We start from the raw sequence: 135,588 nt of genomic DNA on the forward strand, positions 1-135,588 counted from the left end.
GGAGTCAAACCTATCCGTTAGTGTGTGTGGCACCCCTAAGAAATTATTCAGAGCTTCAGCTGAGACATTAATATCCACCCCTCGTACTCTCACAATGCTGCCCCTGGAGTGATGCCAATTGGCGTAAAGCTCTCTGACGATAGTGAGGTTGGCCTTGCCGTGGCCCTTCAAGATAGGTCCCCATTGTTGCACCTCTCGAATTGATTTCAGAAAATCTGGGTAATTTTTCTTAAGTGCTCTAATGTTGATTGGCTTTTCTGGAATGTACTTCTTTGAACCCAGGATCTTATTATAAGCTCGGAATGCCTTTTCACTAACAAAGTTCTTCTCCCAAGTAGCTCGGTCTATTGGTTCACCCTTATCATCGTCACTTATGTCGACATGTGGAAGCTCATTATCCGAATCAGACTCGGACTCAGATTCTGCAATAATCTTCTGCTTCCCTTTATCATTCGGGTCACTCTACTTGGAGGATTTGCTCTGGTTCGGCACAGGTTCTCTGATCTCTATCCCTTAGCTTGGCGGATTTAATGATTTTGTTGTAATACCCCTATTCACAGTCCTCCTTACTAATGGTTCCTCCTCTTCTTGCTTTGATTCATCAATTAATTGCCTAGTCGGCAGTTCCTTCTCTTTCTCAGTCCGCTTCCTTTTGTTCTGTGGATTTGGAGCACCTGTTGCCTTTCTAGTAGGCTTTTTGGGCGGTTGCTTGTTATTATCTCTGTCTTGTTGCTTGGACGGTTTGCTCGTTGCCGCCATTTATGAACCTAAGTACTTGCAATGCAAAGAAGTCAACAATTAGCGTATAGAACAGCGAAGTTCAGCTATAAAGCAGCTATGCAACAGCTTGCACTTCTAATCATTCACATAGTCATGCCATTCAGTACTTCATGAAACTATAGCCCATGGTTTTCAGTAGGGATCTGATAACTCTCTTCAAAACTACAAATAAGCATTTCGCTTTATAGATATCATTATGCACAACATGAGGTTTATCCGAGCGAGGCTCACTAACCATGTTCAATTACACATAGCAGCTCATTCGACCCCACACTTATTCTCACGACATATCATTACGCATAGAACTCACATAATTCAAATCGAGTAACACTTTACAATTCAAGACATCTATCATGTGTCGGCTGTTCAATTTATTTAGAAAATCTTTCATAGGCTCAAAACATTCCGACAATGTTGTACACAATCAAGACAAACGACCCCACACTTATACACTAGCATATACTAGTATCGCTCGGTTACTCAGACTTCGCCGGTACCTAAATTTACCTCACAGGCAATTCGTCGAACATGTGGTATGCAACAACTTTACCTAGTTTTTTCTATCAGTTGGGTAATTCGACTACCCTCCCAAAATTAACGAGATGAAGGGAATTATAGTTTATCATCTCGCAACTATTATAACTAACATGAACGACATCCCCAAGCCTCAAACTTTTTTAGTTCCCCTCTTAACCTACGTTGCGACCAAACACACTCATACAAGTATACGTGATCGTCAAGTAATATAGTAGTGAGTAGAGTATCATTCCCACAAAGACTTATGATTAACTTTTGACTAACTCAAACTCAAATAACTTATCGATTCAAGCGATTTCTCACAAATAGATAATTTTCTAATTTACTACCTAAAAACTATCAAGTAATGAAATACTAGAGATCAACCACAACACTTAAATGATTTCGAATAACAATCAATAGGAGATAATATTCCCGGGTCACGGGTTATCTAACAATCATGTTGCATTCTTAGCTTAAAATAACTAATTGATTTATCTGGATTGTTGATTGACATTGTTGATATTACTCATAAGAATCTGTCGAGTTCTTACTCGCTTATTCAAGCTAACTTAATGCCTATATGTCTATGGAATTAAGATTAACAAGAATGTATTTACACTTTCTGTATTTCAACCGAGCAAGACAATTAGGTATATTTCTATCCTAATTGCGAATTCGTTCCCCAATGCCCGGGTTCAAGAACTTGCTTTATTTAATTCTATATGCAATCTAGAATTCCCACTTTCGAGTTCAACTCTAGATTCGTAGATAGTAATTCACTGCTAGCTACTCAGCAAATTAATTAAAAACAGAATTAAATAAACAGCCCAATATGATAAAATCAATTTTGTCAAATTAAACGTCAAACGTCAACATTCATGTATACCCATGACCCTAGAATAATAGGGTTCTTAGCCACTCATGTTCATGCAATCATCAAAAAATTCACAAGAGTACATAAAATCAATAAAAGAAGGAAAAATAAGAACTCAAGATGAATTCTGTGGTTCCCAAGCTTTGTCATGACTTTTTCTCCCTTCCCAATATGTTAGATGACCTAAATGAGGCGTTTTTGGCTTATATATTGCGTACAAAAGTCGTGGGCCAAAGTTCTCCTATTTCTAATCCAAATCAGCTTTAGGGATTAATGCTGGGGTGGATGCGTCGCATCCACCTCGTCTTTGTTCCTCCATCTCAGCTTTGCCTAGGTGCGGATGCTAAGGCGGATGCTATGAGCCGACTTCACTGCTAAGGTTGCACGAAATCTGATTTTTTTCTAGATTGGATGTGACGCATCCAACCCCTCTTCCTCTAGCTAGAGCACCTTTTCTTCATATTTTTGCACTCCAAACACCCTAAATTATCACACACAACTCCATTAGTAATAAATCAATAATTAAACCATGTTGGGCATTTTAAAGATCAAATAGCATCAAAAAGCGGTTAAAACATGGGTAAAGTAATATCAACACATATCGAAATATGCCCAACATCAACCTGCTGTGTCAACCTGAGATAATTATATCCTCCCAACATCAGAACCGATCATGCTAATACATAAATCAAGGAGCCTCTATTCAAGTTAGAACTCATGGGCAATGATTGAAGTAAAGATTAAGTTAAGCGAAGCGAAGCGAAGCACCCTTCCTGAGCTTTTCTAAGCTTTAGCACGCCTTAAATAAACCTTTGACAACACTGTTTTACGTCATTCAAAGACACTGTTATTCATGTGATTTATTTCTCGAAACAATGGTACGTATTACTGGTAGTATGAAGGTCAAAGCCGATAGGGATGAATCTTTCCCATATGCATCTATGCTTGATGCACAAGATGTTTCTTAGAGATGCAAGGAGCTTGGCATCAATGCACTTCACATTAAGCTTCAAGCTACTGGTGGAAACAAGACTAAAACACCTGAACCTGGTGCTCAGTATGATCTCAGGACTCTCACCCACTAGGGGCCTAGGAATGAAAATTGGTCGTATAGAGGATGTGATTCCAGTTCGTACTGATAGCACTTGCAGAAAGGTTGTAACCTTGCTACTCTTGTTGAGAAACAAATGCGGATTCTTGTTGAGATAAGGCAGGTTTTAGTTTCGATATGAACTTAAATCCTGCTCATCTACTATGTAGGTGTTTGATGTTGGCTTTGCCTATAGATTTTGCTTCTTTTTTCGTGGTTGAATTTGTGAGACAATTATTTTGTGGGTGGGAGGGGGGGACATGATATTTTTTGTAAAAGAAAAAGAAAAGAGGCAAAATAAAAGGAATAAGAAGAAGATTAAAAATTTTAAGATATGAAAAAAAAGTTTAATTTTTTTTAATGTGATCTCCTTGAGTGCAATCGTTACAATGAAGCTGAAGAAGGTCATGCTAATGGCTTTTACATGTATGAGATTACTCTTCAAAACAAAAATGTTAGCCAAACTTGAATTGACTAGTGATACGTCAGAGTTACAGATACTTACCAAATAAATTGTTCTTCCTTGGTACTCAAATTCAGCTGAAGAGGAAGTTACAAAGCTCTGATCGGTGCAGCTGAAGAAGATGTTGTATTTCCTGTTGAGCTAGGCCCAATAAGTTCTTGCAGGAAGCAGGCCTCAGTAAAACATTTCGGCCCAATATACATATACATATATATATATACGTATATGTACGAACTTCAATTTATACAGAAAGACTAAAAAGCATAAAGTTTATTAACATATGGTTAAAAATTTAGACTACAAGTTTAAGCTACACATCCGAAAAAATTGTGCAATTTGATCGCTTCCAAACTATTAACCCTAATTTTTAGCTTATTAATTTATATTGAACATAGTTGTTTTAGGAAATATATATAATCTTACTGAACATAGACTTATTTACGATTACGTAAATATGGATAATGGGAGCAAGTGACATGAATACGGTCGTAATATGGGACACATTCATTACATAGATGTAATATTTTTGGTAAAATTTAATTCGTAAGTGAGATTCGCTTAGCAGCCCATCTTTTTAGCTTATTTTCTATAAATAGCGATAAGTATTTGATACGAACAAAGATTACATATTGTCCTGTTTTTTGAAGTTACAGAAGAATCTAAAAGAAAGAGCTTGATTTTGATGGGGTCATGGAATTCAGTTTCGTTGGAAGTGTTGTATAATGTTTTTGGATGGATTGCGTTTGTCTTATGGTCTATTAGCTTTTATCCTCAAGTCGTACTAAATTTCCGTAGGAAAAGGTTTTGTGCTTCTTGTCTACATTATTTATTTCTTCTTTTACTAAGTAGTTCTTTTCTTTGGTAAATAATTATGTTTTTTGCGTGATTTTTTTTGAATGAAAAACATTTTGGTGGGGTTGAATTTTGATTTCGTGGTGTTGAATTTGACGAAGCACTCGTCGTATCTCATCTACAATGTTTCCATGTTCTTCAGCTCTGCTGTTCAAAGGCAATACCATCATTGATATGGCTCTAACGAGGTTTATTACACCATCTTCAAATCCTTTTCTCATTTTGTTTTTTTCTATTGAATTGTATGAACCGCGGAAACACATTGAACTGTTTACATTAAATACGTTGCAGTTGCTCATATGCTTGTTTTGATACCATATTGAATTGCAACAGTTGTTCCAATGTTGAAAAATTATAATTCATTTATTATAAACATGAATTTGGACGTGTTATATTTGGTTAAGCACATTACATCTTCTATTAAATAAAAATATTTGTTTTTGTCCCTTTATATAGGAAATATGTTAATTTGGACTATTTCTATAGAGATAAATACAGTTTTTTTGCATAAATAAATTTGTAATTAAACAGTTTAATAATTAATAATCCACTAAATTTATGAAGATTCTCAAGTATAGTAAAAGTGCACAATTTGATTAATTGATAGAAGGCTATATATGTTTAACTAAATATCACGAGGATCAAAATAATTTTTTTTAGATATTTGATGGACTAAAATCACGAACTTTCCTTCTATTTTATTTCTTCATATTAAGTTGATACTATGTTTTATAGTGAATTTAACGACTAATGTGCTGAACTGCTGATTACCTTTCATTGTTTAATTTCAGATGATACCTGTAGCTGCCAACGATGTGGCTTTCTCTACTCATGCGGTTGCTTTAACAGCATTTACCTTATTTCAGATTGTTATTTATGATGTAAGTATACCGTTCTTTTTTTTTACTCTTTTCAAATCAAATATTATATGCATACTGAAATGTGAGTTTATGACTTGATTCTAATAAACATACATATTTCTTTTTACAGCGTGGAAATCAGAAGGTCTCAAAAACTGCTATAGCAATTGTCACTGTTGCTTGGTTAAGTGTTGCAGTTTGTGTTTTTGTGTCTTTCCCTAAGCATTCTTGGCTATGGCTAGTTTCCTGCTTCAAGTAAGCCACTTTCTTTCAAATCCACAATTAGTTCTACTTAACACCCTTTTCTTCATGTTTAAAAATTTTCATAAAAATTAAAAAAAAATTGGTCAAGTTAAAGTAACAGTACTTTATCCATTTAACCACTATAACAATAAAATCTCACACTTCTTTATCTTAACTGCAGCACATTGCAGGTTGTTATGACAATAATTAAGTACATTCCCCAGGTAATTGTTGCTCTATTTGAAGGGAAAAAACTCAGACTTCTATATGAATTGCTTGTGATTTTGTTCTCTTCTATTCAAATTACAAGATTTTGTGAAATGTTTATACTGAATTAAAGTTATTGGCTCTGAAAAATCTATAGGTTGTTATGAATTTCCGGCGAAAGAGCACAATTGGATTTAGTATTGGCAACATTTTGCTGGATTTGTTTGGAGGTTTAACAAATTATGGGCAGATGGCAGTGCAATCCATAGATCAACGTGAGTTTCACCATTTCAATTGTATATAGTGTTTGACTAACATACTTTGCTATTTCTATTTTTTACCTAGTTAAGGATTTCTATGAGATTCTATATATGTGCCTAATGTAGAAATATTTCCGAACTATTTTCTGTACAGATTCTTGGGTTAACTTTTATGGAAACATCGGCAAGACCTTATTGTCATTGGTAAGTAATTTCCTTTTATATCGCTCTATTTATTTACTACACTTCACTTCAGATTCTCTTTGTTTCCCGTTCTTGCGTCTAATTACTAGTTTAAGGCACAGACAATTATGTGGTTTTGATGAAATGAATGTTGCAGGTGTCGATATTCTTTGACAATCTCTTCATTGTGCAACACTATGTGCTCTATCCTTCTAGGAAAGAAGTTGCTTCTCTTGATTTTGATGTGGTAAGCAAGAACCCATTACTTAAATCTTCAGATCATCCACATACGTTACTATAAAATGTTTATTGTATTGTTTGATAAAGTATGCAAAGATATGCCAAGTAAAGACTATATTTCTGCCTGTATAACTCAGACACCAGGGGACATTGAGGGACGCTGATGGCTGTAGCTAGTGATATTCCGAACAAATTCATTTGCTCTTTCTCTAAGTATATACTGAGCTCTAGAGTTAAGAGCACAAATTCCCAGGCATGGTTAAGTGATTCTATGTTTAGACGTTTCTCCAATCTGCGAAATGCAGTTCCTTCTGGTATTGTGTGGAGCATTTAGAGAGAAATGTTTTATCAAATGCGTAAACTGTGTACAGTCATTTTAGTGTAAAATGCATAATGTATTAGTTAAAAGAAGATGGTCTTATCATATTTGCAAATTCAGCACTTGCTTGGTGCAGTTTTTTTTAATTAATAATAAAACTAACATTTATTCATCCAGAAAGTCTCTCTAACTTTATAAGGTAGGGGTAAGGTCTGCGCACACACTATCTTTCCCATACACCACTTATGGGATTAAACTTGATTTTTTTTTTGTTGTTGTTGTACTTATCCAGAAAATTTACTCCAATGTATTCTCCAACAATTCGAACTATATATATAGGACATCAATGACGTGAATTTTGGATCTTATATTACGCTTGACAAGCTAGTAGATTAATTTGGCAGGTCAATAAAATTGGAAAAACTTCTATCCTCATTTCAGGATAGATGGAAAAAAAAAATGATAATCAGCAAAATGTTATGATCTGTCTTCCCTCTTCCCTCATTTTGAGTCCATTATACACACATGTGCGTGCAACATAACAGCTATTTCGCTAAATTATGGACCAAGTAGAGAAACACACATACGTACATGATTACATATTACCTTCTTCGAATAAAAAGAAACTTCACTTCCTAGACATATTTACATAAGCATAAAATAAAGGCAGTTATCTATGATAGGATAAAATGAAGAGAAAGAATTGAGACAGCGGAGGACGGAATTAAAAAGGCAAGTCAAAAGCCACTGCCGGGCACCCAACCCAAATAGATGGACACCTACCTTCGCAAAGACCAAAAATACTCTATTTCTATCTTCCTCCAAATTAAGTTATGATCATTGATAAGCTAAAGTTTGGATAATTCAAGTGGTGCTGCTGTTTTCTACAGCAAGGATGGTTCTTTTGTCAGAGACCACCCTTTCCACCGCTCTATTAGTTGATTGCTCGTTCTTGCTGCTAGTTTTAGTCCTACCATTTCTTTCAACAGTTCGTTGCAATATCCGGACTGGTATCCCACCCAAGTCAAAGTCTTCCTTCAAAGATCTAGTTAGGAACCTCAAATCTGTCTCTGAGAGCTGGGTTTTTCCGCTCATAAATGCAATAAAAGTTGGTGGTCTAGCTTTCACCTGAGTGAAATACTTGATCTTGGGTTGAGCCGCCTGGTCTTTCCAAGAATGTCTGCTCATGACCTGCCACACATTGTCAATCAACATATATTTACCCAGACAAATATAACTTGGCCTGATGTGGCACATTTAGGGAAAATGTATACCTTGCGTAGCCAACGGTTAAGACGAGCTGTAGGCAATCTCAAACACCATTTTTCATATGTTTCAACAACCTGACGCATGACAGCCATCCGGCCCTTTCCTTCTAGTGCTGAAACAAATACAACGGGTATTCCTGTGACCTGCAAATAAATTGCCTTAATGATGAATCAAGTTCTACAACTGAAATTGTACAGAGAATTCTCCCGAAGGTCATCTACCTATTTTTAAATTGATAACATGCATCAAAAGATACGAAAAGGAAACATAAGACATACAGTACAAAATCAGGTCCCAATTATCAGCTAAAGTAACTATATTGTTGCCAGTGCATAAAACTTTTTCTATTAATAAGAATTTTGTTCAAGGAGAAAATGAAGTTGTCCTTGAATAGCATACTCATCAATCAAGTGGTAATACACAACTAAGTACAGCAAATTCCGATTCTGCATCACTTCTTTTTAAGAAAGAAAGAGAAGGAACTGCCAAAGATTAATCCCGTGATTACTTGTCCACACATGTTTCCTTACATAGTCTATTTATACAATCACAAGAAATCTCACGTTCCTAAATGTCTTGAGACACTCAGTGACTTACCATAGAAGTGATATCCTTCTAAAAACAAATTTAAAAAAAATATTAGGGACATAAATGTCAAGAATTCACTTATATTATGGAATGGTGGACAAGCTCCTCCAAAGGCATATGCATGAGAAAAATTCAAATAAACAGTAGGATAATTGCAGCAAGAGATTATAGTTTTACACACTGACAAACCTGTGGTATAACTGTCTGAATTTCTGCAGGTACAGCTTCAATTACGCGCTTGTACAATTTGGAATTTTCTTCCCCTCTTAGAAGATCCATCTTATTTACAATCACAACCAGACCACGTCCTTCCTCTACTGCTCGCCTCGCTATAACTACTTCAGCATGCTTCATGCTCCGCCTAGCTTTTGCAATCTAATCATTATAAAGGAAAAAATATAGAACAGTTGTATGACGGTTAGAAAAAAATATGTATAAAACACAGAAATAGAAATTACTCATACCACAAGAGCTTTAAAGGAGGGGAGAAAACAAGGAAAACTTTTGGAGATTATTCATGACTCAGGTAGTGCAGCAACTACACAAATCCCGTTGTATTGTCAGTCCATTAGCAGGCATAGAGCTATATTATGTTGCATCGCATTTGATACATCTATATTACAGGTGTTGGTTACACTTTTCAGCCAATGTTCTAGGTTGTTGCCCCCAAGCGGATGCTAGATATATGAAACATTGATGCGAGTCATTCCTTCATACACTGTTTAAACCAGATCCAGCAGCTCTCCACTATCCCTTTCAGTCATTCTTATTCAAGTAAGAGATACAAAAGTTAAAATGTTGTCCAGTTCTCAGAAAGAAGACAGAAAAGAACATTATGGTTCACAGAAATTCTAGTAACAGCTAAAGCACTGTAATGTTTTCCACATTTTATAATAGTCATCTCTGGGCTAGCTTGCGCTCACATTGACTATTCTACCGGGTACCTGCTATCTCACATTAGCATAGGTACCGTAACTCTGTGCACAAAGGTTTAGGCATATGGGAAGAAAGAAATCACCGAGCATTTTTGTCTCTAATGGGATTTGAAACCTGCCCTCCGTGGTTTTCACCCAATTCACTGACTACTATGTCACACCCTTGGGTGCATCTAAGCCAGTTTATTAAAATTGTAATTTAATCGTTTATCACACAGCAAATACATTAAGTGGGCCAAATTCATGAATCTAAAACCAAAAAGATTGATAGTCACAATTAGCTAACCTCTTCTGCATCGAGGACCAAAGCAATTATATGTGCTCTCATAAGGTGCTTCCTTGATTGCATAATACTCAAAGATGCTGGGCCCTTGTCCTGTTTTGTCCTTTCCAACCAACCTGCTGTGTCAACCTGAGATAATTATACCCTCCCAACATCAGAATCGATCATGCTAATACATAAATCAAGGAGCCTCTATTCAAGGTAGAACTCATGGGCAATGATACACTGAAGTAAAGATTAAGTTAAGCTAAGCGAAGCACCCTTCCTGAGCTTTTCTAAGCTTTAGCGCGCCTTAAATAAGCCTTTGACAACACTGTTTTGCGTCATTCAATGACACTGTTATTCATGTGATTTATTTCTCGAAACAATGGTTCGTATTACTGGTGGTATGAAGGTCAAAGCCGATAGGGATGAATCTTCCCCATATGCATCTATGCTTGCTGCACAAGATGTTTCTCAGAGATGCAAGGAGCTTGGCATCAATGCACTTCACATTAAGCTTCAAGCCACTGGTGGAAACAAGACTAAAACACCTAAACCCGGTGCTCAGTATGATCTCGGGGCTCTTACCCACTAGGGGCCTAGGAATGAAAATTGGTCGTATAGAGGATGTGATTCCAGTTCGTACTGATAGCACTTGCAGAAAGGGTGGTAGGAGAGGAAGAAAGCTGTAACCTTGCTGCTCTTGTTGAGAAACAAATGCGGATTCTTGTTGAGATAAGGCAGGTTTTAGTTTCGATATGAACTTAAATCCTACTCATCTACTATGTAGGTCTTTGATGTTGGCTTTGCCTATAGATTTTGCTTCTTTTTTCGTGGTTGAATTTGTGAGACAATTATTTCGTGGGTTGGGGGGGACATGATATTTTTTGTAAAAGAAAAAGAGGCAAAATAAAAGGAATAAGAAGAAGATTAAAAATTTTAAGATATAAAAAAAAAAGTTTAATTTTTTTTAATGTGATCTCCTTGAGTGCAATCGTTACAATGAAGCTGAAGAAGGTCATGCTAATGGCTTTTACATCTATGAGATTACTTTTCAAAAGAAAAATGTTAGCCAAACTTGAATTGACTAGTGACGGACAATATTTGCATCAGAGTTACAGATACTTACCAAATAAATTGTTCTTCCTTGGTACTCAAATTCAGCACGAATGGAATCTCTAGTCAAACCAGCCTCAGGGCCAACCAAAACACGATCTTCTTGCAAGATTGTGTTCAACAAGGTTGACTTTCCAACATTGGGCCGCCCGACAATTGCCAACTGCAATGGCAATTTACACTCCATATCCTCAGAGGAGTCATTCTCCTGGCTCTCATCATCTGAAAGATTACATGTAGAATAGCAAGAAAGATCAGAAGCGAAGTTGATAAGCTCTGCAGGAAAAAAGAAACACTTCTACAAAAGAATGCTGCATTTGTACCTCTGCAATTGCAGGTATATCTCTCAACATGTGACAGGTCACTGTATAATCACATTAAGGAATATTTTCTAGAAGATACATCACTTGATTTAAGATATACTCCATTTTCAGTATGCAAAGCATAGAGAGATTAACCAAATAGAAGTGTTTCTTATATCATTCTCTACTTCCCATCCTCTCTCCTCTACATGGACAAAAGAGATATATAACTTAGCTAAAAGAGAGAAAATTAGCTTCCAGTCTCACTCATGTAGCTTCTAATACTGTTTGTTTAATCTTTTGAGAACAAATCCAAAATGACATGCATCTCTGTAGTTTCACTTAAGTAGCTGGAGTTGTTTATTGTAATTGTACCAACCTAAAATATTATCTTCTTTCTGCGCAGTACACCAAACTTCAACTGAGCAATTACATGATCTTAGGAGTAATGCTTTAGGGTTGAGTATCACATATTCATGATGTTAATAAACTACACCAGTAACATGGTTCTAGAAGTTACTAGCCATATTGAGCTGTTTTCAACAATCCGCACAAATCATAACAGCAACCAGATCCTGCACTCATATTATTGATAGAGATACCTTTAGCAAGGATACTGAGATTAATATTCAATTTGACCATGCAAAAGCAAACTAATCTCAAAACAGACAAAGGCAACATTTGAAGAAGCCAAATGAAGATGCGATTCCAAGTCACTACAGAATGCACACTCACTGGCAAGCATAGGGAGATGAAGAGGTAGATGATCAAAACATTTATGAGGAAAAAACTCCTCCTCTGAAATAAAACCTTGAAAAGGACAAGAAGATTCAGATAAAGGTGGATAATAACCAAGCACCAAAATTCTCTCTGGGACATGAGTTTCTTACCATTTACGTTTTGGAGCACATATTCTTCAAGTAATGGTCGAAGAGTTTCATGAAGTTCAGCCATGCCCATTCCAGTTTCAGCAGATAAAGCAATGGGATCACCAAATCCTAAGGTATAAGATTCACCGACAGCAGCTGCAAGAGAACCATCATAGTCATCAAGCGATTCAGCTTTATTCATCACCACAATAGTCTTCATTCCAGGTGCATTCTTCCTCAACCACTTTCCAACATCCAAATCCATAGGCTGCAGTCCATCTCTAGTCACAATACAAAAGGATAGTTAATTTTTGCATCCAGAAAGTTTTTGTAATACAGTATGCAAAGTTTGAGTTTCACAAGGTACCAGCTTTGAGGTGTGTGATAATGTGATTAAATATGCTTTACTTTAGCAAATAGTACCTTTTCAGCAGATTTTTCATCCTTTTTCAATTAGACAATAAGAAATCTCATCTATTGCAGCCAACTCATGCACCTTTAGAACAATGAATGAAGTTAAATTTCTTGTGAGATTTACATATTCTTTGTCCTATTCTTAAAAAAAAATTATCTTTTTCCTTCTTTATAAGTAATTTATTGGAAAAGGAAAAAAGAGTTACCGTAATTATCTATCTGATAATCAACAGAGAAGAGAAAAGATAGTATTGAAGAAACCAAGATTTCGTATTTTCATATACTAAAATTCTTTTCAACCTTGCATCAACTAAGAAGAGCGCAAGTTGAGATCTTGACAGCACATTTCCAGTCATTTCTGCAGTTCTACGAAGAACAGAACCAGAAGAAGCCTCTGCTTCTAAGCCAGCAGAATCCAACACCTTAAACCTTAAATTGCCCAGTTTTGCAACACCTTCTCGTATGTCCCGGGTAACATGGTCAGTAGGAGTGTTGTATACAAGGGCCTCCCTCCTTCGTATCAATCTACAAATCAAAAGCAGATTAACGATTACACAACGATGACTGAAGTGTTCCCTCGCACTTGATTACAAATCAAATTTAAATGTCCGTTGCTGTACTTACCGGTTAAACAATGCTGACTTCCCTACATTAGGTCGTCCTATGATCACAACCGTTGGCAGCTTGTTAATATGAATCCGTGTAAAATCAACCAAGTCTTCAGTGGGATGTTTAGCTTGCGGTCGACCATCAGTATGACTAGCAGCAGCTTTAACATTGAAGTCCTCTGGTACATTGTCACAAGCATCATCACCATCTGAAGCAACATTATCTAATACTTCATCATCTGCCCTCTCTTGACCTAACAGAGTGCAGAATTTCGCAACGTTCTGAAAGAAAAAATGTTTTGATACTGAAACTGGAGTTCCACCACCAATCTTCGTTGATGGAAATCCTAAAACAGAAAAAAGTAGCACCTGATTATGATGAGTATCAACTTTAAAATACAAAATCTTTCAAAGCCTAATAAAAGCATTACATAAGCAAAATTAGAAAAATAACAATATAACTAGTACAAATCAATCCCAGAATAGTTGTGGTTGGCTATATTAATCCATTAAAACTCCATTTTATTTCAGTGCGCAACAAATTAACATTCTAGCAGAATGAATGTTTGGCCTCCGGTGCTGGTTGGCTTCTAACACTATATTAGGCTGAATAGGAAAAGCAAAGCAAAGATTCCTAGGCTCAGTCTAAAATTTCTACTAGCTCAGTATACTACTCCCTTTGTTTCACTTTATGTGACGTAGTTTGGAGTACGAGGGCCAAGTTGACTAACTTTAAGTTACAATAGTTAGCCCGGTGCAATAGTTAGGAATTCAAAATATTTAAAAAATATTGCAAGAAAGTGGTCAAAATCAATAGGCACAAACAAAAAGTGGAACAGAGCGAGTCGTATTTATTTAGAAACATATGCTTAAAGTACCAAAATCAATAGGAACAAACAAAAGATTACCAATAATCTCATTGCAGATGCATTTTTTGTGGAATTCTGAAGCTGAGGCAGTAGTAGTTACTCGCTGTGCAGCTCGAAACCAGGCAGCACAAGACATTCCAAATAAGTGAATTAGAAAAACTACTTATAAAAAGTTTGAAGCTTCAAGACTTTTCTTCACGATTTCAGCCGCCATAGCTCCGAGCGAAGAGGAAGCTACAAAGCTCTGATCGGTGCAGCTGAAGAAGATGTTGTATTTCCTGCTAGGCTAGGCCCAATAGTTCTTGCAGGAAGCAGGCCTCAGTAAAACATTTCGGCCCAATATACATATACATATATATATATACGTATATGTACGTATATTTTTAACTTGTACCCACTTTTCCTTTTTCTCCTCTTTCTTCTTCTTCTTCTTCTTCGGGTGACAGTAATTTTATATGGTGTTTATGAACATATTTTAAGGTAGTTTATGATGTTTTACAGTGATGAGATGTTATGACTCTTTATTTTTTACTATTGCTTAGGGTTTCTTCTTCTGTTTCTTAATTGCAAAATGGGTTCGTTAGATTTATTGTTGTTTTGACAAATTAATGATTGGGGTTTGTTCTTGATGATATTTGGAGGTTATGTTTTAAATTTGAGCTCATTTGGAGTAGATTTAGGTATTAAATCGTATATTGGATTGTTATAATTCGAAGAACAAATTTCTGTTTCTGAGCAATTTGCACTTCGGGCCTATTCGGCCTTAAGTGCATGAAAACATTGGTCGCACTTTAGACCTTTTGGCGTTAAGAGCATCTGAAGTGTAATTTTTCACTTCAGACTTATTGGCCTTAAGTGTAGGAAGACGTTTGTTGCACTTCAGACCTTTTGGCCTTAACTGCATCTGAAGTGTAATTTTTCACTTCAGACTTATTGGCCTTAAGTGTAGGAAAACGTTTGTTGCACTTCAGAACTGTGGCCTTAAGTCCATCTGAAGTGCAATTTTTCACTTCAAACTTAATGGCCTTAAGTGCATGAAACCATTGATTACACTTCAGACCTATTTGGCCTTAAGTGCATCTGAAGTGTTATTTTGACTCTACCCACTTAAAAACTGGTATATACGGCTGGCTTGAAGCCAAATTCTGACTCTACCCACTTAAGAAGAGGATCGATTTTCTCCACTTGACGCTCTATGAATTTCAAATTGCCAGATTAATATGCGAAAAGTACTAATATTATGAAACCCAAATGAAATGCCAACACAAACAACAGAGAATTGTAGGCCTGCCATAAGCATTTAGCATACTACAAGAGCGGATCATATTTATGCTCAGAATCTGGAGTCAACTCTTCAAGATCTCGTGATAATACACAGTGCAAAAAATAATTAATTGCAGGTGCTTTACAGCTAGCCAAATAGATGGAACTTTTGAGCGCTAAGCTTATCCCTATAGAAGGACCTAACAATGTTACAAGATTCTAGGATCACTTTAATAGGTAATAGCTCCACTAAATACTACAGTAGTTTGTTTTAGTTCGTCTCAGGAATCAAAAAGGGACTTCACGGTTTTCAAATACAACAAGGGACTAGAATAGACAGATATCATCATGGGTGCTGACACTTGTGCTCCAAGAAGTTAGCTCCCGTGCTCCGTCAACACTAAAATACAGCATGCCTTTTACCAACATTGAAAAGTACGTAGCAATCAAATTATGTTTCATTTCGTTCTCTTTTTTGGGACCAGTATCACAACCCAAAACCATCAATTCCCTCCTCCAATATGAAAACTGTGGTGAAATCCCCCCCCCCCCCAAAACCAACCAACCAAATCCCTCTCCTCCTCCTCCTTCGTTACAACCCTTTCCTCGGCACCTTTCCACACCTCTGACCAGTGGATACTATTAGGTCTTCATTGTTGCACATTAGACTCAGATCCTTTTAAAGTCAAAACGGCATTGGAGCACAACCCTAGTCCAACCATGTCATGTCCGGCCAGTTTCTCCACTCACACAACGCTGTAGCCCCTCTTGGTAAAGCTCTCACACACTAGCACCCATTGCCCCATCACAAGTTTTTTCTTCAGCTGATTGAAATCAAACCTTGAAGATAGTTCCTTTTCTACCAAGGAAGTAGTGTGGTTTCTAGGACCACCAATATACTGCTAAGTGAATCTCTAAGGTCCAGCTAGATTTTTTGCAAGCTTAAATGCTATATACTCATTGCATCTTCTTGATGCCTTTTCTTTAATCCACTTACTTTATCACCAAAAAAAACTAAAATCTCTAAGGTACAGTGGGAAGTTCACATGTACGGAGTGGAGGAACAAATTTCCGGAGCACAAAAATCAGCGCTGTGTTATCATTTCTGTCATGTCCTCCAAAATTTGAAACAAATCTAATATGAGGCAGCAGAGTTGTGTTTTCACAAAATGCTCGTAAGATACTTTGCACTATTAAACATCAAATCCTTGATGGGGAAAAAATAAATTAACTATTGACCATTTAATCTCAAGATGCATGAAGTCTGAGATGTTTCTTGACGAAGATAGGCAGACAGGGAGCCTTGTCTAGATGCCACTGTTAGTCTGTTAGTAGCGCAATCAGAAAAATTCACACAGAGAAAAAGAAACTCCCTCCTTCCAAACTCGAAGTACACTAGCTAACAGCAGTATGGTATGTCCTCGGCAAAGACCAAAACTGATGGTGGGTGAGATCTAGACATGCACATATGGAAATATGTATTGTTCATACACACACACACACACTGTTCTTAATTTAAAAAATGAGGACAGTTGGGAAACAACGAACTTTAAAAATTGTATCACCACTACCTTTTGCCACGTTATAGAAACAAAATCTTGATCATCAGAAATTGACCAGACAAGTAAAGGTTCAGACCTAAGTTTGCTCCTAAAGACATATGTTAGGAACAGCGAAAAGCAAAATATAGAGAGCACATTCTGAAAACTGATAAAAATTATATTTTGCAACTTGCAAGATAACATACCACAAACTCCGCTTGTCAGATCATTATCCCCAGGAGCACGACAGAATACTAAATCTTGAGGGAATTTCTTCATCAAATGATCAATAATCTTTTGACGCGTCAGTGGAACTCTTTCTAGTGCAGTACATGAAAGTTTCGTCAGTGGCATAGTAAAGGGTCTGATCCCATCTGCTTCCTACAATTAAAAGACATTTCAGGACTAGGGTGACAAAAACACACAACTTAAACATCAAGTTAAACGGAAGTATCAAATTTCATTGAAATAACACAAATGGTATCAATGTATACACACACAGAAACACATGAATAACAAAACAATCAACCCCACCAAAAAAAAATACAAAAGAATTTCCCAATTACTTACAGTTAAGTTATATATTCATCATAAATTTTTATACTATCAGGTCACTATCTAAAGCTAAACTTTCTTTAGATATAGGATTTTTAATCTTGAAAATAAGACAGGTTACGTGCTCCAACAGGTACATGGGACAAAAATTTCTTTACACTGACATTGCATATAACTTATCCAACTAATGAACCAAATTGCATATGTCAGAAAATGGGGAGATGGTACAAAACACATGAATAACCAAACAACCATCCCACAAAAAAAGGGAATCTACAGAAAGAATTTTATTAATTACTTCTCTTAATCCTAAATATGCTAATGAACTAAAATGAGCACCTGGTGTTCCCATTCAGCAGCAATAGCTTTAGCAAGAGCTAAAGTTGGGCATTTGAGGGGACGCTTAGAAGGGGTTTTAAGGGTACGATAATCAAGCATAACACTCCAACCAATTCCATCATCAGCTTCTCTAGTTGTCACTTTCTTGTAAAACCTCTTCCCCACAATTGATCCAGTCATGAATGACATAGGCATAGCCACAGATGCTGAATCTTGTGATGATAAAGGTGAAGTCTCTTTTGGACCTTTTATGATAATATTATCATGGGTTGTTGTTGAATTTGGATCTCCGCCATAAAAAGTGAAGGAGGAAGAAGATGGGTCATCTGATGATTCGGGTTGTGCTGAAGTTGCTAAGTTACTGAAAATACGGGTTTGAGAAGCGGTTAGCGTTTTAAGGAAGGTAAAGTTTGTTGCTTTAAGACTTCTTCTCACGATTTCAGCCGCCATAGCTCTGAGCTGAGTTGGTGCAGCTGAAGAAGATGCTGTATTTTGCAGCTGCTCAATCTGTTTTGGGCCTATGCCCAATTCATTCTTACAGGAACCATGCCTCAAATAAGTAAACATTGATTTGTTACCTCTCTATTTAATTTATACCCATATTTTTTAAATTATTTAACTTATAAATTATTTAACTTATAAGTTAATTTTAACAACTTCAAACGTATCTGTTCTTACTCTTAACTACATGTGCGCTCCTTTGTTACTCTTTTTCTTGTCTATCAAATTAACTTTTCAACCACTGCTTTAATATATTCACTAATAAAATATGAAGTCAACTTAACAACTTAACCTACATTTGATCAAATACTGTCATAAAATAACAAAACAGATTATTGTTATTGTTCTCTATTTGAATTCAAAAACCCTATCAACATAAGGTAAAACGCGGGCTTCTGCAAATTTTACCATCCTTTATTTTGCAAGCTCGAGATACAAATCCAAATGCATCGAGAGCGTAACAAATACTCGCTAGTTCATCTTGTTATGTGTTTATCTCATACTGAATATACAGAAGTTCCAAATCCAGTATGAAGAATATGAAGAATTCCTCGTGAGGTAAAGTCCGATGTGATGCCAAACCAGCTCTTAGTTACACTGAAAAGTTAATTTGTCCTGAAGTTTGCACTACAAATTGAAAATTTTCAGACTAATTTGTCTAAAGTTTGTACTATGAAGTGAGGGGAACTCAAATTTGCCCTTGCACTATGAACTGAAGTTCCTGAAGTTTGCACTAGAAATTGAAGAGCTTCACACTAATTTGTCTAAAGTTTGCACTATGAAGTGAGGGAAAACTGAAGCTTTCTCTTGCACTATGAACTGAAGTTACTGAAGTTTGCACTACAAACTGAAGAACTTCAGACTAATTTGTCTGAAGTTTGCACTATGAAATGAGGGGAAACTGAAGTTTGCCCTTGCACTTTGAACTAAAGTTCCTAAAATTTACACTACAAATTGAAGAACTTTAGACTAATTTATCTGAAGTTTGCACTATGAAGTGAGGGGAAACTGAAGTTTTCCTTTGCACTATGAACTGAAGTTTGCGGGATTGCCTTTGCAAGTCATGCCAAACTTCAGGCAAAAATATCTGAAGTTTTGCTTTGATAAGGCTACACTTCAAGCAAAAAATTCTGAAGTTCAAACTTTAGACATAAATTTTTGCTATTTCAGGCCCGTATGCCTGAAATTACCCGAAAAGTGGGTACGATTGTAATTATTTTTGCAAAGTGAGTATAGGTTAAAATATGTCACAAAAACTGGGTATAGATGCAAATCCCCCCTCAAATAAACATTTAGGCCCAATTTCTTTTTCTATAGGCCCCAAAGATTGTAGTCATACATTAGGCTTGCTTTCTTTTCTTTAACCTTGTTTAATCCAACAATAATTAGGAAATTAATATTTATTTTTTATTATTATACAAAACTATTTTACTTTAAGATCTTTGGTAATACTATTTTATTAATTAGTAATACCTTGATATAAATTTTACCAATTTTAAAATTTTAAATTCAATTTCGGATGTACTTCGGAACATTTTATGAGAGATAATACATTTCAGTTTAGTAGTCATATCTTGTTCCCCCCCCCCCCCCCCCCCCCCAAAAAAAATAACCATCAAAAGTGATAGGTGGACCTACCCTTAGGATAGGGGGTCACCCCGATCGATAATATATATATATATATATATATATATATATATATATATATATATATATATATACACAATATTATAGTCGACACCCTAAGATTCAATGCTTAAGGAGCTTGCGCGACTCCATTGGCCGATTTGGGTGCATTGTGTGGATTCGATTCCCCCTCTAGCATTTGCTTCCGCCACTTTCAAATTCTAGGTCTCGCTCTTGTTAATGACTTAAAATTTCACTACCAGTTCAGAATATGAATACAGAACTTCAATTTCTATAGAAAGACTAAAAAGCATAAAGTTTATTGACATATGGTTAAAAATTTAGCCTACAAGTTTAAGCTAACTTTCCCTCCATACACATCCGAAAAAATTGTGCAATTTGATCGCTTCCAACTATTAACCCTAATTTTTAGCTTATTAATTTATATTGAACATAGTTGTTTTAGGAAATATATATAATCTTACTGAACATAGGCTTATTTACGATTACGTAAATATGGATAATGGGAGAAAGCGACATGAATACGGTCGTAATATGGGGCACGTTCATTACATAGATGTAATATTTTTGGTAAAATTTAATTCATTAGTGGGATTCGCTTAGCAACCCATCTTTTTAGCTTATTTTCTATAAATAGCGATAAGTATTTGATATTACGAAGTATGAACAAAGATTACATATTGTCCTGTTTTTTGAAGTGACCAAAGAATCTAAAAGAAAGAGCTTGATTTTGATGGGGTCGTGCAATTCAGTTTCGTTGGAAGTGTTGTACAATGTTTTTGGATGGTTTGTGTTTGTCTTGTGGTCTATTAGTTTTTATCCTCAAGTCGTACTGAATTTCCGTAGGAAAAGGTTTTGTGATTCTTCTCTACATTTATTTACTAGTTGTTTTCTTGGTTTAATTATTGTTTCTTACATGAATCTTTTTAAATGAAAAAAACAGTGTGGTGGGGTTGAATTTTGATTTCGTGGTGTTGAATTTGACAAAGCACTTGACGTATCTCATCTACAATATTTCCATGTTTTTCAGTTCTGCCGTTCATAGGCAATATCATCGTACATATGGCTCTAATGAGATTTATAACACCACATTCAAATCTTTTTCTCCTTTTGGTTTTTCCTATTGAATTGTGCTGACACGATATGACATAGACAACCTATCATATTGTAAGCATTAATGGTTGCTTCCACACCTCTAACCTGTGACTTATGGGTTACACAGAGATAACTTTACGTTGCTCTAAGTAGGGGTGGAGGTAGAAGCCGAGCTATGGGTCTGGCTGAACCCAATTGCTTTTGCTCAAACAATGTATTTGTGTTAAGAAGTTCATTAAATATGTATAAATATTAATTTAGAACCCAATCATTAGCATTTGAAGTTGTCGTTCTAAAATTCAGAACCCATAAAATTAAAATCCTGACTCCGCTTCTGATTTTAAGACTCCCCTTCTTGCATCAATTGTATAGTAAGAGTTATATAATTCATTCATGTTTAGGCGGTTATAAACATCGAATTTGGCCATGTTATATTTGGTTAAGCACATTAGATCATCTATTAAATAAAAAATATTTGTTTTTGTCATTGGACTATTTCCATAGAGATAAATACAGTTTTTGCATAAATAAATTTATAATTAAACAGTTTAACAATTAATAATTTACTAAAATTTTGAAGATTCCAAGTATAGGGAGTAGAAGTGCACAATTTGATTAATTAATAGAAGGCTATATGTGTTTAACCAAATATCACGAGGATCAAAGTAAAAATTGTAAATATTTGATGGACTAAAATCACAAATTTACCTTCTATTTAATTTCCTCATGTTAAGTTAATACTCTGTTTTATAGTGAAGTTATTGACTATAATGTGCTCAACTGCTGATTACCTTCATTATTTAATTTCAGATGATACATGTAGCTGCTAATGATGTGGCTTTCTCTACTCATGTTGTTGCTTTAACATCATTTACTTTATTTCAGATTGCTATTTATGATGTAAGTATACCATTCTCTTTTTACTCTTTTCATCTCAAATATTATATGCATACTGAAATGTGAGTTTGTGAGTTTGGTTCTAATAAACATATTTCTTTTTACAACGTGAAAATCAGAAGGCCTCAAAAACTGCTATAGCAATTGTCTATGTTGCTTGGTTAAGTGTTGCAGTTTGTGTTTTTGTGGCTTTCCCTTAGCATTCTTGGCTGTGGCTAGTGTCGTGCTTCAAGTAAGCCACCTTTCTTTTAAATCTACAATTAGATGTACTTAACACCCTTTTCTTCATGTTTAAAAATTTTCATAACAATTAAAAACAATTGGTCAAGTTAAAGTAACTGAACTTTATCCATTTAACCACTATAACAATAAAATCTCACATTTCTATATCTTAATTGCAGCACATTGCAGGTTGTTATGACAATAATTAAGTACATTCCCCAGGTAATAACTTAATCTTTGGAAATTGTTGTTCTGTTTGAAGGAAAAAAACTCAAGATTTCTATATGAATTGCTTGTGATTTTGTTCTCTTCTATTTAAATTACAGGATTTTGTGATATGTTTAGAGTTGTAGTACAGTCAGACCTCTCTATAACAGTATCCTTATATAACCATTCACTATAAAAGCCAAGTTTTTCTTGGAACTGATATTTATGTTATAATATATATTTTTTTTAATTTATAATAACACTTCACTATGGCATCCAAAAAATATAGAAAAAAACGAGGCTGTTATAGAGAGGTTTGACTGTATTTGTTTCCTTCTGGTGCTTCCTGAATTAAAGTTGGCTTTGAAAAATCTATAGGCTGTTATGAATTTTCGGCGAAAGAGCACTATTGGATTTAGTATTGGCAACATTTTGCTGGATTTGTTTGGAGGTTTAACAACTTACGGGCAGATGGCAGTGCAATCCATGGATCAACGTGAGTTTCAACATTTCAATTATATAGTGTTCGACTAACATACTTTGTTATTTCTATTTTTTTTTACCTAGTTAAGAAATTCTATGAGAAGCTGTATATGTTCCTAATGTAGAAATATTTTTGAACTATTTTTTGTACAGATTCTTAGGTGAACTTTTATGGAAACATCGGCAAGACCTTATTGTCATTGGTAAGAAATATTCTTTTATATCCATCAATTTATTTACTACACTTCTCTTCAGATTCTCTTTGTATCTGATTCTTGAGCCTAATTACTAGTTATGTAAGACATATACAATTATGTGGTTTTGATGAAATGAATGTTGCAGGCGTCGATATTCTTCGACTTTCTTTTCATTGTGCAACATTATGTGCTCTATCCTTCTAGGAAAGAAGTTGATGCTCCTGATTTTGATGTGGTAAGCAAGAAACCATTACTTAAATCTTCTGATCACCCACATACTGTAAAATATTTATTGTATATTTTGATTATGTATGCATAGATATGTTAAGTAAAGACTGTATTTTTGCCTGTACAACTCAGGAGCAACCAAGGGACATTGAGGGACGATGATTGCTGCGATCTCAGGCATTTATTAAGTAGATTCTGGTTTAGAAGTTTTTCCAATCTGGAAGATACAGTTCCTACATGCCATTTAGAGAGAAATGGCAGTAGATGTTTAGAAGGAAAACTGAAGTTATAGAATGCGTAAAATGTACATGCCATTTTGGTGTAAAATGCACAATGTATATAATTCCAATGCTCTCATGGACTCCGTTGAATCGAACATAGTTAAAAGATGTTCTATGAAACAATATTTGGAATATTTGAGATGATATTCTCATTTTTCTTTTAATCAATTTGGTCCACTATTTCAAGTTTTTATTCACAAAATTCAACTTTTTTTCCATGTCCAAAAACTTACGGGAAACAACTTCAACTTCAAAAACTCCTTTTTCTTAAAATTTTAATCAAATGGTGTCCAACACATCTTTATTTATAAAATAACATTTACTTGTACAGAAAAGTTAATCTTTTTCGGATGTCAGATATACGTCAACTTTCCGAGATCTGAAGTACTAAAGATGAAAAGAGCTAAAGATATGAATGAAGCAATCACACGAAATTTCTTATGTTTCTCTTGCAACTCTGGCTTTTAAATTCAAAAGATGCACAGTAACATTACATTCGTTTCTCATTGTAGGTCATTGATGACGTGAATGTTGGATTCAATATGATTTGGGACTACGTTTCACAAGCTAGTATATTGATTTGGTAGGTCAATCTTGGAAAAACTAATATTCCTTATTTCAGGATTGACAAAGCTGAAAATGAGCAGAATGTCATGATCTGTCTTCACTCATTTTAAGTTCATTATTCACACATGTGCGTGTAACATAAAATGTATTCGCTAAAATATGGACCAAGTAGAGAAACACACTAAAGTACATGTTTACATATTCCCTTTTTTTTCAAATAAAAAAGAAAATTCGAGTCATATTAACATAAGTATAAAATAAAGGTAGCTATCATCTATGATAGAATAAAATGAAAAGAAAGAATTGAGACATGCGGAAAAGGTAATTAAGAAGCCCACCGCTGGGCACCCAACCCAAATGGATGGATACCTACCTTCGCAAAGACCAAAAATACTTTATTTCCATCTTCTTCTGAATTAAGTTATGATCATCGATAAGTTAAAGTTTGCATAATTCAAGTGGTGATGTTGTTTTTCACAGCAAGGATGGTTCTTTTGTCAGAGACCACCCTTTCCACCGCTCTATTAGTTGATTACACGTTCTTGCTGCTGGTTTTAGTCCTACCATTTCTTTCAACAGTTCTATGCAATATCCGGACTAGTATTCCACCCTAGTCAAAGTCTTCCTTTAAAGATCTAGTTAGGAACCTCAAATTTGTCTCTGAGAGTGTTGGAGCTGGTTGTTTGATACAAGACACCATGACCGAGAAAGTTGGAGATGAAGAAGAAGAGACAAGGAAAGAGAAATTGGAGCTTTGGTCTGCACGAAGTAAAGCTTGGTCATATTGACCAAAGCTCTTTATCTCCTTTTGATACAAAGCAGCTATCCATTTTGTCCACATTGTCCACTGTTCACTTTAGTGCATGTGAGCACGTGACCCACAAATAAGGATAGTACATTTATTGAATAAAGTAACCGTTTTTATATTCATTTATATACTGTGTAAATACATGTAAAGGCATGGAATGAAAAAGCAGAAACTTCTTTCCATCACTGTCTTTGCTTTTTCAATATTCTTACATGGTATCAGAGCAGTGAAAGCTCGATCCATCAGTCGTCTTCCTCATCTTCATATCAATTTTAAACAATGTCGGATAATACTGCAAACACAATGGCTCTGAACACCACTGGAGGAATCCCTACCATCGACTCAAACCATGCATATTTTCTTCATTCTTCTGATGCATCGGGAATGTCTCTTGTCAACACATCTTTTGATGGAAAAGGATTCCAAGGATGGAGAAGGTCTGTGATTATAGCATTATCTGCTAAAAACAAAATAGGATTCATCAATGGTGCTTGCCCTGCTCCAATTCTCACTTCTAGAGACTATCAGCCTTAGAGCAGGTGTAATGACATGGTAACATCCTGGTTGCTCAACTCATTATCCAAAAACATAGAAGACAATGTCATTTACTCTAAATCTGCTAAAGATCTCTAGACTAGCCTTGAACATAGGTTTGGTCAGTCAAATGGAGCTAAGCTTTATCACCTGAGGAAGGAATTATCAAGGTTAGTACAAAGAACTAGTGACATAGCAAACTACTTTACAAAACTCAAACATTTATGGGATGAATTGGATTCACTTAATTGTGATGTGAAGTGCAGTTGCTTGTGTGTCTGTGAAGGGAGGCAAAAATTGGAAAAGTCACTAGATGATGAAAGGCTTATTCAGTTTCTTATGAGTTTAAATGATAGTTATGGCCAAGCAAGGGGAATCATCCTAATGATGAACCATCTACCAAGCATAAACCATGCATATTCCCTAGTATTACAAGATGAAAGCCAGAAAGAAGTTTTTTCTAACCCACTCATTTCTGCAGATTCTTCATCTTTCATGGCTACGAATCAAAACAACTTTGCACAAAGGAGTGCAAGGCAGATGCAAAGGAACCCAATGCAACATCAAAAGTTTGGGAACAACATCCAAAAAGTGACTAACTCTACTCAAAGGAACACAACTTTCAAGGGAAAGAAAATTAAGTTTAACCCTAATGTAACATGCAGTCATTGCAAGAAAGTAGGTCACACTGTCAGTGATTGCTACATAATTATAGGTTTCCCAGAAGACTTTGAATTCACAAAGGAAAATCAAGTTCACACCAGAAGCAATGGAGCATTTCAAATTGAGGAATCAGATCAGAACATCAGCAATCAAAATAAAGTACTCAATCAACACCTCTCACATGATCAATTTTCACAGTTGGTACAACTAATCAAGCAGGTTAAAGGTGCAGATATCAATGAAAATGATGTGGCTAGTACTATTGCTAGATATTCTGGAACTTGTCTTTCAATTTTTAATTCTAGTTCATGAATTATTGAATCTGGAGCATCTGAACACATGTGTTTTGACTCAAATGCCTTTATTTCCTTGACACCTATCCCAGTTCCATTAAACATAAATCTGCCTAATTCTTTCAAAGTCATTGTCACTCACATAGGAAGAATATCTATTCTTCCTGATTTTATTTTAGAAAATGTATTACATGTACCTAGTTTCAGATACAATCTATTATCTATTAACATGTTTTATTTACAATTTTATTTTATTCTCTTTTTTACCTCTAGTAATTGTATGTTGCAGGGGCCTTTAGTGAAGATGGGATAAGTTTTTGGTAAGGCAAGGGATGGGCTCTACCTTTTGGAACCAAGTGGAGTTAGAAATAGCACAAGTGTGGTATCACTTTCAGTTTTAAATCAAAACGTCTTTAGTCAATTGTTAGTCTCATTTTCTTTTTCTACAAGCTCAGTTTCAGATGTAAACCTTTGGCACATTAGGTTAGGACATTTGCTTTTTTCATCAATAAAACATCTCAGTTTTATTTCTTTACCTTCCAACTCTGTTTTTTTTTGTCAATTTTTTCCTAAAGCTAGGCAAACCAGAATTTCTTTTCCTTTAAGTCAAATTAAATCAACAAGGGCATTTGAGTTAATCCATGTAGACATTTGGGGGCCTTAAAAGAAGTCAACTTACAATGGTTTTAAGTATTTTTTGACATTTGTAGATGATTATAGTAAGGCAGTTTGGACTTTCCTTATGAGCACCAAAAGTAATGCTTTTGAACTCCTTAAAAATTTTCTCACAATGGTGGAAAGACAGTTTAGTGTAAAGGTACAAAAGATAAGAACATATAATGCTTTTGAACTTGGGAAAGGTTCTCAGGAGGCAGCATTTTTAGCCTCTCAAGGAGTGCTACATCAAACATCATGTGTGGCAACTCCTCAACAGAATGGAGTGGTTGAGAGGAAGCATAGACATCTTCTGAAAATTACAAGGGCTTTGTTGTTTCAATCTAAGCTTCCTCTTCCTTATTGGGGAGAATGTGTACTAACTGCAACATATTTGATCAATAGGTTACCTTATAGAGTGCTTAAAGGAAGGACACCTTATTTTGTTCTATTCAAACAAAAACCCGCTTATGAACTATTGAAGTATTTCGGTTGTCTTTGCTTTATATCTACTTTGACTAGCGGAAGAGGTAAGTTTGACCCAAGGGCAAAGCCCTGTGTGTTCTTAGGTTATCCCTTGGGACAGAAATATTATAAAGTTCTAGAGTTGGATATAAGAAGAGTGAGTGTATCGAGAGATGAATACTTCTATAAAAATCAGTACCCTTTTGCCTCTACTACTACACCTACAGATTTATTTTTTCCTGTTACATCACCCCTAGAACATAGTGTAAACTCATCATCAGAACACATAAAAGGATGAGCCCGCTATTCCTAGCTCACCCTTACCGTCACTGCCTACTTTTTCAAACCCAATCAACTCTAGCACCCTTCCTTCAACCTCAGGTACAAGTTTTATTTCCCAACCTAGATCATTTCCTCATTCACCCTTACCTATATCCCTTCCTGAAGTCAGGAAATCCACTATAACATATAATCCACTCTCATATTTCTAGGAATATGTGTGCAACTCAGTCTTTCTCACAGATCTCACAAACTCTTGCTTCACTGCACCAATCTAGCCCATGATTCTACCCTTCACATCTCTTTTTTCTATCAATCGGTCTATACTTAATTCCACTTCCTACCTTGTTGAACCTACTTCTTACTCATAGGAAACTTTACACCAGGGTGGCAGGAAGCAATGGAAAAAGAATTAGAAGCTCTAGAACTTAACAAAACCTGGGAGGTTGTGCCTTTACCTAGTGGAAAGAAAGCTCTTCCTTGCAAATGGGTCTACAAAGTGAAATACAAGTCTGATGGATATTTGGAAAGATTCAAAGCTCGTTTGGTTATTAGGGGAGACACTCAAAGAGAATGGATAGACTTTACTAAGACATTTTTCCCAGTTGTAAAAATAACAACAATTAGGTGCTTACTTGTTATTACAGTGAAAAAGGGATGGAAGGTGTCACAACTAGATGTGAATAATGCCTTCCTGCATGGGGATTTGCAGGAAGAAGTGTTTATGAAATTTTCAGTAGGGACAACACCACCTTCACCCAATCATGTCTATCTTTTGAAAAAATTACTATATGGACTGCAGCAAGCCTCAAGGCAGTGGTATGCAAGGCTCACTACAGCCATAAATTTTAAAGGATATTCACATTCTTTAAATGATTATTCCTTATTTTTTTAAACAATCAGCAGGAAGGATTACCATCGTCGTAGTTTACGTTGATGATATTCTAATCACAAGGGATGACTCTATTGAGCAGGCATACCTCAAATCTTTCCTTCGCTCTGAATTTAAAATAAATAACCTAGGGGATGCACATTATTTTTTGGGATTTGAGATTATAAGGGAAGCACATGGAATAATTTTGACTCAAAGGCGCTTTACCTTAGATCTCTTGTCTGAATTTGATTGCATGAGCATGTGCCCAGTTTCTTCTCCCTTGAATCCTACTCAGAAATTGTGAGCAGAGGCAGGGACTTTGCTCCAAGATCCCACTTATTATCGTCGGTTGTTAGGAAAGTTGAATTTCCTAACACACACCAGGCTGGACTTGTCCTTTGCGGTGCAACATCTTAGCCAATTCATGCAAATGCCTCGTCAACCCCATTTAGATGTTGCATTTCATTGCCTCAGATATCTCCCCAAGGACCCAGGATTAGGGCTTTTTCTGAATTCAGAGCCTAATTATCAGCTTCTTGCTTTCTATGATTCCAATTAAGGATCTTGTCCTCAATCTCGCAAGTCCATTAGCGGGTTCTTCATCAGCTTTGGGGGTTCTTCCATCTCCTGGAAATCAAAGAAACAAACTTCAGTGTCATTAACCTCTGCTGAAGTAGAGTATAGATCTATGCGGAGAGTCACAACAAAGGTTACCTGGTTAGTGCGTCTATTGATCTTTCGATTTCCCCTCCATTGCCAATAGATCTCTTCTCCGGCAGTCAAGCCGCTATTCACATCGTGAAAAACCCGGTTTTTCACAAGCGTACCAAGCATGTGGAGTTAGATTGTCACTTTGTCCGGCAATAATTTTTGGCCGGAATCATCTCTCTTTCTTACATTCCTTCACGTTCTCAGGTGGCTGACATTTTTACTAAACCCTTAGCAGGACCAGCACACAACTCCATTATTGGAAAGTTGGGTGTGGTTACACCCCCCTCCAACTTGAATGGGGGTGTTGGAGTTGGTTGTTTGATACAAGACACCATGACCGAGAAAGTTAGAGATGAAGAAGAAGAGACAAGGAAAGAGAAATTGGAGCTTTGGTCTGCACGAAGTAAAGCTTGGTCATATTGACCAAAGCTCTTTATCTCCTTTTGATACAAAGCAGTTGTCCATTTTGTCCACATTGTCCACTGTTCACTTTAGTGAATGTGAGCACGTGACCCACAAATAAGGATAGTACATTTATTGAATAAAGTAACCGTTTTTATATTCTTTTATATACTGTGTAAATACATGTAAAGGTATGGAATGAAAAAGCAGAAACTTCTTTCCATCACTGTCTTTGCTTTTTTAATATTCTTACAGAGAGCTGAGTTTTTCCGCTCATAAATGCAATAAAAGTTGGTGGTCTAGCTTTCACCTAAGTGAAATACTTGATCTTGGGTTGAGCCGCCTGGTCTTTCCAAGAATGTCTGCTCATGACCTGCCACACATTGTCAATCAATATTTATTTACCCAAACAAATATAACTTGGCATGATGTGGCACATTTAGGGAAAATGTATCACTACAACAAAAATGACCTCTAGCGGCAATAAAAATACTTATTAGCGATAATACCAATGGCCGCAAAAACCTTTACTGGCAATTGATTATTGGTCGTTGTTGCTGGCATCGGCAAAGGCTTCAGCGGCCATTAGATCGACTGCTGGTAAAGGCCCCTATTATGGCCGGTAAATGTGAACAAGCTTTAGCGGCAATTATTTACTGGCAATTACAATTGCCACTAAAGCACCTAAAAAATTACATATATAACACATTTTGCGGCATTTATTATTGTCCCTAAAGACAAATTCAATTTCTGGTACAAGAAACACCATCTAGCGACAATTGTGATTGTCACTAAACTATCCATGCATTCATCTTCTTTTACATAATTAAGGACTTTTGTTATGGCCAGTGTAAAATTATTTTACTACCATATATGAAGACATTTTAACAACTTTTCTTATTGCAATTAAAAGTAAATAATAATAATCCATTTCAAAATGCATAATGCACTTCATTAAATCCATATCAAACAAAAATAATTACTAATTCACAAGTTCAAAATGTTGACAATATGATAAAGAAGCTAAACTATTTGAATCTAATTACTTGTGTCAGCTTTTGATAACTTGTGTTATCAAATGGCTATAAACTAAAAATAAGCCGCACGACATTCGCCTGCCCTTGATCACAATGAAGGTTGCCATATGCCAAATTCCAGCATATCAAAATATATGACCTGAAATGATAAAATAAAATGAATATCAAGCATACAACCATATGTGAAATTATTCAACAGTCAAGAAAATAATTATGTGACATTTACATGTTCATAATAGCATATCTTTTACCTCTTCCTTTGTTCTTTCAATTTTGATTATCAACTGCCAAACTCTCAAAAAGAAATATATTTTTTGGCATGCTTATATATTCTCAAAAGTTAAGAAGAGAAATACTTCTCTATAGTTGGTAAATTAGCAGAATAGACCATTGTTTAAATAGACAGTAAGAAACAAAAAGGAAAGTTAAAATTAGAACTCCAATGCTCACCTATTGACATAAAAATTTTCTAATATATTCCTCTTTTTCGCCATCCTAGTGATTAAGCAACTAAATTTCAGTATGGATAATCGAAAAAAGCTGCTCAATTTATTTTAGGCAAGATTACTATCAGTATAAAGTGGTAGACAAATTCAAATAATTAACTGCATCTACATTCGAGAAGATAAAGAAAACTAAAAGGGGCCTATACACAGATTTATTGCTTCAACCATACAATAAAATTTATAAATTAAAGAAGCCAAGAATGTCTACGCAAAGCAGAGGTTTCTGTGTTGCCTCAAAGTTAAGTTCAGTAAAATGTGGAGGGAAGTAGAAGTCAAGATTTAATAAGCAATCCAAAATACTTAAATCAAAGTCTGCAACTCATAAGAATTTTGTAAAGATGTAATGTTCTTATTTTAACTGTCGATTGTTGTCTATATATTTCACAGATACCTACTTAGATAACATACTAAGTTAATAGAACTACTTCCCAAATGCGATAAATGATGAGTATCCTTTCTCTTATTACATTTCTTAATTAGCTTGAATTGTGTATGTATTTCTTCTGTCACAATTGTACAAAATATTAAAATGTATTCTGTTATAGTCTTAAAATTTCTATAAGTAGGCTAAGAAATGCTTCATCAAAAACGACCCTCCATTCCATTCTTATGGCTCCCAATAATGGCCCAGTAGGTATCATAATGGGAAGAAGAAATACTATGAGCATTTTGTATTATTGGAATTTTGTTACCATATAGGTTTGTTAAATCAAATAATACAACATAAACTCATTAGCGTGATTTACCCAGATCGCTTTCCCATCCAAACTCTGCAAGATTTCATATATATATATATATATATATATATATATAGGAGAGAGATATATCATTTGTGTTACCTGGGATTGGTTGCCACCGACGGTAAGACAGAGAAGACACAAAGCATCGGTGATAGGGTGGTGGTGATGAGAAGTGTTTGCTATTTTAAAAATAATTTCTAAAGTTTTAGGAACTTAGATCTACAGAATGGAGGGAATAAGTTTTTTAGCGAAAAGTTATTTGGAGGGAAAAAATAAAATAATTAGTAGTAAAAATTTCTTTAAATTAGTGAGTTTCAGTGGCTATTTCCTTTTATTGCCAGTAAAAGGGTACTTAATACCGGCCAATGCTCATCTGCCGCTAACATTTGAGTTTATGAAATCATTTAGTGGCCTTTGTTTTATTGCCGCTAATAGATTGCCGCAAAAGACCTTTTTTGTTGTAGTGTATGCCTTACGTAGCCAATAGCTAAGACAAGCTGTTGGCAATCTCAAACACCATTTTTCATATGTTTCAACAACCTGATGCATGACAGCTATCCGACTCTTGCCTTCTAGTGCTGAAACAAATACAACGGGTATTCCTGTGACCTGCAAATAAATTGCCTTAATGATGAATCAAGTTCTACAACTGAAATTATACAAAGAATTCTCCCGAAGGTCATCTACCTATTTTTATATTGATAACATGCATCAAAAGATAGGAAAAGGAAACATAAGACATACAATACAAAATCATGTCCCAATTATCAGCTAAAGTAACTATATTGTTACCAGTGCATAAAACTTGTTCTTTTAATAAAATTTTTGTTCAAGGAGAAAATGAAGTTGTCCTTGGATAGCATACTCATCAATCAAGTGGTAATACACAACTAAGTACAGCAAATTCTGATTCTGCATCACTTCTTTTTAAGAAAGAAAGAGAAGGAACTGCCAAAGATTAATCCCGTGATTACTTGTCCACACATATTTCCTTACATAGTCTATTTATACAATCACAAGAAATCTCCCGTTCCTAAATGTCTTGAGGCACTCAGTGATTTACCATAGAAGTGATATCCTTCTAAAAAAAAAATTAAAAAAAAATATTATGGACATAAATGTCACGAATTCACTTATATTATGGAATGGTGGACAAGCTCCTCCCAAGGCATATGCATGAGAAAAATTCAAATAAACAGTAGGATAATTGCAGCAAGAGATTATAGTTTTACACACTGACAAACCTGTGGTATAACTGTCTGAATTCCTGCAGGTACAACTTCAATTACGCGCTTGTACAATTTGGAATTTTCTTCCCCTCTTAGAAGATCCATCTTATTTACAATCACCACCAGACCACAGCCTTACTCTACTGCTCGCCTCGCTACAACTACTTCAACATGCTTCATGCTCCGCCTAACTTTTGCAATCTAATCATTATAAAGGAAAAAATATAGAACAATTGTATGACAATTAGAAATAAAGATGTGTAAAACACAGAAATAGAAATTACTCATACCACAAGAGCTTTAAAGGAGGGGAGAAAACAAGGAAAACTTTTGGAGATTATTCATGACTTAGGTAGTGCAGCAACTACACAAATCCCGTTGTATTGTCAGTCCATTAGCAAGCATAGAACTATATGTTGCATCACATTTGATACATCTCCTATATTACAGGTGTTGGTTACACTTTTCAGCCAATGTTCTAGGTTGTTTCCCCCAAGCGGATGTTAGATATATGAAACGTTGATGCTAGTCATTCCTTCATACACTATTTAAACCAGATCCAACAGCTCTCCACTATCCCTTTCGGTCATTCTTATTCAAGTAAGAGATACAAAAGTTAAAATGTTGTCCAGTTCTTAGAAAGAAGACAGAAAAGAACATTACGGTTCATAGAAATTCTAGTAACAACTAAAGCACTGTAATGTTTTTCACATTTTATAATGGTTGTCTCTGGCCAGCTTGTGCTCACATTGACTATTCTACTGGGTACATGCTATCTCACATTAGCATAGGTACCGTAACTTTGTGCACAAAGGTTTAGGCATATGGGAAGAAAAAAATCACCTAGCATTTTTGTCTCTATTGGATTTGAAATCTGGCCTCCATGGTTTTCACCCAATTCACTGATTAATATGGCACACCCTTGAGTGTATCTAAGCCAGTTTATTAAAATTGCAATTTAATCGTTTATCACACAGCAAATACAATATGTGGGCCAAATTCATGAATCTAAAACCAAAAAGATTGATAGTCACAATTAGCAAACCTCTTCTGCATCGAGGACCAAAGCAATTATATGTGCTCTCATAAGGTGCTTCCTTGATTGCATAATACTCAAATATGCTGGGCCCTTGTCTTGTTTTGTCCTTTCCAGCCAACCTACTGTGTCAACCTGAGATAATTATACCCTCTCAACATCACAACCGATCATGCTAATACATAAATCAAGGAGCCTCTATTCAAGGTAGAACTCATGGGCAATGAGGCATCTGTCTTAGTGCCTTGCCTACACTGAAGTAAAGATTAAGTTAAGCTAAGCGAAGCACCCTTCCTGAGCTTTTCTAAGCTTTAGCGCGCCTTAAATAAGCCTTTGACAACACTGTTTTGCGTCATTCAATGACACTGTTATTCATGTGATTTATTTCTCGAAACAATGGTTCGTATTACTGGTGGTATGAAAGTCAAAGCCGATAGGGATGAAACTTCCCCATATGCATCTATGCTTGCTGCACAAGATGTTTCTCAGAGATGCAAGGAGCTTGGCATCAATGCACTTCACATTAAGCTTGGCAAATGTCATGAAAATTTGGCCATATTACAAATCTCCACCTTGGCCTAATTTCGGCTTATAGTAAATTTGCTCCACCTTCTCCGCAAAAACCCCAATGGGCAAAATCATTCTTCATAAATGCCAATCAAGTTCAGGCAAAGCTTGAACTTGGATACTGGAAGAGTTTTTGTGAACATGTCAGCAGGATTGTCTCTAGTGTTGATCTTCTGAACAGAGACTTTTCTTTCAACAATGGTTTCTCGGATGAAATGATACTTTATATCAATGTGCTTCGTCCTCTCATGATACATTTGATCTTTAGTCAAGTGAATGGCACTTTGACTATCACAGAAAATGATAATACCACCTTGGTGTAAACTGAGTTCCGCAAATAGACCCTTCAACCATAAAGCTTCTTTGATCGCCTCAGTCACTGCCATATATTCTGCTTCGGTAGTAGATAAAGCTACTACATGTTGTAATGTAGCTTTCCAACTAATAGCGCAACCCCCAATGCAAAATACATAGCCTGTCAGTGATCTTCTTTTGTCAAGATCACCTGCATAATCTGAGTCTACAAAACCATCCAAAGTATTAGTATTTCTCCCAAACTCCAAACATGTGTTTGAAATACCTCGCAAGTATCTGAGAATCCATTTCACAGCATGCCAATGTGCTTTACCAGGGCAAGCCATATACCGGCTTACCACGCTCACTACTTGTGAAATATATGGACGTGTACAAACCATTGCATACATAATACTGCCGACTGCACTGGAATAAGGAACCTGTGCCATGTACCTCTCTTCTTCCTCTGACTGCGGGAACTGAGCAGCTGATAACTTAAAATGAGCAGCAAGAGGGGTACTAACTGATAGCATCAAGGACAAGGATAGAGTTTTGGAAGCTCCAAGGCCATTTACAAGATCTCAAGCTAAAGAGTTGCACTCTAAGGTTGCTGGACTTCAATGGCAAATAAAGAAGCTTTTAATTGTAGAGGAAGAGCTCAATCCCAAAGTAGATGAATTATCCAAGTTTTACAATTATTTGGTGATCCAAATTGAAGTCCAAGAGGAGGAAGATTGGGCCACCAAATCAGCCCTTGAAGTCCACCAAAGGGGCTTAAAATGAGCTTAAAAGAGGTCCAAAAGGGGGTGTTTCAAAGGGAGCCCAATTGGAGTCCAAATCAATGGCCCAAACTAGTTTTAAGGTCCAAGTCTGCCCCAAAGGAATTTGGCCGCCCCCACCTAATTGTAATGACTTTTCTTACTCCTTAGCAATCACCCTACCTAATTTTAATGACTTTTTATGTCTTAGCAACCACCCTACCAAATTTTAAGGACTTTTTGTGCTTTAGTACTCCTATAAATAAGGAGTTCTTCTCATTCATTGAGACACTTCCTTATTGATTAAGTATATCATACTTTGAGAGTTCTTTTGAACCTTTGTTACTTGTGCTTTGAGATTTATCTTTCAACCTTTACTAGTTCATAGTTCAAGGTAGTAAGATTACTTCTCTATTGTGATATCTTTGATTCCTTTGTGGTATTCTTAGAAGGCGATTAATACTAGTTATTAATTGTTGTCTCAAGTTACTCGTAAAGCGGTCATGATCCGAATCTATTGTTTTGATTTGCTTTTAAGTAAAGGCGTTTGATTTCTTCAATAAATCAAAACGTTGTTGCTTTGATCTTGTCAAGGCTATAGAACTTGCGTTCTTGGAATTCTTTCCTTGAATTTTCCCATATACTTTATTTTCTGCCCTTAAGTGCTAGTTGTTCAATTCCTTATTGTTATTGCTTCCGCATTTACTTTTTAAATTCTTATTCTAGTTTGGATTCCCGACCTTGTCGTTATCAAGTGGTATCAGAGCGGTTCTATCAAGGTTTCATTCTTGATAATTCTGGGGATTTCTTGAATACTAAGAGCAAAAAAAAAAAAAAACAAGTTAAAAAAAAACGAAAAAATCAATTTTTTTAAAAAAAATTACTTGCTCTCCAGGAACTTTCTTTTGTATCTAATTTGTTTCCAAAAACTATCAAAGAAAACAAGAAGAGGGGATCCCAGATTTCAAAGATAAGACAAAAATTTAATTTTTCTTACTCTTTCTAATCTAAATATATAATCATTTCCTCTTTGTTCGTGTCTTGTTTCAACCGAGCCTAATAGTTCTAGGATTTGGTTCTTCTTTCATTTGTTCCCCAAAAATCTATATTTTACTACTAAGAACTTTATACGAGTTGGGTTTAACTATAAATCTACAAAGTATTTTGTTCAAAGGTTATTTCGAGAGAGGAAAAAAAAAAGGCAAAGTGTGTGTGAGAACAATTGAGAAAAAAATTCAATTTGTCTGATACAGTTTAATTATTTAAGATGTCACATACAGGTAGTGATGATGAACGAAGGGTTCTTCAAGAAGCCGAAATCAAAGCAAGAAATGATTTTACCTTGCAAGCTATGCATCAACAATTCGAAAGGTGGAATTTGCAACTCCAAGAGATGAGGGACACAATTGCTGAGCAAAATGATACAATAGCTGAACTTAGAAGGGAAAATAATGTTAGGCCCCAAGTTAGGAGAAATGTATCCCTTGCTCCCATTGTAAATCAAGAAAACCCTATAGACGATTTTAATGATATTGATTTTGATAGGGTGGGAAGAGATAGGAGGGGACAAAGAGGTAGAGTAGAAGATGATAATATAAACAGTATAAAGATGAAGATGCCATCTTTCAAGGGAACAAGGGATCCAGACTTGTACCTTGATTGGGAGAGAAAGGTTGAAGCCGTATTTGACTGCCACAACTACTCTGAGGGTAAGAAGGTTAAACTTGCTATTGTTGAGTTTTCTGACTATGCTGCTATTTGGTGGAAAAAGCTTACTAGGGACAGATTACAAGAAGGACAAACACCAATTGCTACTTGGGCTGAGATGAAGAGGGTGATGAGAAAGAGATTCATACCATCACACTTTCAAAGAGAGCTACAACAACGCCTTCAAACATTGAAGCAAGGGTCTATGTCTGTGGATGAGTACTTTAAGGCTATGGATATGGCTATGATCCAAGCTAATTGTATGGAGGAAGAGGAGGCTACAATGGCTAGGTTTTTAAATGGTTTAAATAAGGAAATAGCTGATGTAGTAGAATTACAATAATATGTAACAATAGATGAGTTAGTTGATTTGTCTGTAAAGGTAGAAAATCAAAATAAAAGAAAGCAAGCTAGCTCACGGAAAGGTCGGTCAAACACCATCTCCAAGAAGCCATAGTCGAATCAAGAGATGAAGAGTTCTTCTAGACCTCAAGAAGACAAGGATAAAGGTAAATTTGAGAACAAAGAAGGAGGTAAAACCTTTAACCCTAAAATTTTTACACCTTCCAGTTCTATTCAGTGTCATAAATGTAAAGGAAGGGGACATATGATGCATGAATGTCCAAGTAGAAGAAACATCATTCTTAGAGAAGATGGAGGATATGAGAGTGAAAAAAGTGAGGGAGAAGAAGAGGGAGATGTGAGTAATGATGATGATATAGAACTACCTAATGATGGCATGATTGGGGTAGTTAGGAGGATTATGACTATCAATTTAGGAAGCAATAGTGAAGAACAAAGGGAGAATATATTCCATACTAGGTGTGGGATAAAGGAAAAAACTTGTTCTATGATCATTGATAGTGGTAGTTATGCTAATGTGGTGAGTTCATACTTTGTGGAAAAATTGGGACTTGCATGCATGAAACACCCTACTCCCTATAGACTCCAATGGTTAAATGATAGTGGTGAACTAAAAGTAAACAAATAATGCATGATTTCATTTAATGTTGGTAGATATGAGGATGATATTCTTTGTGACATAGTCCCTATGCAAGCTTGTCATATCTTACTGGGTCGTCCTTGGCAGTATGATAGGAATATTTTTCATGATGGAAGGAAAAATAGATATTCTCTTGAGCTAAATGGCAGGAAATTTACTCTTGCACCTTTATCTCCTTCTCAAGTGTTTGAAGATCAAAAGAGATTAAGGGAAACAATGGGAAAACCAAGGGGAGGGATTAAAAGTGAGCTTGAGGAAAAAGAAAAGAAAGGAGGCCAAGAGTTGGAAAAAAAGAGAGATGGCCGAGAGAAAGAGAGAGAGGGCAACAATTTGAGAGAAGAGATAAAAAGAAGCTTGAATGAAAAAATAGAAAGTCTTGGTGAGAGGAAAGAGGCTAAGGAAATAAAAAAAGAGAGTTTTTATATAAAAGCCAAAGAGTGTTTAAATGCAAGAAAAGAGGGGTTGCCCATAATACTACTTACTTACAAAGAAGTTTTGATTAATTCTGAGTTACTAACTTCTTCTTTGCCAAGTAGTATTTCTTCTCTTTTGCAGGATTTTGAAGATGTCTTTCCTGAAGATATTCCTAATGGATTGCCACCTTTACGTGGCATTGAGCATCAAATTGATTTCGTGCCTGGATCACAAATCCCAAATAGGCCTGCTTATAGGAGTAATCCAGAAGAGACAAAAGAGCTTCAAAGGCAAGTTGAGGAGCTGCTTGAGAAAGGCTTTGTGAGAGAGATCATGAGCCCTTGCTCAGTTCCCGTCCTATTGGTACCCAAAAAGGATGGAACTTGGAGGATGTGCGTGGATTGTAGAGCAATCAACAAGATAACGGTAAAGTATCGCCATCCTATTCCTCGTCTTGATGATATGTTGGATCAATTACAGGGATCCAAAATCTTTTCTAAAATTGATCTAAAAAGTGGTTACCATCAGATTCGAATGAATCCTGGAGATGAATGAAAAACTGCTTTTAAGACCAAATATGGGCTTTATGAGTGGTTAGTTATGCCTTTTGGCTTGACTAATGCACCTAGTACTTTCATGGGATTAATGAATCATATCTTTAAGGATTTTCATGGAAAATTTGTTGTGGTGTACTTCGATGATATCTTGATCTTTTCTAACACTTTAGAAGAGCATGTAGAACACCTAAAACAAGTTTTTGAAGTTCTTAGAAAGCAACTCTTATTTGCTAATCTTAAAAAGTGTACTTTTTGTGTGGATCGTGTGATTTTCTTGGGTTTTGTGGTTAGTTCTAAAGGAGTTGAGGTCGATGAAGAAAAAATTAAAGCATGGCAACATTACTTGTGGCCAAGAGAGTTTGTCATTAAAACTGACCATGAATCCTTGAAATACTTGAAGAGTCAAGGTAAGCTTAGTAGAAGGCATGCTAAGTGGGTTGAATTCATTGAAACTTTTCCTTATGTAATTTCTTACAAACAAGGGAAAGAGAATGTTGTTGCGGATGCACTTTCAAGAAGGTATGTCTTAGTTTCTACCCTGACTTCTAAATTGATGGGTTTTGATCAAATCAAGGGACTTTATGCTAATGATGTTGATTTTGGCAAGATTTTTGCAGATTGTAAGTTGGGTCCTTTTGAGAGGTTTAACCTACAAGATAGGTTTCTCTTTAAGAAAAATAAGTTATGTATCCCTAATTGCTCTTTACGTGAAGTATTTGTAAGGGAAGCACATTGTGGAGGGCTTATGGGTCACTTTGGAGTCCCAAAGACGCTAGACATACTTGCTGAAAATTTCTTTTGGCCTGGAATGAGAAAAGATGTTGAAAGAATGTGTGCACAGTGTTTGGAATGTAAACAAGCTAAATCTAAAGTGTTACCACATGGTCTTTACACGCCACTACCTGTTCCTACTTCACCTTGGATTGATATTTCTATGTATTTTGTGTTAGGTTTGCCTAGAACAAGGTATGGTAAGGATAGTATATATGTTGTGGTAGATAGGTTCTCCAAAATGGCTCATTTTATTCCTTGTTTAAAGACTAATGATGCTTCACATGTTGCTGATCTTTTTATAAAAGAAGTTGTCAAATTGCATGGTATACCTAGAACTATTGTTAGTGATAGGGATGCTAAGTTTTTGAGCCACTTTTGGCGTGTATTTTGGGGGAAGTTAGGCACTAAATTGTTGTTTTCTACTTCTTGTCACCCACAAACTGATGGACAAACTGAAGTAGTTAATAAAACCTTAGAAAACATGTTGAGGGCTATTTTGAAAGGTAAATTAACTTCTTGGGAGGCTCACTTACCTATGATTGAATTTGCTTACAATAGAACAATCCATTCTTCTACAGGTATGTCTCCTTTTGAGGTTGTTTATGGTTTTAATCCCTTCACTCCCCTTGATTTATTACCATTACCTACTAATGATATTGTTAATCTTGATGGTAGGACAAAGGCTGAGATGATGAAAAAAATTCATGAACAAACAAGGCTTGCAATTGAGAAGAAAAATGAGCAAACTGCCTTGAGAAAGAATAAGGGTCGAAAACAAGTAATTTTTAAACCTGGAGATTTAGTTTGGGTTCACTTTAGAAAGGAGAGATTTTCCTCCAAAAGGAAGTCAAAGTTGCACCCTAGAGGAGATGGCCCATTTCAAGTCCTTGAAAGGATTGGAGACAATGCTTACAAGTTAGACCTACCTGGTGAGTTCCAAGTAAGTGCTACATTCAATGTTGCTGACTTGTCTTTGTTTGATGTAGGATCGAATTCGGGGATGAATTCTTTTCAAGAAGAGGGGAATGATAGCATCAAGGACAAGGATAGAGTTTTGGAAGCTCCAAGGCCATTTACAAGATCTCAAGCTAAAGAGTTGCACTCTAAGGTTGCTGGACTTCAATGGCAAATAAAGAAGCTTTTAATTGTAGAGGAAGAGCTCAATCCCAAAGTAGATGAATTATCCAAGTTTTACAATTATTTGGTGATCCAAATTGAAGTCCAAGAGGAGGAAGATTGGGCCACCAAATCAGCCCTTGAAGTCCACCAAAGGGGCTTAAAATGAGCTTAAAAGAGGTCCAAAAGGGGGTGTTTCAAAGGGAGCCCAATTGGAGTCCAAATCAATGGCCCAAACTAGTTTTAAGGTCCAAGTCTGCCCCAAAGGAATTTGGCCGCCCCCACCTAATTGTAATGACTTTTCTTACTCCTTAGCAATCACCCTACCTAATTTTAATGACTTTTTATGTCTTAGCAACCACCCTACCAAATTTTAAGGACTTTTTGTGCTTTAGTACTCCTATAAATAAGGAGTTCTTCTCATTCATTGAGACACTTCCTTATTGATTAAGTATATCATACTTTGAGAGTTCTTTTGAACCTTTGTTACTTGTGCTTTGAGATTTATCTTTCAACCTTTACTAGTTCATAGTTCAAGGTAGTAAGATTACTTCTCTATTGTGATATCTTTGATTCCTTTGTGGTATTCTTAGAAGGCGATTAATACTAGTTATTAATTGTTGTCTCAAGTTACTCGTAAAGCGGTCATGATCCGAATCTATTGTTTTGATTTGCTTTTAAGTAAAGGCGTTTGATTTCTTCAATAAATCAAAACGTTGTTGCTTTGATCTTGTCAAGGCTATAGAACTTGCGTTCTTGGAATTCTTTCCTTGAATTTTCCCATATACTTTATTTTCTGCCCTTAAGTGCTAGTTGTTCAATTCCTTATTGTTATTGCTTCCGCATTTACTTTTCAAATTCTTACTCTAGTTTGGATTCCCGACCTTGTCGTTATCACTAACTGGTTTAGCATCTTTCATGCCAAACCTCTCCAAGACTTTCTCCAAGTACTTCTTCTGGGTCAGAAATAGCCTGTTGACTTTTCAATCTCTTTTGATCTCCATGCCAAGGATTTTCTTAGCTGCTCCCAAATCTTTCATCTCAAATTCACTTTTCAGCTGACTTTTCAAATTGTGAATTTCTGTTAAATCCTTAGCAGCAATGAGCATGTCATCAACATATAATAATAGGTACACAAATGAACCATCATTTAACTTCCGAAAGTAAACACAACTATCATACATGCTCCTCGAATAACCATGACCCAACATAAAGGAATCAAACCTTTTATACCATTGCCTTGGAGACTGCTTTAATCCGTACAAGGATTTCTTCAACAAGCAAACATGATCTTTTTTTCCTTCAATTTCAAATCTTTCGGGTTGATGCATGTATATTTGTTCCGCAAGTTCGCCATGTAAGAACGTTGTCTTAACATCAAGTTGTTCTAATTCCAAATCATACATGGCAACGAAGGCAAGCAAGACACGAATAGAGCTATGTTTAACAACAAGTGAGAAAATATCATTAAAATCAACTCCTTGTACCTGACTATAGCCCTTTGCAACTAATCGTGCCTTATACCTCGCATCTTCAACCCCTGGAATGCCATCCTTTTTCTTGAAGACCCATTTGCAACCAACAATTCTTTTTCCTGATGGCAGCTTCACAAGAGACCAAGTACCATTCTTGTGGAGAGACTCAATTTCTTCATTCATTGCAATCAACCACTTGGCTGAGACAGCACCAGAAACTGCTTCTGAATATTTTGATGGTTCTCCAATCTCTTCAGTTTCCTGTGCAACTGAAAAAGCAAATGCAACATAATCTCCAAACCTTAATGGTTGTTTACCTTCTCTTCTTGGTCTATGTTTGGCTATAGAATACTCCTCTTCTTCTGGTTCAACTTCAGGAGTCTCAACTTCAGGAATTTCAGCTTCTGTCTCAATTTCAGGAGTTTCAACTGTATTTTGCTCCAAAGTTGATGAGCTTGGCTCAGAAGGAATGTCAATCTCAATCTCCATCTAGTTCTGTGTACTCTTTCCTTTATCTGTATTACAAGAACTAGAAGACTCTTTTCTAGAATGTAACATAGAGGATTCATCAAAGGTTACATCTCTGCTAATTATAAATTTTGGTGCCGTGGGATCAGGATACCATAGTCGGTATCCTTTCACCCCAGATGCATACCCAAGGAAAATGCACTTTTTAGCCCTTGACTCTAATTTTTTATCATTTACATGCATGTATGCAGGGCAACCAAATATCTTTAAATCAGAATAATTAGCAGGAGTACCTGACCACATTTCCTCTGGAGTCTTAAAGTTCAAAGGTGCAGAAGGAGCTTGGTTGACAATATAACAAGCTGTAGAGATAGCTTCTGCCCAAAAGGCGTTTGTCAACCCAGCATTTGAAATCATTTAACGATCCCTTTCCAAAAGAGTTCTATTCATCCTTTCTGCCACACGATTTTGCTGAGGTGTCATTCTCACAGTACGATGTCGAGAAATTCCTTCATTCTTGCAAAATTCGTTGAATTCATCATTACAAAATTCCAAGCCATTATCAGTTCTAAGCCGCTTAACCTGTTTTCCTGTTTGCTTCTCAATCAAAACTTTCCATTGTTTGAAATTTAAGAAAACATCACTTTTATTTTTCAGGAAATAAACCCAAACTTTCCTTGAATAATCATCAATGAAAGTTAACATATACCTGGCACCATCTTTTGATGGGGTACGTGAAGGACCCCAAAGATCTGAATGAATGTAATCCAAAGTACCTTTTGTTCTATGAATCGCTGGAGATTTGAAGCTGACTTTTTTCTGCTTTCCGAACACACAATGTTCATAGAACTCCATATTTTCGGTACTTTGGCCACATAAGAGACCTCTTTTACTAAGGATGGAAAGACCTTTTTCACTCATATGCCCCAATCGCATATGCCACAATTTGGTGATGTCAGAATCTGATTTATCTGATATTGAAACTGCAGCAGCACCTGTAACAGTAGATCCCTAAAGAGTATACAACGTACCAGATCTGCGTGCTTTCATGATCACAAGAGCACCATGAGAAATTTTCAGAACTCCACCTTCACCTGTGTACTTGCACCCAAGAGATTCTAGAGTGCCCAAAGAGATGAGATTTTTCTTCAAGTCAGGAATATGTCTAACATCGGTGAGAGTTCTCACCACACCATCATGCATTTTGATTCGGATTGTACCTTTTCCAATAATTTTGCAGGCAGCATTGTTGCCCATCAAGACAACTCCACCTCCAATAGATTCATATGTGGTAAATAAATTCTGACTGGGACACATATGATAAGAACAACCCGAATCTAAAATCCACTCATTGTTAGATTTGAAACTATTATTAGTTGCTAAAAAAATAGTTCCCTCAGTCTCATCAGCAGCTACACTTGCTTCGGCAGTGTCAATATTTTTGTGCTCATTTTTCTTTTCTGTATGCTTTTCTTTATTTTTCAATTTAAAGCATTCAGAAATAATGTCACCTTTCTTATGACAATATTTGCACATGACATTTCTGTATCTGGATTTTGACCTTGATTTAGGTTTCTCACTACTTGAATCTTTCTTATTGGATCTACCTCTTATGAATAAGTCTTCCCCTTGGTTCCCACTAGTTTCCCCAGTAATATCTCTATCTATTTGTTCTTTTGATTTCAAAATAGATTTGATATCTTTATAAGAGATATTATCCTTTCCATAAAGCATAGTATCTCTTATATGTTTAAACGATTGGGGTAAGGAAACAAGCAATAACACAGCTTGATCCTCATCTTTGATTTCAGCATCTATGTTACTTAAATCCATAAGAAGAGAATCAAAAGTATCAAGATGAGTAAGTATAGAGGTACCTTCAGCCATACGAAAAGTGTAGAGTTTTTGCTTTAGGTAAAGTCTGTTTTCTACTGTTCTTTTCATATATAGGGTTTTAAACTTTTTCCACATGCCTTTGGCTGAGCTTTCTGTTGCAACTTCACGCAAAACCTCATTTGAAAGATTTAAAATAATACCTGCTTTTGCCTTTTTGTCTATGACGACAAACTCCTCGTCCGTCATTTTATCCGGCATCTTCTCCTTTCCTTGCAGTGCCAAATCTAAGCCATCCTGAATTAGGATAGCTTCCATCTTTAATTGCCACATTCCAAAGTCTGCACTTCGGTCAAATTTCTCAACATAAGACTTTGTTAGAGTCATTTTAGCCGGTTAGATCTGGCTCTGATACCAATTTGTTAGGATCGGGAACCCGGGTAGTGCGGAATTTAGCCAAACAACGGTATAATGACAATAACAAAAAATAATGGAAGGTGATAATAACGACAATTAAAGAATATAAAGAAGACACAAATTTAACGTGGTTCGGTCAAGGTGACCTACGTCCACAAGCGGAGAGGAGCAATTTCACTATACCAACAAGAGTACAAAAGAGAGTACAAAATTAGAGTAAATACTCTAATTAATCCCAAATACCCCAAGAGAATAACCTCACAAGATCACTCCAAAGAAAAGGTTCACACAAGTGTTTCCCAACACTCACTCTCTTACAAAATACTCTATAATGAAATAAAGGAGGAGAAAGAAAGACAAGAGTGAAAAGCTCTTGAATTGGTGTGTTTACAAATGAGGAGAAACTCCTCTATTTATAGCAAGAAATCCTTGGCCTAATAATGGATATTATGTCATGGCAAATGTCATGATCCACAAATTTGTTATAATGGATATTATGTCATGGCAAATGTCATGAACCACAAATTTGTTATAATGGATATTATGTCATGGCAAATGTCATGAAAATTTGGCCATATTACAATGCTAATGGCTTTTACATCTATGAGATTACTCTTCAAAAGAAAAATGTTAGCCAAACTTGAATTGACTAGTGATACGTCAGAGTTATAGATACTTACCAAATAAATTGTTCTTCCTTGGTACTCAAATTCAGCACGAATGGAATCTCTAGTCAAACCAGCCTCAGGGCCAACCAAAGCACGATCTTCTTGCAAGATTGTGTTCAACAAGGTTGACTTTCCAACATTGGGCCTCCTGACAATTGCCAACAGCAATGGCAATTTACACTCCATATCCTCAGAGGAGTCATTCTCCTGGCTCTCATCATCTGAAAGATTACATGTAGAATAGCAAGAAAGATCAGAAGCGAAGTTGAATTAGCTTCCAGTCTCACTTATGTAGCTTCTAATACTGTTTGTTTAATCTTTTGAGAACAAATCCAAAATGACATGCATCTCTGTAGTTTCACTTAAGTAGCTGGAGTTGTTTGTTGTAATTGTACAAACCTAAAATATTATCTTCTTTCTGCGCAGTACACCAAACTTCAACTGAGCAATTACATGATCTTAGGAGTAATGCTTTAGGGTTGTGTATCACATATTCATGATGTTAATAAACTACACCAGTAACATGGTTCTAGAAGTTACTAGCCATATTGAGCTGTTTTCAACAATCCGCACAAATCATAACAGCAACCAGATCCTGCACTCATATTATTGATAGAGATACCTTTAGCAAGGATACTGAGATTAATATTCAATTTGACCATGCAAAAGTAAACTAATCTCAAAACAGACAAAGGCAACATTTGAAGAAGCCAAATGAAGATGCGATTCCAAGTCACTACAGAATGCACACTCACTGGCAAGCATAGGGAGATGAAGAGGTAGATGATCAAAACATTTATGAGGAAAAAACTGTTGCGGAAGCCTAATGTATATAGTGTGAATGAGTCATAACTACTATACCAAAAATTATGACAACCACTAAATAATAAACAAGACAATAAGACAACAATAAAAGAACACCAGAATTTACGAGGTTCGGCCAATTTTACCTACTTCCTCGGACACAATCAATATTTTATTCCACTCTAAAATTATAAGTGAAATAATACTAAAGAGAGAAGATACAAATGCCTTAAGAAGAAAAAAAGGCAAATGAGAGGTGTGTATAAATCCTAAACATTAGGCCTCCTTTTATAGGGTGAAATTCCCATTCAAAATTGTCATCCACCGATGTGGGACTTTTGACAATTTCAACAAATCTCCACCTTGGCAAAATTCCACATCTTTAATTTTCTCTCAATAATAAATTTTGGTTGTGTCTTCATCTTCAATCTTTAGTGTTCAACAATGTTGATCAAATCCAAACAATGTTGAAACTTGACCGCAGTCACCACTTTTATCAGCATATCAGCAGGGTTCTCCGTAGTATGAATTTTCTTCACCGTGACTCCACCTTCTTCTATGATTTCTCGTACGAAATGATACTGAACATCAATGTGCTTCGTCCTTGCATGATAAACTTGGTTCTTCGCTAATTGAATAGCACTTTGACTATCACAAAAAATTGTAATATTTTTTTGTTCAATACCAAGCTCCTTTAGCAACCCCTGAAGCCAAATTGCCTCCTTCACAGCCTCTGTAATAGCCATGTACTCTGCCTCTGTTGTAGACAAAGCAACTATGACTGCAAAGTAGACTTCCAACTAACTGGTGCCTTTGCAAAAGTAAACACATAACCAGTAGATGACCTTCGTTTGTCCAGATCAACCGCAAAATCTGAGTCACAATATCCAACTACAGACCGATTGCCTTCCTGCTCAAAAACTAACCCAACATCTACAGTACTATGAATATACCGTAGAATCCATTTCACAGCTTGCCAATGCTCCTTTCTTGGATTATGCATATATCTGCTAATAACTCCAACGGCTTGTGAAATGTCAGGTCTCGTACAAACCATTGTATACATCAAGCTACCAACAGCATTTGCGTATGGTACCCTTGACATATACTCCTGTTCAGTTTCATCCTTTGGCGACATAGTAGTACTTAGCTTAAAATGGGGAGCAAGTGGCGTACTAATTGGCTTAGTCTTCTTATCTATGCCAAAACGCTGTAGTACTCTCTTCAAATATTCTTTCTGAGATAAACAGAGTTTCTTTGAACGTCTATCTCTTATTATCTCCATGCCAAGAATTTTCTTTGCCTCACCCAGATCCTTCATCTCGAACTCCTCCATCAGTTGAATTTTCAACTTATCAATTTCTTCCGAATTCTTGGAAGTTATCAACATATCATCAACATATAGGAGAAGATATACAAAGGAACCATCATTAAGTTTGCGCAAATACACACAATGATCGTATTTGCTTCTCTTGTACCCTTGCCGCAACATAAACCTGTCAAATCGCTTGTACCATTGTCTAGAAGATTGTTTCAATCCGTACAACGATTTTTCAAATTTGCATACCATATTTTCTTTTCCAGCAACTTTGAATCCTTCTGGCTGATTCATGTAGATTTCCTCCTCCAAGTTTCCATGTAAAAACGCAGTTTTTACATCCATCTGAACTAGTTCCAAATCCAACTGTGCTACCAAAGCCAACATAATTCTAATGGAGGAATGTTTTACAACTGGAGAAAATACTTCATTGTAATCAATTCCCTCCTTCTGAGCATATCCTTTGGCCACCAATCTTGCTTTGTAGCGAACATCTTCTTGGTTAGGAAATCCTTCTTTCTTTGCAAATACCCATTTGCACCCAATTGTTTTCTTTCCCTTCGGGAGATTGGCCAATTTCCATGTATGATTCTGATGAAGGGACTGCATTTCTTCATTCATTGCAATCCTCCACTTATCTTCTTCTGAACTTTGGATTGCGTCTTTATAAGTGGTAGGAACACCATCAGCTACAATTGAGGTTGCGCAAGCAACCGTCTCTATGAGACGAACATGTTTCGTTATTATCCTTTTTGGCCTGCTGGTTGCTATTGATTCAAGTTGTTGTCGAGGTTCCTGAGTTGGAATCTCCCTCTCTACTGGCTCTTCTTCCAGAGGGTAATCTTCATGAGTTTCCTCATCTGCTTCTTGTGTAGGAAAAATAAATTTTCCCTCAAACTCCACCTGCTTTGATGCACAACCAGTTTGTTTGACATCTTCAACTGTCACCTTATCTGTTATGGCAGATTCATCAAAGGTAACATCTCTGCTGAATATAATATTCCTTGTCTCTGGACACCATAAGCGGTATCCTTTAACTCCAGAAGTAATCCCCATAAATATAGCCTTCTTTGCTCTCGGATCCAATTTTGACTCTTTCACATGATAGTATGCAATTGAGCCAAACACGTGCAAGGAGTCATAATCTACAACAGGTTTTCCATACCATTTTTCAAATGGTGTCTTGCCATCAATAGCAGCAGATGGTAGACGATTAATGAGGTGGCATGCATATGTAATTGCCTCAGCCCAAAATTCTTTGCCCAAGCCAGCATTGGACAACATACACCGTACCTTCTCCAGTAAAGTCTGGTTCATACGTTCTGCCACTCCATTCTGTTGTGGTGTATGTCTGACAGTGAAGTGTCGGACGATGCCATCATTTTCACAGACCTTATTGAAATGATCATTTTTGTATTCACCTCCATTGTCTGTGCGAATACACTTGATCCTCCTGCCTGTTTGATTCTCCACCATCGTCTTCCATTTGAGAAAAATTCCCAACACTTCATCTTTCCTCTTCATTGTATACACCCACACTCTTCGGGAAAAATCATCAACAAAGGTTACAAAATAGTGCTTCCCACCCAATGAAGGTGTTTTGGAAGAACCCCAAACATCAGAGTGTACATAATCCAAAATGCCTTTAGTATTATGGATCGCTATACCAAATTTAACCCTTGTCTGTTTCCCTTTGACACAATTGATGTTTGTCATATTTCGATATGTGTTGATGTTACTTTGCCCATGTTTTAACCACTTTTTGATGTTATTCAATCTTTAAAACACCCAACATGGTGTAATTATTGGTTTGATGACTAATTAAGTTATGTGTGACGATTTAAGGTGTTCGGAGTGCAAAATATGAAGAAAAGGTGGTTTAGCCAGAGGAAGAAGGGTTGGATGCGTCGCATCCAACCTAGGAAAACATCATCCTGCATGCAACCTTAGCAGTGAAGTTGGGCCATAGCGTCCGCCATCGCGTGCGAAACTGGGAAGTAGAAGTGAAGCTGGATGCGTCGCGTCCACCATCGCATGCAAGCTGAGAAATAGAGGACAAGGTGGATGCGTCGCATCCACCTTAGCATCAATCCCTGAAGCCGATTTGGACTAGGAATAGGAGAGCTTTGGCCCACGACTTTTGTACACAATATATAAGCCAAAAACGCCTCCTTTAGGTTATCGAACATATTGGGAAGAGGGAAAAAGCCACGAAAAAGCTGTGGAGGCCGGAATTCATCAAGTTTCATCTTTCTCCTACCAAACTTAGTAATTTTTATGTTTCTTTATATGATTTGTTGTTTGGCTACCATGTCTATGTGGAGCTAAACTTCACATTCTAGGGTTGTGGTTCTTTCATGACTATTGTTATTCGGATATTGATTTTGACTTCTTGATTTATCATATTAGTTTATTTATTCAATCTTGCACTTAATTATTTAATTGCTTGATCACCAATTGAATATTATCTACGAATCTAGAATTGAACTCGAAAGTGGGAATTCTATATTGCATATAGGATTGAGTAGGGCAAGTTCTTGAACTCGGGCATCGGGGAACGGATTCGTGGTTAGGATAGACATATGCCTAATTGCCTTGCTTGGTTGATTTACAGGAATTATAAATGCGTTCTTGTTGATTCTCACTCCATAGACATATAGGCGTTAAGTTAGCTGGAATAGGCGAGTAAGAACTCGACAGATTCTTATGAGCAATATTAACCATGTCAACCAATAAGCTAGATAAATTAGTCGGTCAATTCAATTGAAGAATACAATAGGATTGTTAGATAGACCATAACCCTAGATCGTTTTCATTACATTGATATCATTAAAATCTGCTCTTTCTCTGTTCAAAGTTTATTATTTATATTTTTCTTATTTAATTAATTGGAATAAAATATTTTTAGATTTAATTCTTGTTTAGATAATTAGGATAGTCTAATTTAGTTAATAGTTAATCATAAGTCCTCGTGGGTTCGACATCCGACTTTTAGTCACTTTATTACTCGACGACCGCGTATACTTGCGTGAGTGTGTTTGGTCGCAACAAGTTTTTGGCTCGCAAAACTCCAAGTTGCAAGTCTTTACGCCTTTTAACAATCCTTGATTAGATAGAGCTTTCAAGGATTTCCCTCCAGCATGTCCCAAGCGCATGTGCCATAGCCTGGTTGCTTCTGCCTCTTTGTCATCACTGGATGTCACTGTTGCTGTCCCAAAAACTGTACTACCACGATAGCGGTACATGTTATTGTTCTTCCGATTGGCCTTCATTACCACTAGTGCACCGGAGCATATTCTCATCACTCCATTTTCTGCAATGATTTTGAACCCTTTTGATTCTAGGGCTCCCACAAAGATGAGATTCTTCTTCAAACCCGGTACATATCGAACATCTGTTAATGTTCTGATCATTCCATCATGGCTCCTTAATCCTATTGAACCAATGCCATATGAGGTAAGAGGGCTGTTATCCGCTGTGTGGATGACTCCATATTCTCCTTCTTGAAAATTCACGAACCAGTCCTTATTGGGACACATATGATAGCTACAAGTCGAGTCCATCAACCATATGTCTGATGATGTTGATAACTCTGTTGTAACTAATGAGAAGTCTGAATCATCACAATCAGCTACATTTGAATCCATAATGGCCTTTCCATTGTTATGTCTGGCCTTATTCTTCAACTTCGGACAGTCTTTCTTCCAGTGCCCCTTTTCTCGACAAAAGACACATTCATCTTTGCTGGGTCTAGATCTCGACTTGGATCTTCCCTTCTTAGTCCTCATTTGATTTTGAGGACGACCCCTCACAATTAGTGCTTCTCCTTCTCCGCCCTTCTGTTTTTCTCCCTTTCTTTGTTCATAGCTGTACAAAGCCGAACAAACTTCTCTAAGAGAAATTTCGTCATTTCCATGGAGTAGAGTAGTTTCAAGGTGCTCGTACTCATTAGGAAGTGACCCCAACAACATCAAGGCCAAGTCACCATCATCAAAAGTTGCATCCATATTTTGCAAATCTGTGACCAACTTATTGAAACTGGTAATATGTTCATTCATTGTGGTACCAGGAACATAGGTGAAGCGAAACAGTCTCTTCTTCATGTACAATTTATTTTGACTGTTTTTCTTCAAAAATTTATCCTCCAGTGCTTTTCATAATTTACTTGCAGAAGTTTTCTTTGTGTATGGATATTTCTGCTCTCTAGCAAGGTAGGATCGAATGGTACCGCAAGCAACACGATTGATAATTTTTCAATCTTCTTCTCCAATAACATCTGGCTTCTTTTCTTCAATGGCAAGATCTAGCCCTTGTTGAAAAAGAACATCTAGAACCTCGCCTTGCCACATCCCAAAATGTCCTGACCCGTCAAAAATTTCTACCACCGATGTGGGACTTTTGACAATTTCAACAAAAACTCCTCTGAAATAAAACCTTGAAAAGGACCAGAAGATTCAGATAAAGGTGGATAATTACCAAGCACGAAAATTCTCTCTGGGGCATGAGTTTCTTACCATTTACGTTTTGGAGCACATATTCTTCAAGTAATGGTCGAAGAGTTTCATGAAGTTCAGCCATGCCCATTCCAGTTTCAGCAGATAAAGCAATGGGATCGCCAAATCCTAAGGTATAAGATTCACCGACAGCAGCTGCAAGAGAACCATCATAGTCATCAAGCGATTCAGCTTTATTCATCACCACAATAGTCTTCATTCCAGGTGCATTCTTCCTCAACCACTTTCCAACATCCAAATCCATAGGCTGCAGTCCATCTCTAGTCACAATACAAAAGGATAGTTAATTTTTGCATCCAGAAAGATTTTTGTAATACAGTACGCAAAGTTTGAGTTTCACAAGCTACCAGCTTTGAGGTGTGTGATAATGTGATTAAATATGCTTTACTTTAGCAAATAGTACCTTTTCAGCAGATTTTTCATCCTTTTTCAATTAGACAATAAGAAATCTCATCTATTGCATCCAACTCATGCACCTTTAGAACAATGAATGAAGTTAAATTTCTTGTGAAATTTACATATTCTTTGTCCTATTCTTCAAAAAATTCTATCTTTTTCCTTCTTTATAAGTAATTTATTGGAAAAGGAAAAAAGAGTTACCGTAATTATCTATCTGATAATCAACAGAGAAGAGAAAAGATAGTATTGAAGAAACCAAGATTTTGTATTTTCATATACTAAAATTATTTTCAACCTTGTATCAACTAAGAAGAGCGCAAGTTGAGATCTTGACAGCACATTTCCAGTCATTTCTGTTGTTCTACGAAGAACAGAACCAGAAGAAGCCCCTGCTTCTAAGCCAGCAGAATCCAACACCTTAAACCTTAAATTGCCCAGTTTTGCAACACCTTCTCGTATGTCCCGGGTAACATGGTCAGTAGGAGTGTTGTATACAAGGGCCTCCCTCCTTCGTATCAATCTACAAATCAAAAGCAGATTAACGATTACACAACGATGACTGAAGTGTTCCCTTGCACTTGATTACAAATCAAATTCAAATGTTCGTTGCTGTACTTATCGTTTAAACAATGCTGACTTCCCTACATTAGGTCGTCCTATGATCACAACCGTTGGCAGCTTGTTAATATGAATCCGTGTAAAATCAACCAAGTCTTCAGTGGGATGTTTAGCTTGCGGTCGACCATCAGTATGACTAGCAACAGCTTTAACATTGAAGTCCTCTGGTACATTGTCACAAGCATCATCACCATCTGAAGCAACGTTATCTAATACTTCATCATCTGCCCTCTCTTGACCTAACAGAGTGCAGAATTTCGCAACGTTCTGAAAGAAAAAATGTTTTGATACTGAAACTGGAGTTCCACCACCAATCTTCGTTGATGGAAATCCTAAAACAGAAAAAGTAGCACCTCATTATGATTAGTATCAACTTTAAAATACAAAATCTTTCAAAGCCTAATAAAAGCATTACATAAGCAAAATTAGAAAAACAACAATATAACTAGTACAAATCGATCCCAGAATAGTTGTGGTTGGCTATATTAATCCACTAAAACTCCATTTTATTTCAGTGCGCAACAAATTAACATTCTAGCATAATGAATGTTTGGCCTCCGTTGCTGGTTGGCTTCTAACACTATATTAGGCTGAATAGGAAAAGCAAAGCAAAGATTCCTAGGCTCAGTCTAAAATTTCTACTAGCTCAGTATACTACTCCCCCTGTTTCACTTTATGTGACGTAGTTTGGAGTACGAGGGCCAAGTTGACTAACTTTAAGTTACAATAGTTAGCCCGGTGCAATAGTTAGCAATTCAAAATATTTAAAAAAGATTGCAAGAAAGTGGTCAAAATCAATAGGCACAATTTAAAAACGGGTCGAATCTTGAGTCATGTTGCTTTTAAGGCCACATCACAAGCCGTTCAAAATGGTTCGGAGTCTTTGATGAACAGAAACGGGAGAGAAGAGGGAGCCATGATGGTTTCCAGCTCGAGGGGGGCCCGTAGGTCATTCAACCAATCATACATGCTTCATAAGGTCCCACAACACTATTATCCCCGTCAAGATGCTACTTATGCCGTGGCACCGCTTCTGTATGCGGTGACGAACGCGCAGCCTTACATGCGGCCACAATATTATACACAAAACTGAGCTCCACCTCCCAAAAATGCACATCCTTACCAAGCTACGTATAATCTCCAACCAAATGTTCCCCAATACAATCCTCGCCCAAGAGAGCCTCTCAGAAGGAATCAGTTCATCCTTATTGGTGAATCGTATTCAAGCTTGTTCCAAAAGCTAATCAGGCTAGGTCTGCTGCAGCCAGTGGTCCCGACCGGCCGAACCTCGAGTCCCCCTCGCACCGAACTGATGCTAGATGTGAATACCACTCTGGAGAAGTGGGACATGATATTGAAGACTGTTGGACTCTTAAAAGAGCAGTGGAAGACCTCATCGAGGTCCAGGTAATAGTGCTTAGGGATGAAGAGGATCCTAATATGATGAACAATCCTCTGCCTACTCACACCAATAGGCGAGTAGTCGGAATAATTTTTGAAGATGAAGAATTTGATCCGGCACTGAATGCCATTGCAGCCATTGCCGAGACAGAAGAAAAGCCAAAAAATGGTCGCCAAGCCTGAAAGTTCCCTATCAGATGGGAGTCTCGGTAGCTAGTCTTGCTATCATTTCTGCGTCCTAATTATCTCAGGGTATGATCCGGATGTTTTACGTTATTGTCTTACTTTCCGATATAAATTCTTCTATCTTTAAAATTTAAAAACAAAAAAATCAAAAAAAAATTAAAAAAAAAAAAACAAATGAAATTAATATTTTCATTGTCCAAGAATGTCTCTTTTCTTAATCTTGTCAATTTTCTTATTCTCTTTTTAGTTATGTTAAATGCAGATTTTAATGACATGACATGCTTCGACTTCATGCTCAGATCCTAAAACGCTTTCAAACTTCGAAATAATGAATCAAGATTCAGAATATAATGAAGATTAGTTTAAGGAAATAAAACAAAGACTCAGAACACTTAAAGGAAAATTAGCTCCAGATTGGAAAGGTCCATACATTTTAATAAGAGTACTGCCAAAAGGGAGCATTGTATTTGTGATATATTGAACGAAATGTCTCTGTGCCAGTTGTCAATATAGACGCGATCAAAAGGTATTATGTTTGACCCTTTTACGCAGCTTTAATGCTCTCTGATTGGGATGACGAAGGATTTCATTCTCGCTACTCCAAACACTATCAACCATTTGCAAACCCTTTGAACCGGTTACCTTTTCTTTGATTATCCTCTTTGGAACCTGAAAATGTTATTGAAAAAAAATATGAAAAAATAAATAAATAATATAGACAAAAGAAAACTAAAAAAATGAAAAAAAAAAAGGAAAAAGTAAAGGAAAAAGAAAGAGAAAACAAAACAAAACAGAAGAAAAAGAAAACGAAAGAAAATCAAAAATAAAGTTCCTTGAACTACGTTCGACTTGATTCCGAAAGGATACGTAGGCAGCCTCTCTCTGGGGTTCAGTCACACCAAAACAAAAATCCAAATTCCCCAAAAAGTGAAACTGGGGCACATGTTATAATGGTTCGGCGATGGTTTCGCCTGAAAGGTTCCAAAGTTGTAATTTAATCCAAATTCTTTTTACCCCAAATCCTGTTCAAGTCCTTCCGATCAATCGGCAAAGATGTTCAAAATTGGAGGATGCAGTTACTTGGATCTGATACAACCAAATGAGAGAAATAAAACGAGAGAGTCTTATTGGTGAAAATCCTCACGGGCGCCGTAAGGCGATGGTAAGTAGAGAAATTCAAAAATTAGTCTTGTTAGTGAAAACTCGCAAAGAGCACTATAAGACGATGATGAGAAGAGAAATAAGAGAGGTCAGCTGGCATAAACCTGCAAAGGGCACCATTGATCGAAAAGAGGATCCCCACAGCCATTGGCATCGACACAGTCTTGGGTAAGGTTTCTTGGTTTCGAGGCAAGAGTCGTGATGAAGTTCTGAGAGTCGGATGGTTTACACAGATCAGGCATCCAGTCCAAAAGGCATGTCATGTTCATTGAAATCCGCATGTATTCCAGATAAGTCCTTCTTTCCTTTCCCCGAAAGAGATACCTCTTGTCTAAATTCATTGTCCATTCCATTGTTTGTTTTTCTTTGAATCCCTTTCGGTCCAACTCTGTTCCGAAGCTAAGACAAAGAAGGGATGGTAAGACTTATTTACAGGGTTCTCATTTGATACGAGCTAATATGCAAAAAAGGCACCCAGCCTCGGCAGGAGCATCAAGTCGACTCCGACTGGCCATGGTGGTTGATGCTTCGAAATCAAAAACTCTTGAAAGAAGAAAATCAAAGTCAAATGCCCACGAAGACAAAATAAAGTTGAAAACGTTAAGTCCCACGTGACTAACCGTCATGGTAAAGTTTTGGAAAAGCCAAAAGTTCTCCGGGGTCAAAAATGCAATCGGCATCGAGGAAACGACAAGTTATAGTTGAAATCATCATCAAAGGAGTCGGGTCGATATCAAGTGACCGAAGCACTCAAGGCCGCAAAACTAACCACCATTTCAAACTGACAAATTGTTCTTTGTTTGAACCACAGGAAACGGGTGCAATCCAAAACAACCTTACAAGAAGCAGGTGCAACTAAAAGGAAACCGCGCGGAGACTAAAATAGCTATGCGGCAACAACCACCCCAAAAAGGGAAGTTTTCTCCAAATTCTTTCCCGCATTTTACTCATTCTCTTTATATATATATATATATATATATATATATATATATATATATATATATATATATATATATATATATATATATATATAAAGTGACTCTATTAAAAAAAATATATTCAAAATCATGGTAGTATAGGGTCTCCAATCCCTAGCAGCATTTTCTAACATAGGGTCTTCACTCCCTAGTTGATTTTATTTTAGACATTGGGTCTCCACTCCCTAGCCTTTTTTTCCAACATAGGGTCTCCACTCCCTAGTCTCTTTTTCCAACATAGGGTTTTCACTCCCTAATTGATTTTATTTTAGACATAGGGTCTCCACTCCCTAGTCATTTTTCCAACATAGGGTCTTCACTCCCTAGTTGATTTTGTTTTAGATATTTTCCAACATAGGGTCTTCACTCCCTAGTTGATTTTATTTTAGACATAGGGTCTCCACTCCCTAGTCGTTTTTCCAACATAGGGTCTTCACTCCCTATTTGATTTTATTTTAGACATAGGGTCTCCACTCCCTCGTTGATTTTGTTTTAGACGTACGGTCTCCACTCCCTAGTCACTTTTCCAACATAGGGTCTCCACTCCCTAGTTGATTTTGTTTTAGACATAGAGTCTCCACTCCCTAGTCGCTTTTACAACATAGGGTCTCCACTCCCTAGTTGATTTTATTTTAGACATAGGGTATCCACTCCCTAGTCGTTTTTTCAACATAGAGTCTCCACTCCCTAGTTGAAGTTATTTTAGATATAGGATCTCCACTCCCTAGTCTGTTTTCCAACATAGGGTCTCCACTCCCTAGTTGATTTTATTTTAGATATAGGGTCTTTACTCCCTAGTCGTTTTTCCAACATAGGGTGTTCGCTCCCTAGTTGATTTTGTTTAGCGCTACAGCACCACGTGTAAATTTGGTTGTTCTGGATGCTTCAAATACAAGTTTTAAGTGATTGATCTGTGCATACAGTGATTCTTTTTATTACTGCTTCCACCTAGCATATTTCAGGCCTTCTTGGAGTTGCGAGGCTTCCGTGTCTAAAATCCTTTAATAGTTTCCATGAAGTTCATATATTTATTTATCTGTACTTGGACAAAGTTAGATCTCCAATATTACACTTTCTCATGGTGGCTTGTTTAGTTGGTTTGTTAACAACTCTATTTTTCAGAAACCATGTAATTACACATTATGCTCATATTTTTAACATGATCTTCCACAGAGTGTACCATATACCCAGCTCTGCAAAGACGTGACAAGCTGCCTAGGCGTGTGGACCTGTACTTCTCAAGTTGGATTGTTAAGCCGAGTAGGTAGGTAGCGCCATTAACACTGGGTCTGGGTGTTCAACAAGGATTAACTTTGCAAAATTTCCAATTGCCTGTTACTTAAGTTGATTTTTACTCAAGATTACACTGCTAAAATGGATGTAGTGGAATCGAAGAAAGGAGATGGACAGTTATCTGCATGCGAGGTCACGCTTACTCACTATGAAGATATGGGCATCGAGTTCGACATGGAATGTGGGGAACTGTCAAGAAATTGCACAACGGCTTCAGAGCATACCAGAATGCAAGAAAATCAGAAGCAGCAGTTGATGCGAGTTTCTGCTGAAGAAGGTAGAGCTGTGGAAATCCAACGCAGATGGTGGGATAGATTGGAAATGGGTAGCTATTGAAGCAACAGTTGCTGTAGTCTGCGGCCTTCGTACCGGAATGATAGGAAAAGCGGTGTTACTTAGAGCAGAAATGCACCTATTTGTAGCAATACGACCTTCTTATTATTGTATTATTCTTTATTGTTGTACACTAAAGCCTTTCGCGCACACAACCAGGCATTGTGAAATTACTTTCAACTCTTGGCATAAATATTTTATTTTATGTCAAACATTTTGCCGAGTGTTCATTCAAACCTAGCTTATGAGTTTACTAGGGATGGTGTTTGGTTCCATTTGAGTCGGTTTTATGTGGAAAGACATATGCTGAGACAATGTTTCTTTACACTTCTTTCTGAAAATCGTTCAAACCTTTCAAATTCCTTGATCTTTTATTTTTCTTTAATAATAAATTCTAATTAATAATACTCTCCTTTTCCCGATCTATCTCCCTGTAGAAGCACAATATTCATGGCGAAGGACTCCTCAATCTCCCTCTTCATATCTCACCTCTCCTCGGTTGTCAGCTCAGTGGATGAATTAAATTACGGATCCAGCCTCTAACACAAGGGAAGCAAGAAACAATAAATGGAAATTGCCACGACCATCCATTTTCAGTTCCTTATATCAATTCCCATTCACTGTGACAAACATGACCAATCAGTCAATCAACTCCAGCAGGTGCTCTGTGTGTGTCTGTGTGTGTGTGAGAGAGAGATTTTAAGCTTTTAGCATCAACACAGAAGTAGTTTATAGAAAACATATAAATAAATCATTGAACAATAATTAAACATGCCATAGATCCACACCATAAAAGAAACGAAAATTTTAAAGTATAGTTTGTTCCAACTTGGTTTTTCGTCTGCCAATCTAACTGAATCTTTCAAAATGCATTCCTTCCATTGAGAAGCAGTCGCTTCACTTCTACTCGGGAAAAGATGGCTGTGTGCTGAAGAAGAGAGATACTCGTCACCATATTTATGTAGTTTGCATTCAAGGTGAATAACAGGAAGAAACATGAGGGAGCAAAATCACAGCTAACGGACTCCGGACCTAATTGCTCCAAACAAAACTGATTCCTTGAGCTTTACGAAATTCATCAGAGAATTTAGCATCCCCAATAAACAACGCGCAGGCGACTCACTCCCTCATGCTATCATTGTCAGCTTCCTCTTCACTTAAATCAAGATCAGCCAACAATTCCTCCAATGCGACACTAGGGGCATCATCCCCATCAGTCACAGATCCCATTTCTGATGGCTGATACTCCCTGTTGCGATAAAGAGATATGTTGAACCTCAAATCAGGATTCTCCTCTAAATCTCTTAAGAATTGTTCATACTCAGAGCTCATCTTCTCTTCATGGTCTCTACCCTTTACATTGTCATCAGATCAATCTCCATATTTAGAGATTTCAGTTTCCATGAACGAGGCTTCCCACACTTCTTCTGCCATTTCTCTTCATAGCTTTTCTTAACCAGTATCACATCTGGGAGAACAAAAACTTTATACTTGTCCAGCTCATTATCATTACTATTAGCAGCATATAAGTCATACCCAAGTGCATAATCCCCAGGATTTAGAAGATGCCCCAGATGTGTTCGTACATTGAAAATTGTATCATTCTTGCCAAAATCAGATACACGAGCTACTTGGGCATCTGCCAAAGCGTACTTAGATCCAACCAACATTGACCTCAGAAGAAACACTCTCAACATCTAGAACTATATATTCCACAAGCTGCCTACTCGAAAGTAGGGACCTAAAAGACGCCCTCCAATACTGTTCCGCGTCCAGAAAACAGTTCCTGAGAGTAAATGGGTCAAGTAAAGCAATGTTATTACTCACCTTGGTGCAGATCACAAGTGGCCCTAGATTCCCCAAACCATCTTTAACTTTTGGCGGAAGACAAATCAAGTCCTCACGGCAAACTGGGCAAATTTCAACTGAATAAGTATACTTGTAGTTGTAACTGCTGCTTTTGGTATCATGAGACACCAGTTGTTTGTCATTACGGCTCCGAATTGGAACCACTTTCCCTATAAACTCCACAAATTTCACAGCATGACTGTGATTAGAGAAGAAAATATCAATTCCTTGATCCATTTGCTTAATCCTTATAGCACGAGCAGCAGCATCATGCTTAAGAATAAGCTGTTCCAAATAGAAGAACGTCCGCCTGTGAGAAACATGCTTTCCCTGTTGCACTGCAGCCACCCACTGGTCCGGATTAGCCTGAACCCTCGTACAAGATTCACACATTTGGTCTTGGATAACATATTCAACACTGCTTTTGCCTCTCCTTTTATTATATGTAGATAGTAAGAGATGTTGAACTAGAGGTTGTCCAAACGAAAGAATGCCATATAAATTACAATCTAACTACGATCTATTGTATAATGTATACCGCCACTATTTATAGAGCGAAGTTTTGTTAAAAGCAATTAGTATTTTTGGGAAAAATTTGATTGCTGAAGAAATCCTTCTTAACACTAAATTTTATACACTTTAGGTTGAAATCATTTATCAGCAATGTAGAAAGTTTTAATACGAGTGCAATAGAGCTCTTGACCTTTAGTCAACACAAGTTTAGCAACAGTCTAACACTATGGATGCTTAACATGCTCTTCGCGTTATAAGATATTCCATCTTCGTCAAATGTAGTTTATCCAAAGTTGGAATCACCAATGGATGACTGGATATTGATACACCTTCAACACAGTCAACCATCTTTTCTTTATGTTTTTGATGATAATCTTGTTCGTTGATTCGGCCTGTCCGTTCCCGCTAGGATGATATGGTGTAGATAGTATTCTTTTTATTTTATGGTCTTCGATGAATTTCGTCACTCTGCCGCCGATAAACTGTCTACCACTGTCGCATGTTATTTCTGCCGGTATCCCAAATCGACACACGATGTGGTCCCATATGAAATCTATAACCTCTTTTTCTCTCACCTTTTGGAATGCCTGTGCTTCAACCTATTTAGAGAAATAGTCAGTCATAAACAGAATGAATTTAGCTTTACCTGGGGCCGATGGTAGAGGGTCGACGATATCCATTCCCCATTTCATGAATGGCCATGGAGAAATGACCGAATGAAGCTGCTCTCCGGGTTGGTGGATCAACGGTGCAAACCTTTGACATTTATCACATTTTCGAACGAACTCCTTAGTATCCTTCTCCATGCTATCCCAGTAGTACCCTGCTCTGATGATTTTGCGAATTAATGGTTTGGCGCCAGAGTGGTTTCCACAAGTGCCTTCATGAACCTCTCGTAAAACATAATCGGTGTCTCCTTGTCCTAAACATACCGCCAGTGGTCCGTCGATCGTCCTTCTGTATAATGTTCCATCTTCAACCAACGTGAATCGAGCAGCCTTGGTTCGTAGAACACTCGATTCTTTAGGGTTCGATGTGAGTTTTCCGTTCTTTAAATATTCAATGTACTTATTCCTCCAATCTCAGGTTAAGCTCGTGGAATTATTTCGGCATTTCCATCCTCGATTACGGATCTCGAGAGCTGAACGACAGTCCCCGAGTCGATCTTATCTTCCTCGACCGATGACCCCAAATTTGCGAGTGCGTCGGCCTCACAGTTTTGTTCTCGAGGAACATGTTGTAGGGTCCATTCTTTAAAACGGTGTAGAGTTACCTATAATTTGTCCAAATACCTTTGCATCCTATCTTCTCGAACCTCGAAAGTTTTGTTTACTTGGTTTACCACTAGTACAGAGTCACATTTGGCTTCAATGACCTCTGCTCCCAGGCTTTTAGCTAGCTCGAGACCTGCAATCATGGCCTCGTACTCGGCCTCATTGTTAGTTAATTTAGTGGTTTTGATGGATTGTCTAATAATGCCACATGTGGGAGGTTTCAGTACGATGCCAAGCCCATACCCCTTCACATTTTTACAAATCTTTGTAGGTTCTTTGGCGTATTAAACAGATTTAAACAAATCCACTAACTTGAGTGTCATTCCGACTCAAACATTCAGTTTATGCAAATCTACAAAAAAAAAATAGTAGATAAATGACACGATCAGCTGCCCTTGGATCAAATTCTTCAAGTATATGGGGGTGGATTCAATGCATCAAAAGAGCACTTACGAAACTGATTTCATCAGTGCGGAGGATCTAATGAAGCAGGCATGAAAGTCCAATTAGCTAGTCGCCCTGTATGTTCTGATAAAAAATAACCAATGAACTGCACTCTGAGCAGAAGCAAGATATAAACTGAACACAGGAGGATGTTGAGAACTGGGAACAAAGAGGAAAAACATGTTCAAAGATAGGTAACTAGAACAAAGACTAGGTAGCTCTAGCCTCTAAGCACATATACAAGGTGACACTGTCATCTGATTGGGATGGAGAAAACTGTGACAACAGTTATTTACACTTCTGTTTGGAAAATGAGGAGCAGATTGTATACTAGTCCCTAAGGTGCCCCACTCAATTTGGCATTCTGAAGTAAGATCATAAATTTATATTCTCCCCGTCACTCAAGTGTAGCTAATTTCTCTTCGTCGACCTCAAAAGCCTTCCGAGCTTGTTTCAGCTCCTCATTCATGGACAATAATTCTGTACACCGGTTAAGTTTGGGCAAGTCCTGCACAATAAAACAGTATTCATCCAAAATTCAGACCTCAGAGCACATAAAAGTTGAACTAACATCATATCTAGCTCGCAGAGCAAATGCAAGCAATAGCATGACTGATCTTTCATAACGGCCTTCTAGATTCTCTTTTACAGCTACCGACATGCGTTCACTCATATTAGAATTACAGCAAAAGAAAGCAGAAAGAAGGGCAATAGAATGAGGAAAGTGGTATTAAACAAAGGAAATAATGCCAAGAAAACCCCATAAACTCCCAGTCCAATTCTCCCCAATCCAAAATTGGAGTAATTGTTGTTTAGATAAACAATATAGTAACTATGAAGATTGACTATTCTCAACTTCTTTAGTTGCAACAGAAGCATATGACTAGACCAAAAGAGTTTCAGTTTAATCAGGTATAAACATACATAACATGACCAACGGGACCAATTTTGAATATTAATTCTATCATGTAAATACATAAGCTATACTATAATTATCATAAATATGAAACCAATTATTCAGCTTGATATCGGTACTAACACCTTTGACTGGGGATTAAGTTTTGGATGTGACAAATAAGACCTCAGACTAGTGATTAAGCTTGGGATGCACAACCTAGAAATATCAACTTCTACTAAAACACAAAAACAGAGAAGATATAGAGATAAAGAAAGAAAGAAAGAAAGAAGGGGTTACTTACAGAACCTCCAATTTTAGAATGACATTTTTCAAACTCTTTACTGTATCACCCCCCCCCCCCCAAAAAAAAAAAAAACACAGACACACACACACATATAAATAAATGCTGAATTCATAAAAAAGTCTACCTTTCTGATTAAGAACAGAAAGTCCTCTGTCAAAAGCTTCCCCCTTTTGGTTGCAATATCTTGAGCTTTGTGCACCTATACAAGTTGTGAAGCTTAAAAGATAGGACCAAATGCATGTTTCTTCTAAAAATAAATAATAGTCAAAAAATGCTGGGCGTAATACACAGTAGGAGAATATGTTGTCAGAAATTCTTGGTAAGAACAGAATTGGGTAGAAATCAGTTCATCTCACCATATCAGTGACATAATCAACAACGATGTCCTCCACAAGTGCCACAGTTTCTGGAAGCGGCTGATAGTACAGCAGTAGAAGCTCAGTAAATCAGAGCATAAAATAATACCAAATCACAGAAGATCAGAACAAGATTAACTTTGAGAGACAACATTTAGATATACAAGGCAATCAACTATCATGCTTTCCAAATTCATTTGAAGTCCAGTATCAATTGACTGCAGTGAAAACACTAAACTTGATGCCACAAAAGAAAACATATTAAGAAGAAAATCTGCTAGCAACACTATATGTATTAATGGTGGAGACAATAGCACAGTACAAGCGTGCTCAAATCACTTATGGAGCAGGGACAGGAAAATCTGTTAAACCAGAAAGGAGTGTGCTACAGCAAAATAGATTATCCTTTATGGAGAGAAAACTAGACGAATATGGCACAAAATTTGACTCCTGATTCAGTTCTTTCTTAAGTATCTGCACAAGTACTCCAAAGTTCCTCTGAAAGTTATTGCTAGAGTTTAGACAAAGGCTTAGTTATGTTACCAAAAGAAAGATCAAACTGTTTCCTGTAGCCAGCGCATGTTGTTGTAAGAACATTGTTAGGCAGAAACCAAAACGCCATACTCAATATGTACCAACAAAATCTGCAATTTTTTCTAGTATTAATGTGCACACAAACAAAGAACTTGGCAATAGCAGCATGGCATATTCTACTCAATTTCCCCACAAACAAAAGAATTAGTGAATATAAACATCACCAAACATACACAAGGGGAAAACAATAAAAGATGGAACATAAAAGTGAAAAGGCATCTTACATTACTATCATCTCCAAACCCATACATCATGTGTTGCACTGTGCAATGAAACAGAAGAAACATTAATAAACAAAACTTGGATTCATTGATCTATACACGCCTATGCGAACATTAACTTACGGTCTTTCTGAAACATGCCACGTTTTCTTTTTAATGAACTTTCTGATGGTTGCGAAGCTCCTACTCTAGCTTTTGACGATGGCCCTATAGAAGAGTTGTTCATTTTCTATTTATTCCAACTTTCACTTTTCAACCTGCAAAAGTATTCAATAACATCCTCATACCGCAAGCACCATTAAACAAATCAGATTATCAGTTAGATACACCAAGCAGACGCCATGGGGAAACAAAAAGAGTTATAAAACTGAATGCATAAAGAATGTCCTCCTATAAAACTTGTAAACGTTAACATCAACTTAACTGGTCATAAATTATACAAAAATCCATTAGTTTTTCTTACTTTGGACAAAAGGGAGCTCATGGTATAGCCAAAACTTATCTAATTGAAGCAGACACAAAAGAAACAGTACTTGCAAGATAAACTGGCGGAAAACATTCTCCTTCTTTAACATGATTATCAAATCCAGGACAAAGAAATTCCTAAAAACGATCAACGCCGGGAATATAAGGAAAAAAACAAAGGCACATTTCGTATAACATAAGAAAAATTGCACTAATACCGCTTGTTTCCACAAATTTCGACGTTGCAGTTAAGTTATTTTATGGCCAATCAACTGTGTAAAAATCTAACTTTTTGCCCTAGGAAACTGTTAGGGGAGACAAAATTTGAAGAAAAACTTGCAATTGTGTTGATTAGTCGATTCTACTGAAGAAGAAAGTGCGATAGAAAAGTGAATTTCAAATTGAAATCTCCAACAATGATTAGGGCATCAGGCGGTGGATTTTATGCAGTTTAGTTCGGCAGTCCTTTAAAACAGGTACTGACTTTAACGGGTTTCAAATCAATTGGGGCGGCCTAATCGGAATTACTGATTTATGAGTCGACTACAAAAGGAGCTGTATAAGTGGCGATTAGAAAATGCGACTTATAAGTCGCATCCATAATTACGATTCATAAGTCACTATTCCTATAGCTCACGCGCTTTTTGGGTCGTACTTGTGAAATATTGCCTTTCCCAAAATACATTTTATAACCAACATTCTAAATTACGATTTAAGTCACATTTTTCCTCGGAACAAGCGGAAAGAATTTTTTACCCCCTTTGTTTCGAAAGGAAGGTGAAAAAGTGCAAATTATTTTTTTCCAAATTGTGAAGTTGTGTTTGTTTGATAATTTTCTAAAAAGTTACTTTATCAAAATTACATTTTTTATAAAAAATACTTTTTTACATGATTTTTTTTCTTTCTTAATACACTTATTAGGTAATTACAAGTCAATCTGTGTGATATAAATTAAGTGGTAACCTGAAAAAATTAATGACTAGTCTACTATCACATGCTAAACAATAGTTATATACTATAAAGAAAATCTTAACACTATTAACATATACTATATATATAACTTATGTTTACCTAATAAATAATATGATTGCGTAAATTTTTATAATGTATATGCATATAACTTAAATTCTTCAATTTGTCATAGAACAAGGACAAATAGATTTATGATGCAAAAAATAATGAAAAGTGGATAACTAGTTTAATGGAAACTAAGGGACTGAAAAGTGGAAAGACCATAGTAAATCAAAAAGAGATACTAAAATTCATAAATTTATCTTGTCTCAATAATAATAAATATTGTGATGACCCAAAATGTCATCTTTAAATTTAATAATTAATTCTTGTGTTCTAAGCCCTCTATTATTTATCATTCATCGACTTGCGTGCGCAGTCCGTATAATTTTTCGAAAAGTCTTTATGTGAAAAAAATGGATTAAAATGTGAATTAGAGCTTTAAAACTCAACTGAGTTGACTTTGGTCAACATTTTGAGCAAACGAACTCGGATCAGTGTTTTGACAGTTCCGGTAGGTCCGTATCGTGATTTGGAACTTGAGCGTATGCCCGGAATCAAATTCCGAGGTCCCTAGCCCGAGATATGGAATTTTGATAAAAACAATTAAAAGTTTAAGTTCACATAGTGACCGGATGTCGAATTTTGTGCAAACGACCCCGGAATAGAGTTTTGATGATTCCAACAGCTCCGTATGGTAATTTTGGACTTAGGAGCGTGATCGAAATTTTATTTAGAAGTCCGTAGTGAAATTAGGCTTGAAACGGCAAAATAGGAATTTAAAGTTGGGAAGTTTGACCGGGGAGTTGACTTTTTGATATCGGTATCGGAATCCAGTTCTGAAAATTTTCACAGCTCCGTTATGTCATTTATGACTTGTGTGCAAAATTTGAGGTCAATCAGACTTGATTTGATAGGTTTCGACATCGAATGTAGAAGTTGAAAATTTTAAGTTTCATTAAGCTTGAATTGGAGCATAATTCGTGGGTTTAGCGTCGTTTTATGTGATTTGAGATTTCAAATAAGTTTGTATGATGTTTTAGGACTTGTTGGTATATTTGGTTGAGGTCCCGAGGGTCTCGGGTGAGTTTCGGATGGTTAACGGATAAAAAATGGGACTTAAACAGCTGATGCAAAAGCTGCTGCAAATTTTCTTCTGCTGTGCAATCGAGCCACCAGAAATCGAGCCGAGGATCGAAGGCAGGCTCGATATCCATGATCGAAGGCAGGCTCGAGGGCCATGATCGAAGGCCATAAAGATCGAAGCCATGATCGCTTGCCAGGATTGATGGATGTGATCGAGCCTCAGGGTCGAGGACCATGATCGAAGGCCATGACCGAGGTCCATGATCGAACTCCTATAATCGAGGTCCAGGATCGGACCCCATGATCGAGGTCACCCTAGACAGATCTGTAAGTTATTAAATCAGGGGGCTTCGTCCCATTCGCCATTTTTAATAACTTAGAGCTTGAGCAGAGGCGATTTTTGATATATCTTCAAGGAAAAACATTGGGGTAAGTGTTCTTAACCTAATCTTGGTTAGATTATCCGAATCCATCACTGTTTTTAACATTTAATTGGTGATTTAAGTTGGAAATTTTTGAAAACCCTCTTGGATAGATTTGTGGATTGAAGGGTCGAATCGTTATTGGAATTTAGTCATTTTGGTATGGTTAGACTCGTGGTTGAATGGGCGTTCATATTTCGTAATTTTCGCCGGATTCCGAGACATGGGCCCCACGGGCCATTTTTGAGTTAATTTCGGATTTTTATTGAAAAATGTAGTATTTTCTTATAGAATTAATTCTATAATTTTTGTTGACTGTATCAAATTAATTATGACTAGATACGAGTCGATCGGAGTCGAAAAATCGAGGAAAAAACATAATACTTGGTTAAATTGGAGCAAGTCGAGATAAGTGACTTGTCTAACCTTGTGGAGGAAAAATTTCCCCTAGAATTGATATTAATGTGATTATTGAAATGTGTTGAAAGTCGTGTACACGAGGTGACGAGTGTGTACACAGGCTAAATGTGAAAGATTATATTTTTAAATTGTGTAGATAATTGTTGCGCATTTATTAAATTATTTTATCTTGTTATACTCTTCATCATTGATCTGAGATATATATTTTAAATTTGTTTGATCTTTTCCTGCTAATTGTTTTATCTGTTTAGTTGGAACTTGGTTTCTTTTATTCTGTGCATTATTTGAAGGTTGATTTTCTTTAAATTAAATATTATTAATATGAAGTATTTGACATTTTTAAACTTGATATTAAAGCAACGTATTAAAGATTTTGAAATACTATTTTCCTGAATTATTTACTCCTGAATATTTTTGTAAGATTTTCGTACTTATTGTGGTGGAGCAGTTAGCTCTTTATTGTGGAAACATATTGTTGTTGAATTATTTTGACATGAGCCGTGAGCTCTTTATTGTGAAAAAATATTATTGTTGAATTATTTTGACATGAGCCGTGAGCTCTTTATTGTGAAAAAATATTATTGTTGAGTTATTTTGACATGAGTCGTGAGCTCTTTATTGTGGAACAATATTGTTGATGAATTATTTGTGCAAGTTAAATTATTTGAGCACCTGAAGTGCAAATTGTGATATATTGTGATATTGATACGCATGCGGTGGTATAAGGTCTGGGTATTGAAATGCATGCGGTGAGATAAGGGTGGCTTGATACGCGTGGCTAGTAGGGGGAACTACTAGAGGTCATGCGGTGTGATAAGGATGACTAAAACGTGGGATGCTATTTCGGAAAAAATATTTTCTTTAAAATAAATTGTGAAGGCTCCCGCGGTGAGATAAGGAAATGAGACATTGTGAAATTATTTATAATTTGGGACTACGAGGCGGTACCTCGGTAGTGCCCTTGTTGATATTGATTTATGGTCATAGTTGCCTTCGATTAATTGTTGTGATTTTCATAAAGTTGAAATAAATTCTGTTTTGATTCCACGAGATATTATTTGCAATTATTTGGTGTCATTAAATGTGACATACTATTTGATTCATTTGCATAGTCATTTTATCTTATTAAATTGTTTAAACATTTTTCCATGTCATTATCTATTCTCCAGTAGAGACTAGGTGCCATCACGACCTCCTACGGAGGGAATTTGGGGTCGTGACAAATATATACATTAAGTTAAGTTAAATAAATGGATTTCTAGAAGATATAATACGTTAAATTAAATAAATGGACTTATAGAAGATAAAGTAAGGTTGCATAAAGTATTAGAACAACTCAGCATCTCTGTCCTTCCTTTAACTTTTTGCTGTTAGCTCATCTTAGGGTTGATTTTTCTTAGTTAACTTCTTGAAAATTAGGTAAAATAGATCTATAACAATGTTATCAAATTAAAATGGACCATCTGTCCTTCTTAGAACTATTCCTTCATAATGAAATATGCATCAACAATTTTAAGTTACCAAATTAACCTAACAAGTATGTGATATATTGCAACGCCAAAGTCTACGGTCATATCTGGTTGGTAAAAGATTCTTTTTATGTACTGCGGCTCCAAATTACCATAGAAGCTACAAGGCGCCAAGGACAAGCTACTGGAAATTTAATTCCAGTAATCTCAATGCTATGGCTTAAAAAATAAGTGAAAAGGAAATATAAAGGTGGCCATGATCAAGAGTTCTTTTATTTTCAGGTAACCTTTAGGCTTTAGTGCAAGGATAGAAGAAGCACAAATAAGTGCACTTCTTGAACAGATTTAAATTAAAACCAGATAAAACTTCAAACATCACCTACATTTTAGATTCCCCATTAATTAATTTCTTCTATCTTTCCTTAGACAACAGCTTAAGATAAAAAGAAGAAAACTGTGATTATGGCTGTAAAAGGGATCTAACTTTATGTTTCCTTTTCACTTTGTTTTAGAAAAAAAAGAAAACCATCATCAGAAAATTGTACGTAGATAGAACCAAATATCTTTCCTTTTTAGTTCGACCATTCATTTCGAAATTGAGGCCACATAAATATACAAACACATGTAAATGCATTCTTTTAGAAAAAACAAACAAATATTAGCATTTCTTGTTCTGAAAGCTCCAGCGACACACATAGGGCGATGTCTTTGTTCTAGTACCTCAAAAGCCAAAAAAAAAAGTGTCACTTTCAGTACTTTATCCAAATGTGAAATGAAATTCCAGTATCACCCAAATTATACAGCAATGGCTTGGGCTGATCCTAAATATAGCCACCAGTTGCATAGATTTTGACATCATACCTAAAATGGGTTTCAGGGGACAAAAAATAGCCACAAGGCTTTGGTCCAAAAGAAAAGGTAATACAATGTGATATGTATAGTACTCGTACATTGCAACTTTAAATCATGACTGGTATTTACGTGGAGAGGGTAAAGGGACACGTTCATTATCCACAGGGTTCTGAAACTAAAAACCATGGATTTCTCAGTTATCAAACAACACTACATCTTGTCACACCTCCTTTTTCCCGAAGAATAGAGTGTTTTTCCAATCAAAGTGACATTATCCGAAATGGGATTATTTATTTAATCAGAGTAGCCACTTGGAATAATTATATGGTGTCCCAAGTCACCGGTTTATTTTAAATCCCAAATCGAGGAAATTTGACTCTGTTTTAAAGTCCGCGAAAACCAGAAGACCGGGTAAGGAATTCCGTTAACCTGAGAGGTGTTAGGCATTCCCGGGTTCCGTGGTTTTAGCACGGTCGCTTTAATCATACCTGGCTTAATTAATTTGTTTAATTACGTGTTTTAAAACGTGTGTTTTTTACCTTTTACCGCTTTTAATTATGGTGTTTATGGATTTATCTTTGAAACGGATCACGTGTGCGTAAATTCGTTTTATTTGGGGCGCTAAAATCATGTCACGCGTACATGTACACACTTAATCACGCTTTATTAATTATTAAGATTGTTTCGCTCAAAGTTGCGCGAACGCATACTTTGATCTTAATTTTGTTACCCGTAATTATTAAGATTGTTTCGCTCAAAGTTGCGCGAACGCATACTTTGATCTTAATTTTGGAACCCGTAACAATTATTAATTATTAAGATTATTTCGCTCAAAGTTGCGTGAACGCATACTTTGATCTTAATTTTGGAACCCGTAATTATGTCATGCGAACATATACATAATCACGATAATTTGATTAATTTAAAAAAAAAAAAGGCGTGCCTAAAGCATTCTAACACATTCATGGATTATGTTTTTCTACTTTGAGATTATTGTGAGGCCATGACTTATGGATCAAATATTATTGTGGAGAAAGATGTATGATTGTTGATAATTTTGACGACGTGCTAGCTTGTGTATTTGGTTGACTGCATGCTAGCGTTCGATACTTATCTGTTAGGATGAAAGGAGCATGGTCCAACTCACTCATGTCAGGCCAAATAAATGGCCAGATTACCTCCAGATTTCAACTAAACTCCACGGCCCATTAATAATCAAACTTAACCCATTCCAATTAGCTCTATCCAACCCCCACAATCCAGTGACGTTACAATCAGCTTATACCCCACAACCTTTTAATTTCTAACAAGCAAACACATGGCCCATTATTACTAATCCCCTCATTATTCAATTAATCTTTGCAATTTCCATGATTAACGCGAAGATGCAGTAACAAACATGAGACAACACCAAGCGAAAATGACGAACCAAACATAAGGCACTCAGAGATAATGAAGCTAACCGCAGATGAAATACACAAAGCTAAAAGAAAAATATCTACAAGAAACTAAACAGAAAAACAAATCAAGCATTTAATTAAAGCAATACCAACTAAAGCAAACATAATACCATTGAAACAGTAGATAGAGAAACAGACCTTTGTAAGTGCCTCAAACTAAACTTCACTTAACAGAAAACTTCCGAGCAGAGTTTGGTACAGAAACGATGACTATTCAGCTAGCAACGACCAAAGCCGGCAACAATTCCGGAGCCAAAAATGCTAACCGGTCTTCGACTAACAGAAGCGCAGCGGCTCCGGGACCTCGAATGCGACCTCCAAATCGCAATAGTGTTTTGTGGGTTGAGATGAAGTTATTTTGCTGCGTTTGTTTCAGCTGAGTATTGCAGTAGTTTCAGGTGTTTTAGAGAAGGTTTGTGGGTGCTAAAACACCTGAAACTAAGGTGAAGAAGAAGGAATTTTGGGGGCTTCTGCCGGCAAATTTTAAGACCTCTAGCTCTAAGGTTTCTTTGCCTTCTTCCCTCTGTTTTTCCAGTCTTTTTTCCCTTTTCCGTTCTCTGTTTTTTTCTTTTCTTTTTCGTGTGTGCGTGTGTTGAGGAAGAAGAGAAGGCTCCTAGGGTTCTTTGGGTGTGAGGGGAATTTTGTTCTTGAGAGAGTGAAAGAGGAGGAAGAGGAGGAGGAGGCTAGGGTTTTGTCAAGGGGGTATCCGGGATGTTTTGATTAAGAAGGGGGATCCGGTTGGGCCGGCCGGGTCGGGCAGGTGGGGTTTTGGGCCGTCGGAATTGGGCCAATTTGGAACAAGAAGCAAAAGACCTTGTTCTTCTTTTATTTGATCTTTCAAAAATAGCCACATTACTACTAATTGAATTTGTTTTGCCAAAACGACCTAATTAGCATTTTAACTAATTAATTAAACTAATTGATTAAAGCTAATGTATATTTTTTTTTTTTGTGATTTTTGTTTTACTCATCCTTTTAACCTATGATTAATTCTCAAATGTAATTAATACACTAAATGAAAGATAAAAAATATTTTTGATGATTTATTATAATTTAAAACATTTCTAAATATGCATGAACAATGCAAATAAATGCAAAACAAATAAAATAAAATTTCCTAAAATGCTATAAAAGCAATTAAAAAAAATTTGGACTATTTTTAGGAGTAAATTCCTATGTGGGGCAAAAATTAGGTGTTCACAGTTGCCCGCCCCTCTTTGCTTGGAAACATGAAGAGTTTTGAGGCAAAGACAAAGTGAGTCATATGACTACTTTTTGACCATGCCATTATTCAAAAAGGAAGAAACAAAGAAAAGAAAAGAGAGTGCAACCGAGTCCTGATTTTGGACAGCGTACATATCTCGGGCTATAAGGGAATCAGGTCGCGTGTAGTTCAAAGAGAGTGGTGGAATGATGAGTTGCTGAGTCGAGTGAGGTTTCTTCGAGGCTCCAGTCCGTGGTCCTGTTCACACATCAAAATCAAAATCAAAACAAACTAAATAAGCCTATCAGCTATGAATTACAAGATTCATATCTATAAGTCTTCTAAACCTTGATCTTGAGTCTTGACTGGTTCTTCATGCAGACTTTGGTATAAATCTTGATTCTTGCTAGCTGAAGGTGCTAGTTCATTCTTCTACGATTTTTTCTAATCAAAACGGGAAATGCAATGCTCGTGACTTTAGTCATGTCGTGAGCAGTCTACATCCTTTCAACCGTTTTGGATTCGTTTCTTTTTTTTCTTTATTCTGGATTGAGACTCCTTTTGATCATCTTGAACCTCGTGTCTTGAGGAAAAAACCTGCTCATACACCAAAACGAACAAACAAACGAAATTTTTCTGCCTCAGTTTTCACTAGGAATATTTCGTGAATTATTTGTAACAAAACTCTATACTACTTCATTATGGAAAGCAATAAAGTCGGGATTGGTATACCTTGAGAAAACAGAGACTAGGGAGTGGAGACCCTATGTCTAAAATGAAAACAACTAGGGAGTGGAGACCATATATTGAAAAATCGACTAGAGAGTGAAGACCATATGTCTAAAATAAAATCAATTAGGGAGTGGAGACCATATGTTGAAAAAGCGACTAGGGAGTTGAGACCCTATGTCTAAAATAAAATTAACTAGGGAGTGGAGACTCTATGTTAGAAAAACGACTAGGGAGTGGAGACTCTATATCTAAAATAAAATCAACCAGGGAGTGGAGACCCTATGTTAGAAAAGCGACTAGGGAGTGAAGACTATATGTCTAAAACAAAATCAACTAGGGAGTGGAGACCCTATGTTGGAAAAACGATTGCTAATTTTATTTTTTTATTTTAATATATTTTTAAAACTCCAACTTGAAACTACTACCCAATTTGAATGGGTAATTTTTTTTATTTTTTATAGCTAATTATAAGATATCCATATTTATTAATTCAAATAGAGTAACCAATTAATTCAAAATTTAAAATTCAAAAGATTTTTTAGTTAGAAAGGTAATTTATTTTGTCTTAAAACTCAACCTTGAAACAACTCCCAATTTTGATTCGGCAATTTTTTATTTATTTTTAATTTCGTTTTTTATTTAAAATAATTTTAAAACACCAACTTTGTTGAAGCTTTGTCCTAAATATCTATACGTGGCGTCTTATGGTTATACCACTTGGCATCATATAATTATTTACTTCTCTTTTTGTGTATATATATATATATATATATACACACACACACTATACATTAGAAAGAAAGTACTCTCCAATTTAGATTGGAAATTTTTTATTTCTTTATTTCCGTTTTTTTAATTTTAAAATAATTTTAAAACTCCAAATTGAAACCACATCTCAATTTGAATTGGCAAATTTTTATTTTTTTATTTTTGTTTTTTATTATAAAATAATTTTTAAACTCCAACTTGAAACTATTCCCCAACTTGAATAGGTAGGTTTTTTTATTATTAATATTTTGTTTTTTTATTGTAGCTAATTTAAGTTTTTCTTATTTTTCGTTTTTTAATATTAAAATAACTTTAAAACTCCAACTTGAAACTACTCCCCAATTTGAACGAGTAGTTATTTTTTTTATATTTTTATTTTTTTAATATAGCTAATTATAAGATATCTTTATTTATTAATTCAAATAGAGTAACCAATTAATTTAAAATTTAAAATAGTTTTTTTAGTTAAAAAGGTAGTTTATTTTGTCTTAATAATGACACTTGGCTTTTTGTGGTTATGCCACTTTGTCTTAATAATGTGTTTTTGCTAGGAGTGGGCATAAAATCCGAAAAACCGAAAAATTGGACTTGACTGAATTAATTCGGTATTTCGGTATCGGTTCCTCGCTTCTTCGGTATTAATTCGGTATAATTTTTTTAAAAGTTCGGTATTTCGGTACGGTTCTCTGTATTGAACTTTCGATACTTCGGTATACCGAAATACCGAATTATATAAGGTCCATTTACATGGTAGATCAATTATTAGGAATTATATACAATAATAACAAATCCTTTTAAATATTATAGGATTAGCAGATCTAATAACAAATATAGCATGTTGGAAATATAATAGCATTCATAGTTGTAAATTGTAACGTTTGTATCCGCTAATTAAGGGATAAGTACCAAGTAAAAATTTACATCTTTTCTCTATCTTCTTTAAATAACGACTGAACAATCGTCTTTTAATTTCTTTCTCATCCATAATTCTCTATCATGTATGTTTCTCACCTTCTCTCTTTAGGGTTTCTCTTTATTCTGTCATCATATGTGAATTTTTTTTTTATAGATAAACTCTGCTTCATAATTGCTACCAAATCCAGGTCGTGAAAAAAGTGCCTTCAATAATTTTTTTTTGCTATTCAAAAGTAAATCAAGTTGATAGACCAGGCTCCAAAGAACTTATTGACAAACTACATATATACCATTTTTATACCTAACATAAGTAAATGTTAACTAAGTTGAAGAGTTCGTACATACCAATTTTATATCAAGCAATAACAACAATAACAACAATCAAGTATAATCCACTTGTGGGGTCTGGGGAGGATAGTGTATACGCAGACCTTACCCCTACCCTGGGAAGATAGCGATGTTTCTGATAGATACTCGGCTCACTCGAACTCATAACCCCTTGGTTGGAAGTGGAGAGTGCTTACCACTAGAGCAACCCACTCTTATGGCAAAATTTTATACCAAGCACAATTAAATAAATAGAATATACCACATATTTGAAGACAAAGTACATAAAAATTTTATACCTAAACACAATCAAATAAATAAAATATACCATGTATTTTGAAGATAAAATACGTAAAACTTTTATACCAAAATATAATTAAATAAACAGAAGATACCATATATTTTAACTGTGTCTAGGCATAAAAATGGTATGTACTTCCTCTTCAAAATACATGGTATATTTTTGTTTATTCAATTTGTTTAGGTATAAAAATGGTATGTACTGTATACTTGATTAAAATTTACTTGGTTACGTATACTACTTGGGTGTCGAGTCTGGGTGTAAAATGAAAGATATGGGAGTACATATGTACATATAATAGGCAGATATAATATGTATAATATACTTAATACATATTGTACTATTTATTAAGAGGTCGATGTGGAAAAGAATATGGGAGAAATTAAAAATGATTTATGGGGGAGGGGAATGATGTATTTGCAATGAATATGATTAGGAGATTATAGGAGGAAATTAAAGGAGATAAAATTGAAGTCCTAATTTTTTGGAGAGATTTTTGGGATAGGAAATTGCGACATTCTTGGAGCACTAAAGGGATGCCAAGTTATTTTTAGGTTTCTACTACTTATGTAAATAATACACTGCCACAATTGAAATATACTCAATAGTGCTAGGATTTTGTATATATTCTTTTAAAATGTGATACTTATGAAAGTTTCCCATTATATAAGTAAGCCTTCCTACTGCCCAGCCCAAATTATCAATTCTCCGACCAATTCGAATTAGGGGTGGACGTTCGGTATTTCGCTACGGTATTTAAAAATTTCGATTCGATATTTGGTATATTAATTGTGAATACCAAATACCGTACCAAAATAATTCGGTACGGTTCGGTATTTTCTTGTTTGGTTCGGTACGTTTCGGTATCGTACCATATCTTTGTTAACTAAACAGTGCTAAGCTAATTCATTAAAAATTTCTAATTACGTGATAATGAGTATAACAACAACAAAATGTGAGCAGTACCTTCACTTCTTCTAATAATTTCTAATAGAAATCACTACATGAACATAACAGTAGAATGTGAGTAGTTTCTTAATTTCTTTACTCTAATAATTTATACTAGAAAGCACATCATTAGAAAAATTCTAATAAAGTGATAAATGAGCATAACAGCAACGGATGTGAGAAGTTCCTTTACTTTTTCTAATAATTTCTAATGTTAGGTTGAGGAGTTGGGCTTAGTCTCGGTGGGTTACATGCTAAGGGTAAGAACTAACAAGTTAGAAATGTTGGGCTGAAAATTGATAACTTGGGTTGGCAGTGAAGGAAGGTGTACTTAAATAATTCGGTATTTCGGTATACCGAAATATCCAAACTTCAATATCGAGGACCGTACCGAAATATCGAAAAACTAAAAATCTTATACCGAAGTAGGACCGAAATACCGAATAAACCGATAGCGAAATACCGAATTAATTCAGTCCGATTTAGAATTTAATTTTTCAAATTTTATGCCCACCCCTAATTCCAACTTGGTACTCCTAGCAAGTAGACCGGCAAGATTAAGCCCAACCTAACATAGGACCCTAGGTTTCAGAATTCCCTTTAGTCCAGCTATGCATTAGGTGGATCAACCTAGTAAACACATATTAAAGCTTATGATATGCATTTGTTTTTTCTTGTTTGGTTGCTAGTTAATCTTTCCTTATGCTGTTATTCATCATTTTGTAGTTACTTATCGTGTAATTTTTGTTTTTGTGAAATTTTTTATACTTGCAAAGGACCTAATCTTGGATCACTGTACAACAATTTGACCAAGACATAGTAAAAATATGTATCCCGTTTAGGCCTTCTATGTAACGTTTTAATTTCCCTTTATCATACGGATGTGGGGGCACAAAAACTATTAGCTAGAAAATAAGAATCCAAAATTATGCAATAAAAACAGTTTTGCTAGAATTATTAGCTAGAAATCCAGAATTACCTTATAAATAGTTTTGCCGAAAATTAGATCAGTTTAGTTTGGTTGGCTACCAAACCGTACCGAACCAAACAAGAAATACTGAACCGTACCGAATTACTTTGGTACGGTATTTGGTATGCACAGTTAAAATATCGAATACCGAAATACCGAACCGTAGTTCTTAAAAACCGTACCGAAGTACCGAACGCCCACCCCTAAATTTTGCCTCTCTTTTTATTATATATAGATAGATACTAATGGTGATAGTAAGAGATGTTGAACTAGAGGTTGTCAAAACGAAAGAATGCCATATAAATTACAATCTAACTACGATCTATTGTATAATGTATACCGCCACTATTTATAGAGCGAAGTTTTGTTAAAAGCAATTAGTATTTTTGGGAAAAATTTGATTGCTGAAGAAATCCTTCTTAACACTAAATTTTATACACTTTAGGTTGAAATCATTTATCAGCAATGTAGAAAGTTTTAATACGAGTGCAATAGAGCTCTTGACCTTTAGTCAACACAAGTTTAGCAACAGTCTAACACTATGGATGCTTAACATGCTCTTCGCGTTATAAGATATTCCATCTTCGTCAAATGTAGTTTATCCAAAGTTGGAATCACCAATGGATGACTGGATATTGACATGGGCGAAGTTACGTGCAAGCAAGGGTGGTCAAGTGACCACCATTCGCCGAAAAATTATACTTCGTATAAGGTAAAATATTACTTGTTATTGATTAAAAATAAACTTTGAACACCCTTACATAGCTCACTGGCAAAGGTTTGAACACCCTTGTTGAATTTTTTGGCTTCGCCGCTATAATGATACACCTTCAACATAGTCAACCCTAAGAATTGAAATACTTAACGTTACGGATTTTGTAAAAATTACAAATCTTTGTAGGTTCTTTGGCGTATTAAACAGATTTAAACCAATCCACTAACTCGAGTGTCATTTCGACTCAAACATTCAGTTTATGCAAATCTACAAAAAAAATAGTAGATAGATGACATAATCAGCTGCCCTTGGATCGAATTCTTCAAGTATATGGGGGTGGATTCAATGCATCAAAAGAGCACTTACGAAACTGATTTCATCGTTAAGGAGGATCTAATGAAGCAGGCATGAAAGTCCAATTAGCTAGTCGCCCTGTATGTTCTGATAAAAAATAACCAATGAACTGCACTCCGAGCAGAAGCAAGATATAAACTGAACGCATGTGGATGTTGAGAACTGGGAACAAAGAGGAAAAACATGTTCAAAGATAGGTAACTAGAACAAAGACTAGGTAGCTCTAGCCTCCAAGCACATATACAAGGTGACACTGTCATCTGATTGGGATGGAGAAAACTGTGACAACAGTTATTTACTCTTCTGTTTGGAAAATGAGGAGCAGATTGTATACTAGTCCCTAAGGTGCCACTCAATTTGGCATTCTGAAGTAAGATCATAAATTTATATTCTCCCCATCACTCAAGTGTAGCCAATTTCTCTTCGTCGACCTCAAAAGCCTTCCGAGCTTGTTTCAGCTCCTCATTCATGGACAATAATTCTGTACACCGGTTAAGTTTGGGCAAGTCTTGTTGGGTTTTTTAAGCTTAAATGTAGCTTAAAAGAAGGTGAACGGGAAATGGAGGAAAATTGAAAATATTTGAGTTTCCCTCCTAGACAAAGGGATATTGTTCCATATTGGAAGAGGAAGAGATTTTGATGGGTATATATATACAATTGCACTTCTTCTAGTTCTTAAAGAGTTAAGAAGAAGGCAAGCCTCGTGCCGTCGTCGCTCGCTCGCTCACTCGGCTACGGCTTCGGCCTTCGGATTCGGATTAACAGTTTGCACCTCTTCAGAAGAACAGTTTGTACCTCTTCAAATCTGAAGAGTTGAAGAACAATTGGCACCTCTTCGGATTTGAAGAGTTGCACCTCTTCAGATTGAGCTCAACATTGGCTATAAATACCAGTCCATTCTCTCAGATTTTTCATACGAATTTCTGACTTCTCCTCCTTTCTTCTGCATTGTTTTAACTACAAACAAAGCATCAGTAAGTGTGATTTGCTACCGATTTTATGTTCGCTGAAACATTGGTATTTGAAGTATCGCTACACCAGTGTGTAATTCGTTCTATCCTGGGAGGAAATAATCCACAATCTTGGGTACTAGGAGGGGATTAAATTCCTTAAGGAAACACTGTGAATTCAGTGGGCTCGGATTAAATTCATTTCAAAACCTCACTAGACTCAAACCAATTAACCCGGTAAGTCATAAAGCAACTGTAAAGCATAACTTGAGCTGTAAATGGGGAAACAAGATTGTAATACTCAAAACGATCGGTCGGGTCGTTACATTCTCCCCCACTTAAACATACGTACGTCCTCGAACGTGCCAAGAGTTGTTTCCAAGCCATCACATCACTATTCAATCTACCACTAACATACCCGAGGCTGATCCCACGCCACCCTATTCTATGTAAATTATATCGTCCTCACAACACAACATAATTAAAAATCATTACTTCAACCTTAGCCCATAAACCTTTTAATTCAATTTCCAACATTCAGAATTTTTTTTCAAGACCTGAATCTCACATCAACATGGTTTATGAGACTGAATAAGCTGTATCAAGCCATAACCATATCCCCAGATATAATCACTTAACATACTACACAACTCGCATGCTTGCAACACCATTTTTTTTATCACAGTAACTACTCCAAACTAACCCGACAATAGTATTAAACCTTTTATCAAGCAATATACATTATGCATTTTACACCAAAATAACATGTACATTTTACGCATACGTATTCTATAACTTCAGTTTTCCTTCTAAACATCTACTGTCATTTCTCTCCAAATGGCCAGTAGGAACTGTATCTTTGTAGATTGGAAAAACTTCTAAACCAGATTCCACTTAACCATGCCTGAGATCTTTGTTCTGCCTCGTGGAATTGGTGCTCCCAACGCTAGTTAATAACTCTGTTGTACAAGAAACTGAATTTGCCTACAATAACTTGCGACGGCCATCGCTGCAATCATCGTCCCTCAATGTCCCTTGGTTCCTCCTAAGTTGTACAGGCAAAACTACAGTCTTTACTTAACATATCTATGCATACATAATCAAAATATACTATAAATATTTTACAGTATGTGGATGATCGGAAGATTGAAGAAATGGCTTCTTGCTTACCATATCAAAATCAGGAGCAACAACTTCTTTCTTAGAAGGATAGAGCACATAATGTTGCACAATGAAGAGAATGTCAAAGAATATCGACACCTGCAACATTCATTTCATCAAAACCACATAATTGTCTTTGCCTCACATAACTAGTAATTAGGCGCAAGAATCAGAAACAAAGAGAATGTGATGAGAATTATAGTAAATAAATAGATGGGTATAAAAGAGTATTTCTTACCAATGACAATAAGGTCTTGCAGATGTTTTCATAAAAGTTCACCCAAGAATCTGTACAGAAAATAGTTCGAAAATATTTCTACACTAGGCATATATACAGAATCTCATAGAAATCCTTAACTAGGTAAAAAATAGAAATAGCAAAGTATGTTAGTCGAACACTATATACAATTGAAATGCTGAAACTCACGTTGATCTATGGATTGCACTGTCATCTGCCCATAATTTGTTAAACCTCCAAACAAATCCAGCAAAATGTTGCCAATACTAAATCCAATTGTGCTCTTTCGCCGGAAATTCATAACCACCTATAGATTTTTCAGAGCCAACAACTTAAATTCAGTATAAACATATCACAAAATCTTGTAATTTGAATAGAAGAGAACAAAATCACAAGCAATTCATATAGAAGTCTGAGTTTTTTCCCTTCAAACAGAGCAACAATTACCTGGGGAGTGTACTTAATAACTGTCATAACAACCTGTAATGTGCTGCAATTAAGATAAAGAAGTGTGAGATTTTATTGTTATAGTGGTTAAATGGATAAAGTACTGTTACTTTAACTTGACCAATTTTTTTTTTTAATTGTTATGAAAATTTTTAAACATGAAGAAAAGGGTGTTAAGTAGAACTAATTGTGGATTTGAAAGAAAGTGGCTTACTTGAAGCAGGAAACTAGCCATAGCCAAGAATGCTTAGGGAAAGCATGCACAAACTGCAACACTGACAACTGTAATAGCAATTTTTGAGACCTTCTGATTTTCACGCTGTAAAAAGAAATATGTTTATGAGAACCAAGTCATAAACTCACATTTCAGTATGCATATAATATTTGATTTGAAAAGAGTTAAAAAAGAACGTATACTTACATCATAAATAGCAATATGAAATAAGGTAAATATTGTTAAAGCAACAACATGGGTAGAGAAAGCCACATCATTAGCAGCTACAAGAATCATCTGAAATTAAACAATGAAGGTAATCAGCAGTTTGGCACATTAGTCATTAACTTCACTATAAAACAGAGAATTAACTTAACATGAGGAAATAAAATAGAAGGGAAATTTGTCCATCAAATATTTGTAATTTTTTTTATCCTTGTGGTATTTGATTAAACATATATAATAGCCTTCTATTAATTAATCAAATTGTGCACTTCTACTCCCTATACTTGTGAATCTTCATAAATTTAGTGAATTATTAATTGTTAAACTGTTTAATTACAAATTTATTTATGCAAAAAATATATTTATCTCTATATAAATAGTTCAAATTAACATATTTCCTATATAAAGGGACAAAAACAAATATTTTTTATTTAATTGAAGACGTAATGTGCTTAAACGAATATAACACGTCCAAATTCATGTTTATAATGAATGAATTATAACTTTTCAACATTGGAACAATTGTTGCAATTCAATATGGTATCCAAACAAGCATATGAGCAACCGTAACATATATAATGTAAATAGTTCAATGTGTTTGCACGGTTCAAACAATTCAATAGAAAAAACGAAAAGGAGAAAAGGATTTGAAGGTGGTGTTATAAATCTCCTTAGAGCTATATCGACGATGGTATTGCCTCTGAACGGCAGAACTAAAGAACATGAAAACATTGTAGATGAGATAGGACGAGTGCTTTGTCAAATTCAACACCACGAAATTAAAATTCAACCCCACCACACTATTTTTCATTAAAAAAGATTCACGCAAGAAACAAAATTATTAAACAAAGAAAAGAACTAGTAGTAAAAGAAGAAATAAATAATGTAGAGAAGAAGTACAAAACCTTTTCCTACGGAAATTCAGTACGACCTGAGGATAAAAGCTAATAGACTAAAAGACAAACGCAATCCATCCAAAAATATTGTACAATACTTCCAACGAAACTGAATTCCACGACCCCATCAAAATCAACAACTTTCTTTTAAATTCTTTTGTAACTTCAAAAAACAGGACAATATGTAATCTTTATTCGTTTCAAATACTTATCGCTATTTATAGAAAATAAGCTAAAAAGATGGGCTGCTCTGTAATTAGATGCGAATCCCAATGACTGAAGTTTCGGTTGCAGACTGACGAATTAAATTTTACCAAAAATATTACGTCTATGTAATGAATGTGCCCCACTTGCTCCCATTATCCATATTTACGTAATCGTAAATAAGTCTATGTTCAGTAAGATTATATATATTTCCTAAAACAACTATGTTCAATATAAATTAATAAGCTAAAAATTAGGGTTAATAGTTTGGAAGCGATCAAATTGCACAATTTTTTCGGATGTGTAGCTTAAACTTGTAGTCTAAATTTTTAACCATATGTTAATAAACCTTATGCTTTTATAATCTTTACGTTTAAATTGAATTTTTGAATTTATATTCTAAACTGGTAGCGAAATTTTAAGTCATTGACAAGATCAGGCTCAGGATTTGAAAGTGGCCGGTCAATAAAAATTTGAGCAAATGTTGGAGTGAGAATCTAGTCCAGATTCCACACAGCTTACTAAAAGTCAAATTGTGTCTCCCCTCCAAATCGACCACCGGAGTTGTCTAAACTTTGAGTCTTACGATATATATATATATATATATATTTTATTTAAGATATATATACATATATTTCTTTCGAAATAACTGGGGTAGTTATTTTTTTTGGGGGTGGGTGGGAGACGAGGTGGCTACAAAAATGAAATGTATTATCTCTCATAAAATGAATTTACATCCGCAATTCATGAATTTAAAATTTTGAAAATGGTAAAATTTATACCAACCTATTACTACTTGATAAAATGGTGCTATCAAAGATCTTGAAGTAAAATAGTGTTGAATAACGGAGTACTAAAAAAATGAATATTAATTTTCCAATTTTTTGTTGGATTAAACAAGGTTAAAGAAAAGAGAAAAAATATCTTGTTGCACTTTGTTATTCCATTTTGTTTCAAGCCCAAAATGTAAGACTATCATCTTCGGGGCTTTATATCTATACTCGGTTTTGGGGTCACCATTGAACCTATACCCACTATAAAAAAAATTGCAAGCCTACCCACTTTACAATCAACTTTAGATTTATCGGGTCTGTAGTTAAAAAAAATAGTCTGAACTGAAAAAATTACATTTCAGATGCACTTAAGGCCAAAAAGGTCTGAAGTACAACCAATGGTTTTTGCACTTAAGGCTAATAAGTCTGAAGTGAAAAATTACACTTTAGATGCACTTAAGACCAAAAGGACTAAAGTGCAACAAACATTTTCATACACTTACGGCCAATGAGTCTGAATTGAAAAATTACACTTCACATGCACTTAAGGCCAAATATGTCTTAAGTGTAACCAATGGTTTCATGTACTTAAGGCCAATAAGCTTGAAGTGAAAAATTGCACTTCAGATGTACTTAAGGCCACAAGGTCTAAAGTGCAACAAACGTTTTCCTACGCTTAATGCCAATAAGTCTGAAGTGAAAAGTTACACTTCAGATGCACTTAAGGCCAAAAGGTCTGAAGTGCAACCAACGTTTTCATGCACTTAAGTTCGAATAGACCTAAAGTATAAATTGTTCAGAAATAGAAATTTGTTATTTGAATTATAACAATACAATATCCGGTTTAATACCTAATCTACTCCAAATGAGCTCAAGTTTAAAACATAACCTCCAAATATCATCAGGAATAAACCCCAATCATTAATTTATCAAAATAACAATAAATCTAACGAACCAATTTTACAATTAAGAAAAAGAAGAAGAAAAAACCCTAAGCATTAGTAAAAAATAAAGAGTCATAACATCTCATCACTGTAAAATATCATAAACTATCTTAAAATATGTTCACAAACACCATATAAAATTACTGTCACCCAAAGAAGAAGAAAAAGAAGAAGAAGGAGAAAAGAGAGGAAAAAAGGTCCTGAAGTTGTTTAAAAAGTGGGTACAAGTAAAAAAAAATTTAAAAATGATACAGATTAAATGGGGGCGACCGTGCAATTTTTACATCTTCGGGCCCTATAGAAAAAGCAATTGGGCCTAAATGTTTAGTTGAGGAATGGTTCCTGTAAGAATAAATTGGGCCTAGGCCCAAAACAGAATGAGCAGCTGCAAAATACAGCATCTTCTTCAGCTGCACCGATCAACTCTGCCTAGCTTCAACTCAGCTCAGAGCTATGGCGGCTGAAATCGTGAGAAGAAGTCTTAAAGCAACAAACTTTACCTTCCTTAAAACCTTAACCGCTTCTCAAACCCGTATTTTCAGTAACTTAGCAACTTCAGCACAACCCGAATCATCAGATGACCCATCTTCTTCCTCCTTCACTTTTTACGGCGGAGATCCAAATTCTGCAACAACCAATGATAATATTATCATAAAAGGTCCAAAAAATACTTCACCTTTATCATCACAAGATTCAGCATCTGTGTCTATGCCTATCTCATTCATGACTGGATCAATTGTGGGGAAGAGGTTTTACAAGAAAGTGACAACTAGAGAAGCTGATGATGGAATTGGTTGGAGTGTTATGCTTGATTATCGTACCCTTAAAACCCCTTCTAAGCGCCCTCTCAAATGCCCAACTTTAGCTCTTGCTAAAGCTATTGCTGCTGAATGGGAATACCAGGTGTTCATTTTAGTTCATTAGTATATTTAGGATTAAGAGAAGTGATTAAGAATTCTTTCTGTAAATTTTCCTTAGTTTTTTGTGGAATGGTTGTTTTGTCATTCATGTGTTTTGTGCCATCAAGTCACCTTTACTTGTTGGAGCACTTAACCTGTTGTAGATATCTTTTAGGTGACCTCAGATTTATAGTGACGGTGTATACAAATTAACCGGAAGTGATTGGGAAATTCTTTTGTAAAATTCTCCCCCATTTTCTCACATATGCAATTTGGTTCATTAGCTTGTTTCGGAAGAGTTTAAGTTATATACAATGTCGGTGTAAAGAAATTTTTATCCCATCTACCTGTTGGAGCACTTAACCAGTCCTATTTTCAAGAACAAAAATCCTATATTTAAAGAAAGTTTACCTGTAGATATCCTTTAGATGACCGCATAGTGTAAAAATTACGGTGTATATAACTTTACTGGAAGTAACTGGGAAATTCTTTTGTATTTTTTTTTTTTTTTTGTGGGGTTGATTGTTTTGTTATTCATGTGTTTTTGTGTGTGTATACATTGATACCATTTATGTTATTTCAATGAAAATTTGATACTTCCATTTAACTTGATGTTTAAGTTGTGTGTTTTTGTCACCCTAGTCCTGAAATGTCTTTTAATTGTAGGAAGCAGATGGGATCAGACCCTTTACTATGCCACTGATGAAACTTTCATGTACTGCACTAGAAAGAGTTCCACTGATGCGTCAAAAGATTATTGATCATTTGATGAAGAAATTCCCTCAAGATTTAGTTTTCTGTCGTGCTCCTGGGGATAATGATCTGACAAGCCGAGTTCGTGGTATGTAATCTTGCAAGTTGCAAAGTATAATATTTATCTGTTTTCGGAATGTGCTCTCGATATTTTGCTTTTCGCTGTTCCTAACATATGTCTTTAGGAGCAAACATAGGTCTGCTCCTTTAATTGGCTAGTCAATTTCTGATGATCAAAATTTTGTTTCTATAACGTGCCAAAAAGTAGTGGTCTGATATAATTTTAAAAAGTTCGTTGCTTCCCAGCTGTCCTCAGTTTTGAAATTAAGAAGAAGAACAACAACAACAAACCCAGTAATTTCCCACAAGTGAGGTCCGGGAAGGGTAAGATGTACGCAGCCTTACCCCTACACTGGAAGGGCAGAGAAACTGTTTTTTGGCTGGAGAACGGATGAAATGAAAAGAAAGAAAGAGAGAAAAAGAAAGAAGAGCAACAAGTAGGATTGACAACAAGATAAAAAGACTGAAGTCAAGGAAGCAGTTAAACTCGAGGTAGTAAAAGCCAATGAATAGAAGGATTTCATACTAACACTAATTCTAGTGAACTGAGTAGAACAAAGAGAAACGCCCGACTACCTACTAGCCTTTTACCCTAATCTTCGACCTCCACACCTTACTATCCAGGGTCATGTCCTCCGTCAGCTTCTACTGCGCCATGTCACGCCTAATAACCTCTCCCCAAGACTTCTTAAGCCTGCCTCTACCCCTCCTAATATCCGTTGAGGCTAACCTCTCGCACCTTCTGACTGGGGCTTCTATACTTCTCCTCTTAACATGCCCGAACCATCTCAACCTCGCTTCCCGCATCTTATCCTCCACAGGGGTTACTTCCACCTTATCCCGAATAACTTCATTCCTAATCTTATCCAACCTGGTATAGCTACACATCTACCTTAACATCCTCATATCAGCTACTTTAATCTTCTGGATATGAGGGAAATTAAGATCATTTTTTAAATTAAGAACAGTGTGTGTGTGTGTGTATGAACAATACATATTTCCATATGTGCATGTCTAGATCTCACCCACCATCAGTTTTGGTCTTTGCCGAGGACATACCATACTGCTGTTAGCTAGTGTACTTCCGAGTTTGGAAGGAGGGAGTGTTTCTTTTTCTCTGTGAATTTTTCTGATTGTGCTACTAATAGGCTAACAGTGGCATCTAGACAAGGCTCTCTGTCTGCCTATGCGTCAAAAAACATCTCAGACTTCATGCATCTTGAGATTAAATGGTCAATAGTTTGTTTGTCTTTTTCCCATCAAGGATTTGATGTTAATATTGAGCATTTTGTGAAAACACAATTCTGCTGCCCCATATTAGATTTATTTCAAATTTTGGAGGACATGACAGAAATGATAACACAGCGCTGATTTTTGTGCTCCGGAAATTTGTTCCTCCACTCCATTTACATGTGAACTTCCCACTGTACCTTAGTTTTTTTTTTTTGGGTGATAAAGTAAGTGGATTAAATAAAAGGCATCAAGAAGATGCAATGAGTAGATAGCATTTAAGCTTGCAAAAAATCTAGCTGGCTTCTATACAACTGTACCTTAGAGATTCACTTAGTATATTGGTGGTCCCAGAAACCACGCTACTTCCTTGGTAGAAAAGGAACTATCTTCAAGGTTTGATTTCAATCAACTGAAGAAAAAACTTGTGACGGGGCAATGAGTGCTAGTGTGTGAGAGTTTTACCAAGAGGGGCTACAGGGTTGCGTGAGGAGAAACTGGTCGGACATGACATGGTTGGACTAGGGTTGTGCTCCAATGCCGTTTTGACTTTAAAAGGATCTGAGACTAATGTGCAACAATGAAGACCTAGTAGGATCCACTGGTCAGAGGTGTGGAAAGGTGCCGGGGGAAGGGCTGTAACGAAGGAGAAGGAGGAGAAGGATTTGGTTGGTTTGGGGCAGGGAGGGGGGGATGAGATTTCACCACAGTTTTCATATTGGAGGAGGGAATTGATGGTTTTGGGTTGTGACACTGGTCCCAAAACAGAAAACGAAATGAAACATCATTTGATTGCCACGTACTTTTCAATGTTGGTAAAAGGCATACTGTATTTCAGTGTTGACGGAGCACGGGAACTAACTTCATGGAGCACAAGTATCAGCACCCGTGATGATATCTGTCTATTCTAGTCCCTTGTTGTATTTGAAAACCGTGAAGTCCCTTTTTGATTCCTGCGATGAACTAGAACAAACTACTGTCGTATTTAGTGGAGCATATTACATATTAAAGTGATCCTAGGATCTTGTAACATTGTTAGGTCCTTCTTTAGGGATTAGCTTAGCGCTCAAAAGTTTCATCTATTTGGCTAGCTGTAAAGCACCTACAATTAATTATTTTTTGCACTGTGTATTATCATGAGATCTAGAAGAGTTGACTCCAGATTCTGAGCATAAATATGATCCACTCTTGTAGTATGCTTACCAGCAGGCCCGCAGTTCTCGGATTGTTTTGGCAATTCATTTGGGTTTCATAATAATAGTACTTTTCACATATTAATCTGACAATTTGAAATTCACAGAGCGTCAAGTGGAGAAAATCGATCCTCTTCTTAAGTGGGTAGAGTCAGAATTTGGCTTCAAGCCAGCTGTATATACCTGTTTTTTTGGTGGCAAGCAAGATGATGGTCTTGTTAGCGCCATTGAAAGCCTTCTCAAGAAAATGGATGATTGCGAATTAGCAACAATTGATGCAATCGCTTCAGCTGCACATTCGCTAGTCATTGCACTTGGACTTTTCCGTGGTAGATTGGGGATTGAAGAGGCTATTGAGTTAATTAGGCTCGAGGAAGATTTGCAGGTTTGTACTACAGTCAATTTTCCTTCATTATCTTTTCTAGGACTCGTGTATCCTAAAATACATTAACCGCCAGGGCTGTGGTCCATCATTTACCCAGAGTTGTTCCTCAAGTTTAAGTGCTGACTTTTCTTTGGCTTCTTCTAGGTTGACAGTTGGGGTCTCGTTGAAGGCGGCCATGATGTTGATATTGCAGATTTGAAAGTTCAGATTGCTTCAGCTGTCGTGTTTCTTGAACTTACGAGGAGGCTATAGATATGGTACTCATTTTGTGAGTTTTACCTTATTGTGTCTCTTTAGTACATTAGCTCAGTACTAATAGCCATTACCTATAAACTCAAAAAGTTGGAAGGAGGTGAAGTCAATATGTGAGTGAGTTGTATCAAACTTGCTGCTTTTACAAGTCAATATGTGGCCTGCTGGAAATTACCAGATTTTAATGAATAATGAGCCTACTCTGAAATCAAGTACTCTTCTTTTAACTTGGACTGCCCTTCAATTTTGAGAAGCAGGATTTAGCTCAGAAAGTCCCAGTCTCTCTCCCCACCCCCCACAAAACCCCCAACCCCACACCCTTTTTAACTGTTTTTCGAGGGGATGAGATAGCCAAATGCCTATTATATTGTCATGAAGATTGGAGTAGCTGGTCCTTGTATGGATATTAATCGATTTTATGACTTTCTTTCTTTCTTTCTTTCTTTCTTATATTTGAGATATAGATTTGAATCCATATAGTAACTGTAACTTGTTAGATACTAGAGGTTAACAATAGGACGTCTTGCCAGATTGCTCTTGTCTAGACTATGCTGCCCAATCAAGGCCCAGCTTCAACTGCTTCATGCTCTCTACCAAACGAATCCCAATTACCAATGAATTGGTACGACAGACGAATGCCTTGATCTTCATATTGAAGTGAAGCCATGCCATTTAGGAAGTTACAATTTTGTGGAATTCATGAAATTTGATACTAGCATATAATGTATGCTGTAAGTAACGAGAGCAAAATTCAACGAATTCTATACAATGGTTTTTTACATCTTTTTTATAACAAGAGGTTGTGAGTTCGAGTCACTCCAAGAGCAAGGTGGGGAGTTTCTTGGAGGGAGGGAGCCGAGGGTCTATCGGAAACAGCCTCTCTACCCCATGGCAGGGGTAAGGTATGCGTACACACTATCCTCCCCAGACCCCACTAGTGGGATTATACTGGGTTGTTTTATAACATATTTAAAAAGCATAAAAGAAAGCGTCAGTTACACTCGTTGACCAATATATTTCTTGCCTGTTTTTGCTGCAGTTGAGAAACTTGAGAATAGCCCTGTTTGCAAATATAAAGGCTAAGAAATATGACCTCAGATTCATCGCATGAAATAGAACAAATTGATGAAGAACATAATGAATCATAATTTCGTAATGCAGCTAAAAGAGAAGCTGTAACTTAGCATGCTTTGAGATCTAAGGCTCCAATCTTTTGATACAACTTGTAGTCCAAAATCACCATTTTTGTTTTCTTCTTGAATTTGATAGATGCATCAATGAATTACCTGCAAATTCAGGGTCTCAACGCTCTTCTCAGCAGCACTGGACGCAGAGAGGTGGCTGTTTTGTGATATCACAATAGCAACAGGCTATGTCGCAGTTGTTGTTACAACCTATTAGTAGAAGAAAAATGTGGCAAGATTGTTAGTTTATTATCCACCTAATGGTAAAATATGAAAGGATTAATCTCCTCGTAATGCAGAAATGGGTTGTTTTGAGTAACCTGTTACTGTGATGTATTGATATGGTTCCACAGTTTTAAGATTTATTAGAAAGGGAAGGCGAGTGCTTGTTCCAACTTTACTCATATTCTGAATAATCACCATATACACCAGAAAGCTAGCTACTACTAATAACTTCATTCTTTTTCTTCTTCTTTCAACACAACATAGCATCTGATATTGGTTCTAGGTACAGCTAGGTGGGGATTATATAGGAATAGGATCTCTATATTAATATTCTAGTTTAGGAGTTGAGCAAACCTCGTGAAGATAAAAACTAGTTATATGGTTAATGGTTATCTAGGAGATCATCTGAATATTGTGCAAATATATGAATTACCTTGTACTAGTTTTGAGTATTCACTCGAATTTATAATCAAATCGTCACACTTCACACATGAGGAACTGTAACTTTTGGAGTGTGGTAAGCTTTTATTGAAAAATATTTCACGATGAAATCATTTCCAGTTGTTCCATCAATAATTACATTTTCACTATAAAAAAAAAATCAGATTTTCCATTAATAGAAAATTTGTCCAAAGAATAATATTTTGAAGGTGGGAAAATGACTTATCTCAGCTATGGGCGGAAGTCATTTACAAATAGTCCTAACTCTTACTCCATATCACTTGCTTGTATCAAAATTTAAACATTACTGCAATCTTTAAATCTCAAGGTAAAACCTTTTCCAGGGAGAACTTCCTATGGAAAATATTTTGTTCAATTTGGCTTCAGAAATAAACATAATCGACTGCAAAATTTCCCTGCCAATAAGTAGGTTAAGAGAGTTAGTTTCCTACATCTCTTTCCTTCTTCCTTCTGCAAAGCGCAAACCCAAAGAAGAAAAGAAACTTGCAAGACACTCACAATTCCTGCATCCCAAGTTACGAGCACACAAATGATGGCATTGTAGCAAATAATGCCTAATCAACAAGAAAGATCCTCAATAGAAGTTGAATTGCATCAACATCATACAGAACCAAATTAGACAACTACCTAATACCACATCGGCAGAGGAGATAAAGCTCATCTCTTGACTTTGAACATCGTCAAGGAAAAACAAAGGGAAGCACCAATGGACATCCCAAACAACCATCCTTGAAAAAACATAGCCATATCTATACATAACTTATAAAAGGGAACACACACACACACACACACATTTCATGCATTATGGAGCAATATACTTGAAAATGATACTGTATTATATTTAAGAGAGATGCACCTTTCATCTCAAATTCAAGTATAAAAAAGATCTCACAGAGAAAAGTACAATCTGTGCATACATTATTTTGAGAAACAACCCCCTACTGGTCCTTCAAAATCAAATCTTAGCAAAAGAGCTTGGAACGACATCACTGATGGCTCAAGATGCAAGCTCCAGACGCTTGATATTCTGAATATGCTTCCCAGGATTCAATCCCTTTGCGCAAGCACGAGAACAGTTCAGAATAGTATGGCAGCGATAAAGCTTGAATTCATCATTAACTGCGTCAAGGCGCTCCTGAGTATTTTCATCACGGCTATCCATAATCCATCTGCATTTCAAAAATAAGACATAACCTCTATTAAGTATATTGCAAGCATGGGCAGGAAAAAATACTTTTCAGTAAAGATAATAATAGGCAGCATATGGCATACCAATGACAGTGGGGTTAATGTTGTAGAACTTCTTATAGAAAGTAACAGAATCAAGGCTAGTACCAACATTTTAGACATCCAAAACTGTTATTCCCCCATCATGCAAATGCCTAAATAAACAATGGTACATCTCAGGACACGTAAATCTAAAACTGCATTGCTTGAGCTTGGCCTGAGGTTTAATAACATCCCTATAATAACACTCAACATAATACATCCCTCAATTTTGTAGAACTGAATAGAAGAAAGCCATTTCAGTTTTACGTCATTTTTGAATGGCGACAGCCCAGCACATGCTTTCAACTTCTCCCATTCTCAACTGAGATGTCCACACTAAGAAAGAATAGTAAAGGACTTCTAAAAGCTTACTAGTTTCTTAGAACCTTACTAGCTAATATGAGAGCCGAGATACTCATTTAAATCCTCACTGACCACATTACTCCATTTAAACTAATCTCATGCCAATATTATGCACATACAAATTTGGAAGATGATACCTGCTGCTATTTCTTGGAGTATCTGGAATGAAAGAAACATAAGATGTTTTGATGGAGAATCAACTACTTTCCAAAGTCTAAAATCTAGTTGTCTAATGTATTTGTATAGTTGGGTTTATTTATCCCCAATGAGATCCCCCTGATACTCTTCTGAATTTTGTTAGCTCCCTAGTACTACTCTAAACAACTGTAATGGAGCTAGCAATATCCTTTTTGCTATACATCTTTTGTAACTAATTTGCTTTGCATCCCCTGGATGCCAGCAATGAAATCAATTACTTTATAAAATAAAATAAAAAGTATTAGAAGTTCAGAAAATCAATATGTTTCAAAATTGTCTAATGATGAGATACTTCAGAATAAGATCCAATGACTGAACATCCATGAAAGTTGCATGGTTTTACCATACAATAAGATCCTTCAGCATATGATTTATCAAACTTCTTCCAAAAGTTGCATAGTGTTTTACCAAATACGCCTTGTAGAAAAGAGATTCATTCATCTCATACATAAAAGAAACACGACTTTCTTAATCAAATACTCACTCTATTTTGTTTTATGCCTTTAGTTTAACTGTGCACGAAACATAAGAATGTAAAGAAAGTTTTTGAATCTTGTGATCGAAACTAAGGGCGTGTAGAACAATACCAAAAATACTCTTTGAAAGTTTTGGTCTTAAACATGTCATGTCACTCCTATAAGAGTGTCATTGCGTGTGAAATGGAATTATTGGAATTAACTTATTAAATATAGGAATATTCTTTTTGTAATAGTCTAAAAAAAGTAATACACATAAATTGAAACGGAGGGAGTAAAACCAGTAGTCAGCCTGGTTTTTTATGACAGTGTTGTCCAAGCCAACTTGAGCACACCTCGACTATTCCGTAACTCCACCCATCAAGGTTTGGGCACAGGAGAAGAAATCACCTAGTTACAATCTATAGTTCGTTTTTAATAATGGTGGTGTCCGGGCCAGCTTGTGCACAACTCAAATATTCCAACAAGAAAAGGAAACAAGTTAAGTTACCTCCCATCAGCACAAATTCCGAGTAACTCTAACCGCTAAGGCTTAGGCAGATAGGAACACACCAAGTTACAATCTTTATTGACTATAGCTATCTTTAACTTCATATTTGAGCCAAATACAGCACGTCAACAGAAAGTAAAGGCAAACAAGAAAGAGCCTAGACATGAAAACAAAAAAGTTCAAAGGAACAAAGAATCAAAGAAATACTACCTGTTAGCGTGGAGCAGTGCAGCGGGACCAAGATAAGACTCAGGATTCCACCAGTAACTAGGGCATGATGTGCTACAGCAAACACACAGAATACACTCGTACATCCCATCCAACTTAGCCCTATCATTCTTACTCTGCGGTATCTCCTTCCCAGGCGTCGGCGGCTCCGTCTTCCTCTTCAACCACGGCTCAATAGACTTATACTGATTATAGAAATTAGTCATATCCACAACCAGATACTTAATCACAAACATATGTGGCAACGGCGTAATTGTCGATTCAGCACCCGAATCGATCTTAGTCAAACAAGCAAGTCCATTTCAACCATCAATATTCATAGCACAGGACCCACATATCCCTTCTCTACAGGATCTACGAAACGTAAGTGATTGGTCGATTTCGTTTTTGATTTTGATTAAAGCATCTAAGACCATTGGGCCACATTCTTTGAGATCGATTTTATATTCCTTGAGCTCGGGTTTACCTGGGTTGTCTGGACTCCATCGGTAAATTTGAAATGACTTGATGTTTGGCTGCTGCTTGGATTCTGATTGATGGGCTTTGGCCTCCGATGCGTGGGCTCGGGCGACGACTAGCTTCGCCGCCGGCGATGAGTGGACCCTTGAAATCTCTCGTCGGATTAAGCCAGTCGCCATTGATGAGTTACCTTGGGAAACCAAAGACGCGGAGATTGGATAGATTTTTATTACAGAGAAAGCAAAAAGGAATTTTTATTCAGATGAGTATATGATTGGAATTAGCTTCGCCGCCGGCGATGAGTGGACCCTAGAAATCGCTCGTCGGATTAAACCAGTCGCCATTGATGACCTTGGGAAACCAAAGACGCGGAGATTGGATAGATTTTTGTTACAGAGAAAGCAAAAAGGAATTTTTATTCAGAAGAGTATATGATTGGAACTAGCTTCTCCGCCGGCGATGAGTGGACCCTAGAAATCGCTCGTCGGATTAAACCAGTCGCCATTGATGACCTTGGAAAACCAAAGACGCGGAGATTGGATAGATTTTTGTTACAGAGAAAGCAAAAAGGAATTTTTATTCAGAAGAGTATATGATTGGAACTAGCTTCTCCGCCGGCGATGAGTGGACCCTAGAAATCGCTCGTCGGATTAAACCAGTCGCCATTGATGACCTTGGGAAACCAAAGACTCGGAGATTGGATAGATTTTTATTACAGAGAAAGCAAAAAGGAATTTTTATTCAGAAGAGTATATGATTGGAACTAGCTTCTCCGCCGGCGATGAGTGGACCCTAGAAATCGCTCGTCGGATTAAACCAGACGCCATTGATGACCTTGGGAAACCAAAGACGCGGAGATTGGATAGGTTTTTTTTACAGAGAAAGCAAAAAGAAAATTTTATTCAGAAGAGTATATGATTGGAACTAGCTTCTCCGCCGGCGATGAGTGGACCCTTGAAATCGCTCGTCGGATTAAGCCAGTCGCCATTGATGAGTTACCTTGGGAAAGCAAAGACGCGGAGATTGGATAGATTTTTGTTACAGAGAAAGCAAAAAGGAATTTTTATTCAGAAGAGTATATGATTGGAACTAGCTTCGCCGCCGGCGATGAGTGGACCCTAGAAATCGCTCGTCGGATTAAACCGGTCGCCATTGATGAGTTGCCTTGGGAAACCAAAGACGCGGAGATTGGATAGATTTTTGTTACAGAGAAAGCAAAAGGGAATTTTTATTCAGAAGAGTATATGATTGGAACTAGTTTCGCCGCCGGCGATGAGTGGACCCTAGAAATCGCTCGTCGGATTAAACCGGTCGCCATTGATGAGTTGCCTTGGGAAACCAAAGACGCGGAGATTGGATAGATTTTTGTTACAGAGAAAGCAAAAAGGAATTTTTATTCAGAAGAGTATATGATTGGAACTAGCTTCGCCGCCGGCGATGAGTGGACCCTTGAAATCGCTCGTCGGATTAAGCCAGTCGCCATTGATGAGTTATCTTGGGAAACCAAAGACGCGGAGATTGGATAGATTTTTGTTACAGAGAAAGCAAAAAGGAATTTTTATTCAGAAGAGTATATGATTGGAACTAGCTTCGCCGCCGGCGATGAGTGGACCCTAGAAATCGCTCGTCGGATTAAACCAGTCGCCATTGATGACCTTGGGAAACCAAAGACGCGGAGATTGGATAGATTTTTGTTACAGAGAAAGCAAAAAGGAATTTTTATTCAGAAGAGTATATGATTGGAACTAGCTTCTCCGCCGGCGATGAGTGGACCCTAGAAATCGCTCGTCGGATTAAACCAGTCGCCATTGATGACCTTGGGAAACCAAAGACGCGGAGATTGGATAGATTTTTGTTACAGAGAAAGCAAAAAGGAATTTTTATTCAGAAGAGTATATGATTGGAACTGGCTTCTCCGCCGGCGATGAGTGGACCCTTGAAATCGCTCGTCGGATTAAGCCAGTCGCCATTGATGACCTTGGAAAACCAAAGACGCGGAGATTGGATAGATTTTTGTTACAGAGAAAGCAAAAAGGAATTTTTATTCAGAAGAGTATATGATTGGAACTAGCTTCTCCGCCGGCGATGAGTGGACCCTAGAAATCGCTCGTCGGATTAAACCAGTCGCCATTGATGACCTTGGGAAACCAAAGACGCGGAGATTGGATAGATTTTTGTTACAGAGAAAGCAAAAAGGAATTTTTATTCAGAAGAGTATATGATTGGAACTAGCTTCTCCGCCGGCGATGAGTGGACCCTAGAAATCGCTCGTCGGATTAAACCAGTCGCCATTGATGACCTTGGGAAACCAAAGACGCGGAGATTGGATAGATTTTTGTTACAGAGAAAGCAAAAAGGAATTTTTATTCAGAAGAGTATATGATTGGAACTAGCTTCTCCGCCGGCGATGAGTGGACCCTAGAAATCGCTCGTCGGATTAAACCAGTCGCCATTGATGACCTTGGGAAACCAAAGACGCGGAGATTGGATAGATTTTTGTTACAGAGAAAGCAAAAAGGAATTTTAATTCAGAAGAGTATATGATTGGAACTAGCTTCTCCGCCGGCGATGAGTGGACCCTAGAAATCGCTCGTCGGATTAATCCAGTCGCAATTGATGACCTTGGGAAACCAAAGACTCGGAGATTGGATAGATTTTTGTTACAGAGAAAGCAAAAAGGAATTTTTATTCAGAAGAGTATATGATTGGAACTAGCTTCTCCGCCGGCGATGAGTGGACCCTAGAAATCGCTCGTCGGATTAAACCAGTCGCCATTGATGACCTTGGGAATCCAAAGACGCGGAGATTGGATAGGTTTTTTTTACAGAGAAAGCAAAAAGGAAATTTTATTTAGAAGAGTATATGATTGGAACTAGCTTCTCCGCCGGCGATGAGTGGACCCTTGAAATCGCTCGTCGGATTAAGGCAGTCGCCATTGATGAGTTACCTTGGGAAACCAAAGACGCGGAGATTGGATAGATTTTTGTTACAGAGAAAGCAAAAAGAATTTTTATTCAGAAGAGTATATGATTGGAACTAGCTTCGCCGCCGGCGATGAGTGGACCCTAGAAATCGCTCGTCGGATTAAACCAGTCGCCATTGACGACCTTGGAAAATCAAAGACACGGAGATTGGATAGATTTTTGTTACAGAGAAAGCAAAAAGGAATTTTTATTCAGAAGAGTATATGATTGGAACTAGCTTCGCCGCCGGCGATGAGTGGACCCTAGAAATCGCTCGTCGGATTAAACCGGTCGCCATTGATGAGTTGCCTTGGGAAACCAAAGACGCGGAGATTGGATAGATTTTTGTTACAGAGAAAGCAAAAAGGAATTTTTATTCAGAAGAGTATATGATTGGAACTAGCTTCGCCGCCGGCGATGAGTGGACCCTTGAAATCGCTCGTCGGATTAAGCCAGTCGCCATTGATGAGTTATCTTGGGAAACCAAAGACGCGGAGATTGGATAGATTTTTGTTACAGAGAAAGCAAAAAGAATTTTTATTCAGAAGAGTATATGATTGGAACTAGCTTCGCCGCCGGCGATGAGTGGACCCTAGAAATCGCTCGTCGGATTAAACCAGTCGCCATTGACGACCTTGGAAAATCAAAGACACGGAGATTGGATAGATTTTTGTTACAGAGAAAGCAAAAAGGAATTTTTATTCAGAAGAGTATATGATTGGAACTAGCTTCTCCGCCGGCGATGAGTGGACCCTTGAAATCGCTCGTCGGATTAAGCCAGTCGCCATTGATGAGTTATCTTGGGAAACCAAAGACGCGGAGATTGGATAGATTTTTGTTACAGAGAAAGCAAAAAGGAATTTTTATTCAGAAGAGTATATGATTGGAACTAGCTTCGCCGCCGGCGATGAGTGGACCCTAGAAATCGCTCGTTGGATTTAACCAGTCGCCATTGATGACCTTGGAAAATCAAAGACGCGGAGATTGGATAGATTTTTGTTACAGAGAAAGCAAAAAGGAATTTTTATTCAGAAGAGTATATGATTGGAACTAGCTTCTCCGCCGGCGATGAGTGGACCCTAGAAATCGCTCGTCGGATTAAACCAGTCGCCATTGATGACCTTGGGAAACCAAAGACGCGGAGATTGGATAGATTTTTGTTACAGAGAAAGCAAAAAGGAATTTTTATTCAGAAGAGTATATGATTGGAACTAGCTTCTCCGCCGGCGATGAGTGGACCCTAGAAATCGCTCGTCGGATTAAACCAGTCACCATTGATGACCTTGGGAAACTAAAGACTCGGAGATTGGATAGATTTTTGTTACAGAGAAAGCAAAAAGAAATTTTTATTCAGAAGAGTATATGATTGGAACTAGCTTCTCCGCCGGCGATGAGTGGACCCTAGAAATCGCTCGTCGGATTAAGCCAGTCGCCATTGATGACCTTGGGAAACCAAAGACGCGGAGATTGGATAGATTTTTGTTACAGAGAAAGCAAAAAGGAAATTTTATTCAGAAGAGCATATGATTGGAACTAGCTTCTCCGCCGGCGATGAGTGGACCCTTGAAATCGCTCGTCGGATTAAACCAGTCGCCATTGATGACCTTGGAAAATCAAAGACGCGGAGATTGGATAGATTTTTGTTACAGAGAAAGCAAAAAGGAATTTTTATTCAGAAGAGTATATGATTGGAACTAGCTTCTCCGCCGGCGATGAGTGGACCCTAGAAATCGCTCGTCGGATTAAACCAGTCGCCATTGATGACCTTGGGAAACCAAAGACGCGGAGATTGGATAGATTTTTGTTACAGAGAAAGCAAAAAGGAATTTTTATTCAGAAGAGTATATGATTGGAACTAGCTTCTCCGCCGGCGATGAGTGGACCCTAGAAATCGCTCGTCGGATTAAACCAGTCACCATTGATGACCTTGGGAAACCAAAGACTCGGAGATTGGATAGATTTTTGTTACAGAGAAAGCAAAAAGAAATTTTTATTCAGAAGAGTATATGATTGGAACTAGCTTCTCCGCCGGCGATGAGTGGACCCTAGAAATCGCTCGTCGGATTAAACCAGTCGCCATTGATGACCTTGGGAAACCAAAGACGCGGAGATTGGATAGATTTTTGTTACAGAGAAAGCAAAAAGGAAATTTTATTCAGAAGAGTATATGATTGGAACTAGCTTCTCCGCCGGCGATGAGTGGACCCTTGAAATCGCTCGTCGGATTAAGCCAGTCGCCATTGATGAGTTACCTTGGGAAACCAAAGACGCGGAGAATGGATAGATTTTTTTTACAGAGAAAGCAAAAAGGAATTTTTATTCAGAAGAGTATATGATTGGAACTAGCTTCGCCGCCGGCGATGAGTGGACCCTAGAAATCGCTCGTCGGATTAAACCGGTCGCCATTGATGATTTGCCTTGGGAAACCAAAGATGCGGAGATTGGATAGATTTTTGTTACAGAGAAAGTAAAAGGGAATTTTTATTCAGAAGAGTATATGATTGGAACTAGCTTCGCCGCCGGCGATGAGTGGACCCTAGAAATCGCTCGTCGGATTAAACCGGTCGCCATTGATGAGTTGCCTTGGGAAACCAAAGACGCGGAGATTGGATAGATTTTTGTTACAGAGAAAGCAAAAAGGAATTTTTATTCAGAAGAGTATATGATTGGAACTAGCTTCGCCGCCGGCGATGAGTGGACCCTTGAAATCGCTCGTCGGATTAAGCCAGTCGCCATTGATGAGTTATCTTGGGAAACCAAAGACGCGGAGATTGGATAGATTTTTGTTACAGAGAAAGCAAAAAGGAATTTTTATTCAGAAGAGTATATGATTGGAACTAGCTTCGCCGCCGGCGATGAGTGGACCCTAGAAATCGCTCGTCCGATTAAACCAGTCGCCATTGATGACCTTGGAAAATCAAAGACGCGGAGATTGGATAGATTTTTGTTACAGAGAAAGCAAAAAGGAATTTTTATTCAGAAGAGTATATGATTGGAACTAGCTTCTCCGCCGGCGATGAGTGGACCCTAGAAATCGCTCGTCGGATTAAACCAGTCGCCATTGATGACCTTGGGAAACCAAAGACGCGGAGATTGGATAGATTTTTGTTACAGAGAAAGCAAAAAGGAATTTTTATTCAGAAGAGTATATGATTGGAACTAGCTTCTCCGCCGGCGATGAGTGGACCCTAGAAATCGCTCGTCGGATTAAACCAGTCGCCATTGATGACCTTGGGAAACCAAAGACGCGGAGATTGGATAGATTTTTGTTACAGAGAAAGCAAAAAGGAATTTTTATTCAGAAGAGTATATGATTGGAACTACCTTCTCCGCCGGCGATGAGTGGACCCTAGAAATCGCTCGTCGGATTAAACCAGTCGCCATTGATGACCTTGGGAAACCAAAGATGCGGAGATTGGATAGATTTTTGTCACTAGATAATTTTCTAGTGACGTGGTTGGCTCGTGTCGTGGATCATTTACTTTTCACTTTTCAGTAGGGGCAACGATATCGTTTTGATCAAATGAGGGATATTTGAGGACCATATATAATGTGTGTCAATGGATATTCAAAATTCACTAAATCGATCGAACCGTACCGAACTGATTTTTAGTTTTTTTTTAATAAAATTATAAATTTTTATATAAATCTATAACCGTACTGATAATTAGGGTACAATAACAATCCAGTAAAATTCCACAAGTGGGGTCTGACTGATAATTAGGGTATGTTTTTTATTTTATAAAAGTAAACCGAAAAAAATACCGAATTGTACCGAATAAATTTACATGGAAAATATATATAATAAAACATTGAATTTTTTCTTGAGTCTTGGAATTATGAAAACAGTTACAAGACAATAAGTAATTAAACTCAAAATTCTAATTCTCAAACCTATATTATACTATTCCTATCGGAACTAAACTATTTTCAACATATTCACTAGCAAAACACAAGGTATTCTAGCGATTATGAGTAGCAAACTATAATGTATTGAATATGTTTCCTTTCGTATGATTTAAATTTATATTTTTGAATATTTAATCTTCTATAGACTTTATTCTTGAGTCCCAATTTGCTTAATATATTTTCACTCGTGTGATTTATATTTCTTTTGTCTTTGCTTAATTTCTTTTACGCTTGATGGATCTATACTTTGGCCATCTTTCATGTTTTCTTAATTCATCACCCTTTAAATAATAAAAATGTCTAGGGAGTTTTGCTAAGTCATATAAAAGTACGTATGCTATTGCATTTTGTTTCTACTAGTGACTTATAAATGATATTTTTAAAAAATATCGAAAATTAACCGAAGCGTACCGATACCGAAGAGAAACTGATATGATTGGTACGGTTTCTATAAGTCTAATTTTAGTTACACATAATAGAATAATCAAAAAATTGGTATGGTACAAATTTTATAAAATAACCAGTCGAACCAGACCATTGACACCCCTACTATATGGTAACAAAAATAGGTTATTATGCTAGGAAAAAAATGAGAAAACTCAGAAATCACCTGAACATTTGATGGTTTGCACTTATTTTAAAATCAAAATTGTTAGTTCGCTTAGCCTGCGCATTAGGTGCCATCACGGTCATTGGTGTGTTTTGGATTGTGACAACTTGATATTAGAGTCTATGTTGCATAGGTGTCACGAGTCATGAGCATGTCTAATAAAGTCTTGCGGTATGAAAACGTCTATACTTATATTCGAGGACTATGGGATAATTAGAAAACTTCACTTTCTTTCTTTCTACGTCGGGTGACTTTGAAGTTTGAACTCTAACAACACTGTATCTTAAATGATTTTTGTCTTTAACACTAGCCTTTTAAAATCGTGGGACTTTGAACTATAACAACGTTATATCTTTAAATGATCATTGTCTTTAACACTAGCCTTTTAAAGACAAAAGAGATCAATTGTGAGGAATGGCCATTCTACAACAATCATTTAATTTGATTCATCCTTTGATTGCTCCCCCCACAAAAAAAAAAAAAAAAAAAAAAAAAGAAAAAAAGAAAGAGAGCATATCAAAGTATTATGGAATTTTGTAAATCATCCCCCCTTCTTTGTTTTGCTATACTGGATGCTTGTGTTTGCTATAATTTAACACAACTGGTTGTGAAAAATGCTTTCAGTCTTATTCCATGATTCTCTTTGATCAAAATATGCCTTTTATACTAACTGCCTGGACAGATTAGAAGAATGAAGAAAAACAGGCATAGATTCAATTAATTGGACTATATGTGCAAGGAATGGGAGATGAATTATGATCTTCCCTTGTAAGGACAAGGCAATTAAAGCATGAAAGATGAGTGCTTTCTTTCTCTACTAGCAGCCAACCCTGATGGACTAAAAAGGCAAATACCTCAAAATGTACAACATACATAATCCATATAGCTGGAGCAAGTTTAAATATCCTAATTGTAGAAGCACATAGTGAAAACAGCAGCTATATGCTCTGAGCACAGCACAAAAGAAGATATATCATTCAATCTAGAGGCCATGTTCAATTAGAGAGGTGATATAAATCGACAGAGTGACTAAGGTTGTCGTTGAGCACAATACATTAGCGTGTTTGTGATAGTTGGTCAGCGCTTCCCCTAAATACATATTCGGGACAGTAGAGAGACTTTTAAGAAACCTTATAGACGAATATAGAAACAGAAGCAGCAGCAGCAGCACACAGTTTCCCACCTCTGTAACTAGACTGGCAGACTTGAACTTCAATATGATCTTAAGTCTCTTCACTCACAGCCACAGAAGCATTCTGGTTTCAGAAACAGCAAAACCATTTTTTCTGCACATAATAGATGTATAAGAATCAATCACTTAATCAGCCTGCAGTAATTCTACACTGCAGTTGGAGTCTGGCTATATGAACACATTTCGTTAGAATGCTCAATAATTTGCTTATCTAACATCAGAAGTTCTTTATATTTTTTACTGACATACGAATATTTAACAAGATTACAAAAACTCCTATCAAACACTGAACGTGATATAAACTCTCCGACATGTCTAAGCACTGGTATTTATTTTCTAGAATAGATGCTCTCTAAATCTCGCAATTGTTTCTACATAAACAGATAAGTCTCTAACCAAACTAAAAAGGAGCTCAAACACAGAACCTAATGTAAGTCAACAACAACAATTAGCTAGACCTTAACTCCAAGTAGTTAATATTGCATAGTGATTATTTGCAGATAAATGGGAAAGTAACATTCTTGAATGCTTGTAGCACAAAAGAAGAAATATTAAGATTTAGTAGTCAGTGATCAATACCTTGGGTTCTTGCTGATAAGGATTAGATTGTCCGTAAGTATAGTCATTCCTGGGCGCTTGTGTTGGTGCCGCGGTGCCATCGGCTTTTTTGTCATCCCTAGCCTTTGCAAATATGACAGTGAATCCATCTGCCGAGGCTGGATTGTTTACATCCCACTCCCCGAATTTCGGCAATGGCCGACCTTTCTCTTGCTAGAAAATGGTGTCAAAACAGAGAAATGAAGACATGTAAGTTAGCCATAAGTAAATAAAGTTTTTTTCTTGATGTTCTGTTCTGTATATGTATTATGTAGTCATGTACTCTTAACTTATATGCATTGGGGTGTTTAGTATCTCAACTCTAAGAACACATGAATTTCTCTCAAATTCTCTAGTATTTTTTAAGAAGAACAAACATCTTTCAACTACAACAATTACGCCTCAATCCCAATTAAATTTGGGTCGGTTATATGCATCATCACTAACTATACTGCTCCATATAAGCTACTCATTCTTGTATTGTTAGAATTCATCATAAATTTAACTAATTTAACATTGGCCGTCAGCCTGAACTAGTCACATAGGCAAAGTAACAATCAAACATCTTTAATTAAACCGATAGGAAACAATTACCAACTAAAGATGCTCCGTCTGGCCACTAATCAAGAAAAAAAAAAATACATACAAATCGTCGGTGAATCAAATTCAGCAAAAATGAGAGCAAACTGAAAAGTTGAATTGAAAATAAAAGTGAATAAGGTTGGTCAAAACCATGCCATCTTTAATTCAGCATTAACAAAAACAGCCATATACATATTACAAAAATTATAACTAGGATTGGTCTCGGAATCAAACAACTTTTCCTAACGTTTAATTCATTCAAGGAGAAATGTGGGTCGGGGTTTTGGAATTTTATAAGGTTTCAAATTCTTGAATCTCGTTATAATTTCATCTTATTGGGATGACTATTTAATAGCCAATGACAAAATTCAAGAACGTTCATATTCCTAGCAAAGCAAAATTCATGCAAAAGAAAAAAATAAGAACTGAAAAGATTGGAAGAGAGAGAAACTTACAGAAGTCATGAATATGAGATTTTAGGTCCTGTAATTGAACGGATGAAAGGAATAAAAGAAAAAAAAAACAGAGAGAAAGAGAATGATCAGAACGAGTCTGAATGTTTAGGAAAAGCTTTTGGATGAATAATCTGAATGTTTGTGCAAAACAAAAACTTATTGGGATAGCTTTTTTTTTTTTTTTTTTTTTTCCTTTTCAATCTTGTGAGTTTCCTCTTCTTCTTTTATTTATGTTATCTTTTTATAAAGAAGAGGCACTTTCCAACTTAGTATTTTCTAAAAATCTCAAAGAAAAAAAATGGAAAAATTATCTGACCAATTTATTTTTTTAGACTTTTCAAAGTGTTTAAGAAAATTTCTCACATATAGAAAAATTGCGCGCATGACATTCCCATCTTATATTCCTATCAGAATATAGTATATCATAAATTCAAAAAGTCATGTCCTCTCTCGGTCCTGTTGGGTGACAATAAGTTGCGTTTGGAGAAGTTTTTGGATAAATGTTGTGAAGAAATGCTTGTGCAATATTGTGTGTGTCTCCTAATATTTTTGCTTTTTTAATAAGAACAGGCACTTTCAGAATTTTAAAGTTCCTAAAAATCTCAAAAGAAAAATTCAAATAATTTAACCGACCAGATTTTTTTGAAGACTTTTGAAGTGTTTAAGAAACTTCCCACTATTAATATGGACGTGTACAGCTCAATACGATTTTGTAATATATTTCAGAAAATGAGAAACAATATGAAGTTATATAATGCATGAACCTTTTCCTGTCAATTGACTTGGAAAAAATAACTAATTGGAGTATACTAATTATTTAGGTTAATATTTCAAAAGGGTGAATTGTCAATGTCATATATAGCTAAAATTCAAACACTAACAAAATTTGCGAAATAAAGAAAATGTGGTTTGAATAAGTGAGGGTGCACTACACACCTCAGACTTGAGCTATAAATTACGATAGGAAGTTGACAACCAAATTTCCATTAGCTCTTATGTATTCTTCTGCGTCTAAAGAGATTTAAATCATATTATCAAAGAATTTGAAGGAAAAAATAAAGAAACTGAAAATGTCTGAAAGGTGTTTACCCGAAAAATTGGATAGAGTTAAATTTGTATATGGTTGTAAGGATACATGATATAACTTGGTACGAATTGCAGAGTGAAATAGAAATATATATATTCTTTGACAGATGGAATGATATATAATGCAGAGAAAAAAGAAATGTTGATGAACAAGGCAAAGTAAATGAGCCCCAAAGTGTTAATCTCTCTGAAGTTGTCTTTTTTGCAATCTATCCCTTATGCTTACAAGGATTCCCCTTTATAGTAGAGGGATCCTACTTTATCTATGAAAAATATATAGTGGAGAACCCATGATAAATTATCTTTTCCTCGATTCCTGCCAAGATTCTCTCCCCTAGTGCGGTTGCAACGGCTCTTGTCTGTGAACTTGATACCAGCTCAAGCTCGGTATTGGATCGAGCCCTCGACCTTGGTTCGAGCTCAACTCTGACTTGGAGTCTCGAGATATTCGGGGTGAGTGTTGGTCGGTCTATGCATCTTCGATAATCTCCGCTTTGCCTCGTAGTTCGATTTGGATATGAGCTCGATAATGATACCGAGCTTGTCGTTGATCGGTCTTAGAGCTTGAAGCTCGACGCCCTTACTTCGGACCTCGACCTATCGTCACGCGGATACCCTTTGATCGAAGTATTATCACCTCGACCAGTCCGTACGACTGACTTAATCGGTTTTAACCGTACACAGATAGTCCCCTCGTTTCTCGAAAAAGGATGTGGCGAGAAACGATATGATTTTCCAACAGCTCGATCAGATATATGCTGACGTCTGCGTCGATCCCAACCATGACGTACGTGATAGCTATCCCATCGATTCAGTTTTACCAAGGCATTTAATGTGTGTCAGAAAGTGGTCGGCCATCGCTGATATTGAATCGTCATTGCTTCAATTTTTTAAATAACCCTTCCTTCCACCATTCATCACTTTTGCGTCTTCAATCTTCCAAATTTTCTAAGTTCCCTTTCGTCTTTTCTGAGTTTTTTGTCTGCAAATCTGTGAGTTTTACTGCAAATTCTTTCTTAAAATACCAAATACTCCCGTTCTTTGTTCACAGAATTTTAAATGGCAAAAACGTCTAAAACTGTTCCGCAAAAAGAGACCGCTTCTTCATCTCGACCTGCTAGTGGCGAGGATGTGGAAGAGCCCCGCCCTGAGGAATTCATTCCGGTAGGGTGCTCGGCTGTAGGTGATTTTAAAATTAAAAAGCCTTCTCCGATACCGAGTCGGTATGAGCCGATGTCGAGGTACCAATGTTCAATTACCAAGAAAGTTCTCGATAAAGTCATACAAGAATGCAACTGGGATAATAAACTCGTAGTAATCCATCGCATGATGAATCAATTACTACCCACGTCGAAGGGTTGTTAAGTGTTTACACTTATCCTTTCACGTTGGACCCTCTAGACCCTGTCACCGTTGCCTTCTGTAAGAGGTACGATGTGACCCTCGGCCAGATCTACCCTTCCTTTTGGAGGATAGTGATTCTTCTTTGATTTTTCTCGAGCAAAGTCAAGGGGCGTATCTTCACCCTCGATCATCTTATGCGCCTCTACAGTCCCCGACTTTATCGAGGAGGGTTGATCAAGCTTGCTCGCCGAGCAACCAAAGCGCCATTCTCGAGCATAGACGAGACTCGGGATCCAGGTTGGATGGGCCATTTTGTTTGAATCAAAACCTCGGACCTGATCCCTGCCGATGACTTACCATATTTCGAGAAATGGAATATGAGTCGTGAGTAAACGTTTATTTTTGCCCGTTTTGATTTTGTGATTGCATTTCATTTTGTTGATCCATTTTTTTTTCTTATCACAGCCGTAGCTCGGATGCCGGAACCGATCCCGGATATTAAACAATGGGTCAAAGGTCTGGTGTTGCAGAGACCGTACTCTGAGCGTGCTTGGGTCGAATTATCAAAGAGTCGATGGGAGGCCCGCATTCATGGTAAATTTTTTTATCGATTTGTCTCTTTATCGGTTTGTATGGTAAATCTCCCTTTTTCCCCTTTGTACGACTCGGGAAAGATGTAGTCATGAGGCTTCCATCTGGTGGTGAAGAAGTTCCTGCCCTGAAGCAGGTAAAAGAAAGGAAGAGAAAAGACGTATCGGGCTCCCCGAGCTCGGAAAAGAAGAAACCGACTAAGAGATCTCGAAAGTCGAAGGGGCCTATGGTGTTATATCTTCGGAAGTGGCCCCGAAGAAGGAGAGGAGAATTTAGCATGCGTACGGGCTAATGTTGTGATTCAACAGTCTTTCAATTTGGTGGAAGCAAATCAGGGAACGCTGGCCATAATCCCAGAATAAGAAGAAGCCGAGATTATCCCTTCTCGAGCTAAGATGATTGAAAGGGATACCGAGGGTGGGTCTTCTAGGACAGTAGAATATATTTCAAGGGATGAGTTCGGGATAGTTGACATTAGCGGATCCCCTTAGATTTTGGATGCCATGATTCGAGAAGCCAACATGTTGGAGGATCGGTCCTATGAGGGTATTTAGGAGTCAGCCGATATCCACGGTTTTCTAGAGGAGTTTGAGTCAGGTGCCTCGGAAGAGGTTATCGGTTTTGGTGGAATGCCGGTACCCAAAAAAGCATCGTGGTCGGGTTCTACCGAGCCTTCATCGATTCATAAATCGGTGGACCGATTCCCAGCCCCGAGTATCGATCCCGACCGAAGGCAGAAGATAGTGCTCTCCGTACCTGAGGATACCCGATTTTTTTCTCCCCCTGTGGGGATTGCCAGTTACCTTCGGTCCTTGGTGACTGAAGAAGATCAATCAGTGATGAATGCGGCGGGGCCCGCCTGTCTCTTCAACGAAGCCCAACATACTTTGAATCGGGTAACTTTAATGGCGTTTTTGCCAGTTCTTTTATACTTATAATTGTAGGTAATTCTAACGTTTCTCCTTCTGTTTATAGGTTTCGGTGTTGCATCACGAGGCCTTTCTTCGAATCCGGGAGGAGCATGATGCCGAGGTTCGGAGCCTCACTGAGAAGAGTGACTCGTACAAGTTCCGTAGTGAAAAACTTCGAGCAGATTTGATAGCGGCTAGGGAGGAGCTTGAAGAGATGGCTGAGCTAGTATTCCGATCATTCCATGATAGTGAAGATGAAAAAGAGATTACCACTAACGATCCGATTTTGCAGGTTCGACAGAGGATCGAGCAGATTAGACGGCTTAACTCACAGGTAGATGCGCTACTGGCCGAGGCAGAAGAATTTAAAAAGTGTATGGATATCCTTGCCTCGAAAAAGGAAGCCGTTCAAGCTCAGTTGGAGCTGTCTGATGCCCAACTTCGATCTACGAAAGAAAATGCTTCGGGGGTGATCGAAAAGATGAAAGAGCTTCAGCATCAGTTAGATTTGGCCACTTTAGATAAAAGCAGATTTGGCTAAAGAACTTGAAGTGGCCAGATCTGAGGTGATCGGGGCCAATAAAAGAGCCGATGCAAAAGTGGCTTAGTTCAGGATCGATGTTGAGGTTAACCAAGCCAAAGATAAGAGCATGGTCGAACATGCAAAATGGCAAGCTCGGAGAGAAGCTCTCGAGGAGGTCAGAGCTCAGATCTTCAATATTGGGGCCGAGATTGAAGTCGTCAGGGCAGATGAGAACAAAGCTCGAAGGTTGGCCTTTCCTGAGGAGGACTCCGATGACTCGGGGGAGTCTGAAGATGAGGAAGATGCCGAGAACACGGCCTCTGATGAAGATTGAATCATTTAGGGCCTTAGGTCATTTGCTGCGTTCTTTTGATACCGCTTTCGGTTTTTGTATAAAGAACTTCCTTTTGGCTGAGTTGCCGCCTTTGTACAAAAATTTGTAAATATAAATCTTTCTTCCTTTTGAAGCAAAATAGCCTTTTAAGCTAAATAGATAGTTTGAATTTTAATCTTTGTTGCCTTCGAGCCTTGTGGGTAGTCCCTTTTGCTTTATCGGGCTCGAACAGCCTTCAGCCTTTAAATAGTCAAGTGTTCATTTGAACTTGAAGTAATGAGTAATGTTACTCGAAGTAATGTAGCCTGTAGGCGTAATGGTCGAGTGAGTGCTTGCTCGAACTCGAAATAAAAGTAGCCCGTAGGCTTAGTAGTTGAGTGAATGATTCGAACTCGAAGTAATGTAGCCCGTAGGCATAATGGTCGAGTGAGTGCTTGCTCGAACTCGAAATAAAAGTAGCCCGTAGGCTTAGTAGTCGAGTGAATGATTCGAACTCGAAGTAATGTAGCCCGTAGGCATAATGGTCGAGTGAGTGCTTGCTCGAACTCAAAATAAAAGTAGCCTGTATGCTTAGTCGTCGAGTGAATGATTCAAACTCAAAGTAATGTAGCCCGTAGGCGTAATGGTTGAGTGAGTGCTTGTTCGAGCTCGAAATAAAAGTAGCCTGTAGGCTTAGTAGTCGAGTGAATGATTCGAACTCGAAGTAATGTAGCCTGTAGGCGTAATGGTCGAGTGAGTGCTTGCTCAAACTCGAAATAAAAGTAGCCCGTAGGCTTAGTAGTTGAGTGAATGATTCAAACTCGAAGTAGTGTAGCCCGTAGGCGTAATGGTCGAGTGAGTGCTTGCTCGAACTCGAAATAAAAGTAGCCCGTAGGCTTAGTAGTCGAGTGAATAATTCGAACTCGAAGTAATATAGCCCGTAGGCGTAATGGTCGAGTGAGTGCTTGCTCGAACTCGAAATAAAAGTAGCCCGTAGGCTTAGTAGTCGAGTGAATGATTCGAACTCAAAGTAATGTAGCCCGTAGGCGTAATGGTCGAGTGAGTGCTTGCTCGAACTCAAAATAAAAGTATCCTGTAGGCTTAGTAGTAGAGTGAATGATTCGAACTCGAAGTAATGTAGCCCGTAGGCATAATGGTCGAGTGAGTGCTTGCTCGAACTCGATCCTGTTTGCATAATAAATCTTGGATATAAGATTTCGGTAAAGAAGAGAGCTTTCTTTGCAAGTCATTATACATGTGTTCATGTTTTGCGTCAGGGCTCGGGCCAATTACATGAGCATGATTCGTTTTGACCATTTGGCTCTTACAATGTTTCCTGTCGAGACACTGTTTGTCTTGAAATAACGAAGTAACTTCCTTTGCATCGTACTTGATAATTGTCGTTGATATGTTTGATAACGATGGTATGCCCCCCAGTATTCGAGGTTGATTGTAAGGAGGCCTCGAATACTGTTGAATTGTTCTGATTTAGCACGATCAATGGTTGCCTCATTAAAAAAAAAACCTTGCCGAAAAACCCATTTGGGACAAAACCGGTCTAAGGAAAAAAAGAGTGCAACACATGTTTTCAGACCTAAGGCTTCGTGTTGAATAATCCATCTTTGTTCCTGATCGAGTTCATTAATCCTCGTCTTTGGTCGAACACCTGCATTGGTTAGTTTTGAAATATAATTGAACCGGGGGGGGTATATTAATTAAATAGTATGAAATAGAATTTATAGGTAAATTGTTATAACCCATGTTTTCGTACGTACGAGTACGTCGTAAGTCAATTGATGTAAGCTCAGAAATGAAATCATATTTGAAAAGTTTACAAAGTAAGTTAATCATATTACCTCGGAGTTTACAAATATTGAAGATCATGAACAACAAGTACAAAGATGGTTGGAAGGTTCAGAAACTAAAGAAATTGAAAAAAAATAATGTTTCGTCGAAAGTCGATAAATTGGGAATGTTATAACATGTACTTTTGTAGTGATACCAGGGTGTTTAAATTGATAAGGAGATTATGTTAGTCGTATGATAGTCGTGTGTTATGTTTTGAAGTCAAACGAGTGGTGGAACAAAAGTCGAGGAAAGTCATCACAAGTTACGTTCATAAGTTTTACTGAAACTTTGGGTCAAATGTAACTGCCATTTTCTCCCAATATACGTAGAGTTATGGGGTTTTCTACCCATAAAATTAAATATCTATGAGTCTATTTTTCAACGCATTAAACCATTTATCAATACGATATTAGAGTAGAGAGATATGGACGTTTTTCCGAGACTATGCAGACTGTCACCTACTTGCTTAAACGAGAATCCAAAACTGGGCCTGTTCGGGTCGTCCAAAAATGGGCCTGTTTGGGTCGTTCAAAGAGGCCTTTTTAAAGGCCTATCACCTTCATATATTAGGATGATAATAGGGTAAAATAACCAGACTTAATCTCTGCAAAACTCCTCCCAATAATTTCCCCCAAACCCCAATTGATTTTCTCTCGCTTTCAAGTTCTAATTGGAGGTAAAGCCTAGAGTTTGAAGAACCAAGATAGGAGCTGAGTTATCCAACAAATAATGTAAGTTTACTGCTCTCTTTCATCCATTTTTGTCTACTGTAGATGCATAGTAAGTCGTTTTATATTTGTAAGAACTCACGGGACGGTGATAGGAAGCCGTGAATTTGAGTTATTCACTTGTAGCGGACTGTTTTGTAGACTATTTTATGGTGCTGTTAGGCCACATTTTTACTACAGTTTTGTGGAGTTTTGGAGGAGTAAGGGTGTGGAGAAACACCACATAAATGCAGGATGTTGGGCTGGTCGTTCATCGTAATATTTTCGGGTTATTGACACTACTACGGTGGTCGTTTTGTGTATGAAGAGATTGGGGTATGTTGGGCTGTGTTTGTAGTATTGTGTGGTGTGCATAAGGTTGGAAAATAATGTATATATGTTGTTATTGTTGTTTTTGGTGTTGTTGGTGTTATCTTGAATTTGGAGGTAGTAAGGATTATAGGGGAGATGCTGTCTATTTTAATATAAAATAAGCTTGTCGTTCGTTGTGCGTTAGTTGTACCTTTCGTAACTTAATGATAGTATTATTATCGTTGTTGTAGATTAAGGTGAGAAGAGGCGAGTTCAAGTTTGTGATTGGAAAGATTGTGATAAGGTATGTCAAGGCTAAGTCCTTCCTTCATTTTGGCATGATCCCCTAACTACATGAGTTTGATAACGAGACATAAAAAAAAGTTTGTATTCCTGAATTTATTCACATTATCCTAGTCTCAAAAGTTACAGTATTCTCCCTTATCGGGACTTCATATTCAGTTTAGTATTGTCTTCTTTCAGCCAAGAGAGCAGAAAGTGTGTGTGTGTTTTTCCAGTCAAGAGAGCAGAGGGTCTATATATATACAGTATTACAGTATTTTCACCACCATCGAGCTATAATCGGTGGGCAGTCCCCTATTGGGCAACCTCTGATCAGATGGTAAGTTATATACCGAGTCTGCTGTGGCCGAGCGCCTACGAGCGAGCCCAGAATGGCCTAGATACAGAGCCTAGTATGGCCGAGCGCCTATGAGCGAGCCTACTACGGCAGGGCAGTTACACATACCGAACCTTATAGGGCCGGACAACTATTTTACATATTATATGGAGAGAGTTGAGTCAGTATCAACAGGTAAGCATATCTTCAGATTATTTTTGACTCCCAGTTACATTCAGTTATTATATCATCAGTTAAGTTTTAGCTTTCAGTTATTTTGTTGCCTTACATACTCATTATATTATTTGTAGTGACGTCCCTTTGCTGGGGATGCTGGATTTCATGCCTGCAGGTCCTGATAGACAGCTGGATAGACCTTCCCAGTAGACAGAGCCAAATATCAGCTTGGTTACTTCCCCGGAGTTACCAGGTCTAGACCTTGGAGTCCATTTTATATATATACAGGTTTGATGGGTAGGTCGAGGCCCTGTCCCGACCATGATACAATTCAATTATCTCTAGAGGCTTGTAGACAAGTCCTGTATAGTTTGTATATCAGTAGATTTTCATGGCGGCCTCGTCAACCTGCACATATATATTGAAATATATATGAGTTTTTGGGTATGTTTACCCTCAGATGAGAGAGACGATATTTTCAGATGATGAATATATATATATATATATATATATATATATATATATATATATATATATATATATATATATATATATATATATGAGTTTTTGGGTATGTTTACCCTTTAGATGAGATAGACGATATTTTCAGATGATTCAGAATATGGCCTCATCGGCCTAGGTTGAGGTTTACCCCTCTAGAGTTCACAGTTACAGAGTGGTACGCTCGGGCTGAGTATGGTACCAAGTGCCGGCCACGCCCATTCAGGTTTGGGGCATGACAGTTTATCACATCGAGCTCGTAGGATTTCCGTTATAGGGCCGGTATCGATTTTTGATCGATCTCTGTTCTCGGTTGGCAACCCTTTTAATAACGGACCCAGAACCCAACTGATCGTCTTCGATTCTTATTTTGGATTGATACCGATTATGTGTATCGGCCCAAGTAATAGCTAGGTACTCGATCAGGTTATGCTTCAGCCGTGGTGAAGCCGTCGAGCTTCATTCGTTTAGTCCTTGAGTGAAAGCTTGAACAACCCAATCATCTGTGACTGGAGGTAGATCCATTCGTTCCATTTGGAAACGAGATACGAATTCTCTTAGCGTCTCGTTATCCTTTTGTCTTATCTTGAATAGGTCTGACTTTCTGGTCTCGGCCTTTATGGCCTCAGCATGTGCTTTTACGAAAGCATCTGCAAGCAAAGCAAAAGAATCGATAGAGTTAGACGGTAAATTATGATACCATATCATTGATCCCTTTGTCACGGTTTCATCGAATTTTTTCAATAATACAGATTCGATCGGATCGTTCTCTAGATCGTTCCCTATGATGGAATATGTGTAAGAGGTGACATGTTAGTTGGGATCGGTCGTTCCATTATATTTTGGAATATCGGGCATGCGAAACTTCTTTGGGATCGGTTTAGGAGCCGCTCGTGGGGGTGAAAGGCTTTTGGACGATTTTTTTTGAATCCAACCCTTTTATCATTGGTGGAGCTCCCGGGATCTGATCGACCTTGGAGTTATATGTTTCTACTTTTTTATCGTTGGTTTCGACTCACTTTGTGAGTTCTTCGAGCAATTTAGCAATTTCGGGAGCAGTCCCCGATTCTTGCTCATTTGACTTCACTATGGCTGGCTCCGTTCTATGGGTGATTTCTCGAGATGGATTGGGCTTCATCCTGCTTTGTAGTTAGGTTTGGCTCTGCAACTGAGTTATTGCTGCCTGTTGAGCTTGCAACATTTTAAAAATCATACGCAAGCTGACGCCGTTTTTCTCGACGTTATGGGTATCTCGAGCTGCAGATCGAGTGCCTCCATGAATGCTATCTTCGGGTTCAGAATGTAGGTTCGCCTCAATGGCCACATGTGAATTGATATCTATCGGTGCTCCGATTCGAGCTCCAACGGCATTGACAAGTGATCTTTCGGTACTGGGTGTCAAGTTATTGTTCTCATCTTGAAGACCGGCTTCGTTGTCGATCGGCGTGGCCATTTGACTGGTAGTTAGTCGTTGCTAATCCGAAATCCAAGATATTTTCGAAAACAAGCGCAAAACACAATGGTGTGTTTTTGCAGATTCGTATCAAATAACCACTGTTATCCTTAGCCCCACGGTAGGAGCCAAACTGTTTACCCGAAAAATTGGATAGAGTTAAATTTGTATATGATTCTAAGGATATGTGATATAACTTGGTACGAATTGCATTGTGAAATAGAAATATATATATATTCTTTGACAGATGGAATGAAATATAAGGCAGAGAAAAATGAAATGTTGATGAACAAGGCAAAGTAAATGAGCCCAAAAGTGTTAATCTCTCTGAAGTTGTCTTTTTTGCAATCTATCCCTTATGCTTACAAGGATTCCCCTCTTTATAGTAGATGGATCCTACTTTATCTATAAAAAATATATAGTAGAGAACCCATGATAAATTTTTTTTCCTCGATTCCTGCCAAGATTCTCTCACCTAGTGCGGTTGCAATGATTCTTGTCTGTGAGCTCGATATCGGCTCGAGCTCGGTATTCGATCGAGCCCTCGGCCTTGGTTCAAGCTCGACTCTGACTTGGAGTCTCGATATTCGGGGTGAGTGTTGGTCGGTCTATGCATCTTCGATAATCTCCGGTTTGCCTCGTAGTTCAATTTGGATATGAGCTCGATAATAATTCCGAGCTTGTCGTTGATCGGTCTTAGAGCTTGAAGCTCGATGCCCTTATTTCGGACCTCGACCGTCGTCACGCGGATACCCTTTGATCGAAGTATTATCATCTCGACCAATCCGTACGACTGACTTAATAGGTTTTGACCGTATACAAAAGGAAAGACAATTCAGGGCTTCTTGATCATCTATTGGAAAAGAATGAAATCTACGATAACTTTCAAGATAACGCTGAAAATTCAAGTACTGGTTTTCTGCAAACCAAAGACTCCAAGTATGTTAATTACTCCTGTTTTCAATATTATGTTCAATTTCCTTAGTCTTGATTAACTCCCTATTCTTTAAACCAGAACCATAACTAGTTAATTTCATGACTGTTTAACGAAATGAACAAAGTGAACAAGAAAGTGATGCAATTCCACTTACAGCTTGTTTGGATAGTTGTTACCTATTGTATTGTATCGTATTGTTACTTTAAATACAATGTTTGTTTTGATTGTTATTTAAATTTTATTGTATTTTATCATTAAATCCGTCGTTACGTAACGACGAAAAGTGTCACTTTATGGTCATTCTTGTGGTCGCGTCGTTACCTTATTTTTCTCTCATCTTGCCATTTTTTATAATTAAATAATCTTATTTTATCATTTACCTACCTTTTTATATAATTATAATATTACCTCATACCTTATTTTTTTTATAATATTACAAGTTTATTTTTCATATTGTTGGTGCATGACATCATAAAACGGCGTCAAACAATACAATCTATCCAAATATTGTATATATCAAAACGATACGTAACTAGTCAAGTTGCTGCCATGTGGCCAGGAGGTTACAAGTTCAAGTTGTGTGAAAATAATCTGTTGCAGAAATGAAGGGTAAGACTGCGTACAATAGATCCTTGTGGCCTGCCCCTTCCCGCAACGCGGGGCATAGGGAATTTTAGTGAACCGAGCTGCCCTTTTTTTTTTTACTGCTAAGCTTTTTGTGTTCTAAGTTCTAAGTCACAAGAGTATTGTAATATATTTCTCCAGAAAGCTTTGATACGAAAATTAATTATGTATGCTATTTCTAGCTTTTCTTGATAGCTTATTGCAATTTTGAATACGGAAAACCATCCCCCAAAAATTAAAGGAAAATGAAAAAAGAGGGGAGGAATGTGTAAACAGGTTTCTAACTAATTACAACTTTTTGAATTTCAGTTGTAGATAGATGACTTTAGACCTAAAATGGTAACTGTTTAACCTCAAGAGACCTGATCGCCGTTCCTTGTTTTCTTTGTGATTATTTAATTTCTTGGCTATCATTGAAAGTTAACATACAATTAGCAATGAGAAATTAAAATGGGTTGCTAAAAGAAGTTATGACTAGTTTTTTTTGCTGTCACCAAAGTGATTTAAGGACCAAACTGGAATCTAGTCGTCAATACATGCTGTCGATCTTAATTTACGTTTAGCGACCACATTACCCATCAAATTTCCCCTCACTAGTTTTCTTGTTGTGTATTGAGATTGCAATTGTATTTATTCATATGTTAGTTATTACTGCTGTATTAGTTAGTTATTCACTGTAGCTTAGCCTTAGCTGTTAGTGCTTAGTTGTCAGTTAGCTGTCATTTTCCGGATTAGTTAGTTAGTTAGTGCTCACTGTATATAACAATTACTCTGCAGCATAATTGAGTTTTTGAGTTTCACTTTCCTCAATTAGAGACTCCATCTCTGTTTCTCTACTTCTTCTCTTCAGTCGATCTTCCAGAAGCTTCTGATTGCTTCCTCCATTACAGCTAAGAAGCTTTTCCATACTTGGATTCCAAAGCTTAACATTCATACTCTCCTAAAATTTTCTTTTCTAGTGAAGTTAAACAATAAAAAACAAAGTATATAAATAGATTAAAAGGCCAAAAAATGGGTAAATGGGGTAAGTAATGCAGTCAATAGTATATACTTGAGTTGATTATTCAAATTTGAATGCCCTGTTCTTTCTCATTTTTCCCTCTCATGACTTCCTATCGTCAAAGCTGGTACAACTTTCGATTGTCATTTAATACTTGATTTGTTACCTTGGTCTTTAATTCTTGATTCAGTTCTAGCAACTAAAAGATCCCTCCCCCCACCACACACACTTTTTTTTGAAGACGTGTCATTCTTTTTTAATTGATAAAAAATGGAATAATATCATATAAAATGGAACAGATCAGTAATAAGAATGAACAGACACAAAACCTAAAAGGCGTAAAACAGCAATCCAACATAAACTAGTGCTAGAAATCAGCAACAAATTGATAAAACTAAAGATGTAGCTATCTAGTAGAGATGTGAAACGAAAAGAAAGAACACAAGAGGAAGAGCATAAAGTTGTTGAAAGGGTGCCAAATCCAATGCGGGAGCTGACGCTGCAGAATAATCATTGATCACATCCTGTACCAGAACCCTGACGATCATACGCTCTCCTCTCTCACAGTGTCCTGCTGCTCCGCTCACGAAATAAAAATAGCCAGAACGATCCAACTTGAACATCGTGTTTCCTGTGTTGGAAAAGAAATGGGGGCGTGTTGAGTTGCATTTCTTGTATTCATTCTCTGTCACCTCCATTACTGAGTCCTTCTTGTACTTGAAACCTGAATCCCAACAATTTTGGTGTAAGAAATTGTACTATCATAGGTTAAGTAAAGTTCAACTACAAATAACTGTCTAATTGGCAACGTAGAAAAGAAGGCAAATAACATGTTAAAAGCAATTAAAATATAAAAACAAAAAAATTAAGTTTTTATAAGCATGTAAAGAATTTTATAGACACATAAAGAAATTTCAAAGTTACTATCTCTTCTGATCTTTTCCATCTTCGTGAGCCGAGGGTCTTTCAGAAACAGCATCTCTACTCCATCGAGGTAGCAGTAAGTTCTGCATACACACTACCCTTCCCAGATCTCACTTGTGAGATTTTACTGGATCGTTGTTGTTGTTATTTTATCTTGGACTTGCTATGAATGTTAGTAACCAGATGAAATAAAAATAAAAATGTACAACATCGTGATATATATGAAGAGCGACATATTATTATAAGTTAATTTAACCTGAAATTTATTCATTGTTCAGAGTACAAAACTTAAACCTAATTAATAACTTAAATCATTTGTGCTAGTAGGCTGCTATTTACATGAAAGTTGTAAGTTAAACAGCGCTTACGAATGGTGTCGCCGACTTTGAACCTCATAGCGGAAGCCCAATTGTTGTAAAAATTGGTGTTATTTGAGGGAGGAACTGCCCAACCAGTGGTGTCACCAACTTGGAATTCCAAGGAGGAGACATACACGACTTGAAGAGAAATCATCACTAAAATTGAGATGAGCATGTTACGAGAGCATAAGAAAGCCATAATCACAAGTTAATTATCACAGGCGGTAATTAATTAATTAATTAAGAGCTCAGAGATGAAGAGAAAAATGCCTAGACGGAAAAGCTTTTTCAGAGTGTGATATGATAATGAGAAATTTCCAAGGATCAGAATTAACAAATCTTTGTGTTTAGTAACACAGGTAAGCAGTTATTACGTATATATATCAGTTAAATAGACGTGCACATACTTAACGTGGGTGAGAGGAAAAAATGGAAACGTGAAGGAGGTGGTGGCCTTAGTGGCTGTCTGGTTGACAAGGGCGGCATTATTAATAAAAGATTTCAAATTTTAATAATTTTTAACATTTCGTAGATGTAAGAATGAGTGAGTTTATTGGATAAATTTTTCTCATTAAATTAAATAATATATTTATCTTCTCATCAATTTTATTTTTCTTCCTTTATGTATAGTCTTTTTTTCATGATTCTCACCATTTTACTTTCTAATTTCAACTCAAATTCTCTAAATTAACTATTTCTTTTTGTCACATTTGATTGATCCATACACCAGAAAGTAATTTCTTTTATGTCACATCTTTTTTAATTAAGAAATCCCCGATACAAATGTCGCAAGGTTCAAAACACAAAGGATAATGGGCTCACTCTTTACCATTTTCACTTAAGAGAAAAATTCAATATCATATGACGTGCGCTTAACTCACACATCATGAGTTGCGCTCTCACCACTAGATCAAAGTCATGTAGGTTTTTTTGTGTCTCAATATTATATGAATTTTATAAAACAAGTTTCATGGTCTTTTTAATATATTTTGATTTTAGCCCACCATACAATAATATAAAGATACTATTAGGATTATATATATATATATATATATATCAAATAGTGTATCTACAGGATGACATGTTTAGGAATCACCTATTTAAGTGTGAAGTGTGAGCCGCTTCAAGGAGAACTTTGTAAGGCCAGTTCTCTACGCACTTATGAAACCAGGCGGTGTTCATGGCTGAAACGAACACAACAATGAGAACCAAAGACGGTTAAGGGTTGATTGTGTGACTTATGGTTATCTAGGTATACACCAAAGATCGACGGTTCAAAGATATCAAATCTACCGATTGACCGAGTATATCCGACATAAGTTTACTACGGAAAGTTCAAAGGGAAACCTACTTATCCAGATGCAATTAATCCTTGCTTGTAAATCACACAGTTTTTTCATGCATACTTCCGTGATATAGCCATTCCCCATTCATGTGGGGGATTGTTGAGGTTTTATTTTTAAGATGTAATATTCTTAAAATGAGGGTGAATGGGAAATGGAGGGAAAATGAAATTTTGAGTAAAATTTTAAGTTTCCCCTCTTAACAATGAGACATTGTCCCATATTGGAAGTGGAAGACATTTTTGGTGGGTATATATATAATTGCTCTTCTTGTAGCTCTTAAAGAGTTAAGAAGAAAGCAAGCCTCGCGCCGTCGTCGTCGTCGCTCGCTCGGCTCGGCTTCGGCTACGGCTACGGCTTCGGCTTCGGCTTCGGCTTCGGCTTCGGCTTCGGCTTCGGATTCGGATTCGGATTTGGTCAAATGATCGATTGATTGATTAATTTTTTGGACCAAATTTATTTGTTAATAGTAAATATTAACGTAAGATTATCCGTATTTGTAAATGGATATTTTCCAATCCGTGTATTGATAATTTGGCAGCCGGATAATGGTCTTCCCACCATGAAGTGCTTGCTCCACAAATATGAAGTGCTTGCTCCACAAATATGTAATGCTTGCTCCACCATGAAGGGTGGACGTTTGGTCTTGCACTCCTTCTTGGCTGCTATATATATGAGCAGCAAATGTTGAAGAAAGATACTAAACTCAACATACAATTCGCTCAACAAATTGGCTATACATTGCACTCCTTCCTCTCAGAACTTCCATACGTTTTTCTGAGTATATACTCCTTCGTTCTGCATTGTTTTTTAACTTCAAACAAAGCAACTGTAAGTGTGATTTGCTACCGAACTTTGTGTTCGCCGAAACACTGGGGTTTGAAGTACCGCTACACCAGTGTGTTATTCGTTCTATCCTGGGAGGAAATAATCCATTACCTTGGGTACTAGGAGGGGATTAAATTCCTTAAGGAAACACTGTGAATTCAGTGGGCTCGAATTTATTATTATTGTTTCATTACGTTAACTTATATTTTGCAGAATTAATTTTTCAAGGCAAGGCTCGTAGTCAAAGGGTATAGACAACGAGAAGGTCTAGACTACTTTGATACATACTCTCCAGTTACAAGAATTACGTCCATACGGATGTTAGTAGCATTAGCTGCAGTGTATGGTCTTGAAATTCATCAAATGGATGTTAAGACGGCCTTCTTAAATGGAGAGTTGGAGGAAGAAATTTACATAGAACAACCTGAAGGGTTTGTGGTTCCAGGTAAAGAAACGAAGGTATGTAGACTTGTTAAGTCTCTTTACGGACTAAAACAAGCACCCAAACAATGGCATGCGAAATTTGACCAAACAATGTTGTCAAATGGTTTTAAGATAAATGAATGTGATAAATGCGTGTACATTAAAAATGTTCCAAATCACATAGTCATTGTTTGCCTATATGTGGATGATATGTTGATAATGAGTAATGACATTGCCAACATAAATGCTACTAAGCGTATGCTCAATAGCAAGTTTGATATGAAAGACTTGGGAGTTGCTGATTTAATTCTGGGAATTAAGATCAATAAGACTCCTCAAGGTCTGGCATTGTCACAATCTCATTATATTAAGACAGTACTTGAAAAATTCAAGCACTTGGGCTTTAAAGTTGCAAAGACTCCAATTGACATGAATCTTGCATTAGCAAAGAACAAAGGCCAAAGCATATCACAATTGGACTATGCTCGTGTATTGGGATGCTTAATGTATATCATGAATTGTACACGACCAGACATAGCTTGTGCTATAAGTAAACTGAGTCGATATACGAGCAATCCAGGCCAATCTCATTGGATGGCAATGAAACGAGTTTTGGGATATTTAGAACATACCCAGAACTTTGAATTGCACTACAGTAATTTCCCTGCGGTGATTGAGGGATACTGTGATGCAAATTGGATCACCGGTTCACCTGATTCTAAGTCCATGAGTGGATATGTATTCACTATTGGTGGAGGAGCGGTATCTTGGAAGTCGTCCAAACAAACATGTATTGCCCGCTCTACAATGGAGGCTGAATTCATAGCCTTAGATAAAGCCGGTGAAGAAGCTGAATGGCTCCGGAATTTCTTGGAAGACATTCCATTTTGGCCCAAACCGTTGGCACCAATATGCATACATTGTGATAGTCAAGCGGCAATTGGAAGGGCTGGGAGCGTCATGTATAACGGTAAATCTCGTCATATACGACGAAGACATAAAACCGTTAGGCAATTACTCTCTAGAGGAATTATCACAATTGACTATGTAAAGTCAAGTGATAATGTGTCGGATCCACTTACAAAAGGCCTAACTAGAGAGGTAGTTGAGAAATCATCAAGAGGAATGGGGCTATGGCCGAGAACAAGTCATTGTGGCGGTAACTCTACCTAGAAGACTGGAGATCCCAAGATCTAGGTTCAAAGAGATCAAACAAAGTCATTAATGACGGTTCAACATTGTCAAATAAAATTTTAGTCCATTCTCGTGATGAGACAATGTTCAGTACCAAGGATAAAGCATTAAGGCTTTTTAATGATTTCTAAATTTGATACGGGGTATATCAAATAGTGTATCTACAGGATGACACGTTTAGGAATCACCTATTTAAGTGTGAAGTGTGAGCCGCTTCAAGGAGAACTTTGTAAGGCCAGTTCTCTACGCACTTATGAAACCAGGCGGTGTTCATGGCTGAAACGAACACAACAATGAGAACCAAAGACGGTTAAGGGTTGATTGTGTGACTTATGGTTGTCTAGGTATACACCAAAGATCGACGGTTCAAAGATATCAAATCTACCGATTGACCGAGTATATCCGACATAAGTTTACTACGGAAAGTTCAAAGGGAAACCTACTTATCCAGATGCAATTAATCCTTGCTTGTAAATCACACAGTTTTTTCATGCATACTTCCGTGATATAGCCATTCTCCATTCATGTGGGGGATTGTTGAGGTTTTATTTTTAAGATGTAATATTCTTAAAATGAGGGTGAATGGGAAATGGAGGAAAAATAAAATTTTGAGTAAAATTTTAAGTTTCCCCTCTTAACAATGAGACATTGTCCCATATTGGAAGTGGAAGACATTTTTGGTGGGTATATATATAATTGCTCTTCTTGTAGCTCTTAAAGAGTTAAGAAGAAAGCAAGCCTCGCGCCGTCGTCGTCGTCGCTCGCTCGGCTCGGCTTCGGCTACGGCTACGGCTTCGGCTTCGGCTTCGGCTTCGGATTTGGATTTGGATTTGGATTTGGTCAAATGATCGATTGATTGATTAATTTTTTGGACCAAATTTATTTGTTAATAGTAAATATTAACGTAAGATTATCCGTATTTGTAAACGGATATTTTCCAATCCGTGTATTGATAATTTGGCAGCCGGATAATGGTCTTCCCACCATGAAGTGCTTGCTCCACAAATATGAAGTGCTTGCTCCACAAATATGTAATGCTTGCTCCACCATGAAGGGTGGACGTTTGGTCTTGCACTCCTTCTTGGCTGCTATATATATGAGCAGCAAATGTTGAAGAAAGATACTAAACTCAACATACAATTCGCTCAACAAATTGGCTATACATTGCACTCCTTCCTCTCAGAACTTCCATACGTTTTTCTGAGTATATACTCCTTCGTTCTGCATTGTTTTTTAACTTCAAACAAAGCAACTGTAAGTGTGATTTGCTACCGAACTTTGTGTTCGCCGAAACACTGGGGTTTGAAGTACCGCTACACCAGTGTGTTATTCGTTCTATCCTGGGAGGAAATAATCCATTACCTTGGGTACTAGGAGGGGATTAAATTCCTTAAGGAAACACTGTGAATTCAGTGGGCTCGAATTTATTATTATTGTTTCATTACGTTAACTTATATTTTGCAGAATTAATTTTTCAAGGCAAGGCTCGTAGTCAAAGGGTATAGACAACGAGAAGGTCTAGACTACTTTGATACATACTCTCCAGTTACAAGAATTACGTCCATACGGATGTTAGTAGCATTAGCTGCAGTGTATGGTCTTGAAATTCATCAAATGGATGTTAAGACGGCCTTCTTAAATGGAGAGTTGGAGGAAGAAATTTACATAGAACAACCTGAAGGGTTTGTGGTTCCAGGTAAAGAAAAGAAGGTATGTAGACTTGTTAAGTCTCTTTACGGACTAAAACAAGCACCCAAACAATGGCATGCGAAATTTGACCAAACAATGTTGTCAAATGGTTTTAAGATAAATGAATGTGATAAATGCGTGTACATTAAAAATGTTCCAAATCACATAGTCATTGTTTGCCTATATGTGGATGATATGTTGATAATGAGTAATGACATTGCCAACATAAATGCTACTAAGCGTATGCTCAATAGCAAGTTTGATATGAAAGACTTGGGAGTTGCTGATTTAATTCTGGGAATTAAGATCAATAAGACTCCTCAAGGTCTGGCATTGTCACAATCTCATTATATTAAGACAGTACTTGAAAAATTCAAGCACTTGGGCTTTAAAGTTGCAAAGACTCCAATTGACATGAATCTTGCATTAGCAAAGAACAAAGGCCAAAGCATATCACAATTGGACTATGCTCGTGTATTGGGATGCTTAATGTATATCATGAATTGTACACGACCAGACATAGCTTGTGCTATAAGTAAACTGAGTCGATATACGAGCAATCCAGGCCAATCTCATTGGATGGCAATGAAACGAGTTTTGGGATATTTAGAACATACCCAGAACTTTGAATTGCACTACAGTAATTTCCCTGCGGTGATTGAGGGATACTGTGATGCAAATTGGATCACCGGTTCACCTGATTCTAAGTCCATGAGTGGATATGTATTCACTATTGGTGGAGGAGCGGTATCTTGGAAGTCGTCCAAACAAACATGTATTGCCCGCTCTACAATGGAGGCTGAATTCATAGCCTTAGATAAAGCCGGTGAAGAAGCTGAATGGCTCCGGAATTTCTTGGAAGACATTCCATTTTGGCCCAAACCGTTGGCACCAATATGCATACATTGTGATAGTCAAGCGGCAATTGGAAGGGCTGGGAGCGTCATGTATAACGGTAAATCTCGTCATATACGACGAAGACATAAAACCGTTAGGCAATTACTCTCTAGAGGAATTATCACAATTGACTATGTAAAGTCAAGTGATAATGTGTCGGATCCACTTACAAAAGGCCTAACTAGAGAGGTAGTTGAGAAATCATCAAGGGGAATGGGGCTATGGCCGAGAACAAGTCATTGTGGCGGTAACTCTACCTAGAAGACTGGAGATCCCAAGATCTAGGTTCAAAGAGATCAAACAAAGTCATTAATGACGGTTCAACATTGTCAAATAAAATTTTAGTCCATTCTCGTGATGAGACAATGTTCAGTACCAAGGATAAAGCATTAAGGCTTTTTAATGATTTCTAAATTTGATACGGGGTATATCAAATAGTGTATCTACAGGATGACACGTTTAGGAATCACCTATTTAAGTGTGAAGTGTGAGCCGCTTCAAGGAGAACTTTGTAAGGCCAGTTCTCTACGCACTTATGAAACCAGGCGGTGTTCATGGCTGAAACGAACACAACAATGAGAACCAAAGACGGTTAAGGGTTGATTGTGTGACTTATGGTTGTCTAGGTATACACCAAAGATCGACGGTTCAAAGATATCAAATCTACCGATTGACCGAGTATATCCGACATAAGTTTACTACGGAAAGTTCAAAGGGAAACCTACTTATCCAGATGCAATTAATCCTTGCTTGTAAATCACACAGTTTTTTCATGCATACTTCCGTGATATAGCCATTCTCCATTCATGTGGGGGATTGTTGAGGTTTTATTTTTAAGATGTAATATTCTTAAAATGAGGGTGAATGGGAAATGGAGGAAAAATAAAATTTTGAGTAAAATTTTAAGTTTCCCCTCTTAACAATGAGACATTGTCCCATATTGGAAGTGGAAGACATTTTTGGTGGGTATATATATAATTGCTCTTCTTGTAGCTCTTAAAGAGTTAAGAAGAAAGCAAGCCTCGCGCCGTCGTCGTCGTCGCTCGCTCGGCTCGGCTTCGGCTACGGCTACGGCTTCGGCTTCGGCTTCGGCTTCGGATTTGGATTTGGATTTGGATTTGGTCAAATGATCGATTGATTGATTAATTTTTTGGACCAAATTTATTTGTTAATAGTAAATATTAACGTAAGATTATCCGTATTTGTAAATGGATATTTTCCAATCCGTGTATTGATAATTTGGCAGCCGGATAATGGTCTTCCCACCATGAAGTGCTTGCTCCACAAATATGAAGTGCTTGCTCCACAAATATGTAATGCTTGCTCCACCATGAAGGGTGGACGTTTGGTCTTGCACTCCTTCTTGGCTGCTATATATATGAGCAGCAAATGTTGAAGAAAGATACTAAACTCAACATACAATTCGCTCAACAAATTGGCTATACATTGCACTCCTTCCTCTCAGAACTTCCATACGTTTTTCTGAGTATATACTCCTTCGTTCTGCATTGTTTTTTAACTTCAAACAAAGCAACTGTAAGTGTGATTTGCTACCGAACTTTGTGTTCGCCGAAACACTGGGGTTTGAAGTACCGCTACACCAGTGTGTTATTCGTTCTATCCTGGGAGGAAATAATCCATTACCTTGGGTACTAGGAGGGGATTAAATTCCTTAAGGAAACACTGTGAATTCAGTGGGCTCGAATTTATTATTATTGTTTCATTACGTTAACTTATATTTTGCAGAATTAATTTTTCAAGGCAAGGCTCGTAGTCAAAGGGTATAGACAACGAGAAGGTCTAGACTACTTTGATACATACTCTCCAGTTACAAGAATTACGTCCATACGGATGTTAGTAGCATTAGCTGCAGTGTATGGTCTTGAAATTCATCAAATGGATGTTAAGACGGCCTTCTTAAATGGAGAGTTGGAGGAAGAAATTTACATAGAACAACCTGAAGGGTTTGTGGTTCCAGGTAAAGAAAAGAAGGTATGTAGACTTGTTAAGTCTCTTTACGGACTAAAACAAGCACCCAAACAATGGCATGCGAAATTTGACCAAACAATGTTGTCAAATGGTTTTAAGATAAATGAATGTGATAAATGCGTGTACATTAAAAATGTTCCAAATCACATAGTCATTGTTTGCCTATATGTGGATGATATGTTGATAATGAGTAATGACATTGCCAACATAAATGCTACTAAGCGTATGCTCAATAGCAAGTTTGATATGAAAGACTTGGGAGTTGCTGATTTAATTCTGGGAATTAAGATCAATAAGACTCCTCAAGGTCTGGCATTGTCACAATCTCATTATATTAAGACAGTACTTGAAAAATTCAAGCACTTGGGCTTTAAAGTTGCAAAGACTCCAATTGACATGAATCTTGCATTAGCAAAGAACAAAGGCCAAAGCATATCACAATTGGACTATGCTCGTGTATTGGGATGCTTAATGTATATCATGAATTGTACACGACCAGACATAGCTTGTGCTATAAGTAAACTGAGTCGATATACGAGCAATCCAGGCCAATCTCATTGGATGGCAATGAAACGAGTTTTGGGATATTTAGAACATACCCAGAACTTTGAATTGCACTACAGTAATTTCCCTGCGGTGATTGAGGGATACTGTGATGCAAATTGGATCACCGGTTCACCTGATTCTAAGTCCATGAGTGGATATGTATTCACTATTGGTGGAGGAGCGGTATCTTGGAAGTCGTCCAAACAAACATGTATTGCCCGCTCTACAATGGAGGCTGAATTCATAGCCTTAGATAAAGCCGGTGAAGAAGCTGAATGGCTCCGGAATTTCTTGGAAGACATTCCATTTTGGCCCAAACCGTTGGCACCAATATGCATACATTGTGATAGTCAAGCGGCAATTGGAAGGGCTGGGAGCGTCATGTATAACGGTAAATCTCGTCATATACGACGAAGACATAAAACCGTTAGGCAATTACTCTCTAGAGGAATTATCACAATTGACTATGTAAAGTCAAGTGATAATGTGTCGGATCCACTTACAAAAGGCCTAACTAGAGAGGTAGTTGAGAAATCATCAAGAGGAATGGGGCTATGGCCGAGAACAAGTCATTGTGGCGGTAACTCTACCTAGAAGACTGGAGATCCCAAGATCTAGGTTCAAAGAGATCAAACAAAGTCATTAATGACGGTTCAACATTGTCAAATAAAATTTTAGTCCATTCTCGTGATGAGACAATGTTCAGTACCAAGGATAAAGCATTAAGGCTTTTTAATGATTTCTAAATTTGATACGGGGTATATCAAATAGTGTATCTACAGGATGACACGTTTAGGAATCACCTATTTAAGTGTGAAGTGTGAGCCGCTTCAAGGAGAACTTTGTAAGGCCAGTTCTCTACGCACTTATGAAACCAGGCGGTGTTCATGGCTGAAACGAACACAACAATGAGAACCAAAGACGGTTAAGGGTTGATTGTGTGACTTATGGTTGTCTAGGTATACACCAAAGATCGACGGTTCAAAGATATCAAATCTACCGATTGACCGAGTATATCCGACATAAGTTTACTACGGAAAGTTCAAAGGGAAACCTACTTATCCAGATGCAATTAATCCTTGCTTGTAAATCACACAGTTTTTTCATGCATACTTCCGTGATATAGCCATTCTCCATTCATGTGGGGGATTGTTGAGGTTTTATTTTTAAGATGTAATATTCTTAAAATGAGGGTGAATGGGAAATGGAGGAAAAATAAAATTTTGAGTAAAATTTTAAGTTTCCCCCTCTTAACAATGAGACATTGTCCCATATTGGAAGTGGAAGACATTTTTGGTGGGTATATATATAATTTCTCTTCTTGTAGCTCTTAAAGAGTTAAGAAGAAAGCAAGCCTCGCGCCGTCGTCGTCGTCGCTCGCTCGGCTCGGCTTCGGCTACGGCTACGGCTTCGGCTTCGGCTTCGGCTTCGGATTTGGATTTGGATTTGGATTTGGTCAAATGATCGATTGATTGATTAATTTTTTGGACCAAATTTATTTGTTAATAGTAAATATTAACGTAAGATTATCCGTATTTGTAAACGGATATTTTCCAATCCGTGTATTGATAATTTGGCAGCCGGATAATGGTCTTCCCACCATGAAGTGCTTGCTCCACAAATATGAAGTGCTTGCTCCACAAATATGTAATGCTTGCTCCACCATGAAGGGTGGACGTTTGGTCTTGCACTCCTTCTTGGCTGCTATATATATGAGCAGCAAATGTTGAAGAAAGATACTAAACTCAACATACAATTCGCTCAACAAATTGGATATACATTGCACTCCTTCCTCTCAGAACTTCCATACGTTTTTCTGAGTATATACTCCTTCGTTCTGCATTGTTTTTTAACTTCAAACAAAGCAACTGTAAGTGTGATTTGCTACCGAACTTTGTGTTCGCCGAAACACTGGGGTTTGAAGTACCGCTACACCAGTGTGTTATTCGTTCTATCCTGGGAGGAAATAATCCATTACCTTGGGTACTAGGAGGGGATTAAATTCCTTAAGGAAACACTGTGAATTCAGTGGGCTCGAATTTATTATTATTGTTTCATTACGTTAACTTATATTTTGCAGAATTAATTTTTCAAGGCAAGGCTCGTAGTCAAAGGGTATAGACAACGAGAAGGTCTAGACTACTTTGATACATACTCTCCAGTTACAAGAATTACGTCCATACGGATGTTAGTAGCATTAGCTGCAGTGTATGGTCTTGAAATTCATCAAATGGATGTTAAGACGGCCTTCTTAAATGGAGAGTTGGAGGAAGAAATTTACATAGAACAACCTGAAGGGTTTGTGGTTCCAGGTAAAGAAAAGAAGGTATGTAGACTTGTTAAGTCTCTTTACGGACTAAAACAAGCACCCAAACAATGGCATGCGAAATTTGACCAAACAATGTTGTCAAATGGTTTTAAGATAAATGAATGTGATAAATGCGTGTACATTAAAAATGTTCCAAATCACATAGTCATTGTTTGCCTATATGTGGATGATATGTTGATAATGAGTAATGACATTGCCAACATAAATGCTACTAAGCGTATGCTCAATAGCAAGTTTGATATGAAAGACTTGGGAGTTGCTGATTTAATTCTGGGAATTAAGATCAATAAGACTCCTCAAGGTCTGGCATTGTCACAATCTCATTATATTAAGACAGTACTTGAAAAATTCAAGCACTTGGGCTTTAAAGTTGCAAAGACTCCAATTGACATGAATCTTGCATTAGCAAAGAACAAAGGCCAAAGCATATCACAATTGGACTATGCTCGTGTATTGGGATGCTTAATGTATATCATGAATTGTACACGACCAGACATAGCTTGTGCTATAAGTAAACTGAGTCGATATACGAGCAATCCAGGCCAATCTCATTGGATGGCAATGAAACGAGTTTTGGGATATTTAGAACATACCCAGAACTTTGAATTGCACTACAGTAATTTCCCTGCGGTGATTGAGGGATACTGTGATGCAAATTGGATCACCGGTTCACCTGATTCTAAGTCCATGAGTGGATATGTATTCACTATTGGTGGAGGAGCGGTATCTTGGAAGTCGTCCAAACAAACATGTATTGCCCGCTCTACAATGGAGGCTGAATTCATAGCCTTAGATAAAGCCGGTGAAGAAGCTGAATGGCTCCGGAATTTCTTGGAAGACATTCCATTTTGGCCCAAACCGTTGGCACCAATATGCATACATTGTGATAGTCAAGCGGCAATTGGAAGGGCTGGGAGCGTCATGTATAACGGTAAATCTCGTCATATACGACGAAGACATAAAACCGTTAGGCAATTACTCTCTAGAGGAATTATCACAATTGACTATGTAAAGTCAAGTGATAATGTGTCGGATCCACTTACAAAAGGCCTAACTAGAGAGGTAGTTGAGAAATCATCAAGGGGAATGGGGCTATGGCCGAGAACAAGTCATTGTGGCGGTAACTCTACCTAGAAGACTGGAGATCCCAAGATCTAGGTTCAAAGAGATCAAACAAAGTCATTAATGACGGTTCAACATTGTCAAATAAAATTTTAGTCCATTCTCGTGATGAGACAATGTTCAGTACCAAGGATAAAGCATTAAGGCTTTTTAATGATTTCTAAATTTGATACGGGGTATATCAAATAGTGTATCTACAGGATGACACGTTTAGGAATCACCTATTTAAGTGTGAAGTGTGAGCCGCTTCAAGGAGAACTTTGTAAGGCCAGTTCTCTACGCACTTATGAAACCAGGCGGTGTTCATGGCTGAAACGAACACAACAATGAGAACCAAAGACGGTTAAGGGTTGATTGTGTGACTTATGGTTGTCTAGGTATACACCAAAGATCGACGGTTCAAAGATATCAAATCTACCGATTGACCGAGTATATCCGACATAAGTTTACTACGGAAAGTTCAAAGGGAAACCTACTTATCCAGATGCAATTAATCCTTGCTTGTAAATCACACAGTTTTTTCATGCATACTTCCGTGATATAGCCATTCTCCATTCATGTGGGGGATTGTTGAGGTTTTATTTTTAAGATGTAATATTCTTAAAATGAGGGTGAATGGGAAATGGAGGAAAAATAAAATTTTGAGTAAAATTTTAAGTTTCCCCCTCTTAAAAATGAGACATTGTCCCATATTGGAAGTGGAAGACATTTTTGGTGGGTATATATATAATTGCTCTTCTTGTAGCTCTTAAAGAGTTAAGAAGAAAGCAAGCCTCGCGCCGTCGTCGTCGTCGCTCGCTCGGCTCGGCTTCGGCTACGGCTACGGCTTCGGCTTCGGCTTCGGCTTCGGATTTGGATTTGGATTTGGATTTGGTCAAATGATCGATTGATTGATTAATTTTTTGGACCAAATTTATTTGTTAATAGTAAATATTAACGTAAGATTATCTGTATTTGTAAACGGATATTTTCCAATCCGTGTATTGATAATTTGGCAGCCGGATAATGGTCTTCCCACCATGAAGTGCTTGCTCCACAAATATGAAGTGCTTGCTCCACAAATATGTAATGCTTGCTCCACCATGAAGGGTGGACGTTTGGTCTTGCACTCCTTCTTGGCTGCTATATATATGAGCAGCAAATGTTGAAGAAAGATACTAAACTCAACATACAATTCGCTCAACAAATTGGCTATACATTGCACTCCTTCCTCTCAGAACTTCCATACGTTTTTCTGAGTATATACTCCTTCGTTCTGCATTGTTTTTTAACTTCAAACAAAGCAACTGTAAGTGTGATTTGCTACCGAACTTTGTGTTCGCCGAAACACTGGGGTTTGAAGTACCGCTACACCAGTGTGTTATTCGTTCTATCCTGGGAGGAAATAATCCATTACCTTGGGTACTAGGAGGGGATTAAATTCCTTAAGGAAACACTGTGAATTCAGTGGGCTCGAATTTATTATTATTGTTTCATTACGTTAACTTATATTTTGCAGAATTAATTTTTCAAGGCAAGGCTCGTAGTCAAAGGGTATAGACAACGAGAAGGTCTAGACTACTTTGATACATACTCTCCAGTTACAAGAATTACGTCCATACGGATGTTAGTAGCATTAGCTGCAGTGTATGGTCTTGAAATTCATCAAATGGATGTTAAGACGGCCTTCTTAAATGGAGAGTTGGAGGAAGAAATTTACATAGAACAACCTGAAGGGTTTGTGGTTCCAGGTAAAGAAAAGAAGGTATGTAGACTTGTTAAGTCTCTTTACGGACTAAAACAAGCACCCAAACAATGGCATGCGAAATTTGACCAAACAATGTTGTCAAATGGTTTTAAGATAAATGAATGTGATAAATGCGTGTACATTAAAAATGTTCCAAATCACATAGTCATTGTTTGCCTATATGTGGATGATATGTTGATAATGAGTAATGACATTGCCAACATAAATGCTACTAAGCGTATGCTCAATAGCAAGTTTGATATGAAAGACTTGGGAGTTGCTGATTTAATTCTGGGAATTAAGATCAATAAGACTCCTCAAGGTCTGGCATTGTCACAATCTCATTATATTAAGACAGTACTTGAAAAATTCAAGCACTTGGGCTTTAAAGTTGCAAAGACTCCAATTGACATGAATCTTGCATTAGCAAAGAACAAAGGCCAAAGCATATCACAATTGGACTATGCTCGTGTATTGGGATG

The 135,588-nt window shown here is 37.0% G+C and overlaps 5 protein-coding genes, 2 long non-coding RNA genes and 6 pseudogenes across 11 annotated transcripts; 5 read left to right on the forward strand and 8 right to left on the reverse strand.

The window, feature by feature from the left end:
• Positions 1 to 5,312: 5,312 nt before the first annotated feature.
• LOC107816256 (cystinosin homolog) lies at positions 5,313 to 6,192 on the forward strand. The gene is made up of 4 exons (XM_016641957.2): positions 5,313 to 5,459; positions 5,569 to 5,693; positions 5,863 to 5,905; positions 6,046 to 6,192. The coding sequence occupies exons 1-4, from the start codon at positions 5,370 to 5,372 to the stop codon at positions 6,190 to 6,192; spliced, it is 405 nt and encodes a 134-aa protein (XP_016497443.2). The 5' UTR covers positions 5,313 to 5,369.
• A 110-nt stretch (positions 6,193 to 6,302) lies between these two features.
• LOC142171433 (uncharacterized) lies at positions 6,303 to 6,974 on the forward strand. Its single transcript, XR_012700997.1, has 3 exons — positions 6,303 to 6,352; positions 6,489 to 6,578; positions 6,709 to 6,974. It is a non-coding gene; the product is annotated as an uncharacterized LOC142171433 (long non-coding RNA).
• Positions 6,975 to 7,418: 444 nt separating this feature from the next.
• Positions 7,419 to 18,413, reverse strand: LOC107816257 (uncharacterized). Of its 2 annotated transcripts, XM_075234872.1 has the most exons (11): positions 17,824 to 18,413; positions 17,136 to 17,310; positions 14,165 to 14,236; positions 13,273 to 13,603; positions 12,949 to 13,173; positions 12,256 to 12,515; positions 11,077 to 11,285; positions 9,969 to 10,094; positions 8,937 to 9,122; positions 8,165 to 8,302; positions 7,419 to 8,081 (listed from the first exon to the last, which is right to left on the reverse strand). In XM_075234872.1, the coding sequence occupies exons 1-11, from the start codon at positions 18,388 to 18,390 to the stop codon at positions 7,755 to 7,757; spliced, it is 2,616 nt and encodes an 871-aa protein (XP_075090973.1). In that variant the 5' UTR covers positions 18,391 to 18,413; the 3' UTR covers positions 7,419 to 7,754. The 2 variants fall into 2 exon arrangements, with proteins under 2 accessions (XP_075090973.1, XP_075090974.1); XM_075234873.1 differs by lacking the exon at positions 14,165 to 14,236.
• LOC107816258 (small ribosomal subunit protein uS11z-like) lies at positions 10,200 to 11,029 on the forward strand (annotated as a pseudogene).
• A 2,277-nt stretch (positions 18,414 to 20,690) lies between the features above and the next one.
• On the forward strand, positions 20,691 to 23,719 carry LOC107774016 (cystinosin homolog; annotated as a pseudogene).
• Positions 23,720 to 24,602: 883 nt separating this feature from the next.
• On the reverse strand, positions 24,603 to 56,288 carry LOC107809514 (uncharacterized; annotated as a pseudogene).
• Positions 56,289 to 60,526: 4,238 nt separating this feature from the next.
• Positions 60,527 to 62,560, reverse strand: LOC107809515 (uncharacterized; annotated as a pseudogene).
• A 1,084-nt stretch (positions 62,561 to 63,644) lies between these two features.
• LOC107829799 (transcription initiation factor TFIID subunit 13) lies at positions 63,645 to 73,764 on the reverse strand. Its single transcript, XM_075234874.1, has 6 exons — positions 73,210 to 73,764; positions 66,010 to 66,143; positions 65,890 to 65,927; positions 65,072 to 65,131; positions 64,840 to 64,914; positions 63,645 to 64,021 (listed from the first exon to the last, which is right to left on the reverse strand). The coding sequence occupies exons 2-6, from the start codon at positions 66,110 to 66,112 to the stop codon at positions 63,911 to 63,913; spliced, it is 387 nt and encodes a 128-aa protein (XP_075090975.1). The 5' UTR covers positions 66,113 to 66,143; positions 73,210 to 73,764; the 3' UTR covers positions 63,645 to 63,910.
• Positions 73,765 to 81,880: 8,116 nt separating this feature from the next.
• LOC107829802 (cystinosin homolog) lies at positions 81,881 to 83,728 on the reverse strand (annotated as a pseudogene).
• Positions 83,729 to 86,742: 3,014 nt separating this feature from the next.
• On the forward strand, positions 86,743 to 92,757 carry LOC107829798 (uncharacterized). Of its 4 annotated transcripts, none has more exons than XM_075234878.1 (5): positions 86,743 to 87,260; positions 87,923 to 88,097; positions 90,600 to 90,877; positions 91,022 to 91,134; positions 92,428 to 92,757. In XM_075234878.1, exons 1-4 carry the CDS (start codon positions 86,811 to 86,813, stop codon positions 91,127 to 91,129), a joined length of 1,011 nt encoding a protein of 336 aa, XP_075090979.1. In that variant the 5' UTR covers positions 86,743 to 86,810; the 3' UTR covers positions 91,130 to 91,134; positions 92,428 to 92,757. The 4 variants fall into 4 exon arrangements, with proteins under 4 accessions (XP_075090979.1, XP_075090980.1, XP_075090978.1 ...); XM_075234879.1 differs by lacking the exon at positions 92,428 to 92,757 and adding an exon at positions 91,660 to 91,682; XM_075234877.1 differs by having other exon boundaries at positions 86,744 to 87,260; positions 92,399 to 92,757.
• A 1,058-nt stretch (positions 92,758 to 93,815) lies between these two features.
• Positions 93,816 to 96,788, reverse strand: LOC107826946 (succinate dehydrogenase [ubiquinone] iron-sulfur subunit 2, mitochondrial-like; annotated as a pseudogene).
• Positions 96,789 to 104,748: 7,960 nt separating this feature from the next.
• LOC107829801 (uncharacterized) lies at positions 104,749 to 106,924 on the reverse strand. Its single transcript, XR_012701420.1, has 3 exons — positions 106,792 to 106,924; positions 105,737 to 105,928; positions 104,749 to 105,251 (listed from the first exon to the last, which is right to left on the reverse strand). It is a non-coding gene; the product is annotated as an uncharacterized LOC107829801 (long non-coding RNA).
• A 13,148-nt stretch (positions 106,925 to 120,072) lies between these two features.
• LOC107829800 (early nodulin-like protein 21) lies at positions 120,073 to 121,360 on the reverse strand. The gene is made up of 2 exons (XM_016657267.2): positions 121,030 to 121,360; positions 120,073 to 120,461 (listed from the first exon to the last, which is right to left on the reverse strand). Exons 1-2 carry the CDS (start codon positions 121,217 to 121,219, stop codon positions 120,148 to 120,150), a joined length of 504 nt encoding a protein of 167 aa, XP_016512753.1. The 5' UTR covers positions 121,220 to 121,360; the 3' UTR covers positions 120,073 to 120,147.
• Between the last annotated feature and the right edge of the window lie 14,228 nt (positions 121,361 to 135,588).

Source organism: Nicotiana tabacum, chromosome 17 (assembly GCF_000715075.1).
Source record: "Nicotiana tabacum cultivar K326 chromosome 17, ASM71507v2, whole genome shotgun sequence".
Lineage (NCBI taxonomy): Eukaryota > Viridiplantae > Streptophyta > Magnoliopsida > Solanales > Solanaceae > Nicotiana > Nicotiana tabacum.

Coding starts and splice junctions, on each gene's coding strand:
- LOC107816257 (XM_075234872.1), bottom strand. CDS start 18,390: ATGTTTACTTATTTGAGGCATGGTTCCTGTAAGAATGAATTGGGCATA. Junction 13,604..14,164: donor CATCTGCAATGAGATTATTG/GTAATCTTTTGT, acceptor TTTCTGTTTTAG/GATTTCCATCAACGAAGATT. Junction 12,516..12,948: donor CTCTTCTTAGTTGATGCAAG/GTTGAAAAGAAT, acceptor TATTGTGACTAG/AGATGGACTGCAGCCTATGG.
- LOC107829799 (XM_075234874.1), bottom strand. CDS start 66,112: ATGAACAACTCTTCTATAGGGCCATCGTCAAAAGCTAGAGTAGGAGCT. Junction 65,132..65,889: donor GGTTTGGAGATGATAGTAAT/GTAAGATGCCTT, acceptor CTGTACTATCAG/CCGCTTCCAGAAACTGTGGC. Junction 64,022..64,839: donor TTCTGTTCTTAATCAGAAAG/GTAGACTTTTTT, acceptor TTTATTGTGCAG/GACTTGCCCAAACTTAACCG.
- LOC107816256 (XM_016641957.2), top strand. CDS start 5,370: ATGATACCTGTAGCTGCCAACGATGTGGCTTTCTCTACTCATGCGGTT. Junction 5,694..5,862: donor TGGCTAGTTTCCTGCTTCAA/GTAAGCCACTTT, acceptor TCTTAACTGCAG/CACATTGCAGGTTGTTATGA. Junction 5,906..6,045: donor TAATTAAGTACATTCCCCAG/GTAATTGTTGCT, acceptor AAAAATCTATAG/GTTGTTATGAATTTCCGGCG.
- LOC107829798 (XM_075234878.1), top strand. CDS start 86,811: ATGGCGGCTGAAATCGTGAGAAGAAGTCTTAAAGCAACAAACTTTACC. Junction 87,261..87,922: donor CTGCTGAATGGGAATACCAG/GTGTTCATTTTA, acceptor TTTTAATTGTAG/GAAGCAGATGGGATCAGACC. Junction 90,878..91,021: donor GGCTCGAGGAAGATTTGCAG/GTTTGTACTACA, acceptor GGCTTCTTCTAG/GTTGACAGTTGGGGTCTCGT.
- LOC107829800 (XM_016657267.2), bottom strand. CDS start 121,219: ATGGCTTTCTTATGCTCTCGTAACATGCTCATCTCAATTTTAGTGATG. Junction 120,462..121,029: donor CAAAGTCGGCGACACCATTC/GTAAGCGCTGTT, acceptor GTTGGGATTCAG/GTTTCAAGTACAAGAAGGAC.